Source organism: Haliaeetus leucocephalus, unplaced genomic scaffold (genome assembly GCF_000737465.1).
Source record: "Haliaeetus leucocephalus isolate CR32 unplaced genomic scaffold, Haliaeetus_leucocephalus-4.0 Scaffold830, whole genome shotgun sequence".
Classification (NCBI taxonomy): Eukaryota; Metazoa; Chordata; class Aves; order Accipitriformes; family Accipitridae; genus Haliaeetus; species Haliaeetus leucocephalus.
Window position 1 is genome coordinate 4735298 of NW_010973266.1, and position 144179 is coordinate 4879476.

Consider the following 144179-nt stretch of genomic DNA (forward strand, 5'->3'; position numbering starts at 1 on the left):
ATTTAGTAGAGATGTGTTTCCTAATAGTTTGTATTATTATCTTATCGTATATAGGGCATACAATATACATTACAATTACAAATCTACATATATATAAAATACAGCCACCATCATATAACTAAACATTGAAGAATGCTACACTTCAACAACTTTATCGCAACCTTATAAAGCCACCAAGTAATCCTATACCTTTCTATAAAAACGCATGCACATAATACACTTGCTATACGCAGAAAGTTATATTTTGAGTATAACTCAAAAATTTGCATGCCAAATTTCTCCATTAGGGAAATATCATCATTTCAGTGAAAAGTATAAACATTCAGGTTTGCCTCATTTGCTTTGGAAAGTACCTTTTATATGAATCAACTATTAATATAGCTGGCATTTTACCTGTTCTTTTTTTTCTTTTCTGGCAAAGGAAAAGCATGATTATGCTTTATCACCATTTTCGCCAGGAAATTTGCACTGAGATGAGACCTCAGGAGTCGTATTAACAGGAGGGAGACTCTTATAATCCCTTTTATAAAGAGGATGTCTGTAAAACTGGTTGGTAGTTTACAAGTTGTAGGTTCTTCAAGAAATAATTTGGAGAACAGACTGCAACCAGGTGACACTACTGGAACAGATGCCAAGATTTTTCCTGCCTTCTCCTTGTTAGGAAGGTGGCGCACCATTCGTAGTCAACTTATTAATTAAAGTTCCTAATATAAATTTCCAAAACCAGAATTATCTGGTGAAAGTACAAGGGAATAAGGCTAATAGCTTGTATCAGCTGCATAAAAATGCACTTTTTCCCAGGAGGATAAACAGAGGAAGTGAGTTACAGAAAGTTTAAGCAACATGGTCAGGTTCACACAGCAAGTCAGTGCCAGAGTTCAAAGCAACACTCAGTTCTGCTATTCCTCAGCTTTCTGTGCTCACGGCTGGACCACGTGTTGTTGCTAGTGCAAAGAACCTGGACAAAGGGAAAATATGCGAGGAGCGCTTCTGTGCCAGGGGGAAAGGGAGAAACTTAGAGAAAAAACAAGTTTTCCTCCCTCTTGAGTCCTAAACCTGATTTGGAAAGAGTGCAGTATTGCTGCTTATCTGTTTAAAGATGAACGAGCACTTCTGCTTCTCTGGAATTAATAGCTTTTGATATTTTATTTATAGAAGCACAATTACAGTCCACTCCAAAGAGACCAGAATCACAACTGTCCCATTTTAAACCTTTCTTTATAGCGCAGACATTTATTTTCTGACAAGGGAATGAAAGAGACCGACAGACCAAACAGAAATGTCTGTCTGTAAAGGCAGTGTTACCTCAATAGATTGCTGCTGGGCTGATAGTAAAACCTTCTGGCTTCATCCTATTTTCTTAACAAAACCAGCTATTGGAAAAACTCGAGGCGCCGAGAACACCGACGCTGTAATAAACGGAGTAAGGAGCCACACGAAACGGTGGCACAGGCATTAAGGACCAAGCTACAAAATAACTGGGTTGCCTGAAAGGGAATTGAGAGAGAAATTCACGGGATCGTTAATTGACGTGGCCTGAAGAAAGTTTTTTGGGGCCTGATGGGAGCCCGGAGCTGGCTGAACGCCTCGGCGCTGTGGGGCTGCCCGCCGGGCAGGGCTGCACCACCGGCCACCGGGCTCCCCGGCACCGCTGACGTGCACAACCAGGGCTCTGTAAACACCATCTCATTAGGGCTTTTTGAAAAGAAAATTGTTGTAAATTAGAGCCGGGAGTGATGTTTGCACAAGGTTTGCAGCCAGCGAACTTCAGATGCCCGGCAGGTCACAGGCGGGATGAGGTTGCGGTTTGCATCTGAACCCTCACGCCTGGTTCACCTCTCCTGCCATCCCTGCAGCAGACGAGCAATGGCAATGCTATTTATGCAGGAGTAAGTATTTAAATATTAGAAAGTTTAAACCAGCAGCAACCGACGCCCGCTTCCAACAATCTTAGAAATTGCAAGGATTTTTTTTCCAGATTAATGATTATCTGTGGAATTTGGCTGTCTGTCTGGAATTTACTGTGTCTTGCTTTGCCTTTCTCTACCCTACTGTTTCTTTTAAGCTTCTGGTGTTTTCCAGGTCATTTTCAACACTGCCTTTTAAGTATTTTTTTCTGTCGTGACAGTCTTAGACAAGTAGGCAGGAGGAATTTACACATGATTGGGCGAAATAACAAGAAACAAATATTTTCCAGTGCATTAACAAGGTTGGCCTCCTCATACAAATTATTTATGGAAAAATACACTTAATACCATTACCCAGATTTTCCAAGATAAAGGAATATGACAGTAAAGTTGCGGCAATGTAACCCATTAGTCTGGTATGTATGATGGATCACAGTTAGAAGCGAACCGTGTAAAAAGTAGCTGTAAGCGATCCTGCAGCTGACCCGAACTTTTGAAGCTAATATTCCACTACTGAGGGGAAGATACATCCGCTACAGCAGAAGAAAACTTTCTAGGCACATCGCATCCTTCTTCCCTGCTGTGCTGGCCCTCGGGTTGCTTAGACACAGTTCACCGGGCAGCCCTGGAGGTGGTGGATGTTTGTGGCTACGGGAAGGCTCATGACACGGAGCATTTCACACAGGAAAATACGACACTGGAAATCCCTTAGAGCAGGTTCTTGAGTGTCTTGAATGACTAATAATGCCCCTGAATTGCTGAGACAGGAGAGGAGGTGTAAGGGAGATGACTGCTGATAAGTCTTGTGTCTACCTGAGCGTTCTTCTCCTCGTGGCTCAGAGCCCTTCGCCTGTGTTCACGGACTGACAAGCCGCTCAGGACAGGGAAGGATTTTCCCACCCTGCTCAAATGGGACCCACCGAGGTCTCGAAGCAAAGCGCCTGCTGAATCAAGAACCAAAACAACAACTGTGGGATCAAAGAAAGAAGTGGCCGACAGCTCAGCTCATTGTAAAAATTCAGGGAAGATGATCTGCTGCCAAAGACTGTATTCATATTAGTTTACAAAACCAATCACGACATACTCACAGCTGTTAAAAAGCCCAGAAATTCTTAGCTGCAACCTGAATTCCACATATGGCAACTTCATTGGTAGGACAGGTATTGTGAGTGAAGTTTCCTTTTTCCTCTGCACTTAAGATGAATATATGTGATTGAAATCAAATGTGCCTATAAAACTCCCTTCCGTTTGGTGATGTGCTGCCTACATGTCTGGAAGCTCCCTCGGGAAGAGTTTTCAGCAGCCTGCCCTCCTCCCCTGCCTGTTAGCCTTGCGAGGGGTGTGGAAATCACCCACCAGAAATGTTGGTGTAGAAATAGCAGCTTTGGACCGTGGTTGTCTCTCACATGAAAAGAGCAGCAATACCTCCCCTCTACAGACAGCGCATGTTCCCCCAAGGGAGACCTAGGACACAACGTTTTGGCCAGGGGCAGAGGGACTGGAAGACCATTGAAGCCTGTGGGAAAAGGGAGGCTGATGTAGAAATAAGAAAAAAAAACCCTCTAAGTTTGCAGTGAGTGTCCTGGGGGGACCTGAGGCACAGGTTACATGTGAGGCAGAAAGGACGCTGAGCATAATTTCTTCTGGATCTCCATTCTATGTCCCCTATATGGCTCTTCTCTAATGACTTGATGCCTATGGCTGCTCATTACAGTGAGTTCAGTTTTTCTTCCTATCTCCTGCTCCCCTGTCCTCACTGAATACCTTTGGCTCTCTTCCACACCCCCAAATTGCCGTCTTGGCAAGAGGATTCATGTGCTTGGGTTGGTCTGAAGCTTTCTGTATGTTGAGAAATCAGCTAGCTAAACAGAACAGAAAATTGTTAAACTCAAAGTGCAGTTTTCCATCTCTGGGGTTACTAATTTGGCCGTGTTTTCACTATTCAGCCAATTTTTGTACTGTGTGAAGGGAATTTATTTGCCATCTTGATTTTTCCATTCAGTTCAAATGAAAGCCATCGGGGATTCCAGCATCACTAGCGATGAGGACACTGCAGATGGACAGACAGCTGGGAAGACGAGCAAACAGACAACTTGGTGATAGTGCAACACAATGGGACAGGCGTTTCCAAAGACCCTACTAAATAAATTATCTTCCACGGGGCTTGAGGGAGTAAGCATGGAAAAATGATGGTTCTGTAACACCCTTGGCAGTTTGAACTCGTTGGAAATAATCCAGGTGTATAGGAAGGGTGTGACATTTTTGATATAATGAGTTTTCAGATGAGTGTTTGCAAGTGACTTCTACAATTTATAAAACTTCATGACCTCATATGACTGTAATCTCATTTAAAATACATGTAAAGTATCCTTAAAACCTAAAGCTGTCACTCAGCATTAAATAATCAAAATACCCAAGTGCATGATGGAGTTCTCTGGAGAGAGGAGCTAACTTTTCATTTGTCGTCATTTGCTGGCAAAGGGGCCTTTGGTAATGTTCCCTGCAAATGATCTGGAGCCTCTTGTGAATTTCTGCTGGGATTTTGTCCGAAGTTAATAAAATACGGATGATGAATGCATTTGAAAATGCTTGTTTATATTCAGAAAAAGCATCATATTTAATATGGCTTGAAATCACCTGTGAAACTAGATGGGAAAGATAATTACGGGGCAGTGTTACGCCTACATAAATATCAGGCCAACCTCAAGGCTCAGGTCTGCAGACATCCCATTCCCCAGGTTGCCAGCCTCGCAGGAGGTCTGCTGATCTCATTCCAAAACCACTGCCAACGTTCTGAGATTTCCCATGAATTGGAGCCCTGAGACTGCGGCCACTGAGAAGCAGAAAGGAGCGGTGAAACAGAATCACGAGTGTGAAGGCAGGTCTCGGTAGCAATATTTGCATTAAAATCTGGGAGGGTGACACCGAAGAATTGGGGAGCCTGCTTGACTATGATGACTTCACCATCTGGAGAAGCAACACGGTCCTTGCTCTGCCAGCCCTCCGGACTCAGCCTCCCCCGCAATGCGCCGCGGTCAACGCCGTACAACATCATGGCCAAAGAAGAGGAGGTCCAGCCCAAGGCAAACATGGAGGGACTGTGGGCAGGAAGAGAAGGTCATAAGCAATAACAGCACATAACAGCATCCTTAAAAATGCCAGGAGAATTTTGAAATCGCTTTGTACCAGTTTTGTTATCAATCCAGTTACAGCAGTAAAAAAGAAATAAGAAACCCACTTGTCTGGATACTGTTGCAAAGGAGACGGCAGTTTTTCTTACTATTAGTCACGAGTGATTTCCTTTAAAAAATATTATTATTATTGTTATTATCATTATTTCTGAGATGAGCCGTTTAAGTCCTGATGGATGCTTCTGGAAATTACTTCCTACTCAGCTGACAAGCTTATCTGGCCTCAAGTGAAGCCGAGGTATTTTACGTGTTTGCCATAACCAGTATGAAGCAAGCAAAACCAATCTGAACTGAACTATGGGGTATATTTGGCTAAGTTTCAATACTTCCAAAACTCAAATTCAGTAACCCAAATGTTGATGGTAGTCTTTACGATCTAACTCTGTTGAAGTAAATAATATCTCTAACAGTGTTGATGCCATTAATGGGTGGGATATAAAACCACACTGTGAGAAATAAACTCTGTCTTAGAGATCTTCTAGTTTAAACATACAAAGGGGATTAAAAAGGGAGATGCTGCTCTCTCAAAGGTCCCTTTCAAGCTAAGCTATTCTATGATTTTTGGAAACTAAATACTTAAGATAGATTTTAAAATGCAAGGCTATTTTCACCATCCTGCTTCCTTGGCAGAATTAGTGCCAAGGACCTATGTGGAAAAATATATTAGTGCATTTCAAACAGTCGGACATTTGTGACATGAGACGGCAAAAATTTCTCTGGAACTTTATAATTTATGTTATGCCACATATTAGTAAACATCTGCATAGTCTTAAAGCTTCACTGCATCTTTAGAGCCTATCACTTCACCTTTCAAACAGCTTTATCCAACATGCTGGCACAAGCCCTTTTTTAATGGCTGTAAGTCAAGTTCAAACAAGTTTATTACACAGCTGTGAAATTATATTGGCATATCCGGTAATGTAAGTCTGACATGAATCTTTGATGCCTTCTGTATGACAAGTGAAAACTCATTTCAGAGCTTTTCTTTCCCATAAATTCTTGCATTTTCACTGTTTTCATAAATGAATGCATTATGGAAGGTACTTCCAGCATATTGTCAAAAATATGTGATTATGAAGATAAGCAAAATCAGCTCTTCCCACCTTCAGACAAATACATTAGCTATAATAATGAAACTTCACTAAATTATATTGAATCTATTTGGAATTGGACATAAGCTATGAAAAGATGTAGTTATCATATGGAAGTATCACATTATGTATTTATTCACCCAAATGAATCACAGCCACGAATACTACTTGTATCTGAAAAGAACAATTCCTCACTGTTCTGTCTTTAAAATGCAATCCTTAAATACAGAAATTTTAAGGACTACTCTCTGGTGACGTTGCATTTGCCAGCTCCACTGCATTTAGCATGACAAAGACTACTACATTTATGTATCATCTTTAGTTCCCACCGGTCTTTTGTCCATGACTTCTCAGGCTACACACAGGCTGTGGATATTGAAGAAATCCCAGGAAAAATGGCCTTTAAGTAGGTTTCAGACAAACCTCGCATTGCATTTCCCTGCTGCTGCCTGGGATGTGTTAAACATACTGCTCACACTCCGCATGGCACATGTACAGCAATTTTGGTCCAGGAAATACCAGACTGAAATGTGAGAGTCATTCCTTTTTGAAATTCAAATGTTGGCAGGTAGGTGATGTCCATGGGAATTTGCTGGAAGTGACTGTTTTTCTACAAGTAAACTGAAAAGGACGTTCCAGCCCCACATCACCCGCAGCCTGGCTGCGTGCACAGCGGGGGCATTTTGTCCCATTTTCTCCGACTGTTCCATAAAACTACTGTCATGCAGTCATCTCTGTTGTCTTAATGCTGGCTCAGTCTTACAGTTAAAACGCACATAAAATTTGCCCATTTTTGAACAATGCAAAAAACCATTGACTAATGCAGACCTACAGTCTTTCAAATGCTGATAGATCAACCAAAAATAAATAGTATTAGGAAAAAAAGTATTATTAGTTCTCCTTTTTGTACTGCTAGCATTACAGATTTTTTAATCACAAGGCAGCCTCTTCAGTCCCTTTCCTAGTGATAATCCTGCTGGCTTTGATCCAGCAGCGGCTGCCAAATGCCAGGGCAATGTGTCGTCAACATAAAATCTTAGAGGCATTCTGGGACATGAAGAAATGTAGTTCCCATCATAAAAAAAAAACCCCCGACCTATTGCATTCTTCGCAAAAATGCCAGAAATTCTTTTCGGCTTTGTTTATGTCACTGGTTAATGTTGTCTTTCTTAAAATGCTGTTTCTTCTCCTCTGTTCAGCACGGAAGAAAAAAAGAAAACTCTGGAAAAGAGTACGTGAGATTTCTCATTTCTCCAGCTGAAACGGACTGATGCAGATGTATCTGATCTAAATATCCCTAAAAGATAATGATGATGGGTGCAGTGTCTGCTCCACATTCCAAGCATTTCTGCCACAAACTGATCCATCACCTAAGAGGATGACTTTGGGATGCTCAAAGCGTCAAAATCCCACAATTCCATTTCTTGCTAAGAAAAGGGTTCCTACAGCGAAAAGGATTTCATAGCACAAGGAAGTATAAGAGAACAAGGAACTTTTGTTTCCATGGCAATCTGAGCTCCTTCTTCAGACACAAGCACAAGGGCAATATGCTGAATGATTATCTGAAGGTCATGTTGTTCTTACGAGAGAAGTTAGAGAGAATACACTGGGCTAATTTCCCCAGTCAGGATGCATGCTGCATTTCTAACCAGTTAAAATAAGCAATTGCTAAAGGAAATAATTGCTTTCATTACTGTCATCTGTTTATTTCAAAATCTGTTTTCCTAAAGGAAACAGCAGCCCGCTTGTGAGGGAGGGGAGCATTAACTGGCTATTCTTTAGACTCACTCCTATTTTGTATCATTATTTGATATGGTCAAGACAGATGTTAAGATCCCGCATATTTTTGGCATCCCTCACCTGGTAAAATAATGACATTCCCTTTAAAGTCCAATGCCTCTTAATGAGTAAAATGTCTCCATATGAGAGCTTGTTTTTGTTTCCAGTCATTTTTGCAGTAAGAGCCACTCTTTCAAGGATCTACCTTACCAAAAAGTGCAAATAGGCTTTTAAATGCCTGGATACCCCAGGGATGCATGCCGTGTACGCAGGTAAGCAGAAGGACAGCTAGCTAGTATCTGTCTCTGTTACATATGTAAGAAACGGGCATCTAAGAGATGCATAAATGTTAAATGCAGTTTACTTTGTATTTCCTCATGTCAGTTTTAGGTTTCCATTTCCTCTGAGATGGTTTGACCTTGTTGACAGCAGGGGTAAATGCTTTATGCGGGAAAGAAAATGACTGTTTAAAAAGTGTAATTCTATTTTCCTGCTCCATTCTGTGCTCCATGATTTACTACAGATCTGAAGTACAAAGGAACAGACACTTTACTGGTGTTCGGAAGGAAAGTTATTTTTAGTGTTGTTTTGTTGCCAAGGCATATAGAAACCTTATGTGCTACCTCAGAAAGTTACCGTGGAATGGCAATGAAAGAGGGATGCCCATTTCTTCATCTTTTCTTTCCAACCATAAAGCTTTTCTCCAATTAAAAAATGATGCACGTATTCCAAAATAGAAGTTGCAGGAGTCACCAAGCAGTTTGAAGGCGAATTAAGCATAAACGTGCAATCATTGGTTGTGTAGTATAAATACAAATGAAGACCTTGAACTGGGAACATACAACTCTACCTCTCTTCAGTAAAAATGCATTCCTGAGTCTGAACTTCATAAAGCTGTGGTTGTTGACAACCAGATAGGGAAAACAAGTCTGCAGAGGTGGGAGGGGAAGAGCGCGACACGTAGAGCCCAGTTCTCCCAAACACAAACCACTAGTTCCACTAAAGCCATATATTGTCAAAATGGTATATGTGAAATAGAGCTGGGAAACACCATCTCAAGGCATAAGAAGGGCAGGAAAGGGTGGCTGGTGCGTGCCCTCCCACTGCTGGCACCTGAGCATCTCCAGTGTTGAGAAGCGTTAACTCAGCTTAGAGGGTAAACCATCACCTTTCAAATAAATGCTTCTTGGGAAGAGAGGGGGAAAGCCCTGCTCGTCTGCAGATAACAGCATGTTGTGTTTCACTTCAGCAGGACAAAGATTTAAAGCAAAGTGTAGAATGACTGGCATTGGTCCAAGAGGGGAGGATAATGCTAGTTACAGTTGTTCTACAAAAATATTAGTTTGCTTTATCTCCTTCCACATCGACTGCAAGTTATTAAAAGCTATTGTGATGCTTCACAGGCAAAACCAAGGAACAGCCCTTAGGCCAAAACCATCTGAGCCTTCAGTGAACTTAATGCTCCCGTGCCACTCTAAGAAGAAAAAACTTCTCCCTTCCTGTAAGTTGTATGTTGCTAGGATGCTGACAGAGAGAAAAAAATGGTAAAACCATCTTGTGGTGAGGAAGACCAAAATTCTGCCTAGAGACAGACTTTTGTGTGGTTCCAGCTGGCTGGATGCATGCACACCCCAAGAACAGAGGCGGGTCTGGAAGGAGCAGCGGCGCATCCATACCCATACCCACAGAAAGTATTAAAATTCAAGACAAAGAAATATAGGGGAGCTGGTTAGTGACCCAGGTCGAGACCCAGGAATAGATATTGATAGGTATGTTTGGGTGAATAAATCTTCCTTAAGGCAAGTACACACGGACAAAAAGAGAGTTATCTGCAGGAGGTGAAGGAGTGGGTATGGCACTGATTGAAGTTCTGCAAAGTCCTTACCCGCAGAAGTGGAGGTACAAGCAAACCTGCCGCTCCTCGAGTCCCTCTCTGTGTCCTGCTGGGTATGTCCTCGTGGCTGAAGCTCACCAAGCTTCTCTTCTGGCTCGGGTGTCCCCGGAGGCACGCTCGGGCATGGCCCACACAGTTGTCTCCTATATAGAAAAGGAGAGAAAATACGTGATGTTTACATACATGCGTTATTGAAAGGTACACGTGTAAAGTTGCCAAAAGCAAATAATGTAAACTTCCCCCAAATCGCATTCCTCGAGTCTTTGATTAATGTACACTTGACTCTCCATTTTATGAAAATACTTCTTCTTATGCTTGGAAATGTAAATACTCTTCTGTTCCTATGTATACTTCTTTGACAACTGCAATGAGTTAAATAATAATTTGCAGCTAAAACTCCTTTAGTTACTGAAAAAAATAGGTCATTAATGATGTCATGGAAAAGTCTATTTTTCTATTACTTCTCTAGGTATGTGAATGTCCACAATATTTGCAAAAGAGTGACTGTGCTGCAAATGGTAACAAAATTATATGTATTTTCTGTAGCTTGTGCTCTGCCCTCAGAAGTTAGGACCAAGGGAGGAGAGGACTGGATGGATACTTTGGAAAGGGAAAATAAAGTAAGAACATCTGTGAAATAGCTAAGATGGGATATCCAGGATATCCAGCCTGCCACTGAATACAGGGAACAAGCAGTCTGTTTCACACACCATATCCAGTGGGTCTTAGCTCCCACACTGCGCCCAGTCACTGCACACTCTGTGCCAAAGGTGACAAACCCATCTATTCCAGATAAAACTATCTGAAAAGTTTGATGGGAAGCCCTTTTTCATCAAATGAAATTTTAAAAAATATATCATTCAGTAAAGCAGTGAAAAAGCAAAGAATATTTTATTCTAATTTTAGAAAAAGAAAATTCCTATATTTAGAATAGATATTGCCATAGTTTCCAGATTTTTAAAAATGTAAAACTGAAGAACGAAAATGGAATTGCTAGTGAAAACATATTTTCATTTGTCTAAAAGGAAGGACAATGGACACAATATAATCACTAAATTGTTTTTGGGATAGTGACTAAGAAAGCAAGGATGATCATTAAATATATGGAACTGGATCACCCACAGTCTGGAAACCAAATATACCAAAAGATATAGATACTGAGATACGAAATTATGCTTATTATGGTATTAAAGTTATGAGAAACACACATGAAACACGATTGCAAAGGCAGAATAAAGAGTGGGGTAACAGATGTGATACTTTCTCCTAGCTGACTGGACAATGGCAAGAAATACAATACACATGGTGAAAATATAAGCTGGTATTTTCAACACGGCAGTAAGGATTCATATCTCATGTGAGCCAACTGCTGCACATTTCCTTCAGCACTGATGGTTATTTTAGGGGTATGAAAAAGATGAAAGATAAGATTTTATTCTCAGACAAATTGATTCCATTAACGACACTGGGTTACATGTGTGCAGCTGCTAGCACAATATGTCCTAATCTGTTTTGAAGATGTTTCAGAGAGAACAAAAGTCAGGATCGTTCCAACAAAGAGTGAGAAAAAGGGCCACTGATGAAACATGTCCTTCCTGGTTTTCAGCTGGGCTGAATCCAGGGAGCTCCCATATACCCTAGGAGAAGCATCTTGTAAATTGGCACATGCAGTGCATTGAGTTATATTAGTTACATATAACATATATATAAAAAAATGATTAGCATAAGTTATACATAAACTATACTTAAGTTTTTTATATATATAAACTAATATTAACAAAGAGGGCTGACATCAGTGCTGGCGAGGGATCCTCCATTTGTAAAAGGTAAAAAAAAAAAAAAAAAGAAAAAGAAAAACATGAAAGGGAATATAGCACAACGTCTATGGAATGAGGATTATTTGCCACAGACCCACATCACAAGTATCTTCATGCATGCCCAGGGTCAAAGTACAGGCAGATCAACCCTGCCAGCCGCAGGCAGGGTTCATTCCCAGCTCCGTGTGCCCACCCCCATCTGCACAGCATCTCCTGGGGGAGGGAAACACTTTTGTACACAGGCTGGGAGGCAAAGGCTGGCTGCCAAGTTTACTTTTCTTTGAATAAATGCTCTCTTGGATCAGCTGCGTGCGGGAAGACTAAAGGAAGTGTTAGGGGATTTAGCTGAAACTGTCTCGTAACTCTGTTTTTGGGGGGAGAAAGCGGCAACGACAGCAACAAAAAAAAAAAAAAAAAAAAAAAGGCAGGAGAGGAAAAGCAGCAAGCTAACCGTGCTGGAGATCCCACCTGCCAAACGCCGGCGGAGCAGAGCGCTTGTCCGTCTGTCTGGCTGGTGAGCCCGACGATCACATGCATCCCCGTCCTGCCCCCTCCCTCCGCAGCCCTCCATCCCGCTGCGCTCCTCGCAACTTTTGCAAAACTAGCCCAAAGCGGAGGCATTTTTCGCAGGCAGGCTCCTTCAGCCCTCTGCGTCTTCTGGAGGGGGGGGGAATCGCCAGCTGCCAAGGCTCTCTGTTTTCCCTGTTTCCAAATAAAGTTCTGGGACTCGCGGAGGAGATTTCTGCAAAAGTGAACGATAATGATTGCCCTTAGCAAGAAAGGCTCATGTTCTCAACTCTGCCTCGCTCTCTGCGCCTTTGGGCTGGCATTGCTGGGAGATGTGTCCCGGGCTGTCCCCATGGACGATCAGGATTATTACCTGCAGGAGATTAGCAACAGGGATCATTATTATTCCTTTCCGTATCCCGGTGAAGAGTTTTTTCCTTTCACGGAGCAACCTGGAGAGGAAGGACCTATCCGTGCTGCAGCGACAGAGGAGCACCCAGGGTTCAAACCGAGCAGGAAAGAGTTAAAACCGAAGAAAAGCAACAAAAAAGGAAAAACCCTTCTTGAAACTCCACCAGGTAACTTTCCACCTCCTCCTCCAGAGCGTGGAGTCTGCTGAATCTCATGCTGACTGTGACTTTTAACATTAATGACTATCCAGTTAATGGCAGTCTTGGTAATAATAACAATAAATGTGCTCGTGGTGATGCTGATGACAACACATTTATTTTTAATATCCCACAGAACAGAGCTACAGAACTTTTGTGGGGTTTTTAACCCTTTCCTCATCAAGTAAAGAGGTTTCAGAGTGGTAATGGATTATTTATGCTGCACTCTAGCTAGTGTAGGGACTTTTCCTTCTTAATTGCACTTGACAACTGGCTTGCTGTTAAAGCTGCTGTTCTCTAAGGAAAAGAAGAGAGGCAGATTCTGTAGTAAAAGCTGATTGTATATGGTAACACCCTACTTTATCCCTTGTCATTTTAGTCTGAGAGGTTCCTGAATTAATTTTACTTATAAACCTGTGAATTTCTTTGAGATGTCACTTTAAAGCACCAGAGGAAGATACGTAAACAAAGATCTTCCTGTAAAAGACTAAGCCATAACAAGCTCAATTTGATTATTGACTTCTAAAATAAAGAAATTACACAGCAACAAAAATGCCTTATAATAAAAAAGGCCATCCTTTATTCCATTTTCTATTTTCTGCATTTGATTAGATGAAAATATGCAGCTATTAAAGTCTGCAGAATCTTGATCAGCTTTTCCCATTGCACCACCTTGAAAGAAGAGTATTTTCTTTCTGCGTTTTCTGAATGTACAGTAGGTACTTTGCTGGTTTGGGACACTTTGGAGTGAGTTTGGCCCACGTGATGAACTTCAGAGTTTTAAAATTTGGGGCCAAATCCCCCTCCCCTACAGGTGAACTCCCCTTTACTTCAGAAGGAAACTTGTAACATTAGCTGCTTGAGCATAGGGCACGAAGTTTGCAATTTAGAGCCATTAATACCTGCAGTACAGCAAAACAGAGGATCAAGGGTTGTAGAGTGACATTAACTTTTCCCTGTTACATCTAGCAGATAATAAAGAAAATATTTTCAATTTAATGTTAACACTAACAGAAATTAATTAGCCTTTGATTAGCAAAGATATGAGCGTTTATAATAATTAATAGTGATAAGAAAATACCATTTCTGAAATCTGGAAAACTGTTTGTGGGGCAGCCAGTTTGGATTGCCCGTGTAACTCAAGGCTGAAATCACGGATGACAGCAAATACACCTTGTCTGAGGGAGCAGAGACACGAGACTTCTGTGCCCGTGGCTCCCTCGGGGACCAGCAGCTTCCCAAGCACACGGCACTGCCTGGACTGTCTCAAGGACTGGCTTATTAGGTTTATTATCTAACCATGGGCAACGCAGGGGTTTTAAAGCTACCTAATTAAGTACCAGGCTTCTTCATTGTGATGGAGACAATAGTTTTCCAGGCTGTAGTGGGATGTTCTGCAGTTCAGCTCTGCTTTCACCTTCCCCGTTGACTTTTTCCCCAATTTCCCCAGCACCACCATTTCAGACATACTCTGCCAAACACGGAGCACCATGACAGCAGAGGATGGCATCCAATCTGTGAGGGCAATGTTCATTTCTCTTTATGGACAAGCGTATTCCTTGTTCCCCACCCGCTGCACCGAGCACCTTACAGGTGCAGAGAAGGCAGCAGCTGTACAAATAATTACCTCCATCATTATGGAACACTCATCCCTCCCAAACCTGGTTTGGTTCCTGCACCGTAGGGATAGCAGTACAAAATTCAGACTATATTACACTGCTGACCTACTAGGGGAGCATACTGAGGTTTTATGGGTAGTCTGAATTTGGTCATTTCCTAAGAATGTTTGATTTTACCAAGGGAATCACATTCATTTTTCTGTATAGGGAATGATGGAATTAGAAAAGGATAAAAAGACCTCCCCAAACCTTCCGCAGAAAACACTCCATTGTGCGCCAACCAGTTGACTTGTGCAAGTTTCATCTCCTGATTTACTGCATTTTACCTTCCACCCTACCTGACTTTCTGAGTCCAAGCAGTCATTTTATTTCTGCAGTCAGGTGAGATCCTTCCTCATCCTCCTCCTCTTCTTCCACATGGCCAAGCGCAAGATGAAGGGGAGCACGGGAGAGGCTCGTGATGTCCCACCAAAAGCAGCTGGAAATAACTCAGTCCTTGCTGCCACAGCAGGCACGTGTTCTTTTGGCACAGCTGAGCTACCAAGCTCAAAGCTTTCACCAGCCATGTGCAAGAAGAGGTTATAAAGCCTATGAGCTTTTAAAAAAAATAGCCAGAGGTACAACAAACAACCGATCCCCTCCACCAAGCTTTCGCTCCTTGCTCCAGCGCATGGAGGCTTGACACCAACTCGACAAACTGGCTGTTAGACTTACTTTAATATGGGAAAATGCGGTGTATTTCCTCAGGAGCAGCTGAACTATTTTAACTGAAATAGCCATAATAAGCCCTAACGCAAACGCCCAGCAAAGAGAATGGTTACCATTTGTTAAAGATCTAAGTGAAAACAGGAGGTTTTTAGCAGGAAGTGTCAGGCAATTTTAACTGCAGACAATGTTAAAAGTTCTGGCTATAATATTTGAAATTTCTCCTTTCTCCTCTCCCAAAGGCGGGCAAGGGCCGGGTCCTGCCGATGCAGTGACTCCAATGCTCAGTGCCATGTCACCGTGTCACCAGGGCTTGGTCTGAAATGAACATCTGACAAACTGGCCCCTCACAGTGGTGCCTAAATAATAATACCTACCTATAATTTCTCACAGTTGGCCTGTTAAGAGGATGACTAGAAATAATAATAGCAGTTCCCAAACAGATATCCATGAATAGTAACTATAAATCTGGCTGTGTAAATAAATGTGTTGTGTCTATATGTATACATTTATGTGTTTATACATATATCTGGAAGTGGAATTGATTTATTGGACATGCAGTAAATACAAAAATTTGCTTTTTGTGAGGCTCACTGGCAGCCGGGGCATGTGGGATTAATTAGTTGTAACAAACAATAGTCTGGCTGGGAGCTGGGATGAAGAGAGCGGAGGAACGGGAATGTGTGATCTGCCCTTTGGCTGAGCAGCTGGTACTGATCAGCCCTAGCTTTGAATCAAAGTTGCAATCAAATATAGCAGTCTGAAGGACACGGCACATAACAGATGACACAGGCTCAATTTATTTAAGCTAATTCCTGAAGGTGGTGAGAATATAGATATTTTCAATCTGTGAAATATTGATGTAGAGAGAAAGCCTATTGATGCCCGTCGGGTTGCAATGTGTTGGCATTTTTTTAAAGTATTATTAGAATCAATATTTGCAAATACTCGATTCAGATTACAGTTAAAAATATCAGCCTGCCTCCTTGCCCTTTAAATGACTCATAAATGAAGTGGTACTAGGTCATCCTTGGAAGGTAAACAGTTGGATTGACAGTTTCTGTATATACATGTTTCCATTTTCTAATTCCATCCTTGTTTGTTTAGGCCACTATCCAAAGCCCATTCAAATCAGTGGAAAGCGTCTTGTTAATGTCAATGTTTTTCTTTTATGAGGCCTTTAATAGAGTTTAATGTATGCCGTCTCAGCTACCATCTGTGGGGCAGATTCCTACAGATGGTTTGGGGGTCTGTCTGCATACAGGCAAAAATTCATCACGGCGAGGTTTATGGGGCTGAAGTCCCCACGAACACTGCTCAGTGTCGCACATCGCTCTGGGTCGTGACTCAATAGTTCCCATCGTCAATCCTATTGCACCCAAACCCGCCACAATTAAATCTGTAATTTTGATTTGATTTACAAAACTTGTACTTGTTATAGTAGTTCTTGTTCTGGCCATACCTCAGTTCTGACTGCCTCTAGAAAATAAAGGAGTAACGTTTATTTATATGGCAGGGCTCAGAATGGGATTCTAGTGCACATCTATTTTGTATTTCACAGGTCCTCCTGTGTTGGATATCTGCGCAATCCAACATGTGCGTGTGTGTAGTAATCATGATTTCTTTTGCCTTGTCTTATCTGTTGCTTTCCCCAGGCTTGATGAAACTCTTCAGCTGCATCACTGTTTACTTGCCCCATATTTGTTTATTTTTGTGTAATGTTGCCACCTGTTCAACAGTGTAATTCTTAAGGGTTTTGGCTTGTTAGGTTTTTTTAATTTATGTAGTGCATAGGAATCTCTCGGATGGGTCAAGATCTCAGTGGACCTCATGTCTGAGGAGGAATCAGCAAGGGAAGGCAAAAAGGAGGTAAAAGGCCAATGCAAGCAACCATGAAAATTATCTTGCAGAAAGAATTTGAATGTATAAAAATAGGCTGATAGTACATTAATTGAGGCATTTATCAAGATATGAGATAATGAAGGCTTGGAGACAGATCAGTGAGTGAATGACGAGGAAAAGCTGAATCAGAGAGATGTCATTCAGGAAAAACTGGAAAGTTTTTGGTGCAAAATGGCGATGAAGACCTGAAGCGGGTGTGAAGTTAAAAACATGACAAGTTTATGGTGTTACTGGCATTTGAATGGTGAATTTGTTCCTAGGAAGAAGATCTGACAGAGTAGTATGTAAGGCATTGAACTGATAGCTGAAAGCACTTAAGAAGGGGTCACCAAGATACACCAGGTTTCCAGCCAGAACAGAAGGAAAAAAAGAAGGAAAAGGTAGCCTGTGAATCAGCATTGCTTGCCAAAATTGTGGGTTTGGATGGGATTAGCTAGAGCAAAGATGGGAAAGTCTGAAAACAGGCAGGCTGAAGGCGTACCTAGAGTGAGGAGGAAGTCTAGGAGCAAAGAGAGTCACCAAAGTCAAAGTTTTCTAAAGACATTTGAAGTCCAGCGTATTGAACTTTGCTGGCACGTTGAAGACGGGGTAACGCTTCAGAGCTCTGGCTGGGAGAAAAAGTCATTAGAAACGTTGGCAAGGTGCCTTTGAGCGGAACGCAAGGGCCGAAAACCAGACGGGGCGGGCGACCGGCGTGGGTCTGGCAGGGAGCAGAGCCGGCGGTGGCTTTCGGCAGCGCGTCGGGGAGCTTAGAGGGAAAGGTGTGAAGGGAGGTGGGGTGGGAGCTGGAAATACAGAAGAGATTTGGGGGCGACGGGAAACAGGCTTTTGGCTTAGGGAACCGAATCGGAGGGTGAAGCGAAGGTTGGGGGATGACTGTGTACATAGGCTGGTATTTAAGCGGAGGCTGTTCAGTGATAAATGACTCTTGTAGGAACTGGGAAGAAATAAGCCCAGGATTATCCACGTGCTGGGTAATTACCAGTGCTGCTGTTTTCTAGCCCACTGGTATCCCCTCTCCTAAACCTTGTAGCTGGCTTCCATTCCTGAGAAGCCCAGAGAAAGTGGAGCACTCCTGTGACCTAGACTGTAGATTGTAATTTTAAAGCTTTTGCTTAAAACTTCTTATACTAGCAACTTTTAAGAATGAACTCATTGGCCCTAGGTGCATATCCCATGAATTTTAATATGACCTGTATCACATCCTAAATGCCAGATGTGACAAGCAAAGATGAAAACCTGTGGCTTTTAATGAGCTTTCTTTCATCTACCAGCTTCTATTTTCTCCTTAGCACTTCTACAAATATGTAGAATAATGAAATGTAACATAGCCATTCCATTTAAGAGCCCGTCCTTTAAAGAATGTCACAACAAAAGAGGACAAAGGATGACTAAGAATGAATAATGAGCAATGCCCTCAAAACTGGCCAAACCTTTTTGATTAGCATCTTTCCTTACCCATGGCTTCAATGAATAATGTAACATGAAGAAAAAGAAAAAAAAAACAGAATAAACACATTTGATTATGCTAGGGAAAACCGTTTTCTATGATAATTCTCCCAACAGCCTTCTCTGAATTCAAACTAATTTTTAAGGTGAGAAAAATACCTCTTTAAAAAGGGGATGGTTTCACTGAACAGATTTTAATAGTATGAATCTGAGTCTAGACTTGTTCCTGAAATGCCAGCATATCACGGGTCACTCATTATTTGAATTCATTCTTGGTTTTTAATGTTATTCTCTGTTCAGTGAGCTGGCTAGACAGGTCAATCCCATGGTTCACAATCAAATTTCATTTATTTCTTTTGGGTTTGGAATGAAGACTTCTGTCAGCTATGTGAACTTAGAATCTGTCGAAAAGATGAAGTAGTGGAAGTGGAAGGTATGGTGCAGAAGAAGTAATTTCTTGAATTTTCAATGTCTGAGCCTTTTTATTCCTGGGATTTTTGAATCTTGCCCAATTCACTGTCTATGTAAAAAGCAGAATACCAAAAGATTTGTTGTCTGTGTACAGAGCTGATTATCATATTCACACATAGTCGTTGCTTGTGCTTGTATTGTTATTATGCAAAGGATGCATTAGATCTCATCTTCTTGTCAGGCTTCTGGTGAGGTTATGTCTTGTGGTACTGCTTGTTTTATAAAAGCAAGACTTTTTGAAATGAACATATAAATATGTGCCTTTAACACTAGGTTTTGGGGTACTTGAGGAAAACAGGAACAAGCAAAGCTCTGATGTAGCCAAAATTATTTGCCTTTTAATATCCAGTGATTAGACATGCAAAACGCTCCATAAACTTTACTCACCTCAAACAAGCATTCACCAGTAGAAAACAGAGGTGATGGGAATGATCACTCATGTTAGAAACAGACAATCGCCTTTAATCTTTCTGTCCCTGGGAGCTACCTGAATGGACAGTTTAGCCCTATTTAATTCAATAGGCCATGAATCAAAGAGAGCATTTGAGTTTCCTTCATTTTCGCATGGGATTTCATTCAGGGGTGGTCGTGGCCATCGTATCTGTGCAGTTACATCTCCAGTGTACAAGTTACTTCTCAGTAACCTGCCTGAACACACTATCCATCCCCAGACAAGAATAAAGTGCATGGAAAATGGAAATAAGACTGTTTAGAGGGCACTGTGGCCAGCCCCAAGATGGGTCTCTAACACTGCTGCTGGCTGATTATTTTCCTGATGGGGACATCTTTTCCCGAGCCACAGGTGATGCTGGTCACTGAGCACATCTACCTCTTTCAGGGACCAGCCTTGCTTCTCTGGAAGCCTTTCTCTGGCTATTTCTGTTGACTTCAAAAGGTGTTTGGTGGGGTGTTTACATTTCTGATCAAGTAATGAAAAACACCTACATTAAATCGTTAGTAAAACACACGGCAATGTTAATTCACTACTTCTGATGCAAGCAGGTTTCTAATTTCCTTGTAGCACAGCCAAAGGAACACTTGTGATGCCATTCCCCTGTGGTTTTATCATCCCGGTGTGGGGAAGAACAGGGTCCTCGGGGTGTCTGCTGTGAGCTGGAAGGGATGGAGCACTATCAGAGAGGAGCAAGGCATTTTATTCTTCATGCAGTCACCAGGCAGTGCTAAATCAACTTGACAAGTGTAAAAGGAAAACTGTTTCTCTTTTCTACCCATAGCTAAAAATGGCAACAAAAAAAAGGTGAGAAAAACTAGAGGGGGAATGAAGAGATGCCAGATGGTGACTCAGAGAGTCAGAGTGCCTATGAAGACATCAGAGGAAGTATGTGGGGATCATTTAAAGCATCTTTAGAGTACTCGGGTTTAGCTGTTAATCTCTCTAGCCCTGTTTGAATTAAATTACAAAGGGTAGTCTGGTGAGTCTGCTGGTAGATATCTAAGTCCCCTTTTGGACATAAAATACTTCTCTTGTGGTGGGTAACATACTGGCATTGGCAAGCTGGTATGTTACTATAGGTTAAACGGAGATGAGAAAAGATAAAGGTTTTCATTCCTTATTTCCACAGCAATCTACATCATTTTTCTAAAGAAAAAGAGGCTTAAAAGTGACTTTCTGATTCTGGAGGGGTGTTTAAAGGAGCTATCTTATAAACGGGAATCAGGCCCAATACACTGTAGAGTGCATTTTACAAGAATGTCTGGTAAAAAATTATGAGCTACTACTACTATGTCAGAGCTGGAGAAACACATTTTACTCTTCGGTTAGGAAGAGTGAATGATTTCCTATTCCGACACATGAGTGAGCCCCAAACCTGCACTGCATGGTCTGTGTGGGGCTGTGTCACAGTGTGTCTGCTGGGATTTGATATTGTAGAAAATAGCAAAAAAGCTGGCGAGCTTTTGGACCATAGTGACTTCCAGTAATTATGGCTCATGGGTGAAGTTGAGTATCTGATTTAGTAGTGGAAGCACCCAGATATAGGATTAATATTCTGTTTACTTGTGGTTATTTACAGTATGGGAATCCTCTAAATGTACAGGTCTGTAAATAATAGTTAATGATATAGTTCTGCTCCTGCTTTAACACAAGAATTAACAGGATGTTGTATCTGCAAAAGCTCTGCTGCATGGAACAGTCCAAACAAGGAATGTAAGAAAAGCTGTTGTATACGTAAGTTAAACATAGTTCATGTACTGGCAGCTTAGATCTCTTTTTACTTCTTTCTGCTTCACAATGTACCTACTCTGTAGTTTCTAGCTGCCGACATAGAAAATATAACTTTCAAAATGAATAGTGAACCTGATTAATGGAGCTCTCTCTTTTTTTTTTGATTAATCACTTATAGATCTATTTTGTGTTTTATCTTTTTTTTTTTTTTTTTTAATGAATTGCCTGACAGAATTCTTACATGACTTGGGCTGCTTGTGAATTATGCGAGGTATGTACCTGGCAATAGCATTCTCTATAATCAACATGATTCCCAAGGACCAAGTTCAACTAACAATGCAATTTAGAACTTCATGAAGTCTATATTAAAGGATTACGTGCATTTTTATAGTTATAAATTTCTAAAAATATGGGAGTTTGGAAAGAGTGTTGTGCTTGACAACAGATCGCAATCTAAGAAAGCTCCTGTCCTTAGAAATATAGCCACAGGTAGTGATTGTTTTGGTGATAGTGATGGAAACTGTAGTCAATATTTCTCTATTTCATTCATTGAAAGCTAATACAAATGCCATAATAATCACCTCCATTCAGGAGACATGGACAGGCAAATGCTCAGTTTTGAATCCTAGTACATGGACAGGACTTCACTACCCAGAAAGAGACACTACTAGATACGATAGGTACAGCGCTCACCTGTGCTGTATTGAGACTCAATTGGCTTCAGCACCAGAGTCCTGTATTCAGGTGGTTCTTCTTTCTTTTGGACCTCAATGACTCATCCAGGCAATGGCCAACAGAGCTTCCTAAATCTGATTTGCTTGCTTAGATTACGGGGCTTAAGCGCTTCCTGTAGCTGATTTCTTCCTCACACTCCCACATTTCACAGATTTAGCAGTTTTCTTGTCATTTCCCTTCTTTTTTGCTCTACAGGATTGATCCTCCTGGCTGGGATCTAAAAGGGAACCTGAGGTGGAGCCCCAAATGTCCCTGCTCCCAGAGTTTTCTTTGGCCTGTGGAGGGGCTCAGGAGGTCTGCAGTCTCCGTTGCCCCCAGATTTGCCTTTTACCTGTTTCCTCCTATGAACTTCAGAAAGCAAAACAGTTTCCCGTATCAAGGGGAGTTATGTTTGACAAGAGAGCACAGAGTCAGGCCAAGTATCTCCTTCCTCTAACACATCTAAGATTTACTGTAAACTGCCCGAGCACATTAATCATTGGGGTGCGCTGGGAGATGGTGTTTGCAATAGGAGCAACTGAAAACCATCTTTCTCATTCTTTCCCAGAAATTAGAGTATTTTTATGTTCGCCTCTTCAGAGATACAGTGTTTTATGGTGACAGGTTTATGGCTCCTCTCTACTTTCAGGGTCCTCCTAAAACATCTGTCAAATGAAGAGAGAAGTTCAAAGTATCTTAGAAGAGCTGATCTCGAATCTGGATGTAAGCACTCCCTACCACCACCATTACAACCACCCGTTATGCCAGATTTGGCTTTAACACACTCTTTTTTTCCCCCCATACACATGAGAGAGGATGTCCGAACATAGGACCAGATTTCAACCCTCCCAAAGATTTTTTTACTGACTTAGAACACAAACTTCAGTTTCAGCCAAACAGCCTTTCATATGTGATTGCCTAAAAGTAGAACTTAAAACTTCAGCCTTTGACAACATGATTTTTCTCTTTTCCCCCTTAATTTCTTATGTACTGAGAAGTTACAGAAAACATTTCAGAACTAGAATTATATTTGCCATCATGAGCTGGATGGCAAGTGCCCTACCCCAAAGGCTAGACCCAGTTTTATCCCACAGAGTATTTAAACTGCACTTTCTTTACGCACTTTAAATTCCAAGGAACAATTCCATCGAGAACTTTGCCAGAAGTATCTCTGGGTTATATATGGCCTGTACACATGGCTGGAGGGAAGGCTGGAATTTCCCATAATAACTCTGGACTCGGATCTCTCCGGGATGCAGGTGGCCCAACAGCATGGGGACATGCCCCAGTCTTCAGTGCATGTCACCGGAGCAGGAGGCTTCCCCTAAGGTGAGGCAATAGCTCTTACACTGCTGGTGAATAGAGGGCTGAGGAGAGGAGAGGATGAGTAGCCAGGGCTGGTCATAGCCAAGGTCCAGCACACAACCCGGCTAAGACAAAGAGAAAAACGTCTTACAGCTCTTTTGGCAGATATTTTTTTCCTCAGGCTCCTCTGGATGGGTTTGGATCCCAGCAGAGGACAGTTATCCAAAATTTTGCAGGCTGCTCAGATGAGTGTCTCAAATCTGGTCCAGTTCCTTTGCATCAGGTATTTCATTAGATAAATACAAGTGACAAAAAGGACCCCCCAAAAATCTTGTTTCCATCTTGTAGTGCAACAGATGATTGGGGGATCATATATAGAGGCAGAAAGTTGAGTCTTCTTCCAAAGACCTTTGAAAATGCTGACAAGGTGAGCCCAGGTACTGCAGAGGCCCAGAGATGGGTGCGATGCATGAGGCTCAGAGAAAAAAATGGATAAATTCCTCAGTTGCCAAACTTGCAGCCCAGGAGGAATGAGCATTGAGGTATCTAGTCACTGAAATCACAACGTGCAGCATCTGCTCTCTGCCTGAATGACTGAATTCTTTATTTAAAAAGAGAAGAAAATATGAGGCGTAATACACTCTTGATCCAATTTTTCTGCAAAACTACTGCTTATTGCTTAGGATCTGAAAACCCTTCTACAAAAAAAAGAGTGATGTCTGTTCGCAAGCAATAGTTTAAGTCCACAATGAACAAAGAGCAAAGCTCTCAACAGCTTCTTAAAGCATTCAGTGTTATTTTAAACTACTAAATGAAAAGGGGGGGGGGAAGTCTTGCAGGTCTACTTTCTAAATAATCCAAATCATGATGAAGGCCAGTAGCATGTGGAATACAAAATATTGCAGACACATCTGAATTGTTTGATATTGCTAATATGCAAACAGCAAATATGTACTTGGTTTTTTTGATGCTTGAATGATAGTCAAATGGTGACCATACATGTAGAGTCCCTACACTCTTACAAGAGGAATAGAATGGGAAACTTTTCAAAGTTTGATAAAAAAATGCTAGTATGGAGTTATGGAGATATAATGCCACAGAGCTATTTGAAGAAGTGGAGAGAAGATAAGACAGAGCTATTACTCTGCAAAACCATTCCATATTTCTGTTCATTAATCCTGAATCAGATTTTTTTCCTCCCAATTAGCAAGTTGAAAAATGGGGGCGGGGGGGCGGGGGGCTATGCTCAGGGAAGCTTTCCTCAAAGCTTTCTCTATTCCACAGCTTTTCAAGTGCAGAATACCTATACTTAGTAAATACTTCCAGCTCCTGTGGGTGGGAAGGAGGATGGGCTCTCCAAGGCAGCAGCTGAGTTAATAAGTCCCAAATCACAGCCCGCACTTTTCACATTAGCACATTCATGTTTTGCAGAGGAGACGAGGATTCTCTTGGTGACAACATGGGCTGTTGCTAGCATGACACTTTTCTGCAGGGATAGGATGTCAAACTTCACTGGGGAAGTAGTATAAATTAGGGTTTTTCTGAATGCTTTCCTGAGCAGCCCTCACTGGGTCCACAAGCTGGTAAATGCATTGCCTTCAGTTTAGATCTTTGGGCTTTCAGCCTTGAGCAAGTAGACGTGCGTGCATGCCATTTTAAACTCACTAATAACTCACGTTTCATATCATTTGAAGCTTCTGACACACTTAGCTTTGAATCAGTGAAGCCTTCTATGGGCTAAATGTTTATCCTGTGATTATGAGCCTTTGCTGGACCAGGGCTAAATTGTTAAACAAAGCAGAAGGGATGTTTAGACAGAATGGATTTGGGGAATCTTTTGCGGGCGGCATAAAGCTGCAAGATCGTAGGAAGCTGGACTAGGGAAGAAGGACCTCTGAACACTCAGTCATTTGAGTTGGAGAGGTGCCTACCCTTTGGGATATTTGTCTGAACCTTGCGTGAACTGTTTCAGCTCCTCTGCTGAAGCATGGAGCTGGAGCTTCATTACAGCTTCCCTGCCAAACCTCCAGTTCTTCCCTCCGGTCAGCTCAGAAATATCGACAGCCATGTCTTTCTCATGGTATTTTTAGCATTTCTCTTTCTGCAGGCAGGAAGCTCAGAGGCTTGTGAAAATGCTGAGTGCTCAAAATTTAAAAGATATTAACCGAGCTTTTAAAACCACAGAATCCTGGTGCTAGCTTGGGCTTGAGGCATTTTTTTGGTGGTGGCGGTGGTGGTTTAGTTCCCTAAATTGGCTTTTCTGTGACAGCTTGAGGGCAGGCAGAGAGGGGGAAGTAAAATGGAGGGACTACAGTATGTGCGAAGTGCCATCTTCACAATGGACATGTGAAAGCTAAAAAGTCATCTGGAAGCTGCAATCCTTTAGGAAGATGAGCAAAAGCTCATGGGAAGCACAGCTGGTGAAATGTGGGAAAGGGAGAGTGCATGTGTGTATCCTGAGCTCCTTAAAAATCATGCCTTTTACAGAAATTACTTTAGGGAATAATTAATTGCCTTTGCAAGCTGGGTTCTGTCCTTAGATTTCTTCATCCATGATGCATTTTCCAGCGGGATTCCTGTGCTGCCCTGAGGTTTGTGTCCCCACAGTGAGCCCAAATGCCAGTCAGAGACCTGTTCCCAGGCGAAGCATCCCTCCTGCACCCCCCCTTGCACCCCAGCGATTCCACTCCTCTGCTCTTTACGTTTTCCCCCTTTTTTTTTTTTTTTAAATGAGGGTAGCCACATTTCAATCCATGCCTGGATTTGATTTTCTCATATCTTCGAGATTTAATTGTTTCTTGAAGTTTTACTTCCTGTTGCTTTGATCTCTTAAACACTCTGCTTTCAGGGTGCTTCTCAAGGGTGCAACAGCTTGGACGTAGGGTGCTTTAAAGGAAAGAAGAAAGCTCTGTTATAGGAATTCCTAAATCTTTTGCTTTTCAGAACTTCTGGGTATATCTGAAGAACCTCTGGTTATTTTCTGTGTGCACTTGGCCAATTTTTCATCCGTTCGCGGAAACAGTTTTCCACCATTTGGGACTTTAAATGTATTAGCCACTTCTGACTTTTTAGTACTGTTTTAGAGCTGTGCTTGAATCAACCATGCAATTAAAGAAACAAGTTCATCAAAAAGAATAACTGAGAAGCAAACAAACCAACTAAACTTTTTTTTTTTCTTCTACTGTGCTCTAGAAAATACAAACTGATTCCTTTTTCAGGGTTAGAAAGGAGCACAAAGTTTGAGTTCAGGTTAATTGTAACCACACAACTTTCTTCTGAAACCATTGAGCAATAGCTCCAGGCACTACGGTGACTTCTATGCTTTACGAGAAGTGTTTGTTCTTATTCATTCCTCTTATTATTTCATATGAAATAATAACAACAGATGTGATGTTAGGGGAAAAAAAAAAGTATAAATGTCTAAACTCACTGCTAGAGCAGACACACCAGGTCTCCATAAAACTGAGACTTACACTTTATAAAAGGTTTTAAAACCAAGTTGGATTGATTTTAGGTATTTCCTGTCACAGGCTCTCTATATAGGACGAGTATTTAGCCCAGATGTGCAACCTGGAGGAGGGCTGGGCAGCAAGTGAGACCAGGCTGTGCAGGGTAACGACTCAGAAATAAACTCTGAGGCTTAAACAGTCGCTCCCACCTCCTTAGTGATCCTTCCTCGTAGTGGGCAGCACATTTACTGCTGCTAGAGGAGCAGGGATATTAATTTCAAGGGTTTATAAGCAGAGCTGGGTGCTGGGGTATGACAGTTGGCTTGGCAATCTCTGCTGAAGTGGTCAGCCCGCCTTTGAGGGTCTTCTTGCTTGGGCATGGAGGTGTGTTTGCAACTGTGTGTTTGTCTACATGCAGAGGAGGCATATTTTAGTGTCACTTTTAATTAGTAGCATATTCTTTGGGAAGATTTAAAATTGACAAGGCTTGGTTTTTCACAAACCAGCAGGGGAGGAATGACTCTTGGAAAGATGATTCTGCACTATTCACCTAGGTCTCATTGCAGATACAGACTACTTCTATTCTGCATTCTGTTGGTAAATGAGTATTTTTAGTTTTAATCATGAAAAAATGAAGGATGACATTTCAACTCACAGCTAAGTTGATTAATGACTGCCTGCTGCCTAAAGGCATAGCTTATACTGCTTCATCATGCTGGCTCTGAAGTTCTCTGGCTCCCATCAAGAGCTAAGTCAGAAAGTTAAACTGGTAGGACACAGCCTACTATGAAACCCCAAACTAAATAGCAAAGTGATTGTATCTTCATCCCTGATTTACTTGTGTTAGGCTTTGGACTGCTTCATCAAAGGAAGATAACGCATGTTTCAGTATCATTTTCAGCACATTTTCCAGCCTACAGAAAAGTAAAAGAAATATAGTTTGGTCTATGCTAGAGCTTAACTTGCTTAAAAGTTGAATAATGTTAAGTAGTACTGACTGGGAAGTGGCTGATTTCAGTCTTTCTCAGGAGCGGAGGTAACTATAGTAGTGGCAATAAAATTTAATGGCTCGTCACTACTAATGAGACCTCCTTTACAATCTCTCAAGTTTTTCCTGCTCTATATGTGTGGGCTTCATGTGTATGCTAGGGAGAGTGAGAAGGTGAAAACTGGTTGATATCATATTAGTGCCACATATTTCAGTGAAATTAGGTGTTTTTAGAGAACTGCTGAAGGTGTTGACATGTATTTCACCGCTAGATCTACTATAGCCCCAGGTGTGCAATTCTGATCCTCATGATGGAGCATATACAGCACTTTCCTACGTCCTCCTGCTTGGATACTTCTCTTGTGCTGCCTCGGATCCCTGTTTTGCCCCAAAAGCGTGGCTCTGCTGCAAAATCCTTCAAGCTGGCAGAATTCTTGGTAGATGTGTATTTCCAGGGCCTGAAGTTAGGGACATTTTCCAGGTTATTTATGTTTAAGGAATTTCCTGACTATGCTGTCACTGTGTACAACTGATAGTGAACGTGCTATACCTGACTATGGTTATATTCTGTATAAAGTTGCTACTACAGCTTTCATAGAGGGGGAGGAAAAGAATTACAGCATAAGCCAATTTTATACTCGTACAACTGTTTTTATGCAGTTGTACTATTTTTGGTAAAATACACTCAAATGTAATTATTAAAGTGGTTAAAATTCAGCACTTTTAAGGTGTCTCATTTATTAAGCCAGGGTTGTATCTTAAGACAGTAGCTATCTTCTGTCTTGATTTTGTACTTGTTAATGGTATTCCAAATTTCAGTATGTATTTTTAATGACCACAATTAATGTTCTTATTGTAGAATCTTTGGCACTGCAGTATACCTCAGTGAGTTGATATTTTAAGCTACTTCTGGCGTGAAGACGTTGGACAAATATGCGTTTTTAATGGTAATTTTAGTCCTATACCCAGCTATTGTGCGAGTGGTCTGTCTCAGTTCTTTTCTCCATTGTTTGGCAAAGTCTATTTGTTTGGCTCTGGAAAAAAAAGATGGTTCTCATTTTTGATGGCTGTACTCAGTTTTGTGGCTTTAGCTGGAATTACAGAAAGTCTTCATTCTGTGCTTCAGGAAAATATCAGAGGAGACATTTTAAAATTAATAGCAAAGAATTCAGCCTTAGTCAAAGCTCATAATAAAAAGTTAAGAATTGATATGATTTTTTCAGGCTGTATTTTTTTTGGCCATTAAAGGTAATAACATGTCTCTTTCAGAGCGACTGAATACACATATTCTTTTGCAGAGAAAGTAGAGGACTTGTCAGGTTTAGATAAGAGGGTACCTAGTATCACGAGCATCTGGAAACCTTTCCTGGGGCTAGGCCTACAGTGATACTTAATGCCTCCATATTCTGATGGTCTGCACTGAACGCAGCTTGTCCTCACATCATTTCTTTTGTTAATGGCCATGAGCAGGTTTGCAATGATTCCCACCTTCGTCCTTTCCCATGTCAGGTCAGCAAATTGATATTCCCATGGGCAGCGAAGCAGAAACTCTGGGGTGCCTGCCCTCACCTCCCTTTCCTCTGCCTTTTTCTTCTCCTAAAGAGACGCGGGGAAAGAGAGATGAAACCAGTTTAAGACATGCTATGGACAGCGTTTCCATACTTACCCACCTCTCCACCTGGAGGAGGCTGCTGCCTGCAGGCATCTATGGCTATGGTTGCTTCTTCCCCCTGAGCAGAAGAACCACAGGCAGCAAGGAAAGGAGCCAGGAGAAAAAAATGGGAAATGCTTCTTGTGCCCAAGCGTGCCGACTTTGTGCATGTGGGATTGGGCTCCTGTGTTGTCCACGTCATAAATCACGTCATCTCCTAAGCAGGCGGTACGATGGCAGCAGTAGGCAGCTCGGGGAATGTGTATGGTATCTGGAGTTTAGTTTGGTCTCTTGAGTCTGAAAGCTTGGCCAGAAAACTCCCAGAGAACAGGCTTTCTGGAAATTCCTGCTTCCAACTATGCCAGGAATAACAGAAGCTCTTCCTGCGAAATGTGCTGGTTTGTTGCATCTAGAACCAGCCACAACCTGGGTTTGTGAGGGAGCAAAAATGTGAAAAGTAATGAAGGGGGGGGGGAAGTGTACTTTCTGAATCTCAGAAATGTTTTGTTTCATGTCAGACCTGACCTAGAGGATCAAGATAATTCTTAATTTATTCTTTATTTGCCTTTAAATGCTGAATCTTCCCTCAACCATGGAAGCAGGAGAAGAGACACTTTTACCCTTGCATAGACTCTGTACCCTGCAATTTTTCAAGTAACTGGTGGGTCCAATCCTGCCAGCTGGCGCAGAGCGTTTAGGTGGCACAAAGAAAGCGTGGAAGTGTTCGGTGTCTTTGCACCACGGGAGGGCTCTGTGTGTCACCAGTGTCAGATATGGTAAGGACACAGCTTTGGTGGCCTTGGGACTGTCTCAGGGCTTTCACTTTTGCCTCTGACTCCAGTGGACACCTTCCCTGTCCAGGACTGGCCTTGTGCCATCAAGCAGGAGCTATTTGCAACCTCTCTGGAACTACCTCCTTTCCTAAAGAGCTGGTTCAAGCATGGGCAGTGCGGGACACGTGAAGGACCATTGCAGCAAATCCTCTGCTGAGGCTCCTGGCAGGGAAAAGAGCGTGTTTACCTAGAAGACAAAGCGGTGCCTAGCGAGCAAGCTAGGATTAAAAAGCACCTTCTTCCCTGCCAGGCTAAGAGGTTGTCAAAACACAGAGGCAGAAGATGGTTGCGGAGAAGAGGCGTATCTGATCATCAGAAGCCGCCCTGAGATATCAGATGGGCAAGATTTGTGGGAGCCTCACTCAGGCTTCGCCTTTACCTAGAGCCCATGAAAATACTGCTGCTCATTGAAGGACGCTTTGGGTCAGAGCTCTGACAGACCTGGGCTCAAGTGTTTGTGCCTTTTTTTTGTTGTTTTTATCTTCAACAGCAACCATAAGGATAAGTGTATGTTGCAGTGCTGTGAGAAATATTGCCCTTTCCTTCCGAGAGAACTCCCCGATGTCCTAAACCCCCATGCAGTATTTGTTGCTTGTCCTAGAAAAATATACAGCTTTGATGCAACATTAGAGAACAATTAATGTTGTCTTAGGATAGAAAATTTTGGCATCTATTTAATCTTTTATTTGATCTGGGACTATAATTCAGTATTTTAACTTCTATATAGGGGATTTGTTGTAAGTGCACATTGATTGCTTTGTTCTTTTAGTGCCCTGGGAATGGGTTTATAAGAAAAAACAAATAAAAGCAGACTGTGTGTGCTTGAAGAACCTTCATCTGCCTGTACTGCTTCAATTAATCTGAGGTGCATGGGAGCTGGTGGCCTGAATTCAGGCCAGAAAAGAAACTAGTATTTTTATTGCTAGCAGCACTTTGGACTTGAACAAATTCAGAAAACTGCTCAGACTGCAAGGCACAGACGTGTTTCCAGGGATAAGCTGGGCCATACCAAGTATAGAGTGTGACTCATGAACATCTGCAGAAATTTCACACTTCCACGATCCTATCGTCAAAACAGCAAAATTTAGCTAGACCATGTTCCCCCCACAAATGTCCTAAGACTGTAAATATAACAAATCATTTAGAAAATGGAGAACCTTGTTCTGTTTAATTCAGCCCCTACAAAGGCTGTCCATCACAGAAAAGCAATCAAAACATATTTTCAGCAAGTAGCAGGTCAGCAGAAATGTGGGTTTACTGTTATTTCACCTTTCAGGTGCAGTGCAGTGTTAAAATACTTTGCATACCTGTGACCTCAGTATTACTTGAGACACAGGAATTAGACTGCCAGAGTTTCCATTGAAAGCTTCTGCTGTTGGAAGATGAATTATCAAGCACACTTTTCATAGGAAAAGCTCTAAAGTTAGCTCTTAGGGTAAAAATTATTATATTGACCTCATTAAGAATTTTTGTCCAAGACCATAAAGATCTAAGAATAGTATGATTAGTATAATAAGCGTTAAAGTCTTCATCCCCTAAAATATATGCTTAATTGTGTGTTTAACTTACCTATATCAATAGCTTCACAGATCTGCATCTTCTTTGTTAACTATATGTTTAAGTGTTTCGCTTAAATAAAGCCTAAATTCTGCATCTACCCTGGGACGGCCTGGAAAAAGAAACAGGGAATCAAAACCTAAAACTAAGTCTGTCTTATTACATGGGATTTTGCCATGAGATACGTGACCATACTGCATTGGCAAGGTATGTGTTGAGTCCCCAGAGAACAAAGTGTCCAGAGAAGGGACAAGTCTATAGCCAAGTCTGATAGGCAAATGGGGATACAGAAAGAAGAAACTGGTATTAATTACAGTGACAGGTTGTTACTAGAAATAGAAATAGCATCCTAGAGCACATTGTGCTGGCACCATATCTGCTTTCCTTCCAACAGTGACACATCATCTCTGTCGCTGCAGGTGCCTACCGGCCACTGTCATCCCCCAACTTGGCTAAACTGGCCACACTAAGGCCAAGATGTGCAACATGGTTTTGACCCTCTAAACCAACCAGCAGCATTTTTAAAGATACTTCAGCATCCGTTGCTGCTGCTGAATGCAGTGATAACTTGAGATGTGGTGCATTACTGAAAATCACACTGGCAGCGTATGTTTTGATGGAAAATGCATGACTCAGTTACAGTGGAAGCGTGATGAGGTCTTCCAATTTATCACAGTGATGTTCTTCTGTTGACTTTGGTGCTGCACGCTCAAGCCCCAAATACAAAGATACAGATACCAACAGCAACAAAAAATCCTGGCACTAAACCCATTCTTTGCATAAAGAAAATTCTGTGTTAACTCACCATCAGCACTGCCTTGACCTCACCCTTGTCTTCTCTGAACTTCTATATCTCTGTAGTGTAACATCCTTTCTCCCCAGACAAATGTTTGAAGTGCAAGGGGATTCTTAGATATTTAAAAATGACAAAGCTCCTGGAGCTAAAACACCTGTAGAATCACAAAAAATAAATAGTCAGAGTACATTCTGCCTCCAAATGTCAAGGAGACCGTCAGACTGCACAAGGCTGATATTTCTCCATTTCTAGATCTGAGTAGCCCTGTGCATAAGGAGTTAGACAAGCACAGACTTGCAGGAATTGAAGAGAATTATAGGTATGGCTCTTAAAAATATAAGTGAAGAGGAAACACGATGCTTCTTTTTTGCTTTCCATTTGAAAAACTGAACGTATTTCTAAATTGATGGAAAATATTCTTCAAATAAAACAATCATTTGTCTGCCGTGCCTCCGAAAGAACAGTACAGAATGATTTCCTAAATGCATCCTTATTAGATACAAGAGCTATAAAGACAAACTGTGCTTATCTGACAATCTTTATTTGGACAAGAAGAAAATAAATGAATAATTTAGACAATAAAGATGAACATAAGTGTTTTCCTTGCCCTGCTCGTAGATATATCTTCTCCTTATGGAATTAATATGTTTCTAAGAATGCCTGCTAATACAGTTTTATCATAAAGAATAGCTAATATTGCAGCAGAGCAGCTGTAATTATACTGCAGGTGTAAAGACAACCAAGCTGGCTCTGCAGAAGTTGGTTTTTTTGACCAGATTTTCAGCGGAAGATGCTGCATCAGTAAGGCACAGCCATCATGAGGCTGAAATCGCTTTCAAACTTGGTCTAATATCCTTGCACAGAGCCACGGTGAGATTGCAAGTTGAGTTGGTGGTGGCTTGAGAAGGGAGCTCTTTCAGGTTGTGCTCTCAGCATAGGCAAGCCCTGAATTATAACTGGTAAATTCAGATCTCAAGAGATGAGGTTGTGACTGAAGTAATTCTCAAGCGTTTCCCCCTCCTGACTTCAAGGGACAGGTGATTGCTAACGGTGTCGGAGTATCAGAAATCCCTTGCTGCCCTTAGCTGGGATGCAATCATCTGTCTGGCTAGTAGAAGCACAATTGAAACTAATGGACACTGAGATATAGCCATTTAACATAGCTAATAGGAAAGCTATTTCGAAATGGAAACCTCGCAAGAACACCGTTCAAGATACAAATGTTATTAAGTCCGAATCCGAGCCCCGTCTCTTTTTAGGTCTTGGAATTAATTAATTTGATCCAGACATCTTATTAATGGCTTGTTTCTAAAGTGAATACCTATTCAACATTGCAAATCGCACATGAAATCATGTCTGGATATGGGCCAGGAAGAGAGAAATGTCCGTAACTCAGCCTCTTCCCTGCACCTACAAGCTTAATGCTTGCTTTTTGGTTGTTCTAGAACATAAATACTCTAGCTGCATTTTGTTAGTAAGTTGTTATGTACATAGTAGGTGGGTTTAAATGTCTTTCGAAGCTATAGCTGAATTTCCTGTATTTTATAATGATTACTTTTTCAACCAGTTAAAGAAATGACCAGATAACTAGGTCATTTCCAGTTGAATCTATAAGGTATGAACTGCTCTGATTATTCATGCTACCCAATTTCTGTAGCTTCTGCAAATGTTTTTTCAAACCAGCATGGAAAATACAAAATCATTAAGACAGTCTTATTGATTGTGTAGCAATTTTCATTGTTATATGGAAGATTTCTTAAAGTTAAATAAAATATACTAAAGCAATACTTTCAAAGTACAGTCTTTATGAATGCCATAAATCAGTTTCTTTTCCTGTATGTTCTTCAAAAATAGGTTGTCCTGGTTATCTCTAGTAGCTTTAAGAAGCAGGGGGGACACACACCAACAAAATGATTTAGCTAAAATTAAATTCACTGATCTGACTCAGGATTTTTTTTTTTTCAGTAGTGAATTGGCAACTTTAGGTGGATTGTATTGCATTATGAGTAACTTGGAGTTAATCAGATGAAGCCATACTGAAAAATTTGCCCCGACCATCACTGTACACTACAGACTGATGTTTTGGTCTAAAATGCTCCTCTCTTCATCTCTTTATTCACACTGGAATTCATGTGCATGTGGAAAAAATTAATATTCCTAAAGTGTTAGTAGTCAAATATTATGGCTATAAATAGAAGACATAATTTCATTTAAAAGCAAAATCAATGGTCTTCTCTTGTGGAAAACAGCGCAAATTCCATACATCAAAGCTACTGCAAACAATAGGCTTGATGACTCCAAGAATATCACCACCGTGCAGAGCTGCACAGATGGAAACATCTAAAGGTCAGTGGTCTTTTATGGAGAATCCTGCTGCTCTGTTCCCGGTTTGGGATGGTCACTGGAGAAAGAGGGGCCAACTGTGAAAGGAACGCTTTTCACTAATTTTCAGTCAAGTATTGGAGCAAAAGACTTGATTTTTCTTACCAAGTTGAAAGAAAAATTCTATACGTGATTTGGTAAGTTAGTTAGTGAAGTCACAGCTTAAAGTCTAGTTCATGTCCAGAGAAAGCAAGTTAGCTGTTCTCCTACTAATTTATATAAATAACAGTAAAAAATAAATTCCTGCATACTATTGAATTGATGGTAAAGATCCTAATGATTTCACTTGAAATACCGTAAGGCTTGAGGACACTGAGAAAGGACAACATACTGTTAACAACGCATTGCCCAGTTTTCATCAAAGGTATCTGTACTGCATATCATAGAGAGCTTCTGCCTGCTCTTAGAGCCTAATCTTCCTTTCACTGAAAACTCCTGTTAAATTGAGCATTTCGTAATAATGGCCTGTTAATCTGATGAGTTCACAGACAATACAAATAATTCATCCTTGAAAAACAAAGAGCAGTTAGGCATGTTTGAGATCCGTATGAACATTTTTGAGTCTTATTAGGCTTCAGTTTCTCTAGAAACAGAGGAAATACACACAAATATATGCAGGGGATTTTTTCAGCCTGTAAATACCCATCTCGCAGTCTAAGAAACCCTCTCTGAAATCCACAGGCAACCCCAAAATATGGCAGTTTTATAGTAAATCAGTAACATTTCAGTCCGAATAAAACCAAACCTACTTCTCGTACATACACTGGCAGGTGTATGTCACTCCAGGTAACTTCAGCCAGGTCTACCAGGCAGCTGCCAGGCTCATCTGAGTATGTAAAAGCAGCTTGCTTTTATTTTCAGCTCAGGCCTGGCACGGGTACTTCTGGGAAGATTTGGAGTGCCTGGGAACGGCAAGACTGTTCACACAGCAAAATATACCGAAGTGCAAAAGAATTTGCAGGATTACACCGTGAGATTGATTTCCAAACCTGTCTTGAGGACTGAACTTGTTGAAGAAAGGCAGGCAGTTCCCAGCTATATAATTTACTCCCAGTAGAGATCTGTCAGAGCCTGAGACTTCTTCCATTCCGAGTATGATGAAAGATGAAACGGTCTATAAGGAAATGCAATTAAAACAATCAGCCAATGAAACAAAAATCCTCTGAGCTATTCCCTCCTCTGGCTTTCCATATACATCCTGACTCTTCTCTGTTTTGGATAATTAGATTGAAAGCTCTTCGAAATGAGGAACTGTCTATATTTTGTCTCTTGTGTAAGACTAAGATCACTGTTGGAGCTTTAGAAAATATTTTAATATTTAGTATTTGTCCTTACTGCCTCTGATGGAGACATTTGGCCCTGGATTTGGAGAGAACTTTCCTAAGGATGAACAAAGAAATATGAGTGTGAATTGACAGCACGTAACATTTTTCCTGAGGGATTTCAGGTTGTTATGAGCTAAGGAGAAGCATAGGAAATCTCAAACATTTTGCCATTTTGTGCATAGTAATGCAAAACTACACCTGAAAGTTAGAGATGGTCAGGATGAGATTCTCAGGTATGTCCCCTCATGACATTTTGGTGAGTAATTAAAAATATATTTGTAAGCGGGGGACAGGTATAGAGCATGAGAGTGAGCTCTTTCTTTGACGAATCCCCAGCAGCTGTGGCACAAGCGAGGTGGCGATCCCAGGTGTCGGGCAGGCGGGAGGAGGGATGCTCTGGGGACGGGATGGGTGGCCTGGGGGTTGGGAATGGGGTCTGGGCTCCATGACCGGTGCTCAGCTCCTGCCTCTGTCCCAGCCCCTTGTGCAAGTTACAGCAAACATCCCATGCTCCACTGCAGAAAATATCTGCCCTCTATCCAAACCCAGAAGTGATATGGCCACGGCAGTGCAAAACCGAGTCTAACCTTACAAGTACCTGATCGAAATAATAAGGATGACACTTCTTTCCACCTCTGCCCCACGCTGACTTTCCAATTCCAGCTGGCACTGACTTCAGGGTCCCTAAAGTGTGCTCTGTTGTACAATTTGGGTGCTCCCAAACTGTTCCCCTGTGCTTTTGTTCACCTCCTGTGAAACTGAGAGTGGGTCTTCCCGACCCCACCATGATATTTTGAGGACAAATACGCTAAGCATTGCGAGGCACTTAAATACTGTGGTGGCTGGGATCATTTTAGAGCAGAATATTTTTCTGATAATCATGAATTAGACTCTTTCCAACATCTTATCTTCCAAAGCCAGAGCTCCAGGCTGTAGTTTGCTGCATTGCTGGCTAGCTGCTAAAGTAATGGCATCTGCTTTTCTTTCTTCAAGGCACAATTTGGAGCTTAGAGACACAGCCCCTTGTTTCAAAATTGCCCTCTTTGTGTTTAGTCATTACCTCTGCAGAGCTCTGCCGTCCACCCTCCCAGCCCTCTGTAACAGATGCTATTGTGCAACGTGAGGGACTGTGATTGAAGTTTCCAGAACAGATTTTAATTAGAAACATAACTTCATACAGTAGCTTGGAATGAGCACAGGGCGGGGGAAATCAAAACAAGAAATGAAAAAGAAAATGCCAAAAAGAGAGAAAAATAAAAGGCCATTTTACTCACATTTTGTACTGAAAAGCACTTGAAAGGAAATACTGTGCATATCCATGAAAAACTGAAGCATATAGCAAGCAGTAATAACTAGCTGAGACCCTCAAAAAGCCAGATCCTCAGCTGGTGTAAATCAGCATTGCTTCATTGATTTTATGAGAGCTGCCATTTCTCATTGACTTCAGCGGTGTTGTGCTCATTTACACCAGCTGAGGACCCCAGCCAGTTTGGCACAACTGAAATCCAGAAACTTTGAATACTTGTTTGTTTTGTGTTGTTACTTTGGGTTTTTTAATTAAATTTTAATCAACCTTTTGTTTTGTAGATTGTCCTCCACTTGGTCTAGAGACATTAAAAATTACTGATTTCCAGCTCCATGCCTCTACAGCAAAGCGGTATGGCCTTGGGGCCCACAGAGGAAGGCTTAATATTCAGGTAACATCAATTTTTCTCCTAAGTGGGAGAATGGCTTAAGATTGTACTGTTGTATCAAGAGAACCAATGGATGGTTATCGGTTCTGACTACTTTGTCAGCTCATGTAATTCAAATGAAGGGGAAACACTGGAATTAGAGAAGTGACTAAGGTTGATGGATAACCTTTAGATTCATGGGGCGGAGTTAGAAAAAAACCTCCAAACTTAGCGTGCTGAGGGTGCAAATCCAACCAGACCTCTATGAGCAAGCAAAGGTGGAGACAGCCCAGAACTGCAGGAAATCGTCCCAGCTCCCTTAATCATCAGCCTGGAAGGAAGCTCACACAGCAAGTTGCTTTTTTTGTTGTTTGCCTGTAGTTAATGACAATGGTTAATTGGAAGTGTGGTTTCAAGTGAAGCTCTTGCCCTAAGGCAGTTTTTCAGAGGCAGTGATTAGACTACCAAAAAATGCTTCAATTCAGAAGTCACTAGCATACAATCTGGTTTAGCTTCTTTAATTAATATTAAAGGTATGCTTAGGTGCTTTGCAGGACCAAATTCTGTTTTCCCATTTCTGGTGTTTCTGTTTTCCCCTTAGTGCTGCTTTCTGAATTACAGTCTTTTCCAGTGTAAAAATGTTACTTTTGTATAATAAAGTGCAACACTTAAAACTAAAAGTCATAAACAGGATACTAGCACCAAGTCAACAGTGAAAAATCTCTACAGATTATTTAATTTATTAGTTACCTTTTATTATTAGACCCTCCATTAGATTATTTTTTTTCCTCCAGCTGAAGGGGTTTCCTAGTTAATGAACAGACTGGGACTAGGGAGGATGAGGTCTAATTAGCAGTGCAATTTCACATGGTGCCCACTGCAGTGTAATAGTGGGCAGCTGCTGGGAGGAGGGACCGCTCCTGGTTAAAATCCCACTGTGGAAACATTCCTCTTTGCTGCAGCTTCTTCTGGTGCCTCTCTACAAAAAGCTCTGTGGGTTTCTTGGGGGGGGCAGGCAGTTCCCCCCCAGTTTTTTTGTTTTTTTATTAATTTATTTTTTGTTTTAATGGATTAATGTTGGTCAGAAAGCTCAGTAAATGACTTTGCTATGCAGCCCCATGAACAACAGAGCTGGCTGGAGGTGAGTGGCTGGAGACCAGCACACAGGCACGAATGGGCTCGTCCTTTCCAAGCTAGCGTGCAGGTACAGCAGGTTGGGTACAATGCGAGGTCTCATCTGCAGTCTTCATAATTAATTTCTTTTGAGATTGGAGTGATTTTGCTTCTTTGTTTCTTATTCTTTGTCAGGAAAAAAAAAGCTCTCATGAGTACAAAATTGGTGTGCAGATGGTATTCAGATGGGTTCTATAGGAATGTTTAATTATTTTATTACAATTTTGTTTATATAGTGGCATAAGACCAAGGACTGTGAGGCAAACCTCTGAATTCTTTGTTGGTGGTGGATCCTCGTTTTTCAGGCTGGTGTTAAAGTCCAATTTATTTAAACACAAGAATGACCATACTGGTTTAGACCAGGAGTCCATCTGGTTCGGTGTCACGTCAGCACCAGTAACGCTGCATTAAAACAAACAGAGAAGTGCAAGAGTCTTACCTATGGATGACGTTTCCCCAAAATGTCATCCAGACCCTCCAGCAGAAGCCAAGGGAACAGGTTTTTTGCTGGGAAGCATGCAGAAGCGAGGTACCACTCAGCTCTTGCTTCCCAAAAGCTCCCGGGCTCGGATTAGACCAAGTGTGTTTCTTTTGGTGTCCCATCAACTAGGACCTTAGAGCTGGTGCTTCTCCCATCACCTTCCCCTGCTGGTTATAGCTGTACGGCTTCTTGCCCATTCTGTGGCAGTGGTTTCTTTTGCTTTTTTTGTGAGAATAAGCCCTCCCTGGAGTGCTGCACAGAACCTCGGGTGAAAGGACCTTCTGTCCAGGGCAAATGGGGTTTTTGCTCTTCTCCATTCAGAAGATGGGGCTTTTCTTCCTGTGAACAGAGGCTTCACAATGTCACGCTTCTGCTTGATTCAGATTTTCACCTTCTTGTTTTCCTGAGCTGTACGAATTCTGTATGGATTGATTCTCCTTATCACCCAAAAGCTGCTTTTGCTCTTTTCTCGTACAGGGACTTACCTGATCCCAGGACCATGGGAGGCTCCTACACAACCCAACAACACCTGGCTTTCTGCTACACCTTTATTTCTAATAAAGATTTCTAGTTATCCTCAAATCAAGAGCTTTTACGCTTACTGAAAGTTTATACTATAGATAGAGTAATACCCTAAACCCCTTGAATACCTGGAGTTACCACTGTGACTGGCAGTGTTAAATGTATGGGCTTGCTTTTATTTTTCTTTAGATACTGTTTCCTTTGGGATTAGCTTAAAATTAATAGTGCTTTACAATTTTTCAAAGCCACTTGGAATTTGTAGATGTCTTCCCTGACACTTGAGTTTCAACGCTTAATTTTACTTTGCATTAAGACTTCTGAATTTCGGTAGTATTTAGAAGATTTATGCTTATAACCAAGAATAGGTACTACAGGGGACTTATGTGTCAGATGGGTAATGAGGTCCCTGGTGATTTCTGTTTGCCGTTCAAAAGGGTGGGTTGCGGCATGCTGGGGAAAGGCAAAAGGCACTGGTATTTAAGTAGCTGTGTTTTCATGCTGACTGCACATGAAGAAAAACCCTCGGCCCAAGTCAGAGAGGCTCCGAGAGGCCTCTGTGCCACCGAAGTTTTACCAGAGCACTATGCTAAATGTACAGCGATGAGCAATTTTATGGGCTGCTGCCCTTGCGGCATGGTCCGCGTATCACCGCGGTGCTGTCTCACAATATTCATGTGACTGGTGCGTTCCTCCCTGAAATAAGACAAACCCCACTCTCTGCTCAACCTCATCATCTGATGCAAAGTCAGCTGAGAAGTGGAGGGTTCTCCCCAGGTAACTGGCACTACCTCAATTCACAGGGAATTTGCAGAATAATGAAGTTTTTCAAAGGCTTCTGAGGGTTATGGCTTTTTCTGTTTAGATTATTTGAAGTGTATTAAATTATCAGTCAGTGTATGCTTTATTCCAAAGACAGGCTTAGCAGGACTGGATAAGCCCTTCTAGGATTGTTTCTCTTGTGACCTTGCACTGTGGGACCTGATTTTGCTCCCAGTCCTGTCTGAACGTGGTGATTAAGCTGGGACCTCTTGAACGCAGGAGCGATGCCCCATATATTGGAGACCTAGCCTGCAACTGCAGTAGTGGCACAACCAGTAGTAATTTAACATCATCAGGAAAAATCATAGCCTAAAATAATATTCATTGAGGCGTTCTGCCTTCAGGGATGAAAGTCATTAGTATCTGTCACTTGTACAATAATTAGCAGTGGTTAAAACCTGAAATAATTAGTCAAATTATGTTTCTTCCCCTTCCTCATTTTCCTGGTTGGAGAAATCCAAACATGAAGATTAACCAAGTAATGCAAGCATGTTGTATGCAAACAAGCGGGTTGTATTGCTTTTGGTTTTTCAGTTCTTTGTTTCACTAGTTCCTTTTGAAAAGCTCCATTAAAACACAAGCAAAAGACAAAATTATTGGAAGTTCTACTTTCAGCCTGTGTGCTTTAATTCTTCTCTTCTAGCAGTGGTTGCTATAAATACCTGTGATGAGTAACGGGCTTTTTTTCCCTCCCAAAGTTTCTATGGTAAAATAATGTTTTGTGATCATCCTGCTGGGAACGGAAAAGAATTTAAGCAGAAATGGTTTGATATTAGGTATATTTTTACTGCTGCTCCAGCTGACTTGTGGCAGAAGACTAAAATTTCTTTCTTCATTTGAATACATTTAGGCAGTAATATCTTTCTCCTCATTATAGAATAAGGCTTTTGGAACAGCGGTAATGTGAGCAAGTGTTTATTCTGTCTTGCACATGTCTAACTCAGAAGAGAAACATGAATTAAAATTGGAAGTCATATTATTTGTAAAGGAATCATAACCTCTTGATTTCCCTTCTTAGCTTCTGGGTACATTATGAGCAGTTGACTTGTTTTATTTGAATTGCAATTTTCAACATTCACATTTATAGATAACTTAGGAGTGACAGGAAAAAAAGTCCCTTTTCCTAGATCAAAAAGGTATTTTTTCATAAGACACTGCATATTGAGAAATGTTTTTGCATTTGGCAACAAGTGAATATAAGCTGAGTTAGACTTTGAGTTATTCTTGGAAACTCAGTGAAGGAAAAAAGGGTTTGCTTAAGACCTAGTCCTTACTTCCAGTTTTCATTATCTCCTTCACTCTCCTAATTATGAAGATAATGCAGGTGTTTAAATTATATAGCTTAAAGTTATGCATGTCATAACTTAAATCCATTATCTCTGTTAATTCAATGTACAATCTTTAAATTCAAGTAAACATCTTGCTGAGAAAAGGTATCTTGAGCTATATTCTTTGACTGAATATTTAATATAATTGTTCTCATCTTTCAGGAATGAAAATTTTTCCAAAGAAATTTAATAGCAATTTTAACTACTAAGTATTTGATTGAGTTTATAAGGGTTTTTTTAATAAAAACAATATTTTGAAGTGCCCATAGGGCAAATTCAAAACTTCAAGCACCTTAAGAAAAAAATACAGACTTGAAGCTTGAAAAGAGAAGTTTTAACATAAATTTATTGGTTCTTTATTCTTTTCCTTCAGAAATATTTCCAATAAGAACTTCTCATTGATTAAACTCCTCTTTCTCAAGTAGTGCTCTGTGCTAGTTATACACAGACACCTGCTTCTTACCTAGTAAAAATATTTTAGCTTCAGAGAAGCTGATGTCAGGAAATAAGAGAGCAGGAAAAAGTAGCAGCACAGTTTCTTTTTTTTCTGCTCTCTTTGCCCCTATTTAAGGCCATAGTATTTTAAGCTGTGTGTAACTATAAGTGTGCCCTATAGACTCTCCATATTTGATATACGACTTAAACATATGCTTAGCTTTATTTAAGTCTGGTTGAAACCATGGAGACTTGAGTATGTAATTAGGGTTGGGGTTTTTTTTGCAAATAAGCTCTTCTTTCTCTTTTCTGCTTCCATCTCCTCACTGTAATGTGGAGGAGAGGTTTACACCCTGATGAGCATCACACTAATAGGAAATATCCTCAATCTGAATGAGGACCAAGGATCCCAGCTGAAGCACCGAGAGATAAGGCTACTTGATGTGCAGAAACTGGTGGAATTTCAGCAGTGTGAAAGGGATTAGCATGATGCTGGTTCAAGGTGCTCTGCAGATCTTAACGCTTCCTGGCAAGCATTGGTTTTAAACCCTAAGGCTACTTCAAATTCAGTCTTATTTTAAAATGCATGGAGACCTTTTCTTGAAAAAGGTTATGACTTATAACTCAGGTCAGTGATCATATTTATATTCTCATGTTTTCCTATTGTTCAGGTCTCCTTGAAGAATTTATCTTTCATTGTTAATAAGATTTTCTCTCTATCTTCTACATCAACTTTTATACAAACTTCACTTTACAATATCAGAGTTAATACATAGAAGTAGGTAGCTTAATGTAATTTTGGTAGGTGCAGGAAAACAAGTAATTTTTAAGCTACCCTATCTTAGATTTGAATACTTGAGAAAACGAGAAGTTTTAGGAAGTGAATGTATGTCTATGTATTGCAGCACTTCCCTCGGATGCCACCAGACTCACATTGGGAAAAGGGATTAACAACTGCATCCTCTCTTTGAGTTAGACCCACCCAATGCCCATTTTGGTAGAAATGGTCTGTAAACATGGAGGTAGACCGACCTGTCAGTCTCTGCCGTTGTAACCCAGCTATGACTGTAATATCTGCTAATACTGCTCAGTGGGAAGCTGAGGGATAATTCAGGAAACCTTCCTGACAGTTGTGTTCTTGGGTACTTCATATATGTTTTACATATACACACGCACCAACTGAAACTATACCACTGAACAGAGAGTAGCTGTATACCAGAGCTTTCAGATCTGCCTTACAAAGTTTTCCAGACTCTTCATTTATATTTGGGAAATATTTCAGGATATCCATTCTTGGAATTGCATGGATGGCAATGGTGAATCCACATTAAGTACTGATGGAGTATCATAAAAATATACGTAGCCTCAGAAGACCATATGGAAAAGCTTCTGTGCTCTCTATGGCAGTAGCCAGCTTGGTGCCAAATGTCTCCTGGGCTTCAGTAATGAGATAAATACCTGAAGACCTCAGATGCTATGTTTCTTTAAGTGCTATTTCGGATCTATTTGGAATACAGCTTACTCAAAATACCTTGCAGCTATTTCTTTGAAAACATTGAGAAGGCTGTTTGTGGTGGCTTTGCCAGCATAAATTGGGATATAGATTGGTACGCAACTTGCGTACTGCTGGGCATTCCTGAATTTTTAACCTTTGACACCCTAGTGATGAAAATAAATAATTCTGGGAGTAAAGATTGGTGGGAAATAGTATTACTGTTCCCATATGCCCTACACTCTCCTTTGCTGCTTCCAGGGGAAAGGAGATTGCTCCAGCACTAACCATTATTTATATGGGTTGGAGCTGGTTTTTAGGGCTTTCATAACTCTGAAGACCATGTGGATAATCTGTTCTGGATAAAGGCTCTATCAGGCCACAGGCACAGACAGGTGGACTGAACTGAAGCTCTGTTTATGCTTTCTAACTCTAACTTAAATTTATATGTAATGGTTCTTAGGTTTTAAAGGGACTCTGCAGAATTTCCCTCCCTGCTTTGAGTAAGAAAACATTTTGGTCACTCCATATAGCTGTTGAGAATGGCAGTCTCAGGGGTCTTAAACTGGTGCCAAAGGAGTAAGTGGAATGAATGGTGACTTCATGTGTTCTTTTCTTTTTCCCATGAAAGACCTTCAGTTTCTTGGTTCTGATTTATGAAGATGATTTTGCCTTCTTTTCAGGCAGGTGTTAACGAAAATGATTTCTATGATGGTGCTTGGTGTGCAGGAAGAAATGACCCCTATCAGTGGATTGAAGTAGATGCTCGAAGGCTAACAAAATTCACTGGAGTCATCACACAAGGAAGAAACTCTCTCTGGTCGTAAGTACATGCTTACTTTTCTCCATGAGATTCTGAGCTTTCAGACCAAGGAATTCATGTTGTAGTATGTTTAGTTTCTTCAAGGAAAAAAAAAAAAAATGGAAATGCTGTGTCACATCAGGTAATTGAACAGAGTAACAGTAAAAGGCAAAGTGATTATCTGTGGCATAAAATACAAGTTTAAGGGTAGCAAACTTCTACAGTCATTATCTACACCTGCAAAGGAATCAACATGACTCCCTTAGATTATATGCCTTTATACTCACCTTGTCAAATTTGTTTCTGTTAAACTTCCTCATTCTTTTCCAATATTTAACCTGATTAGTTTCGATACTAGGGGTTTTAGGTATTAATTTAGAATAACCACTCATCTTTGAGATTTCCTAATACATAGGCAATCACCAAATAATTAGTAAAATTCCAAAACAATGTGATTTTTAAATAAGCAGTTAAAACAAATTTTATAGCTATACTTTTTTAATGGGAAATTTATGATATAACCCAAAACTGCACAGTTTGTGTTGACCAGTACTGTAGTGTTTGGTAGCAGGCGTGTTGCGCTCAATTTATAGATGCTAGGAAGACTCCATGCAGTTTGATCCTGCTTGGGAGGCAGTTATTTCCCTATACTGGGAAATAACGGTTTTGCACAGATTTGTGTGCATTCACTTCTTTGACCTGCTTCTGAGTGTAGGTGCCCAGATTGCTCTATAATACAGCCAGTGTGAATGAGGTGAGAATTGTACGAGAGGACTACAGCAATCAGCTGACATAAACAGGAACTGGAGGTGATGTTTGGTTTTTTCCTGATCTTCACAGTGTTTGTTCAGTCTCTTAATTTCTTGTTGAGTCTCTGTTACATGAGCAAGTAATCCCACTTGTGCTGCTAGACCTTTTGACCAAGTATGCAGGAGATGCACAGCCTTAGATTCTGGTCCGATCTCTCACTTAAAATGAATGTGCCATATAATAAAAGGCAAACCAGAAAAATACCACTATATCTAAGAAAAAAAATATTTTCCTTCTATAACTTAATTTTCTGGGTTTTTTTCATTTCTCCTAACATTGATGTGGGAGTAGGAGCCTTTTTGGCAATAAGGTTTCTATATTTATTCCACATTGTTCTGTGTTAGGTAGATAATTACTGTAGCAAAGTCTTATTCTTTTCCATATTCATACTCTTGACATTGCTGTTCCTATCAACGCCAGTGCTGCACTGCTTCGTCTTGTATTGCTATTTTTAGTTCGGCTCTATTGCGAGTTTACAGCAGGACTTGATGCTCTATTTATAGTTGGTATTCACAGTTGTCTTTTTTTTTTTTTTTGGTTTGGTTTTTAAATTACTGAATCTTGCTTTTGCCCTCTTCCCTCCCACCAAAGAACTGGTGAGCAGAACCCTGAGGGTCTGCAGGAAGAGCAGGGTTGGTTCTGGGAAAGCGGGTCCAGGTTCCTCCTGGATTGTTACTCAGATTTGTGGAGAAACAGGTACGTTTCTGCCTCGTAGGAGCAAAGATGGTTTCAACTGGACCACCTGCACTGTGGGGCAGGTTAATGTCTCCTGGAAAACATGGCCTGTAAGATCAAGCTCTGCCCCATGGAGGGTCCAGGGGAGTAGGGAGAAATTGTCCCAGGAAAGAGTGACCTCCTTACCGACCTCCAGCTTGTGCACCAAGGAGTGCTGTGGCGGTGGCTGTTCTTGTAAGAGCGTGATGGTCTCCATCTCGCTTGGCGTCTCTTGATACAGCCTTGGCTGGGGGGCTGCCTTCCCTGGAGTCCACCTCATCTTCTCTCTCCCCTCATCAGGTTGAACAGATAAAATTAGTGTAGTTGATGTTTGCGTGCTCTGCTTCTACATGTGTAAGCCCTTCGGTTTTAAAAACAACTTGGTACTCCCTGAGGTACCAATGTAGATGTTCGTGTTTTCAAAAGAGTTTAGGCTGACGTGTGCAGCCCTCATCTGAGCCAAGAGTGGTGTCCTTGGGTTTCCAGAGTCTCAGCGCTTGGGAATGTCGTACCCAGGAAGGTGGCACATGCTGTTTTCTGAATTAATCATGTTGTTGCATCTGAAAGATGATCTTCTTGCTATGACTTTCTACCCCAATTCCTCCAGCATTCAAGAAAGCGAGAAGAAAAGCAAAATGAAATCCTGGTGTGGAGAAGAGCTATGCAAAGGGAAATTGAATCCAGACAACAGTAGAGACCCGGAGCTTGGAGCAGGAGTTGCCTTAGGGTAGGATTCAGAGGCACTGGTGGAAGCTTCGGTACGTGTGGCAGTCTCAGGAGATACTGACCCGACTGTAGCCATGTTGCTTGTGTGCAGTGAATTGCCTTTCGTAAGCCAGACCAGGAGAAACAGGCTAGTAGGACTTTTACTGGTGCGGGCAGGTTCTTTTGTGACTGTGTTCTCTAATGGGCACTAGAAGCAAAAGAGACTCGTTAGCTTTTTTCTCTTATACTTAGCTACTGACTGTGATGGTAACAAAAAAGACTATTTGTGATATGAAAGTTTGTACGAAAAGATGCCATTCTGTTACCTGAGGCACCTTCCCAACTTCATGAAGTTATGCTACAAAAATATAGTGCTTTCGTAACTAATAGAAACATATGTTGGAGAATAAGCTTATTTCAGGTAGGAGAGCCAAAAAAACACCCCTCTGATCTGTGTTGTATTAGAAGTAAAAGCCTGCCAAGCTTGACAGCCAAGGTAAGATTTTTATTTAAGCCTTGGAGATTTTCCCAGCATTATGTTAAAAGGAAAAAAAAAAAGTCAAGACACTAGGATATATGCTAAGTTCACCAATGCTATTATGTGATAGTGATAAAGAATCAGAAAAGCAGCCTTTTTTTTTTTCCTCTTTGTATTGAACAAGAAACTTTAACAAAGTGGAAAAATTTACTTAACTGAAAGTCCTCTCTGAGCTTCTGCCTAGATGAGACTTGTACCTGTCCTGGTCCCTTTAGCTTCCTGCTGCTGACTTAATGAGGACACGTAAAATGATGAGGGAGGGCAGGCAAGGACACCCTGCTGAATCCTGCATCAAATAGCTTTGCCCCTCGCTGCAGGGCTGCAACATTTGAGTTATTAGCAGTCTGGCATTTGATTCTGCTGGCATATCTGATGCCGTAGCCAGAGTTAGTATACTGGTGGTGGAAGCAACCCTTTACTCCTTCATAGCAGCACTGGCAACTGTAGTCTGGTATTGCTGATGGCCCACTCTGCCCAGAGACAGTCTATTCACATCAGCCTGGCTTACTGGGTTTTTTGGGAACTTTATAGGCAATGTATGAATTGAAGGTTACTCTTGACACAATGCAAAGACCACAAAAATGCATGGGGCTGTCACTTTCTGTATGCTGGCAGGAACTGCCTCACCTCAGTTATTTTTCTCCCAGTCTCACTTGGGAAGTTGCTGTTTCTTGTCTGTCTTCTCCTGTGGGCTGTGGCTCTGCTTGCCTTCCAGGGCTCTTGTTCTTGAGACAAGAGAGCCTTGAGGAAGAGGAGGGCAAGGTGCAGAAACATCATCTTGAAAGCACAGATGACCTGACTAGAGAAAGGAGGAAACCATGCTTGGTTAGTAATGAATACTTAAATTATTTAATCATTTCCTTTTTAAGGAAAAAACACTTCTGAGTCAAACTCTGCTCAAACCGCCTGGCTGTGAATTCCACAATAGTCAAATCTTTCAGCTTTTCCTTTTTTCTTCCTGTAAAAAGCAAAAAACAGGCTTTGAACAAGAACTCCTGAATTGAAGGAGTCCTTCCTTTTATCAGTCAAAGCAAGGATGTGGACTCGAGGGCTGTTGGTGTTCAGTCATTCTTGGGAAACCTCAAATCACGGCAAAGCGCTCTTTTACCATTGTAAATGGCAAACTCTGCTTAGCTTATCCAGAAGATCTGCAGATGTTGAATTTCATAGATAAAGTGGGGCCCAGCTGCAAGAACCAGGACTTTTTTTTGATTTTTTTTTTTTCACTGAAGTTATCCAAAACTCGGAAATGCCACAAGTGTTGGTTGATATGAATAAAAGCTAACACCTTGAGAGTGGGCAGAGTATCAGTTCCTTTGTAGGAACTGAGAACATATGGAGATCCGTGTCTCTGGGCAGTTACCACACTGTTTCATTATGAATATCCAGTAGTTGATAGACATCAGTGTTATATCTCTGCAGAGCTGTTTTGTTTGCCTTCTCGGGCTAGAGAAAGTGGTGCGAGTGATGTGACCTTTTAGAAAGGCATGTGATGTGCTCCTCAGAGATGGATGGTGCCATAGCTGGGCTACAAAAGGGTTCATGGCTGAATAGTTGGGGGAGAAATACAGTATGTAATTCGTCATGTTGCTGCCAATACATCTTTCAGTTTTATGAACCAAGTATCTTTAAACAACTATTCAAGACTGTTGAGTGGGACACTGGAAGCATCACTGTGGAATTGTGCCATATATTTAAAGCAGTGATGTGATAGTTTAAAATATGCACCCTCTTGACAGAGGGAAAGAAAATATTAATCACTCTTAGCAGTTTGGCAAGAATCTAAAAAACATGGGAAACATGTTTCCCACAACCTAAACTATCTTTTGATAATTCAGCATCATTTTTTGTATCAAGAGGAAACCCAGATGTCTAAATAGGCAGTGTGTCCTGACTAATACAAAGCTTCAGACTGTTTCAATGCAGAGGATGTTTTGATTTTTAGAAGAGGATGCAATGTTTCAGCAAGTAAGATATATTTGTGACTTGATGCGTTTTCTTAAAATTAACCTTTCAACCATGTTAAACTATGCACTATCGCTGCATGTCACGAAACAACAAAATTACAACAATAAGAGCATAGATGAAATAATCTGTGTAGAATGCTCAAATTCCAAAGCAAAAGTCTGATTTTTTTTAGAAAAAAAAAAAGACTTATTTCCAAGTATGTTGTTGTTGTTAAAACCTTTCAGCCTCATGAAAATATTGAAGATTTTTTAGTTTTATGCAACATATTTGTCTTTAAGAAAAACACAATGGGGGGATGGCAATTTTCAAGTCTGATTTGGGTAGATGTTAGTCCGCATGCCTTGCAAACCTGCAACAGCACTTGGAAGGTTAGTTGGTTGGAGGAGACAACAAATCAATGGCGTTGCTGGCTGGAAGGAATAATTACAATGACTTACGCGTATTGCTTGCTTCTAAACTGACACACTTTGAAACTGGTCACTTTTGTTCATCACTGTTGAAGCTACATTAAAACTAGAAGCTAGTGTAGATACCATTACATGCTCCCTACTGTGTCACTTGTTTGATTTCCTTCTGCTACTCTCCAGGGTTAGCAAATAATAAATATCCAGCAGATTTGATTTTGTGTCTGATCAAGCTTTTGCTAAAGACAAGATATTTAGAATTGAATAGGGCAATAATTCTGCAATTTTTTTATGGTACACCCTCGGCCTTTTCTGTGTGCAGTGTAGCCCTTCATGATCCCCCAGCATCCCTTTTGACAAACTGTCCTTAGGGAATTGTAGGTCTGTAGCAAGCTGGGTACCTTCCAGAGATATAGCTGAGGATAAATTTAGGTCAGTGCCATTTACTTGCTTCTAATTTTGGTGGTACAGCATTCTGCTCATTCTTTAGTGACAAAATGAATGTGTTGCCCCAAATTTTAATTTATTGCCATACTCAGTGGCAGCTCCTCAGGAGCTGAGATTTGCTTTTACGGACAATCTGTATGTGAGGATTGCAAGGTGGTAAACTTGCTTGCTTGCAGGAGGGTAAAAAAATCCTTGCTTCCTCCCCAGTTTATTGGTCATTCATGGTATTAAGACCATGGTCTCAGTAGTAAGACTGGTTTCATGAAGAGATAATCAAGATACAAACATAATCTTCAGTATTCCGATAATAAGAGTATAAAAAGCAGTGATAATCCTCTCAGTGTTAACTGCATTAGCATTCGGGACAGTGTAGTGGTTACTCATAGGTATTTGAGTTGTTTCTACAGCCACCTAATAAAACAGAATTTTGCACTGTACACCCTAAGAAGGGACAAAATACAACAACAGTGCAATGCTGCTTTTGAAAGCAGAGTAGAATAAACTCTAAATCTTGTCTAGCTCACCAGGACAATAGGCATACTTGGCATTGACTTTCAAAGTGCCTCCTATCCCCACAGAGAGGCTGTGAAAACACACCCTGATGAAACTTCAGCAAATTCAATGAAAACATCTCGCTGTTTTATCCAAATCATGTAATAAAATAAGCAGCTGTTGTGTACTGACTTGAATTGTTACGGTGCGTTAAATCAGTGCAAGCTGTTATTTGCCCTGACTGGGTGACAGGCCTGCAGAGATTATTACAGCTTCCCCAAAGTCAGACTCTCATAGAGTGAATTGTTCCAGATCCACTGAAATCATATCAAGTATATTGATGTGAGTTACAAAACAATCTGAATTCAATGTAGGAAAAGCTCCCTTGATATTAATGTCACTAGTTACGTATTATACTAGTGTTTACGATGGGGTTTTCTCAATAAGTTATATTTTTCTGCTAACTCTGGCTTGGTGGAGCCATCTCACGGGCTTTCAGTTCTTCAGCACTGAGAGTCCGCCTTTGGCAGCTTCAGCCTCGAGTGCTCTCCGTCTAGCTGCTTGACTTCCATCCCTGTGCCTTGTTAATCTTCCACCTCGATTCTCGTGCCCTACACAGAATTTTGGTCACCATCCGCTCCCGGCGCTGGGGAGCTGGGTTTGTGACCGGCTCAGATAATCCTGCATCGGTGGAGTTCTGACAGCACCCCCAGAAACATATTTATACTTTCACGAGTTTGACAAAATGTCAAAACCGATGATGTTCTGTCGTGGGTGTGATTGGTCACGGTGCTCTCGCTCCAGTTACGAGGCTTTTGCCAAAGACTCGCTGTGCAGTGGTGGGAGGGAGCAGGTCGCTGGGGATATTTAGAAGAGGCAGGAAAGCTTTTTAACCTCCGTGGAAGGGACTACGATGGGCAGTTTGAAACCAAATGTCCTGAAGCCTTTAGGAAAAGGCTCCATCAGATGAATACGGGCGTCTCCTCCGACAGATTACTGGCGCTTGATTAATCGCAGCCTTGATGTGTCTATTTTGCACGTGCGTTATGACTTGTTGCGAGGAGAATGGTCGCATGGGGAGTGACCTCAGGGATGTCAGGCTCCTGTCTCCTCCACCCGTGCCCTGCGCAACCTTCTCAAGTCAGCGTCCCTTCTGCGTGCACCAGCCAGCAGCGCTTGGCCGCATCTTTGGGTGCGCTTGGTAGATGTGAGCCCCTTCGGCGTTACTTTAAATATGCTCACAGCTGTGCACACAAATGGCAGTATTTGCTGCTTACTGTCAGAGATTTTCATTTTCCGTTACTTTAATATTCACGGGAAGGAGGGAAAAAGATGTATAGAGGCAGTGCTTATATGGTTGAGATTTTTCTCCTCAAACAGGTGACTGATCTACAAAGGTGTGATAGGAGCAAACAAGAATGGGAAATTAAAAATGTCACGAAAGGAGGTTTAGAAGATAAACGCAACCAAGCTGCGGTTCCTTAGCAGATATAGAAGATACGAAAAGGGAAAGTCTGGCATAGGAAGAATTTCAAACACGTGCAGATCTCTTTGCAAAGAGTAGCACGGCGTGACAGGTGTTAAGACCACAAAATCTTCAGGGCAGAGGGTGTCTTTGACCCCACGCAGGAGCCCTGGCACCTTCAGGTGTTACTATCTGAACCTATAACGGCAAAAGGAAACACCCAGAGCTGGCACCAGATTTTCTAGAAGGGTCAGGCAGTCACAGGTTAAAATCTTGTCAAAACCTGGCTGTAAGTGGCAGCCCTTGGGTGGGAAATGCATTTGCAACCCCACCTCCTCCTCGCTGAGAAGAGAGCTTTGAAAAAAAAATCTGTGCTTAATTCATTCTGAGCAAGTGAAATTCTGGCCCTGAGCTTTTCTTCGTAGGGCTTCTGAAGAGCTGGATTTCACAGCGGTATATTCATTTAAGTCAGCTAGAAGCAATTTTAAAAATTAAACATTCAAAGATTTCAATTATTAAAAAAAATATCCTTGCTTGCTAGTCAAGCTCCATCTCTTAAATCATATTTATTTTAATTAGTTTGTGAAACTTGCTGGGCTACCTGTGGTTAGTCTGAGCGGTTTTTGGCTTGGCTTGTTTTTGAAACTGTTTGGCAGTGGGTGATTTAATATTTTATCAGCATAAATATTATGCTAGAATATTAATATTAATGGGTTTACATTTAATTGCATGAGACTACAAATTACATTTTCAAGCAGAAAGCCATTTAATTGCCAGCATGCTGATTCTGTTGCATGAGTACCGTTTAATCTAAGGTTTGCCTAGCATATTTTTGGTATAGAGATTCTGCTGTTTCAAGTATTTTGGCTTGTCAATTTATATATTATTGGAGGATACACATCTGTGTGCCTGTCTGGTTCTATTTTCTATTAATTTTAGGGTTTTGTAATGCAGATAGATCCGATTATCATGATGGCAGAAGAATAATAGGGTTGGCTGGAGCCAGGTCCGTTGTAGATGATGCTGAAGTAAACTCTGCTAATGTTTGCTAGTCTCATCCCCAGCATCTCTGCCACCGTGGGCTTGAGCTTCTGCTGACCAACACCTGCCAACCTTCCTTGCTTATCTCAAGTCCTGTGGGGTTTTAGTGATGTGGAAAAGCATCTTTAGAGACTAGAATAAGAGTATCAGATTTATTTCACTTGTTGCTTATTCAGCTTTCCATAATTGAGAAGCTTGGCCTCAAAATATTACATGCGGCAGATGCTGTTCCAACAAAATAAAAGCCTATCCAAATAGTCAGAAGTCTCAGCTGATGTACTCGCCCGCCGGAGGCTGGGCAGCCAAAAGCCTGGCATCTCTCCACTGCTTTTCATTTACCACTCGCTGTGTGTTGTGCTGAGTTGGGTTTCATCTACGTGTCTAACACTCGTAAGGAAAAGTAAGCAAATTATATTGGGGAATGCAAGGCAGAAAGCTGTTTTGTTGTTCTGGTGCTGTCAGGATGTCTTTCCCTGTGCTCAGTAGCCTGATGATGTGGTTAGATAAAGGAAAGCTGATCGTTTGCACGGGAACCTGCCAAGGCTGTAGAAGATCTGCTTTTAATTCTCTGCTTTGATTCAGGTTTCCTCTCTGTCCCTGGGCAAGTCACTTAATCCCTCAGCTTTTCTTTTTTTGGATGGAAATGGACAAGCTGGACATTTTCATGCATCACAAGAAACTGAATTTAAAATCAAAGATCTTCAAATAAGCCTTGTCTAAACCTAATGCGTTACAGATAAAAACCAACTAATTAATAATAAAAAAATCCACCACATTAAGTGAATTGAATCGTATTTTTATTTTTGCATTTACTTTCTGTGAAATGAATTGATTAATGTTGGCAATACATACAGAGATTTTTTCAGATAGCTTTCTCCTGAAGAGATAAGGTTGGCATAAATTTTAAAAAGGATTATTAATGGGAAGGACTTGAATCCAAATGATTCCTGTCAAATCTGTATCTCGTGATCCTTTCCTAGCGTTGATGAAATTCATGAGGCAGTCGTGCAAGTAGCACTTTGTGCTAGAGCATGGTGAACTGGAGGTAACCTTGAATACTTTTGAAGATACTGTCACGCAATGGCTTCTTTATTGCCTAGCTTCCTGCCAAGAAAGAGCTTGACAATCAACGCACTCTTTTCTGAATTACGTCTCCTCAACTCTATAAAACCAACAAATATGTGAGGAATATAATGCTAGGTCCAGGGAGATTTTAGAGAGGGAATTCAGAAGAGCTTCTCTAAAACAACGATAGGGACATCCTAAGTACTGTAAAGTTTTATACCCTTCTTTTAGCTTTCCTTAGATAGTTTTATTGTTCAGTGCCGATGGGCCCCGAAAAGATTCGATGTGACGTGCTGCAGAAATGAACGTCTGCAAATCCCAAACCCAATGAGATGGATCTTCCTGTCATCAGGTAACAACACAAACGGATGACATTCCCCAATGCTTCTTCTAGCACAAGGCTTTGCTTTAGCTGCCATGTTTCTGTGATGGATTTCCCTAAAAGCTTTAGATTTCTGTGTCTACGTGAATAAACGGAGCACCACGTAAGTATTAAACTCTTCAGTTCTGGGAAGTGCTGTGCTTACTGTAAACAGCCGAGCGGTTGATTTGAGCATGTGCAACACATCCATCTGCTTCCTGGAAGCATCAGACCTCCTGTGCTGCACATGTGTAGAAAATCTGCAGCTTAGTACGGGAATGCTCTTCTGCTGGTCTGCATCTATAGAAATAGGTGGGATTTAAAGATACTCGGCTGCGGTCAGAAGCCCCGTGCATTAGCTTCTGCTAGTTTTCCAGAAATTCCAAACACAGGAGTGCATGCAGTGTTCCCTGTCCCCACCATGGGGAATGTGATTTCAAGGCAGAAAATGCCATTTCTGAGGGGAATCTGAATTTACAGCAGCCTTCTTAATATTGGCAGAAGTTGTTCTTTTTATGACCTTGGAAAAAAGGGGGAAGGATTTAAGGCTCTAGAGGCGGTTTTGCATTTCAGGCCAGTGGGAGAAGGTTCTGGTCAACTGTGATGGTTTTATTCTGCATCTCAACAAACGCAAAGCGGATGCTTATTCCATACAGGCAAGCACAGTTAATAGGATGTGGTATGTGACCAAATATATTACATTGATTTATCTCATCCCATGACCCTCTGGAGTCCTATACTGCAAATGTTACAAGACTGGATATAGTCCCATTTGTATTTTAATTGGCAGACTGCCTCTGAAAAGCATGTTACTTGTCACTCAAGATGGAATATGTGTATGACTGATTAGTATACATTTTCTTTTGGGAGAAGTTTGAACCTTTGTAACTGTAGGGAGTGAGAAAATTAAAATATGGTAAATAAAAGTCCTAGATTGGAAGTATTGGTGTAAGAGTAACATTTTCTTATGCCAATGAAGTGAGCTGATTCTTTTGAAAACTGTCTATATATGCCATGATTTTCTCACAAAATTCTCAATTATGCAGAATGTCCACTGTTATCTTGTTTTCATGTGGTTGTGATATTCTGTTTGAAAACCTTTTTTGTGTGTAGAGTAATGAATATGGATGTATTGTGTTTGTCCTCCTAATCTTAGTTGTGCAGTTGAAGTAAAAAAAAGTTCTGTAATGCTTCAGAAGCAACACTGTCGTCTTGGTTTCGTAACATTGCCTCTTTTGGTCATTTACCCTGATTTTGAGAAATGGCCAAGAATATTAAAAAAAAACCAAACCAAACCCAAAACCAAACCAAACCAAAAAAACCCCTAACCCCCCCCCGCCCCCCAAAAAACAACTCCAAACCCCCACACCACCTTTTTATGTGCACTGAATATGTACACCACCACCCCCATTCAAACCCATGAGTTTTGCTCTCAACCTCGGTTTCTTTTTCAATCAGAAAAAATTATTTTTCCTCTTCCTGGAGTTCTGATATTGGCCATTTCCAAAATTCCTAATTTCTATCTGTGCTAGGTGTAAATCTGCCTGCCTTCAATTTATAATGGCAGTGAGATCTGGTGCACCTGCCAGGTTATTGCAGAAGTTGAGGGAAGAAAGTAAAGTTCATTACAAGAGTTAGTAGAAACTTATATAGCATGCTGAAGTCAGTGTCTTTTTTGTTGTATATCATTTTATAGCCACGAAGACTTGAGATGCCAGCATGGCACTTCACAGATCTCTGGCAAATCCCCTACCCTGGGAGATCTTCCATTGACAGGCAAACAATTAGTGTTTTCAGAAGGCTGCTAACTTGTTAAAGTTGTTTAACAAATGTTGAAGTAGTGTGTGCGCGTTACAGGTGGCAGATGAATTCATCTTTTCAATACAATAATAAAAAGTTCAGTGTGCTTGGCAAATGTCAGGATTTTTCCATTTAAAACAACATGAATGGCAGAATCTATTCATTGAAGAAGGCTGGTGAAAGATTTGCAAAGGACTGGTTTAGTGTGTAAAAGAGCTGGGTTTGTTCAGTCATTTTTTTCAAAATCACATGATCTCCTCTTTGACTTTTGGGTATCTGTAAACTACATACAGAAGTGCTTTTCTAAATCCTACTAAGCACTTACCTAATCTTTGGGTTTAGGTGTCTTTGTAAGTCTGGACATCAGGTTGAGTCTTTTGTGTAAGTGGGACCACTGTTACCCAGAAAATGGGATAGCAGATGGAAATCAAGTTATAAATTTTCTGCTGCCACGTGTTGACTTAGGCATTATTTGAAGGTCACTATTTTGTACAAGACAAAGCTCGGTGAACTTGTACTGATCTTGTGGCAGATGAATTTGCTCTTGTTCCATCCCTGTCTCTTTTTTGGTCTTTACTAGAAAAGTGACTCTCTTTTAGTGAACATATAAAAGCTAGTTTGTCCCTTTAAACGTGAGCACAGTGAAGTCAATATGTGTGTTCATAGGTAGTTTGCTAATATTATTTGTTGATATTAAAAGAAAGAAAAGCAAACGAAGTTACATTTGTATGGGTGCTGTACAAGGGGAAGCTTTTCTTAGGTGCATGTGTCCTTCCAGGTACTCTGTAATTCCCCATCTATGTGCTCTGCTACTTTTTCCATAACTGCCCAGATTGCCCCTATTCTTTATAGTCCCATGAGCTTTCCTTACCCTGGTTTCACTCCCAGCAATCTGACTGTGTAGCTTAGCTAAGAACGAATGACTGCTCTAGAGGACTGCTGGTTACGTACTATCAGTTTATACACATGAATATAGAATTTAATCATCCTGGACTGACTGTACAGTACAGTACAAGCCACAACTCTCCTCTAAGTCACTGCCTGTTGAAACCAGGAAGGTGTTAGGGGAAAAAAATAAATTACTGCTGCCCTTTCAGACAGACAAATATGAGAGGAGAGTCAGGGCATTACCTTCTCCATAGCTGTATACCCATTACTATGGGGAATACCTAGACAGTTTAAAAGCTACATAGCTCTAACTGCTCTCAGAATATAGGAAGCAGCATTTTATTTCTCCTCATACTCTTCTTTAGCTGAATACAGACAAGGCACAATTTAAGTACGAATGAATATTTTGCTTTTTTAGATTAAAGGGGATTTTACAGTAAGTCAGACAACAGGCCACTAGAAAGATCAGCCTACTGAAGATTGATTTAGATATAGTAGCAGTGCACTAGTACTGTGATCAATTGGACTCTGCTGTGCAGAGACAGAATTGTCTCTTTGTTCCTATCTATTGCTAATAAATACAAGAATGACTGCAGGCTCCAGTCATTCTTGTATTGGAAGAAATGGAAATTTTACTGGTTGAAATTCATGGCTTTTCATCCTAGAGGATTTATAAGTTTTTTTCCATTCTCTCTGATAATAACAGCAGAAATAAGAAATGTTCTGTAGCTGAAAAGGTAAGATTTTGGAACACTGGATGCATCTGTTCTAGATAAGCTATTTTTCACAAAAACTGCATATAAAAGGAAAGGAGAGAAGTAATCCCTCCCCTCCTGGAATTCCAGATTATTATCTTTGTTTTTTTTGTTTCTACGTGCTAGGCTTTTGTAATTATCTGTTGGATCTAGATTTTCATGGCACTTTTTCAGCCAAGTGTTGACATGACTTTGCCAACGGGGATTTCCATTGCTAGCAGTCTTACAAGCTTTATTACATTAAACACAATTTGCAGTCGTTCTAAGTTATGAAAAAATAACTTAGATACTCTTTGTCTTTTTCAAGGAGTAACTGGGTGACCTCTTACAGAGTATTGGTGAGCAATGACAGTCATGCATGGACTGCTGTCAGAAATGAATCTGGAGATGTGGTGAGTATAACGAAACAGATGTTTTATGAAGAAAGCACAGGTGGGAAAGTGGGGACTGTCCCTGTGGAGTTTTGATTTGCCAGATTAGTCAGTGCAAGACTACAAGGCAACATCTCTCAGTGATCCCGCTACTTTTAAGAGCAAATCACATACTATAGAGAGGGACCCAGAATATCCTATATGACAAATCTGCACATGTCTGCCTATGGATGTGAATGCCACCCTGGCAGTGGCCTTGCCTGTGATGAGACATGTTTCTTGTTGCATGGCCCATGGAAGGGTTTGCGTCAGTCTGCTGGTCCCTGGGGACATCTTGTGCCCATGAGGTGCCTTTTGTTGGAGAGAGGGTGTGGAGCTCTCTGAGGGGCATGGGGGGATTGCGTTCTCTGAAGAGCAGTTTTGGCCTGAGCCACCATCACCCCGGGGCCGTACCAGGTGACTTTATTTGTTTCTGTTACCAAAAGTGCTAAAAGACTTTTGAAGAACTGATCTTGCTATTTCCGTATGTTTGGCCTGCATAGATTTTTGAAGGAAACAGTGAGAAAGAGATCCCAGTTCTCAATATGTTGCCGGTGCCACTGGTTGCACGCTATATCCGTATAAACCCCCGGTCCTGGTTCGAAGAAGGTAGCATCTGTATGAGACTGGAAATCTTAGGGTGTCCTTTGCCAGGTAAGAGTCTTTCTCAGTTGATGTTGACATGGCTGCCTGTGCCAAGACTCAGAAATTTTATTTCCTTTGGATATGTGAGCTTTGTTTGATGTAATGCTTGTCTTTAGTGAGTAGAGTTATGCAGAAAGAAACAAGAAGATCTGTCCGTCTAAACAGATGGTATCAGGATAACTCTTCAAATGCAACAGCATAGTATCTATAAGTGGCTTTATTAATAAAACAAATTGCATGGATGATCTAACAAGATTCCTCTGTTGTTTGGGCTGAAGTGCAATGCAATTAATCTTACTAAGTGCACATGTACTAGAGGCAATAGAATTACATTACAGTCACTTGCAGAAGTCTTAAGCTTCTAAGGCAAGAAAGAACCATCATAATTATGTAGTTTGATTTTTTTAAATTATTATTTCATTGTACAGGCCATAAAATTTCCCTGAATTAATTTGAAGGCAAATACTGTGACTGAACTAGTGCTTATCTTGTAGGGGGAGGGAAGGCAGTTGGGGATGTAAAGAATTTCTAGCAAATTTCAAGTGTTACTGAATCCGGCATGATCCCTGGTAAGTCTCTGGTGAAGGCAAATGGCTCTATCCTTGTTAAAGACTGGAAAAGACACAACCTGATGTTTAGCACAAGCTTCAGGTGTTAGCTGTTTCTCTTATATGAGTGCAAAATACAGTTAGGGTTTTGCTAAACAGTGTATACAAAGTGAAACCTTATACAAGGCCACTTAAAAAAACAAAAGGGCTTTTAATACTGCAAATTACGGCAAAGACATGTTTCTATTAAGCACATTGTAAGTAGCCTTATGGTGGATTTGTGTCTACATGTGTATGTACGTATATAAATATTTGAAAAACTGTTTGTTCAAACCTTTTCTAAGTTGCCCACTACTCGTTCCACATCTCTCATCTGCTTTTTTCCCTTTGATCCTAAATTCTGGCACCTTGGGGATAGCTCTCTCTTTTTTTTTGCAGGGGGCAATGAATAGTATTTTCAGAAATACTAGAGCCAGAAAGAGAACTGCCTTTCCAGAGCCTATCATTACTGCTTTAACTGTTCCTGCTGCTCAGAGACTTGCTGCCTCCAATTCCACTGTTGATATAGGGTCTTCACATGCCAAGCAGAGGTAGCCTGATTTTTGTCCTTTAGATATTTAAATACTCATGGAAAAAAAAAAACCAAACCCGACCACCAACAATCTGGGGCACGGAAGGGATAATTCTCTGTCAAAGAGAATATGGGGCAAGTATTGTCATAAAACTTAGTCTGTAGGTGTATTAACCATGAAGCAGTGAAGGTTAGCAACACTTAGACAACTGCTTTTCTGGGGCTAACAAACACATCCTGAACTTGAAAGGCAGTGACCAGGGGTGTCCTGTGTATGTGAATATTCATGTTTTCAGTAGGATTCTGATTTATTTCAACCGTGGGTTTAGAAAAATCCAGCTCTGGGGGTTGCTTGTTTCCCATTGTAACTTCTGTCCTGGAGGGGCAATTGCAGAGCCAGTATTTCCCCTCAGCTCTTGAAAGGACTGGTGGGCTGTTGGAGAGCTGTGGTCTATCCCAAATCCCTGTGCGAGTTTGCAGAGGATTTGTTCTCTATAACACAGGGTGTGAGGCTGAAGGAAAAGAGTAGCTTTCTTCAGCATGGTGACTTTCCTGGCATGCAGGACAGGCACAGATGTCTCCAGGGAATAAAAAAGACGACACTCAAACTGTTCTGAAGAGCAATTTGTAGGGAAATTCTCAAAATCCTTTTCTATTCCATAAAACTGTACTTAAAGAGGAAAGAGCAAAAATGTCTATATTTGGAAAGGTGATTTTTATTAAGCACAGCACTGATTTACACTAGTTTCTTATTGGGTATACAACTATATAAGGCCAAATTCTGCTTTGAAGTGTTAGTATTTGTCACCCTTCAGCTTCATGGGACTGGATCAGTGGATGAAGGTGCTATGAGGTGAGAACATATCTGCGCTTCCACCACTGGTGCAATGAGTGCTGTTACGGCTCGTTGCCGGTCTTGGGTTAGCATGGAAACAGCATCAGTGCTTCTTCTTGGTAGTCATTTATTGAGTTAATTGCCTGCAGTGGCTGATTCAGTTTATTCCTGAAAGAAAATACCAGAATCATTCATTGAGAAACACAATGAGAATGGGTGTGTTTATTCAAAATGTAATTGGACTGAAAGAACTAATAGGTTTTGATAGGCTGCTGACCCGTCTTTTTTGCCCAGAAAGAACTGACATTTCTTTCTTCTAGCTCGTTTTATTCATCGCACGCAAGGCTCTCAAAACAAAGCTGTTCCCCAGGTTGCAGAGGCCTTTGCATGCATGTTTTCCTCCTGTAGGACATGACTTGTTTTTGCAGTTCCCTGTAACTGGACTTCTTCACCCTTTATTGGTGTCATCTTACTCGTTTCAAGTTAAATAACCGACTGGTTTGGCCATGGGTCCAGCCTCTTTGATAGCACTGCCAAACACTGTATTGACTCCGCAACTAGAAATCAAGGGTTCTTTTCTGACAGAGGTTCCCTCCATAAAAATAAGTCTCCCAAATTCATCAAAATCAGGAGGTGGAGCTCCGTCAGTTCACACACTTCTATCCTTTCCAAAGCTCCAAAACCCTTGAAAAAAGTCACGGGATGCTCAGTTTCCTTGAATACCTGGTGTAGTTTTGATTATATTTACACCATGCGTGTGAACGTACAAGAAATCAAGTTGTCAGGAGGAGCAGTTTGGTCGTGTTTTAGAGCTCCCATGCGCCGTGTCCTCCTGAGGCAATGACCATGCATGGGCAGATGGGGCGTAGGGAAGTACCCCAAGGAAAAAAGTGGGGCTGAAGGAAAGTAAGTCACTCTGCATGACTGTGAATTTCTTTTCCTGTCTTTTAAACTTGTAATGTTAGGGTTTATGTCTTTATTAATCCCTGAATAAATTGAGCAATTTGCATTCAGTCTGTACTCTGTATCAACTCTTCATCATGCCGGCTCACAAGGGAGGGTAAGAAAGGAATACCAGATAAAGAAGAAACCTGAATAAGATATTAATATTCTAGGAAACAATTCTAGCTTGTTAGCACTGGTAGTATGTGATGGAAATGGTTAAAGACAGTTAGGACCCATTCCTGTGGGTAGGGCTCTGTTAATAAAACCTTCTGAATATGCTAGGTGCACTAAAAGATGGACAAATCATGAGAAAACACTATTTAGATAATTGGAAGAGAGAAATTACAGATTATCTAATCGGTATTACATAGGGTGATTGTAATTTTTATCAGTGAAATTCTTATATATTACTCATAACATACATTTTCGGTGTATTGTAGGCTAGTTTTGACAAACAACCTTTTCTAGACTATTACAGTAGCTCTACAAAGAAAACTGTGTTATCCAACTGTGTCAGAACTGTCTTTCAGGCAACAGAAGTGATTTGCTATTTCACCAAAGGAAAAACATTGAGCTGTGGAGGAAAGATGCCAGAAAATCCTACCTATAGGAGAGGATCAGTGCTGCCATTTCTTGCTGGGGAAAAAGAGGACAAAAGCACCAGTATTTAATTCCCTCTCCAGTTTCCAGAAATGCTGGTATTTACATAGATGTAGACTGACACTCACAATCTTTTGCAGTTGCCTCAGAGGGATGGATGTACTTTCCTTGCCTGTTCTTTCTCAAACCTAAGGAAAATCAAAAAGAAACTGTAGATGATCAAAAGTACCCAGAGACAGGAGAGAGAAAATTAGCTGAGCTCTTCATGCATTTATTTATACTGCAGAGTATTCAAGGCAATAGGCAATTATTTTAATGCAATAAATTTGTGATGAAATTTAATTTCTGATAATAGTTATATAGAAAACTATCATTGCTATCATGATTATGCCATCACTTTCAACCCAAGATAAAAAATGAACTTTAACAACTCTGTAATGGAGTACTGTGTTTTGCAGTGGATGCATCATTCCGTGCTATTTTCATTGCTTGTCTCTTATTTGCCAGGCTACCCGGTTAAGTCTAGAAGTGTGCTTATTTTGTATAAAACTGACTTTCTACAAGTATCTTTCATGATAAGTGATCATGTATACAGCAGTACTAAATTCAGCGAACTACTTGTGAGAGTAAATTTTTGCTTAGAGTGACAGTCTCTCCTTGTGTTCTGCTTTTATCATTGCAAAAACTAAAACTTAATCTTGGGCAATTTAAAGCTTTTTGGGGAGTTTGCCTGAGCAAAGACTGAATAAAAATGAGACCAAATTAAATAATTCTCCTGGGAAAGGCCAATGTATTATATTTCTCCATACTCATCAAGAGAGATGTGTAACATCCCCCAGCAATGCAGTGGGTGTCATTAAAAGGTTTTCTTTCGTATTTTATTTGTAAAGGTTTTCTTTCATATTGTATTTGTAAAATGAAGTGTATACTATTCTGAAGTATTACTAATCCTCAGAATTACCATTATTATCAGAATCAAACTGTAAGAATTCATTAGAAAGATCAAATGTTGGTAGAAAACCTTAAAGAAGCAACTATTGCAGGTTGAGAGTTTGGGTTTTCTTTTAGCCATTATTATCATTCATTATGCTTAACTGGAATTAGTTGTTTGGTATTGGACTATACATCAACATATATAGAAAAGAATCCATCCATAGTTGAAGAATATTATTTCATTGCTGATTTAATGTGAAATGTTCATGCTCGTGACTGACACGAAATAGATCATGTGGAAGAAAACTTACAATCACCTGATATGTCTGCCAGCGCATTTTTTCAAGATTACACGTGTGATGCCTGTGACATCTTCAATTTTGTGAAGACAAGTCAAATTCACTTATATTATATGGAAATGAAAAAATCAGTCATTTGCAAAATGGCACATTTTTAAGGCAGTCTAAAGGATTTAGACTAGAATATTATTTCTATTAAAAACTTGTCTAAATCACTTGGATTGACTTCATTATCTTGTCCATTTGGAGCACCATATGAGCACCACTTTTGAGCTTGCAAGCTCCATCAGTACAATACCATACGTCTCACGGCAGGACTTCTGTGAGAATGAAGCATATGAACAAATCGTGTTGGGAATGGATGCAAGTTTTACTTACTAAGGGAGAACATTTTGATGATAATATTGTTTTGTGAGTGTTGATTTCATCTTCAAGTTATTGCAAAGCTCACTTCAGACCTTTCCATTACAAAGAACAGAAGTATGAAGGTAACAAGCTACCTCTACCTGCAAACTTAATTAACTCTACTGGTAACGTAAAGATAGGTTAGTGGTAGAAAAACCTAATATATTCCTCTGTATAAATGGGAGTGCCACAGTTTGGCAGGATCTTTTCTCCTTGGAAGAAAGGCTGTCTGAGGTAGTGCCATGAATAAATGAGTGTATTTCAATTCTAATTCTTCTGTGGTTTGAGTTTCTTAGTCTCTTATTCTATGTTTTATAAAAGAAAATAATTTTTGCCAAAGTCTACCTAACTAGCTGTGTGCAAGACTGGTACGCCTTTCTACATTTTAGCTTTTAATTTTCTAATCTGTATTCCTGCTGCAGCAGAAATACAGTGATCGAAGCAGACTCGCAGTAGAGCCTGGCAAAATACGAGTGTTAATTCTCTAGGGAGCTGTCAAATTGTGCAGTTTTTGAGGAAGGACCAGAGATCCAATCATTCTCATTGTACAGCTTTTTTAAGTTTCCACCAACTCTACAGCATTCACAGTCATTCCCATGATATTAATGTTTGATGTATGGAAAAAGTGCCAGACTTTGAAAGGAATGGGATTAAAGTATTAGGAAAAAAGTATCAGTTGCTGTATGTTTTGGCTCGTGGTAATAGAGAAAGCCTTCAACATCTTGGCAGTTTTATGATGTTTATTTTTGTATTTTTACAACAGAGGGATATTTTTACAATGGTGAACATATTCTGTGTGGCATTAAACACATTGTCTCTTTCTAGAAGAAGTGGGTTTTTTATGATTTCCATTTCTCAGTCATCAATACATTAGAGAGTAATTTCCATGCATTAACATGGGTTGACCTTTAAGGGTTTGGCATTCCAGAGTCATCTGCAGGGTTAGTGCAGCATCGTTGCTGTCGGCGGACTTGCATCAATTTAGCCTGGAGTTAAGTTGGAAAGAAGACCTAAAAATGCAGGTGAATTTTATGTGAAACCTAACCCTCTTGATTCTTCAAAACTTTTTTTTTTTTAAATAAGCAAATCTTGTTTCCTCACCTGATTAGGCTCTAATTCAAATCCATTTCCAGGTGGTTTTGTGATAGAATAAGTTCTCACTGGAAAGGACAGACTGCATTGAATAACCAGATTTCGTTGAGCCAAGATGGTTTTTTGACATTTTTCAGTCATACTTATAGAGCAGCGTTCAGCTGAGCTTCCAGTATTTCTGCTGTAGATTAGGGAATGGAAGTGAAGACAAGCGTGTGAATGAAGAGTAAATAAGTGCTAAAGAACATGGGTAATGTTACAGCGAAGCTTAATGGAACTTCCATGTTTCATTTCATAAATAACTTAAATAGTTCAAATTTTGCTTTCCTTCCACATAAAAAACCCTAAATACTTTTAGAGTTTCATGGGAAGAATAAGTTAGAGAATTTAGAGGTTACAATGTCAGAAATATGAAGCTTAAAAATGTCGTTATAAGGTATTTTTAAGTGTTATGAGTTTTCCATATTTTCATTAAATGTTGTTGCAGAATAGTATCTATGTATTCCTACTAATAATTATGCTTGTTTTCCCCCCAAAAAATCACCTATCAGTTGTGATACTGTTTAAAAAAATCATTTTTCTTCTCTAGAGGCAGTGTCTTTTGGCTGTGTTGCAATGAGACAGGATAACATTTAGGCTTTCATATTTGGCTTTTTCCCAATAATTTTAAACCAAATGAAGATGATTTTGTGCAAAGGGAAACAATTTTTCATAACAGCCTGACAACCACTGGTTTGACAAACAATTACTCAAAATTCCAGACATCCCAGATATGCCAAATTGAAGAATGTGTCTGATGTTTTCCAAATAGACTTGTTTATCTCTAAAAATAGGTCATAATAGATTAGGCTAGGAGCACACATATCAGGAAATATAAAGCTGAGCCCTAACAATCTTGGCCTGTTTTTTTGCCCAGGTGAATGGCCTGGACAGTGAAGGACACAAAGGTTTTTGTTCTGTCCACATGTTCTCCTTTGTGTGTTTTGAAGTATCAAACTATAAATTATATCTGTATAGAAACGGATATGCTGATTTTAAAGTAACAAAGGCCTCTGACTTTCATAAACAGTGCTTAGGAAAATAATCAGGAATTTTTAATATGCACAGTAGATCCTTTCTGTATTTTGCAAGGAGTGCATAGACTCTGAAAATACTCATCAAGAAAACTAAAAGATAATTCCTTGTAATACTAAATTAATCAAGTAGACACAAAACATTTACTGGGGCTTTTTCCTCTGATGTGATTTTTTTCCCACTCTTTTATCTTGCATATGACTCATCATTTTCCAGAGTCTTTTGCCCTCCTCTGTAGCCTAAGGATGCCCTTCTGCTCTTCTGTTGAAGTTTAGTTGTTCGTGCAGAGTAGCTGTCTGGCAAGCTGATGCCTGCTGCCTCCTTGCTTTCGTTTGGATCTATATAAGCTGATTTGTGCAGTAATTAGAAATATTTCAAATTTGCTGTTTCTTTGAGCTTTTCTTTTGAAAACCTGTTTTAAATACATGTAGGACAGTGGAATTCAGATTTCCATGTTCCTTGCATGCGTTATGGCTACGCATCTTTATATCTGAAATTCATAAGCACATGAAAATTCTTTTATTTCTTTTCTCAGACCCGAATAATTATTACCACAGAAGAAATGAAATGACAACCACAGATAATCTGGACTTTAAGCATCACAACTACAAGGAAATGAGGCAGGTAGGCGAAGAGGCTGGTGTGTGACCTCCTGGATGGAGGGTGGATGGGTGCAGGCTTTTGAGCTTTTATGGAGTCTGAATTCTACCTGTTAAAAAGACTATTAAATGGTGCAGTTTATTTAAAAAAATCTTTTTTTTCTGTTTTAATCTATTAAAAGCAACAAACTATTAAAATCCCAAAGTCTTAATTTGTACATCATCTAACCTTAAACAGGTGATGCTACATGACAGAGGGAGGTTTTACACATAATGTGCCATCATTTTTCTTACACATATATTCGAGTGGTGAATGTTACAGTGGTTTCTCCTTTCAGATTTGACCCTGACTTAGCCACCAGGATTCTCCTATATTTCAGTGGGTTTGGATAGTTAGAATAAACTATAAAAAGTCCAATTCTCTATTCATAGTTATGAAAACCAGCAAAAACTCACCAAAAAAAAACCCACTAAGAAAAAAAAAAAATCCTCTTAGAATAATTTTAAATCTATTAGCCTTGTTAATCTTGTTCCTTTAACTTTAATTAGGCAACCTTGCTGTTCTTTTTGTTATTATTTTTTAATCTTGCTTCATATCACCACAGGCATAGGTGAGGGTTGTCCTAAAGTAATATTTCTGCCTGCTTTCTCTTCAACTATAAAGATAATATGTTTGGACTTGAAGTGTGTGAATCATTTGCTGTGTGCTGAATTTTCAATGTATTTATACTGCATGAATCACCATTCATTTTTATTGAGCAATTGTGTACTGAGTCACACATTTATTTCGGTAGAGATTTCGTGGCCTATATTTCTTAGCATAAAGATTAGACAAGTAGAAACTCAGTTGGCATAATTACTGTCAAGAGCAATAAAATAAAGTGTATTTTAGATTCTCATTGCAGAAAGACAGGTTGGTCAGGTTAGAAATATCTCTGCTTTAAACCACAGCTTTAAACCAGAATATTTTTCCACTTTTCATACAAGTAGAAAAATTGCAACTGTGGCTAAGAGCTGGTCAGTTGTGAGCTGCCTTTGGCTGTGCTTTCCCAATTTCTGGTTTTCTCTGTGTCAAAGCAGTTAATTTGTTTAGAGATCATTGGATTCTAATTGGGTTCTGCTGCTAGTAAGCAGAAGATTGTGGGTTGGGTTCCAATAAGTCTTATATTCCCAAAACTATACTCAGAACTTCATAATATCTTTCCTGAGTGTAAAATGGAACAATAACTGTCAATTTCCAGAGTCAACTTAAACTTAAAAAAAAAAAAATAAAATACCACGCATTATTGTCAGTTTTGTTAGCTGCTTCACTGCCAACCATCTTAGAAAAACGCTGTTCTTTGACGTTATTTATTATAAACACTGAAGAAGGAGGAGGAGAGGGTGTTCCCTGGGCCATGTTTTCGAAGCATTACATTACATTGCAATATGTCAAGTATTTGTGAGAGGGGGATTTTCTCAGTGTCAGATTATTTTAATAGAACTCTCTTTTTAGGAAGATAAATTTTATAGTACCAATTTTTTCTCTTAAAAGAGCACTCAAGAGTCTTCTTTCAGTTGATCGCAACGCTTGCTGTACCTTGTATGCAGAAGTCAGGATTGTCTTACAGTCCAAAATATTTACATGATGTATTCATGCTGTATAGGAAGCTGTTAAAATGGTAGGACAGATATCCCCAGAAATAGTTTGAGATGGACATTTGAGTACAACCTTGTCTTTGAAACAACAAACCCAGGTCATATCTTTCTTAGGAAATAGGATTGTTAATCTTGAAATCCATTTAACTGGATGTGACTCATACCTTTGGACAGGCCAGACTCCAAGTACCCCTGAAATCTTGTGTGGCTCTTCACGGTCAGCTGTGTTTATGGACTTGATGTAACAATAATGCAGAACATTGAAGAGCACAGTATACATTACCAATTGAACAGGTTTATTTGAGGGTTAAACAACCACATGTAGAAGACTGGAGCGATACCCAGCAAACATCCAAGGTTGCATGCAATGCCAGGTTGACAGCCTCTATCTGATAGTCTCCGCGCTCAAGGAGGAGGTTGTTTCTGTTTTGGCTCACAGCAGAACAAGAAATACAGAGGTCTTGGTAGAGTTAGCTTAACAGTTGGATGCCATGATCCTAAGGGTCTTTTCCAACCTAAAGGATCCTATAATTCTATGATCTCCACAGAGGATAAAGAATAGCCCTAACCTGAAAGGCATTGGCTGACAATCCTTTTGCCTCCTCTAAGCGTAGATGGCACCAAGACCTACATTTAACCCACCTTTCCTGCAAAATGGAGGAATTGGACCTTCAGAGGCCAGTTTTGCAGGGCTTCTTCAAAGACTGCACGCAGTCTTTTTCCAGGGCGCTAATAGGGTAAATAATTGGTAGTGACAAACAAATAGGAACTGTCAAATACGAACTGTTAGTGAATGTAATTGTGGAAGTGTTTTACAGTCCTGCTGGTTGTTAATAAAGCCCTGACTGACTGTTATCATCAATTGTCTTTGACAGTTTGTACAAAGCCCAAAGAAAACACTGTGACATTTCAGGTGACCTATTGTGCTGTTTGTACGAAATGAGTATGAGAAAAGCAAATATGAAATATGTTCATTTTCAGTATTGTATTTACATATAAACATTTAACTACATTACTATATCCATACTGTTATCAAAAGAGCCACAGTGAAGTCTACTCCAGAGGCCCTAATTCAGGAAAGGTTCTTTGTTTGATTCGGAAAGTAATCACATGCTTGCAATTAAAGAGATGATGGAGAGTTTACTGAGGCCAATACAAATATTTCCACTGATTGTAATATACTTTGAACTTGGTTCTAGGCATTTTTCTCACTAGTAATGAACATTTAACATCCTTTTAACTGCTTTCCTAAATTGATGTTCTTGGTACCCTGCGCACACTGAAGTGCCAGGCACATTCGGAAAGCTTCTGCTCTGCAGCTTCATTTTGGAGACAGCTCTGAGAGGACAGGCTCATCTCCCCTATTCCACATTTTGGGAAGCTGCCTGGATGCAGCGATACATCAGGCAGGAGGGATTTTCCTGCAGTTTGAAGAGAGTGTAAGGAGAGGAATTAATAAACACAGGACCGAGACAATAACATTCTTGATACATTGCAGAAAGCTGGGTTTAACCTGCTAAAATAGACCTTTTAATGCGGTATCTGTACTCGTTGGCAGAGTGAAAAAACTAATATTTATCTCTATTGGAGAAAAATGTGGTATCTGATCCAATAAAAATCCGTTTCATCCTCTTGTCAGGAGGACATAAACTAATAATCCTCCCGCAGTAGACCATGGATAAGTTTTGGTCTGTGAGGCTCTAGCTCCATATCCACTGAAAGTATTTTTGGTTCATTATGAGCAGGTTGACCATGATGATTTAAGGCAGTCTGTCTCAAAAAGTTAGTAATTGACTTGTTTTACATTTTATAGTGTTTGATTTAAACAGCGTTTTCTGGCTTCACCTATGTGTTTCAGCTGGAACAACAAATGATGACATCCCCACTTACGTATGCCCAGAATGTTAAAGAGTTCCATGGAAATAGCTGGGTACCTGTAATACCAGCACACTGATGATGATGACTGTGGTGAAAAAAAGTAGATATGAAACTAGACAATACACTGAAAAAGCATAACTGACTATTTTTCAGACAAGTGCTGAGTTTAGATTTGCAAAAGCAATAGTTTCTCAGATCTATATAAAACCAACATGCGAGATGAACAAACGTACAAAAATAACATCTTTTTGGTCTCTTTGCAACATGATTATAAATAGAAGTGATGCCTTTTATGAGAGGAATTTTAATGATGTTCTTCCCAAAGTGAATTGTGTTTCCACTTAGATTTGCTAAATGGTGGCATGGGAATCAGACACATCTAATTATTGCATTTTTTAAATCATCAGCCTTATGATCATCCAATATTGTTTCTAAATTAACACTATGCGAGTAAAGAGTTTTGTTATGCTACAATATTTCTTCAGTAATGTATGCACCCTTGTTTATGAAAAGATTGTCTAATTAATAGTCCCTAGGGTTCCAATTTACTGTAAAGTCCTTATTTCTTTCTTTAATGCTTTCCAATGGAAAAAAAAAAAATTGAGACAGATAAATTCTTGTCATTTAGAGCTATTTGCAATAACATCTTATTATTAACACAAAAATTTTCAGTCTTGTTTGTAAATTTTAACATTCACCTGAAATGCCACAGTAAAGTGTGTGTTTGTGGGACAATTTAGAGTCCAGATATACTTACCTGGATCACATCTGTGTATCTTCATCGGTTTAAAACAGACCTACACCCTTAACCATGATCTTCCCTCTGCACTTTAGTAAGCACTCAGGCTATTTGATTATATTTTGACTATGTCATGCAGTATCTGCAGAAACAATGAGTAGCATAGATTTTGATGGTAGGAATCTCTTCAGACCATCTGTTTGCATTTCCATTATTAATTCTATTTTTTGCTGAAACTTGGTAAGCAAAGTCTGAGGAATCTGTTATTTACTAAAGGAGGTATATCCTGTTGAGTTTATGGAGTAATTCAGATTTATATCTATCTCACTATTTTGGCCACATCAACACTGCCTTAACTAACTATTTTGCCATGTGAGATTTCACTTTGTAATACAAGAAGGGTGGGCTTGGTTTCTACCTCAGCAGAGGCAGGTGTAATCAGAATTCACTGGGAAAAATCATTTTTAAGTGGGTGATATCATTCTCTCTTAGTTTGTTTTGAATTAAGTTGCTGCCACATAGGGCAAAGGAGAGAGAAATCTCCCTTACTGGGCAGAATGTGTCTGTGGCAACCTGTAAGGTACGTGCATTGCCATGCTAACACCCTGGGGCATCTCAACTCACTCTGCTATAGTAAATGACAGAGTATGTAGAAGGAAGTGTTAAGGTGGCTAATTATCCTCTATCACATAGAGTTTTCAAAATGTGTTTGGTTGTATAGTAGCAGTGGTTCTGTTGGTTTTATTCCTATTGGACTTCCCCCGCAAGTCCTTAATTGTTTGATAATATTACAAATGCATCTCATGTAAAAAAGATCTTGAACCTCACCTATGCTGTAGTGTTTCAGCAGACTATTCAGCTTGTTCTAGCAGAATAAACATTATTTATGTGAATTACCACACAACATAAATTCATGAACTAAACATAAAGCTTTTACAACTAAGAAATAATCAGAAAAGAAAACAAAGAGGTTTTGTCACAACCAATTTGGAATGAAGTAATTAATCGTAGATCTATTTTGATGCTGCATTGTCTAACTATATGGTTTGTTTTTTTTGTTGGCAGTTGATGAAAACTGTGAACAAAATGTGCCCGAATATCACAAGAATTTACAATATTGGAAAAAGTAACCAAGGACTAAAGCTGTATGCTGTCGAGATTTCTGACAACCCAGGAGAACACGAAGTTGGTTAGGATTTAGTCTAACTAAATCTATTGACGGGTGTTGGGCTGTGGCTTTTTTTTATCCTCATTCTCTGTATCTGCAGTAATTATCACTGATGGAATTATATTCATGGCAGCAAAGATTTCAAATGTATGTGGGAGGAACTTCAGCACTGTATTTCTAAATTGGGAAGAGGAGGGTGAGCACAAATAGAAGGCATTTTGAATGTGGGATCAAATTCTTTAATGATAATGAGTTTTATTCTTTACAATAACTAAAAGTGATTTTTAGTACTGGGGAATGGATTTTAGTTTTGGGGATTTATGTAGCTTTGGATAGAAATTTACCTTTTTTTTTTATATGGGTGAATGCATTGCAAGCAAGGACAGGTCAAACCTCACAAATCATCTTTCACTGCTGAGTATTGGGGTACAACTTCCTACGGTGATATAGTTCTTCAGAATAGAAACTCATTCAGTCTTTGGCCCTTCTGTGGAGAAAAATGAACGGTGATAGTGTCTGAGGCAGCTGTGAGAATAAAGGTCTCTTGTGCTTTGCCGTGTCCATAAATACCCTGATACGTGTTCATCCCATGCAAGGAAGAGTGCTGCAACATGCTCCTAAGACATCTCTCCTTTGCCATAAGGGTTGGAGCACAGTAGATGTAATCTCTCCATAGACTTGGTGTTGACCTGACTACAGTCTCTGAACGTCAGATGTTAACACCAGAATAATTCATCTGATCTGCTCTGTCCGCTTACCTATTTTTGAGAGTCCTGCAGAAAATGCAAGGAGTGTGTCATGGGCCAGACAAATTGGGAGGGTGGATCCAGCCACAAGCCGTAGCTTGGCCAGTTCAGGTCTGTCCTGTTAATGTTTGCAAGTGTTTAATTCATACAAAGGACAATGAAATTACAGGGATTTTTTTTAATAGCTGGCACTATTCCTAATAATCTCTGAAGTATTTCGTAATTGAGTCCAAGTATTGTGCCATTCACTATAACCTTGAAAAATATATGTGAACCTGTTTTTTGATAAATGAAGGAAAAGGAGCGTGTGAAGTCAGAGATCAATTATGTACAGTTACTGGCTGTTACCTTTTAAGAGCCTTAACATCTGTCACAAAGAACTACTAGCGATGTATTTTTCATGTTATTTTTAGACTATCAGAACTTTTAAAATCTGCCTGTAACATGCTGAAATTGTGAGTATAATTAAAAATGCGTTTCATGCAAAATGGGTTTTGGGGGTTTTATACGGTAGCTTGAGATATCACTTACACATAAGCCCATTCTTCTAAAATAGCAACAGAAAGTAGTTATTTGTTTCTGTACAGTTACATTTTCATCTATCATTTGTTCAGTTAAAACATTTTTCCAACTCTCCTTAAGCGAAATGTTGCTGATTGACATCAATGAAATTTGGTTAGATATTTGATTTGCTGCTCTGACACCACTTCTGCTCCATATGCTTTCAACAGGTGAACCAGAATTTCGGTACATTGCAGGAGCTCATGGGAATGAAGTGCTTGGACGCGAGCTAATCCTTTTGCTAATGCAGTTTATGTGCCAGGAATACCTGGCTGGGAACCCACGCATTGTACATCTCATTGAGGGTACCAGAATCCACCTCCTGCCCTCAGTCAACCCAGATGGATATGACAAGGCATATAAAGCGGTAATATGATTGTGGATATATCAAGGAGTTATTTTACGTCTATTAGATGAATGAAACATGCTCCTGTTGTCATATTTTTTTTTCAAAGATCATATTTTACAAGCAATCAAAATAAAAAAAAAACCCAAACACATCAAAGCAAACACAAACCACTGAAACATCTTTCTTGGGGAAAAAAAAGCTGAAAGAAACAGTATTTATGTGACATTGGCTAACAGGAAGATGTGTATAGAAAGGAGGGTCACAAAGACTGCCAGAACAAACCATACCGAGGTGTATAGATCAATGGGAACACCATTATGGAAAATGGAAAATTCATGCAGTCTGTTTCTCATGAGAAACCAAACGAAGCACATGAAAATTTGCATTCCTCCGCAGCTGAAATTTAATAGCGCATCTTTAGGGAGAGCACAATGTGTTGGGCATTGTAAGAATTCAGTCTGGAAGAAGACAGACACCAGGAGGAAAAATTGCAGGGGCTGGTCAAATATACTGGAAAGTCTTCCAGGGCAGTCCGTACAAGACTGGAATACAAAATTTGCACTCACAGCCGTGGAAGGGAATATATGCTATCTCCATTGCAACCCACAGGAAAACCAGTCTTACATAGAAACCTTGAAAACAAACCAGAATATTTTGGCTAACCCCAAGTAATTTTTCATGGGCTTTGCTTCACCTCATTCAAGGTTTCGTACAAAATGAAAAAAAAGCCAATTATTCACTTCAGTTAATTAAATAATTCATCCTTTCATTTTTCTGTATAGAATTCTCTCTGACACATCCCCAAATACTTTGCTGAGGGCTCACAGGTTGTTGTATTCTGAATGATATTTTTTCTGAATGATATTTTTTCTCCCTTTTTCTTTAAACCTAAGGGTTCAGAATTAGGGGGCTGGTCTTTAGGACGATGGACTCAGGACGGCATTGACATCAACAATAATTTCCCTGATTTAAACTCTTTGCTCTGGGAGTCGGAAGATCAGAAGAAGAGTAAAAGAAAAGTTCCAAACCATCACATCCCGATCCCTGACTGGTACCTGTCTGAAAATGCCACCGTGAGTAAGACCAGAGAGCAGGGAACACAAAGGCTGGGGCATGCTGGAAGAGTGAGCTTTGCACTTCTCAAGAAATTAGTAACTTGTGGGTGAAGTTACATACCTGACCTAAGCTACTTGTCTAGGCTTCCTTGTCAGGAAATAAAAACGTGCCACAAAAGTACCATTCACCCCCATATTTTAGAGGCAGCCCTTGGGAAGGGAAATGCTGCCTGGAGGATTCTCTTTTCCCTTGGCAATTCCGAGAACCTGGAGGACTCGATACCCAACTTCTAGGCAGCAGCAGGTAGACAAAGAGAATCCCACCGCAGGGCTCAGTCCTGTGAATTGGGCTTCTCCCTAGTTTTGCGACGTAGATGAGCTCTTTGCAAACTCAGTCACCATACAGATTTCTCCTGGGGTTTTCTTATTTATTCTTACTTGCAATATATTCTTATCTGAAATAACACTCCAAATGCTGTGAGGCATATGCAAAACCAATGCAGTGGCTTATGCTAAAGTCATTTATTGGATCGTAGTGCCAGAAATTTAATTATTTTTTTTTACGTGGCCTTTTAAATATAATGCAACTATTGCTAGTGGCTGAGATTCCCCCAGTTTGAGGGGAAGGCACTTAACTGTGGCAGTTCTGTGGGCTTTAGAAATAGTTCTGTGTTTAAAAACCCTTATTTCAAAAACTCATTTCAGCCGATGGCAGAGGGAGCAATGTCATGGTCTGACATCTCTGTCGGTTGCTGCTCTTGGCCTCACTCTACATAGATGTTCCTGCTGCATAAATTACTAACATTAAGGTTTTGTTAGGGTTTTTTATGCACAGCTGGCAGGCACTGTAATGTAAAGAAGCCCTGCGCCTTGGCCACATCTCTTGTGCTGGCTACTCACGCCACGCTAAGAAACTCACAGCGGGACTCCTGCATCTGGTCTACCTTTGAAACAAGATTATCAGATTTCACAGGTTGAGTCAAAGCTGCTGTTTCTTTTTTTTCCTCCCAGGTGGCAGTTGAGACACGGGCAATAATAGCGTGGATGGAAAAAATTCCTTTTGTGCTGGGCGGCAATTTGCAGGGAGGAGAGCTGGTGGTGGCGTACCCCTACGATATGGTGCGATCGATGTGGAAAACCCAGGATTACACCCCTACCCCAGACGACCACGTCTTTCGCTGGCTCGCGTATTCCTATGCCTCCACGCACCGGCTGATGACAGATGCGAGAAGGAGAGCGTGTCACACAGAGGATTTCCAAAAGGAGGATGGCACTGTTAATGGAGCCTCCTGGCATACTGTGGCGGGAAGTAAGTGTCTGTAGAAACTGTAATTAGCATTACCTTGCTAAATATAATAATGCCATCGCTGCCTGGTGTACCTTGCAGAGGCGGTGGTGGTAAAACATGTGCCCTAGGAGGAATATTTCCCCAGGTGAAAGTCTGTTTGCTGCACTTCATCAAGTATCAGAGGACTGAAAGAAATTGTGTCACTAAGACCTGGTGACCATTTCATTTACTATGGAGGTTTCCAAAAGTGCATCTGCAATACATTAGTTTTATGGATTCTGTACCTTCAAGATGATTTGCTAGGAGAAAAGCAACCCAGTCCAAACCCGCTAGCAAGGGGGAACCTGTCAGCCTTTGCCATCTCACAGGGTGCCAACAGAAAACTGCTGCTGAATATCAAAGGTAACCAGTGTCAGAGCTGAAGCAGCAACTCCAAGGCGAGATTCCAGTGGCCCTTAGATAGGAAAATCACAATTTCAGCCTCATTCTCATTGAACTTGGTCACAGATCAGCCCCCGCTTGCATTCACTTTGAGTTGTAAAAACATGCCATAAAAAGCTGCTGCTTGCCTGCTACCATCCTGTTTTTAAAAGACCTGGACATCCTTATAATGAAATTTTTCATGGGCTCCATAGGCATTTCTGCTGCCAGAATAAATTGCAGACTGCACCATTCACCTTATGCCCAAGCCTGTCACCCCGCTAAGGAGCATGAAGGGGAAGCCGTGTCCTGTAGTGCAGACAAAGCATCAATTTCCAGGAAAGCCCCATTAGAAGCACATTTTTAACAGCAATAGGCACGGTTATCTCTATGGGTGTACACTTTGAGCAGGCTCAGAATCAGGGACTCTGCTGATCCATCAGAATTCTGCTCAAAATTTTTGGTTTTTGTAAGTACATCAGTTAGACAACATATTCTATGAAATTAAGAAATGAGCTGTGCATCTGCCATCACTTGAATAATAATAGGAACAACTGCAGCAGTAATGGCAAACAGATGCAAGCGAGTGTCTGTGCAGACCACTTTTTACTGGCGCTGGCTTGTGTTTGTAACTTGCAGGTAGTTTCACTGCATAAACATTTCTAAATGTTGGACATGGCTTTTATGGCTTTTACGTTGGCCCGTGTAAAGTTAATGCTGGCCAGCCTTTAAAGGCTAGAGCCAAGAATTAAATTTTCAAATATTTTTTCAGGAGGTTAAAAAGTGCTGGCTGAATTCGGGGGGAAGATTGAACTCAGATCACAAGGCCAATGCCTGACAATACACTTCTATGCATTTCTGCAAATTCTAAAATAAAATCTGAATGCTAACTTGACTGCTTAATTACCTAATTTATGAGTTTAATTTTCCTAAGTGCTATAAGAAACATGATTATAAATCGATCCAGAAAAGATGACATTGGCCATGTCACTAACAGCTGTCACATTAAGTTACATTAAGTAATGATGTACAATATAGATGCTGAATTGTATCTTGATTTCTTAGTAACAATTGCATATTGGATTTGGTTCATCTGATTTGTTTTATTGCTTTATAATGTTACTCATTATGCTTTACATCCTGCTCTCTTACATTATAGTAAGACTTCCAAGATTGTCTTTGAGAAAAATGCTCGGATACTGCTTTTGCTTTCAATTCTTTACACCTTGGACTCCAGACTAAACCTCAAAAGATGTGGTTTGCATTTGAGCTCAGCCTCCAACCTGCAGGATGGTTTTAGGCTTCTTCTCTACTTAGACAAATGGGAGAGAGCGATTTGTATTGCAGATATATATACATGCGTACATATATATGTATTGCAGCTGGTAGTTAACCAATGGCACCTTGTAAAGGGTTGTCCAAATACAGTTCCAGATTTGAAGACAAATTTCTCCTATATTTTTTCACTCTGTAATTCCATGACTGTACAGATGTAGCTGTATAGCTCACTCCACTTTTTCTATTTCTTTACCTTTTAGATCAACGTGTAACACTTTTTCTTCTCCTAAACTAAACCCCTGCTTACTGAACGACTGACCTGAAGGTGACCCACCACTAGATCCCTTGCAGAAAGCTCCCCGCCTGTCCTTTGGTGTGGGTGCCATCTCCTTGCTGTACCACAACTTGAAGCTGCCCGTCCTCTCTCCCCTCATCCACCTGCTGCCTGGCCTTGCAGTGATCATACATATAAACTTTTCACTGCTCATGCCATGGGAAAATTTATAAGGGATTTTTCTAATTCTTTTTCAGCACCAGAGAGTCCCTAGAGAATTATGTGCACCACAGATATCTTGCACAGATATCGAACATCTCCATGTGCCTTTGAAACCCAGCCATACTATTTCCTGCACGTATTTTGGACTGCAATGAGTGCAAGTTCTTCAGCAATTTTATATATAACACTTCTGCACTGGTTGAACTGCTCAAAGGCAAAGAACAGATGAATTTAATTTCATTTCCAGTGTTTTCAAGGCTGGATTTGCATGTTCAGGCGCTACGCGAAGAGTTGCTCTTGGCAACGTTAAGCCATTTTCTTAAATACATGTATTAAAACGGAGCAATTACTGTGTATTGCAAAACATTTCACAACAGATTAATCAGGATGCGATAGAGTATGTGAGGGGAAAATAATTGTGGCTGTTTCTCAAATGGAGGGGAAGCAAGTTTATGCAGAGTAGCATATGCCACTGTCTGATATTTAGGCTTTCCTCATCAACAAAAGTGTAAAGCTTAACATCTGTATTATATAATCCTCCTGCTCTGCATCCAGAAGGCACTGAGGGCTCGTTAAATACTTGACTACCGCTCTATGGTAATTGGACAGGACTTGGGTTTTTTTTTAACTCTTTTCAATCACAAGCACTCAGTGAAGGCAATTCTTGCTAATCTTTAAAATATAACAATTTTAATTTATAACAATTTTAAAATATAACAAATATAACAATTACTGATCGCTTATTAATGGGTTTTAAAATATTTTTTATTAGAACTGCAGGTGGAATGAGAAATGAAGTTCACATCATTTCCTTCTGTAATGTTCGTGTACTGTATCATGTTATCGGTGTGATTGAGGAGAACTAACAAATGGAATTTCCCAAAGGAAAAATAATTGTGAGAAACGGGAGAGAAACCTGTAAAATGGCAATGTTTGAGATCTGTATCTAAATACAGTCTTCCTTAGTGCTCAGGACCTTTGCAAAGGTCACAGCGCTCTCTGTAACATGGACTTAAACCACCGCTCCTCAGAGGTCAGAGGCCCTGAGGTTCCTGGGTTTTGATTAGGACATATTTCTGATGGAAATTGCTATTGCAGAGCCACGGTGCAGATTCCAGTCCTCTGCAAAGCCGTAATAGGGAGAAAACAGAATAGATCCTTTCATTCCTTACAAGCTAACAGATGCCATATATAACTTAAAAGAATTATTACTACCTTGATTTTTCTGGCTTTCCTATCATTTAGAATACTGATGTGGGAAAACATTTACACTGAGAAACTATCTCATCAACTGCTCTGATAAATCACTTTTACATAACAATGACTGTGTGCACATTGCTCTGTGTCCTGGCATTTAGGGTTGTATAAATTCAGTTAATGGCTGTGCATCCACGCAAGCTAACGTAGACTCATCCCATTTTTGCCCAGAACAATCGTAAGTGAGAGCTGCTCCACGGGAAAGTGTCCAGCATTAGTGAAGTTTCGTGCTTTCTTAAAAGCAAAGCACAAGTTTTTTGCTGTAAAGAGAGACCTTTCCTAACATCTTGTGGTTGTGTCCCCTTCTTCTCCACCAATATAATAGAAACATTACCTGGAATGACTTTTTGTGTGTTTTCTGCTAAATCTGTATTTCCTTTAAGTTTTGTGATGGCGGAAGGATGCTGCTCTTTGCAGCAAAGGGATTGGGGATGCGGTGCTGGGCTGACACAGTGGCCCGTGCTGTCACGGTGCAATCTTGTGTCCTCGGTTTTGAACATATTGATGGGACGCTGTCTTTAGAAAGTCTTGTTTTGTTAAATGTATAGCTCTGGTGTTACTCTGGTGCTTTGCTATGGGAGATGTGGCATTTCTAAAAATCTTTTGTCCTGCCAGGTCTGCTGACTAAGCCAGCTAAATAAATACCCAGTTAGTGTTTAAATAAGTTCTGTATTACTTTGCATAAAATAATCAGATCTGATCAATAGATTAAAAGAGGATATAAAATTGTTTCTTTTTTACCCCCTATTGACAGGCATAAATGACTTCAGTTATCTGCACACTAACTGCTTTGAGCTATCCATCTACGTTGGCTGTGACAAGTATCCCCACGAGAGCGAGTTGCCTGAAGAATGGGAAAACAACCGCGAGTCCCTGATTGTTTTTATGGAACAGGTATTCAACAGAAGAGTAACTTCTGAATAACTTGATGACTCCTTTTGGATTGGAAGGGAGTTTAAGGTTTCTGATATTTTTCTTGCATGGCTAATTACATGACTGTTGGTATTTGTGATAGAAACCTTACCTACGAGCAATACTGGCATATCACTTCAGCCAGGCTGTTTTGACTTAGGAGAATAAAATAATGAAGCTTGTCAAAATTTGGCATGAGTGCAGAGCTTGCTAGAAAGGACTGCCAGAAAAAGACCTTACGTCTGCTGTGTTATCTGCTCGTTTTATCTATCTTTTGAATTTGATGCCTCAGGAATCCTAACAGAATTTGTAAAGCTGATTCACAAGGAGCTAATGCCTGGGAGGCTGATACTGGGTTAATAATGATATTTCAAAACTGTGTGAACCATAAAGTAGGAATATAATACCTGTAATTCACATATGGAATTAATGATTTATGATATCTTGCTAATGATGGTACTGTTCATTGCTGTGCAATATTTGTTTGTTTATTCTCTCAATAGGTCCATCGGGGCATCAAAGGCATAGTAAAAGATGTGCACGGAAAGGGAATCCCAAATGCTGTTATTTCAGTAGAAGGTGTTAACCATGACATTCGCACAGGTAAAAAAAACAATACCAAACCCCTAAACATCAGTGCAAATGAACAGATTTAATTTTTGTTTAAAAACAAAATACAGAACCTCGTTGCATCTTTGAACTCTTTTCTGCGAAAAGCCAGCAGATAGTAGACAGTCTAAGGAGAGTGTTGCAGAAGGAGCGGCACATGAAGAGGGAGTCACCTCTTTCCATGGTGCAGCTGGGTGGACAAGAACAGGATTCTGCCTTTCCTCTCTACCCCTCTTCCTCTTTCCACCTCTTTTAAAGTATTGAGCAAATAGCCTTTTATCAGCCCCAAATCAATAGCCTACATAAGGCTGTGTCTAAAGAACTCTTATTGCTCATTTTCTAATGTAAAGGTAGTGCAAATCTAACCCAGAATAATTATAGCACTGAAAAACAAGGGTGTAGGTAATGCCTTGTTGGGTGAAGAATGTTCCTCTGGCTGTTAGCAGTTACAGGACTGTGAATGTGTTGGAGATGTGATTTAGAGCTGTGTCCAGAGGAGAAACAGCTGTTGCAGGGAAAGAGGATTTTCACAACCTGAAGATTCTCCTGCAAAACATTAAAGCTTTGTAAAAGATCGTTTAATGGGGCTCAGCAGAAACATTGCTTTGCACAGGTGAATTGCAGCCCAGAGAATTACTTTTCAATATGTATAGTTTAAAAAAAAAAAAGCACAAATGGCTATTTGCCTTGTTAGCACACTCTTGATCTATACCCAGACACAGGTATGTATACTCAGAGTAAATTCTAAGCCTATTCAATGGCCTGGAAAGTAGTTACGGTACTAAATAAAGAACTGCTTTAAATAGACACTAGCTAATTACAAGATTAATAGTAATACCTGAAAATTGCTTTGACAGGCAGCAGGTGGGATAGTGTCCAATGGCCATTGTGTTTGTGTAGGTACTGTACCGTGATTTAAGACACACAGTAATCTTAAACGGAGAAACAACAGAGGGGATATAGCAAGGAGACAAGCACGCAGAAAGAAATAGCAAGGCAAGATGTCGTCAGGAGTCTTTAGTGATTGCACTTAAAGTGCTGGTTGTAAGCGGTTAACAAGGTTTCTGTTGGACTTTTATGGAAAAGTAGCATCGTGGTGAATAATCGGACAAACCATATTGTTGTATAGTCTAGTTGTGGTTCAATATTAGAAAGAGGAACACAAATTTTACGTAGTTTTCATGTCCTGACTGGCATCCTGGGTTTTTCATTTGCTGCCACTTTCACGTGCTTTGCCACTGAGGTGCAGTGTGGCATGCTTTGACATGTAAACTGATTTCAGACTATGGAGTATCTTAGAGCTCTAGGTAAGAGACTTCCAAATCTCTAATGTTTGCTACAGTAGATTATCTGAGCCAATAATAAATCTCGGACTATCTAACTTAGTTTTTGATTAAGTTTATTTCAGTGCTACTGTGTCCCTGTTGTAAAAGAAAACATTGAATGACAGATATTTAATTAGGCAATAATGATTCTGCCTTAAATATTTCAAAATAGGACTACTGGGAAATGATAGTGGGAATTAAAGTAATCAGTTGTTTTTCCTTGTCTTGGAAGTCTTGGCAGTCTGGAAAGACTGCCATAAACTGTAGTCTGTATTACTCTGTTAACAGAATTAATATATTGCTCTGGTTGAGGCTGAGTAAATGCAATGGGTGATTAATCTCCAGCTCTCCGTACACTGGATTGCCACATGAAAGAAAAAACAAAAGTTTAAAGACAGCAGACATGCATATGGAAGAGAGTCCCAGTGGCATGTGTAATAAATCTGCAAGATCCCAGAATCCACCTTGTAACGCTCGGGGAATCTTGCAGATATTAACATCTAGACTTAGAGCTGAGCTTCTATGGCTTTAAGGACATCTACACTTGTTAGTACAAATAAAAGTACTTATTTTATTCTTTTTAATTCTTCTTTTTAATGAGACATTTAAGCTGACACTCTTTGGGATTCACTTTGTAGATGGGAACATAAAAGTTCTATCTTGTTTTATATTATACAGATAACAATGTATGTCTCGTTAGTCTTTGAGAATTTATGTTGGAGCCAAAGAGCTAAAATGACATGTAAAACTCCAGAGAAAGAAAGCAAATTGTGAACAGTCTTCTTTCTTTTATACCTTTTAAAATGAAATATGTATCCATTTAAACCTGTGAGTTGCCTTGATATAAAAATAGGTCAAGCAGGAGAAGAATTATGGCCGCTATCTCTATTTATATAAGTTTTGTTTGAAGTGAGCTAAGCTGTAAGGTATCTAGTGTTTCTTTGATACATAAATGTGGTCACCTACCCTGTAGAGCCAGACAAAAGTTGTAAAGGCCCTCTGATAACATTTACTTGTTTGAGAAAATTTCTGTGCTTCTTCCTATGGACAAAAAAAAGTGCATAGAAAGCTTTTTTTTTTTACTTGGATGTACAATATATCTTATGGGAAGAGAGGGTTGCTGACACTAGGCTAACAATATTAATAGGCTAATTGAAGTCATTGATTCTGAGAGTAAGAGCTTTGTGGAAAATTATTCCATTTTCTCTTGATGCAGATGTAACTATTGATTAAGTCTGAGTGATTGCATGCTGTTACGGCTAGATGTGGACTGTGCTCTATGAGGTAACCTTTGGAAAAGAGTTCATCAACTGGATGACCAAATGCACCTGGACACCTTTTTTCCCCACGGTGCAAAGGCAGTTTTGTGGGTTGCTTCCTGTAATTGCGCACTTTGGAAATCTCAAAGCAAATCTCGATGAAGAAATGTACAGTTTCTTACAGCCAGAGTTCAAAGACAGATACGTGTTTCTGTGTAATTTTTGCAATAAACCATAATTAATTTAATTTCACACAATGTTCAGAGAAATTTTTCTGAATATTTTCATAAGTTTCATATGATTTCAGAATACATTGTGTAACCAAACCCAAAGATTTTGAAGTGGCATTTAGTAACATTTAATAACATTAGTTTAAGCTAAGCATAATTCTGGTATTCTAACTCTCCAGTCTCATTCCTGGCTGTCTGCTCAGTAGAGAAAAGTTAAGCTTTAGTTGTTACATGCATTGGGTGTGCAGCGCTATGGCTAGCTTTCCTGGAGAGTCTTTTGTAGGTAACAAAGCATTAGGATAGATTTTTATAATGTATTTAAATTACTAAAATTTGGTATATTTAAGTGTAAATATGACAATTGTAACAAAGGTCTGTCCTCTCAGGCTCAAAGAGTGTTGCTCTTAATTGAAGTGTTTATGGAGTCATCTGAGACATTTAATTGATAATAACACTATCTTTGTATTTTTACGCATTGTTATTTTATCTAAGCAGACCCGATAGATGGAGATAGATGTAGTCTGCCTCTAGCCTGCTCCCTCTGGAGCCTATTCTTTTAGCAATCCTATTATTTACTAAATTTATCTGTATTTTTAATTGTGTTTCTCTTGCCATCTGCTCTGCTGCATTTTTTACCTACTGCATTTAATCTGATTTTCAAAAAAACCCCTTTTAGTCTGGTATTAGATTCTGGGCAATGACAGCTGACAGAAATACTAATGTCTACTTGTAAATGGAAAGGAGGTAAAGTGCATCCTGCTAACAGCTTAATATCCAGCTTTGTAATAATTTCCCAGTGGTGTGTGAATGTGTAGATTTTTTTTCTGGCCTTGTGCGGGGTTGTGATGAACTGCCTGTTAAATGTGTCAGAAAAATGTGGGTCAGTTTTGAACTCGAGGGGCTAAAGCCAGCCTCGGAGCGGGGATGCATTCACAGCCACGCACAGGGTGATCCATAGCCTTTTGTCAGCCCTGTAGTATCACCAGAGAATTTACAGCCAAAAATGAGCCTTTAGGGATAAATTCAAGAAACTTGGACAGCTTTATGTTTTGCTTTTTGGTTAAGGTGCCAACGGACCCGATAGTAGGGGAGAACTGAATAAATTGCTTCTCAGAGAGCTCTTCCAAAAAAATGCCTGAGTCCTGAGAAATAGAAAATCTGGACCTTGATCATCACCCTAAGCGGGGTCAAACTGGCTGAAAGAAAAACCTGATCAAGCTGGTATGCAAGAACTAACCTGGTCAGATGTGCTTCTTGCACCCAACTTCACACCTGTATTCAGAGACTGCAATATCAGGGTGCAGTTGATATTGCTGGTTTGCTAACACTTGCTGTTTGCAAACGTTTTGTATCTTACCAACCTCTGAATTAAAATCCTATTTCTTTAAACAGAAGCTAGCTAGTCTGATCTTTTCCCAAATATAATATTTTTATGCAAACCATCTTTAGTTTTTGCGACATGCTGCATTGCCAGTGACCTAAGGCTAGTGATAGTAAGGCTGTCAGTTCTCATCAGTGCTAAAAAAACCCAACCCCTCTTCATACAAGAGATGTTGCATTTTATTTCTATATGGAATTGCATATCTGAATATGCACTTTCATTCCACAGTGGGTTTTCCTAGGAGAGAGTGCAAAACTAATTTTAGATATTAGCGTTTCACCTTTTTCAGTTCACAGCTAGGCGTACTTGCTAGTTAAAATAATATTTAAAAAGAAGTCCTTATGTATGTATGGGTAATCTGAGATCATTTACAGGGAAAAAAGAAGAAAACAGAAAGTGCTGATTCAACGAGGTGTTAAAGTACATTTTGCTTTGTGCATGAGTAGTTTAGTTGATTACAAGAGCTCTGCTCATGCATTTCCAGGTAGGCAAGTGGTGAAGTACCCTGATGAATTATACTTTGTGGGAAAATTAGCGTAATAAAACTCAATGTAAGATTTTATGGAAGGGGATATTTACTTAGAGCTCTAAGTGAGTTGACAGTATGCATTCACACGCTTTGCATACTAAATAGCACCAAAACACACGTGTCCGGGTGGTCTGGCCAGGGTCATGAGTGTTATGTGGGTACCCCACTGGGGGTCCTCATGGTTCATTAGTTAGAATTAGTTTGGGGAAGGTCTTTTATACCCCCAAGGAATCACCAACCGTTACAAGGTGACCCTTTGCCTCAGGATCCTTCTGACTTCAGCTGACAAAAATCTTAAGCCAGAGTGAAGCCTGTTGTCATTTTTTCATCATTTGGAAAATACATTTGAGGCGTGTTTTCCCGTAGGGTTGGCAGGATGAGGAGGGGTGGGACCACCTTGTTGACACCTTCCTGGTGTGAGGATGCTGGGATGCTGCTGGTGGTATCGTCTTACCCCTGTGCAGGCATTTCTGTATTCTCATAAACAACATCTTCCTCAAGGAGAAAGGGCCCTTATCCTGAAAACCATCTCTTTTCCTCCCAGGAGCCGATGGGGATTACTGGCGTCTCCTCAACCCCGGGGAATACGTGGTGGGCGTCAAGGCGGAGGGCTATACGACCGCCACCAAGACCTGTGAAGTCGGCTACGACATGGGAGCTACCCAGTGCGACTTCACCATCTCCAAAACCAACCTGGCGAGAATCAAGGAGATCATGAAGAAGTTTGGGAAGCAGCCGATCAGCCTGTCCCTCCGGCGGCTCAGGCAGAGAGCTCGGCAGTGGCAGCAGCAGCGATAAATCTCAGCCCGGCAGTCCGCGGCGTCCCCGAGCTCTGCTTCTATCAGCCCGGCTGTAGTCGTAGTGAGAGTTACATAGCCCGTCTCTTCGTATGTATTTCTCTGCACGAGGCCTTTCTGTTAGTGGAGCTGGATCAATAGTGGGGGTTTTTTCAGTTTGGCGAAATATCGGAAAGAAAATTCGAGCCGAACCAGAAGAAGCCCCAGGTTGGGGGGGAGATGCAGGAAGAATGTAGAAAGTTGTTTTTGAGTTAACCTGGAATGAAATTGTTTGCTTGTTGGGTTATTTAATCCTTTGTAAATCTGTTTTCTTTAAAAATAGAAAAAAAGGAAAAAAAAAAAGAGATACTTGTAAAGGAGAAGTGTTGTTTTGAATGAAAAGCTGAAACATGTTGTTTCTAAAGTATAAAATTGGTATATTTTTGCAATTCAAAAAAGTTTTGACACTCTTTACATTTTATTCTCATATGGGAGGAGAGCTGAGAGGGGACAACTTCTGTTGAATATCATAAAAATTTGTGTCAAAATGTCAGTCCCCCTTTCCCTGAAAGTCTACCTTTTGACAAGCACCGTAATATTTGGGGAAAAAACCTGAAGCGAATAACCCACCTTAGCTTTCCTGCTTGGGTTGTTTATATTTAAGGATATATTGTGATTCTTGAGTTTAATGCCAGGTTTTCTCCTCTGGCTTTTTAAGGCTGGTTTTTTTACTCCGTGAACTAAACCTAGTGAAAAGGGTAAGGGATAAGGACCACTTCGGCATGTGGCATGACTCCCCTTCTCTAACCTGGGAGAAAGACTTGAAACAAAGCTTTTCTTGTGGACACAGCCAGTCGTATCATGTGTATGAGAGGAGAGGCTTGGTCACTGACATGTGCATGGTTCACAAATCCACTGATACCACCTTTTTTCTTGATTTTTGGCCTGTCTATAAGTGCCTTTTGTGCTCATGCACACCTTGTCCCACTGTCTTCTGTGACATGCAAGGGATTTGGTATTCCTCTGCATGGTCTGCTCATCTTGCCACTGCAGCTGCTGCTTTTCTGGCCTTACGACTCTATGGGAGCAGGATTTGTGCTTTATTATTGGCTTTTAAGTAACAAAATTGTATGGCGGGACAGGATTGAGGTTCAGGAAAGATGCAGATCAGATCTAGGAAAGAATGAACTAAATAAACACTGGACAGTATCAGCTGGTGAAAATCAGCTTTGCTCCATTAGCTTCAATGTTATGACCTTAATTATACCAAATGAAGGGCCAGCTGTATGACTTTAGCCAGTCAAAAGTCTGTGGCTAAATAAACATCTCTTAATATGCTTGGTAGAAAGATTGCAGCATACACTTCCAAATACAATTCTGTTTAAAACATTTTAATTGCTATTACAGTTTTTGCCTATTTGATATGATTCTTGGAAAAGACATTCACCAAAGTATCGTTCAAAACTGAGGAAAAATAAAGGCAAGTAGAAAACTTACTGTAAAAATACCATGTGCCATCTGTATTAAATCCTTTTTCTTGTTAATGAATCTTGCAAACACATAAAAGGCAAAAGATTGCAGAATGAATAATCATGAAACCTTGCATAATAAATAGGCATATTCTTAAATTTCTTAGACAATTCCAGTCCATGCTTGTTCTGCAGATTCCATTAAATAACAGCAATGTATCTGGCAGCAAGGGCTGAAAGAAAATAGAAGAGTGCATATGTTATTTCCTATAACTTGATTTATGGAACTCCAGCTCCCAGTCAGCATCATTTAAATTAAGTAAACCTACTTCAGAGGTAAACAAATAATCCAATCATTACATTAGCATTTGGAATTATATTTTACTTATTTCACTCTATCTACCACCCTTACAACATTCTATATGCCATATATTTTTGTATAGCAAATTTAACAGCAAATTGTCAAGAAGGGGTTTTTTTGGCAGCTGAGAAGGGATTAATGATGTCTTTGTGCAGGTAGCAATGTGAAATAAGTTTGGAATGTGGAGTAATGACAACAGACTTTTGCTAGCAGTTTAATTTGGCTTGTTCATTGGCATGTGTAGATTTTGTTACCACCACAATAGATCAGGGCCATACATGATTTTTTATGGGGTTTTTTTGTTGTTGTTATGAACTGATGGAGTTTCTTAGGTAGCTTCTCTCTGGAGTCCCACGGAGGCTACCCAGTCATCTTGCTGGGGGTGGTTGGCATGCACAGGCAAATGAGGAACTAACCAGCCAGATTTAAATCACTGATAATCAGATTGAAGGTGGAAACCACTGTCTTAGTCCTGGCAGGTCAGTTCTTTCTACCGTGAAATTATGTTTCAGGCTGGTCTGAGATTTACTTTACAAACCTAGAGGTCCCAATGCTTTGTTCTCAGGTATGAGGTTATCTCAATGAGAAGGGGGTTTTTTATTTAATAACAAGAAGTGGGTTTGATGGGAAATTCTTCAATGTCTATTAGCTAAAAATTAGATGGACTCTGATTGCTGAAGACCTCAGTAACATCAGATGCTGAAGACGGTGGCCTTGGTGCTCTTTACTGGCCGTGACTAGTGCTTACGCATACTTGGGCACAGCAGAACTATGACTAATGCAGGTGACCTTACTCCATTTTAGTCCAGGCATTACTAAATAAATGGCCTAATAGCTGTCAAGTGTACTTGTCTGTGCAATTATTTTTGGATTGTCCAGCACCTTTACACTGGAAAACACTCAAGTTCAAAGGGATTTTACTAGCAACTTCAGATGCATGAATATCTCGTGCTGAGATAAGATGCTTATGCCTGCCCTGAATATAATAATACTGAACTGATGTGTGCCCTATTTACTGCTATAGTTATGCACTTGGGAGTTAAAATGTTTATTTTCTTTGAAATACATAGCACCGCTATGTAACCTTTGGATAGACCCAAACCACAAACCAATAAATCTGGATACCAGTGTTTTCTATTTATCTATCTTTTCCACATCTTTAGAACAGATTTTTTTTTTCTAAATTCTGTGCTTTTAATCTCTTTTCCTTTCAGTGTTTTAGGAAAATAGGCAACCCTACAGAAATGACAGGAAATAAAACTTGAGGATGGATATGATCCTTTTATAATTACAGATCCATTTTAACAGCTACTTATACGAGGACTTTGCTAAACTTTGAACATCCCTGATATAAAAGAAAAAAATACAATCCCTTCCAAGTAATAAGAAATTCAGCTGCACAATCTCATCCACACAGTAAAGGTTAAACAAATAAAAGGTTAAACCAGGACATATTCTACTCTCCTTGGTAACACCAGCCATCAGTCATCTGCTCCCCTGCAGAGCCCTGACAATCATAAAACACAGTGGGAGCTGGCTGGCTTCTCCTTGACTATCCACATCATTCTATCCAGCTATTCATTTTTTATCTAATTCTCATAATTTTTATCACCCCATATCTCAGTTTTTCTCCTCCATCATAGTAACTACAAGAATGCTAACCTCTCAAAGGCAGATCTCGGTATCTGCTAATCAGCTTGTGAATGCTGAAGCCAGTAAAGCTGTATCTACTAAAACTATATCTGCTTGCACACGTTGCTATAAATGTAGTGGATCTTGGTAATCTCTAACCCAAATTTAATCTGTTGGCACCAGAAGGCTGTTAGGAGTATCTGAGTATCTCTTTTATGAGGAGGCTGAGCTCTGTGTGGGTAAAACACACTGATAAAAATGAATGTAAATAAACTTACTGACACTGCTGGTGAAGAAATGCATTTTTTCATTGGATATTTTAAGCCCATCACATATTTTCAGCTTCTGTCACAAGCTACTTTCCCTTCTTTTATCCATGTATAGTTGTGGTTTTTTTCCTCTAACTTCAGTTCATTATTTTCAGTGGATTTGGGACATCCTCCCAAAGCATGGATTTCAGCAGTCAGTGACGGACTTATGCAGCCAGATTTCATTGCCTCTTTTATCATGCAGTGGCAGGTGGTTGACCTTTTTGAGAAACACTGGAACAGAGAGGAGTTAACTTGAAATAGAGTACAAGTGGTTTCACACCAACAACTTTCACTCCTTTAAAAATTGGTATATAATTGCCATGGGTCTGAAAATGCCCGAGTTTGGAGGCAAAAGTGCTTCTTTACCATTTATCTTCGTAAGCAGTCTCTGTGTGTATTTAGTCAGGTTGCAGCCATAAGCCTGAGGGGGGGAAATGTAAAAGCACATATGGGTCGTATAAATTGTGGTAGCATCACCTCCTGCTGCAGTACGCTGCAATGCCGGCATGGAAACACCGCGGGACAAACAGTTCTGTGGACACTTACCAACTACCCAGCAGGAGCCCAAAGAAGCTCTCTTTCATACTCACGAAGAGAATAAAACTTTCTAAAAGTCTTTTTCCTTTCTTACTGGAGCAGGTGCATACATGGAGAGAGGGTCTGTGATTTTTACAGTTGATTTCATGCATAATTTTAGTACCACTTTTGCCTGTGTTTTTTTGTGCTATCATAGTGGCAAGCAGTTTTCTCAGTCCTTTCCAGTCCTTAATAAATGGCTATGAATGCTTTTTTGGCTTCAGGTGATTAACTTTTAGAAGTTTTAGGTCTTTATTCTGGTATTTCCTTAATTTTCCAAGTTTAAATCACATTTATACACTTAGTCTAATGTGCTTACTAGTCTTTAATTTCTTTTTGAAGGTCATTTACCTTGAGACGACATTTCTTTATTTCACTGTAACACTATAATATAATTTTTGAGCCGCAAAAGTTATGTTCAATGGAGCCATCAGGGTGAATACAATCTTGTGCCTGGAACAGTAAGTCACTAAATAACCATTCTCTGCCATCTTCCACTGATATAATCACCATTTTACAGCATGTATAGCCAGTTTTAGTCTAGGTGAGACTTACAAACCCACCAAGTCCACATTCAGATCTGCAGGACAATTTGTTCCATTTTGGTAGCTTCTCTGTCCTCTTAACCTGACAAGTTACCCAATTTTATTTTGATGGAGATTTAGATTACTGCTTCACATGAAAATTTTAAACAGTGCTCTCATGCTCATTATCTGTTCCTTGCTCATTAGGCAGAAAAAGGACATTTTTATGCCTTTCATAAATTTCAGAGGGGCTGTATTGACTGGACAATTTTTGGTATAACATTTCAACTCATAACTACCTGAAATGAATACATTTATCAGTAAAAAATGCCAGGAATGGCATTTTGGAAAGCCTGGGGAAAAAGTTTAGGCAGTGAACATAAAGGTACTTTATAGCTGCATGTTTACATACTTAATCTGCTTTTTCAGTTATACGAGTGACATTAATCATCTGCTATAGTGCCAGGATCAGAGAGGTTAAATCCATCTTCCCCTCCCCTGTGTCTGGTGGTTTGTACAGGCTGGATTAAACAATATCGCACACAGTTTTCTGCTCAAGCTACTTTGCTTGACTGTATTAAACTGATTTTCAGGGACCTTTCCAGCATTTACCTCTTCCTATTAGCCAGGCTCCCAGATGAAGGTCCAGCCTTCATCTGTGAAGATCATCAGAGCATGGCTGGAAGTGCCAGTATCGCATCTGGAGATAACACTTGGGTTCTCGAGGTACACCAGAACTTTTGAAAGTCGGGTTTTTTCAGCAAAATACTACAAAGAGCATTGCACTACTCTGCAAATGTCTACTCCTTTAGATTAATACTACTCTAAGAGAAGGCATGGGTAATTTAGAAAGCTCCATTTTCCTGATCAGAACGTAGATAAAGAAAAAGCTGAAGGACTGATGAAGAGCAAATATTGAAAAAAAATAAGATGAAATAATAGCTCCATAAGGAATCCTTTGCAATCAGATCTTAGAATTTCTGCAAGACTTCATGAAGAAGTTATAGGTGTATTTAAAGTTGTCTTGCAACACCTATGAATTCCATACAAAAAGGAACACTTTTAGCCAGTAGCTTAAATAATAAATCATCCTGGCTTTCACTCCATACTGAGGAATTGCAATGTCCAGTGTAGACTGGGGCTGAAAGATGCTGTCTCAGAGGGTAAAGAAACAATGTGCACAGTGGCTTTCAAGGCCAGAAAAAGATAAATGGAATACAGATCTAGAGAAATAGAGAAATATAGAAACCCAGAATGTAGCTTCAAGCATGGCAGCTTGGTAAGTGCCCATATGGAGGGAGCCCTACCAGGCTTGTGATAAAAAGTATGTATACAGAATGGGCTGTTCTATGAGAATGAGATGAAAAAAAACCACAACCAAAAAAAACCAAAACAAACAACCGACAACAACAAAAAAAATGCAAAACAACACTTTGATTTTTGCAAGCAAAATAAGCAAGCAAAAAACCCTCCTCTGCATGTTTGAAATAATATTTACGAAAGTACTACCAAATCACAATTATGACAGAAAGCTCTTTTCTGTTGAAGTCTTTTCCATTCCAACTCTTTATTGTGTACTCTGAAATACTGATGTGGTTTAGAGAAAGCAGTTAGTAACACTTCCCACCTACTATTATATGAAGTAATATCAACCACCTGATATTTTAATTATTCTGGTCATTAACTCTCACTTAATTTGCAGCAGCTGCTTTATAGAATTCAATACACCACTTCTGTCAACAACACAATCATTCTTATTAACTCTGTACTATCCCAGGAGCAACAAAAAAGAGCATTCAGGGTAAATCATCATTTAAAGATCTAACAAATTTCAGCCAGCCTTATTGTCAGCAAGTAAAAATATGAAAAATGGAATTACTTTTTGAAGTTTAGATGTGACAGAAATTCAATACCTGGGTTAATAAGGATCAATGGCAGCATAATCTCACTTGAATAGACATGGGGGATTTAAATTTGAGATGTATTTCTTACCACATGGCTTCAGGATTTTTTTTAATGTAAAAGGCATTAAAATCGCATTCCTATTTATTATAGTTTTGTGAGCCCTCTAACTCTCAGGTGAATGGAATCATTAATTTGCTTGGCTCCTACTGGCATGCCAGAGCTCTAACCCAGCTCACTAATCAGCTGCCAGTGGTTCCAAGGTTGGATCAGGCTTTCACAAGCAGAACTGGTAGATTTACAGTATAATCTGGGAAGGAGTGGAAAGCAAATGGAAAAACAGACTCTGCTTCTACGATCTCCCCTGTATCTGCCTAAATGCAAAAGTTTATTTTTCTATATTTAGCTAATGAATGGCATCTAGAGCCACTGTAATTAATGAACATAATGGTTTCTGGTTATGTTTCAACCCCCTCTGGTTGCACTGAAGGACCAAGACCATCAAGTCAACAGCTCCACCCGAAGCAAAGCGTAAGCTGTTAAATCTAGCTATTCAGTTTAATTCTAAATGGTTTTTGTATTGTTTATGCTATATTGTAATTCTAAAACTCTAAAATATGTTGCTTGAGTGTTAGAACTTTGAGACTTATTCTCCAGAGACAGAAGGTATCTGGTTTTACTGAAATTTCACAGCACTGTTTCATTGCAGACTTTATACTGCTTTTGCCCTAAGAAGGTCATCAAGGATCAGTTTAATGCCTTTGAGTCACTCTGAATTTGAGTATGGATGGTACTAGATTGTCAATAACCATGCCACCTTCAGCATTAAGTGATGTGCAGAACATATGTGGTTTGGAGAAAATCCGGAATTATAAAACCAGTTTCTTGCTAATGAAAGTGTTCATACAAATTAATTGATGAATTTCCATCTTGGCTTCGGAAGCAATCTATCATTCCTAAAGCAGTGTGAGTCTCCAGAGAGTACTTTTCAGATTATCACTTTTTTTAGATGTATTATTAATTCCTTGACTGCTGGATGATTTGCTGTTAGCAGACTGAAAATCAAATCTAGTAAGTGCTTGAAAATGATGGGGTTTCACCTGGTCACTTGCTTGGTCCTTGCTGGTACTAACTCTGGGGGCAATAACAAAGAGCAAAACTTCCCCACTCTTGAAAATGCACCATTAATGCTGGTTGAGAAGAAATATTATGGACCAGATCTGCACAAAATATAAACCAATAGAGCTTCCCTGGAACTCATCCTTGTAATCTGCTGGAAACTTCTTAGATTCTTAGGTCTAGTGTTTGGGAAATGAGAACAGAAAAAGCATGAATTGGGGGTGGGAGAAAGATAACACTTTTTCAGAGGAAAAAGTGAAGCATGGAAAAGAGGATTCAAGTTGAAATCTTCTACTCCCCTATTTTCCTGAAAAATCTTCCCTGAACTTGCCTTTTCCTGAATTTTCAAATAGTTCTTGTTTTTGAAGCAGTCAGTGAGATGGCCAACAAAGAACAGCCTAAGTGGTGGCATTTGAAGATTTCCAGTCCAAGCCAGGAAGTTCGGAAGCAGATGCTGGCATATTATTTTCCCCCAAATGTTGATAACTGTAGTTTTTCGAATAACAGAACATTACTGTGAATTTGGGGAACTGGCAGGAAGGAGAAGACTGGGTATTTTTCACACCAGGGGAACTGGAAGAGAGCTGGAGAAAACTCAGGGTAGGAAATGCTATGGTCAAAGAAACATTCCCTCAACAAGTTTATGTTTTGACGTGATTTTCATGTTTGGTGTGAAGGAGGAAACGGTGTGATATCCTTTTCGTGGCAGGAAGATGGATGGTCAGTGGAGCACATGTGAAAGAAGCCAAGCCAGGGCTCTGTTTGCCTCCTGTTTTCCAGAGTATTTGGCTCACACCAGGCACAGGCACGGCTCTGAATCATCACTGTCCCATAACAGAGAGTCTGGAGAGAGGTGTTGAGTTTCTACAAAGATAATATAGAAGTATCATGAACTGCTCAGGATGTTGAAATGATCCATTCCCAATTTAAAATAAAATAAATGTCTGTTATTAGAGTTAAAAAATAAACTTTGGAGGGCGAGGAAAGAACAAATAAGGATGCTAAAAATAATAGAGTAGGAATGAGTCTCTGTGACCCGCAACAATACCGGGGTGTGTGTTTATGTGCCTTGTGTGGGCATGTTGTATACACTTCATATGTTTACTGTCAGTAGACAGAAGAAATTATGAGGACAGGCAGCCCTCAGGGGGCATCAACACTGCAGAGCTGCCAATTGTTTGACATTAGAAAAACCAAACTGTACGAATGTAGCCTTATTATAGTAACAATCAGAGCAGAGTGTAGGAGTCTGTAGTATTTATCAGCTTTCCTGATTATATCTCATTGAATTTCAGTGATGAAGCTGCAGCCTAAGAACTCAAGATGTAAAACAATGTTTTTAACATCCCTCCTACCCTCCAAAAAAAGAAAAAAAGAGGGGGAAAAGAAAAAAAAAAACCACACGCTTGTTGTGGTTTAACCTCAACCAGCAACTAAGCACCATGCAGCTGCTCACTCACTCCCCCCTCACTTGGGATGGGGGAGAGAATTGGGAAAAAAAAAAAAAAACTCGTGGGTTGAGATAAGAACGGTCTAATAGGACAGAAAGTAAAAAAATGATGATAATAAAATGACAATAATAAAAAAAATTGGAATATATGAAACAAGTGATGCACAATGCAATTGCTCACCGCTCGCTGACCAATGCCTGGTTAGTTCCCAAGCAGTGATCCCCCCAGGCCAGCTCCCCCCAGTTTATATACTGGTCATGACGTCACATGGTATAGAATACCCCTTTGGCCAGTTGGGGCCAGCTGTCCTGGCTGTGTCCCCTCCCAACTTCTTGTGCCCCTCCAGCCTTCTTGCTGGCTGGGCATCAGAAGCTGAAAATCCTTGACTTGGTATAAACACTACTTGGCAACAACTGAAAACATCAGTCTGTTATCAACATTATTCTCATACTGAACCCAAAACATAACACTGTACAACCTACTAGAAAGAAAATTAACTCTATCCCAGCCAAACCCAGGGCAACCCTGAAGGACACCCCAAAGTTTCCCGTGACTTCCCTATCTGAAAATGCTACCTTGAAATATTTAGGAACCTGGCTGTGGTTTTATATGAGTCAGGTTATAATGAGGCTTTAGAGAGGAAACAAGAACAAATGCTCATTTGTTGAAGCTATACCAAACCTACTGACACCAAGATAAAGTTGCCTAACCACTTTGTCTCTGCATTTGATAGACTTCCTTATCAGTAATTCAAAGACAGCTGTCACTACTTGCCAAGAGTTAATTTTTATTGGATTCCTACTGTGAAAGTATGATGATTTTCTACATCAAAATTTGTGACCCATCCCCACTTGAATGTTTGTAAAACACCCAGCACATTGTGGGTGCTGCTGTAAACAAAATACTGATAAAAATATGTCATTTGAGCTCTGATAAAATGCTGCCAACACTTGTATTTATACTACAGATCTCGCTGGAAGAATCTCAGCTTTTGTTTTTTTTAAAAGCCTTCAGAGTTGTAGAAGAAAGCCAAAGATCAGAAGTTTGCAAGCATCTGGAGAAACCATGGCCAAATGCCAATGCCCTCAATTATATTTTTCTGTTAATTTCATTATTTTTAAGCTGCATTCATGACTTTGCATGAGCCAGACTAGAAATTTTTAAGACATTGAACTGGTACTATGATGAGGATATTTTGGTTTTCACTTGTTTCCTAAGACAGCTTTTCTTATAGGAATTTTGTGTTTAACATTGAACTTAGAAGAAGGTTTTCTGTACTTAGGAGATCACTTTAATCATGGTGGGCACGGTACCCTATTGCCTTTGCCCCTTCTTCCCTCTCTAAGTTGAATGCACAATATCTTAATAAGCATTAGCCTCCCAGAGACAGACCCATAGTCCAAGTCAGTGCTGAAAGTCACCCTGTTTTGGTGAAAAAAATGTTTTGTGATGTTGTTCTGCTGGCAAAAGGGAGAAATGGAGAACAGCAAAGGTCCCAAGAGAGTTGGGTGTCACAGTAAGGAGACGTGGGGACCAATGTGGATAACTGGTACATCCAGCATTGTCCATTTATTACGGATGGTACAGAAAACTCCCTGAAATTCAGCTGTAACTGCCTCCCTTCATCAGCTAGCTGTGTCTCAGAAGCTGATCAGTTGTTTGTGATGGTGTAGATGACTGTGAGAGAAACTGTGTAAAGGGCAAGAAAATAACAAGAGAACGCCTGAAAGAAACTCACTGGCAGTGTGTTCATGCAAAACATCCCAGAGGGAGAGGAAGAAAGAGAGAAGAGACTTGGGAGCAAGGAAAACTGTTCCTTGTTTTTCATTCCTCCTGTGTTCAGGCAAACAGTACTTCATGTACAAATAAACTGAGTAGCATCACCAGTGCTTGTCTCTAATCTTTTTTTTTCTTGTGAATGCAAAGTGAGAGGGGAGGGGATGGTGGAAGCTGTAGTCACAGCAGTGTTTGGTAGTTTTCAGTTCACTGATATGTTGTTTCAAAAGCAAAGGCACAATTTCTGCAAGCTAAATTAGCTTTAACAATGGACATATCTGCATGTTATAAGCAAATGCATGTTGGAAAAGCTGAGACTAATTCTAGAACTGTACTGTATTTCTTGAGTTCATGGGAAACATTCTTAAATAGGAGACGTCTTCTTAAATTTATAGAGCCTTTCAAATAATAGAATCACAGAATCGTTTAAGTTGGAAAAGACCTTTAAGATCATTGAGGCCAGCTGTTAATGTAACACTGCCAAGTCCACCACTAAACCATGTCCCTAAGCACCACATCTACACATCTTTTAAATACCTCCAGGGATGGTGACTCTATTACTTCTGCCGGAAGCCTGTTCCAATGCCTGACAGCCCTTTCGGTGAAGACATTTTCCCCAATATCCAATCTAAACCTCCCCTGGCACAACTTGAGGCCATTTCCTCTCGTCCTGTCGCTTGTTACTTGGAAGAAGAGACCGACCCCCACCTCACCACGACCTCCTTTCAGGCAGTTGTAGAGAGCGATCAGGTCTCCCCTCAGCCTCCTCTTCTCCAGACTAAATAACCCCAGTTCCCTCAGCTGCTCCTCACCAGACTTGTTCTCCAGACCCCTCAGCACCTTCGTTGCCCTCCTCTGGACACGCTCCAGCACCTCCATGCCTTTCCTGCAGTGAGGGGCCCAACACTGAACACAGGACTCGAGGTGCAGCCTCCCCAGTGCCCAGTACAGGGGGACGGTCACCTCCCTGCTCCTGCTGGCCACACTATTTCTGATACAGGCCAGGATGCCGTTGGCCTTCTGGGCCACCTGGGCACACGGCCGGCTCAGCACATTTCTTTCTGCAAGGCAAACCCCCCAGATTTTGAAACCCTGATATAAAAACCTGTTAAACAATTTTAAAAACAAAGAACAGAGCAGGATAGGTCTTCATGGTCAGCGTGGTAGCTAATACCTTTTTCTTATTACTGTTTCTTAAGAAATACCAGAAGATATCTGAGGTCATCATCTTCATCCCTTTGCTCCAAGGCAGGAGCGATGCACTCGTATACCCATCCTGTCCAGGCAAGCAAGATATTTAAAGCAAGCAGTTACACTGCATCAAGTGACACTAAATGCCTGCCTGGAAGCTCCCTTGTTTTATGCACATCAGCCAGTTGGACCAGAAGACTGAAAAACGTAGTATGGAAAGACAAAAATATACAGGCTCTACATAAACAGAAGTCTGGATGTATATCTATTTGGATGGCTTAAGGCTTCAGTGCTCTATCCATAGAGGCTGCTGCTGCCAAGTTAACACTGAGGCTATTTCTGGTACACTGCTGCTGTAGGAAGGCCCTATGCAGACATGCATTAATGATGAGAAAAACTCCGATAGCCTTACTGAAGACCAGGAATGCCACCAGGTTAGGTGCTTATCTGCAAGGTGCCCGATGGCATTTCAGAAACTGTATGCTTAGATCAGCTCACTGTAAGCTATAGTGCTCATGCCTCCCCAGCCCAAAATAGCTGAAACAATATCTTAAACAACCTCAGTGACTCAGCAGCTCCCTAAAACCGTGAACAGGCAGGGGACAATTTATAAACAACAGAGCTAAATTCAATCAGCTGTTCACAACAAGTAATTCGAACAGCTCTCTGTGTGCAGTTAAAGCAGATAATTTTAATGTGAAAATTATGGCAAATAGACAGTCACTTTAATAGGATGATTAAGAACTGCAGGCTCCTGGGGAAAACACTTCAGCAGCGTGTGCACCTGCATCTATTAAAAGAAGCAAAATATACAGAATAACAAGCAGTAACTCGTCAGCCTATCTGCGGGTCATGGTGCGGGCTGGTAGGAACTGAGATGGAAAGGGGAAGGCGAAAATACATTGTCAGGCAGCCTGGGACGATGTAATGAAGGTCCTGAGCATAATGTAAAACATAAAAGGATGTGGCTGGTTCGGGCCATGGTGTGGAAGCTCGTGGGTGGTGTGGATGAGCCGAGCAAGCAGCACGAGACTGGAAATCCACGTGGGCCACAACGGATGCTTACTTCCCTCAGGAAACTCTTTAAATTCAATGAAGAGTTTGGAACGTACATAGAATTTGGGTTACAGAGGAAGAAAAAGTAAAATTAGAAAGGCACAGGTTGTATCTTCACCACCTAATCAACTCAATCTAATCTACTTATTTTTACCATAGACAAGAATATGCCTCGGTTCCTGGAAGAAGACTGTGCAAGTTGGCCAAAAAATAGAGGAGAAAACAATCTAAAGTAATCAGTTCTTCTGAGATGATCTCACTGCTTATGTATATTGATTGTTTGCTGCTAGGCAGCAATATTCTTTGGGTCCTCTTGACATAGGAGAAGTGAAAATAATTATAACTTCAAAATACTAACATTTTTTACAGAAATAATTGACTAATTTTTAGCAGATAATAGATTTTATTGCCTTCATAGTATTCCTTTGGAAGAATATGTTTGTAGAACACATACATATTTATACGCGATATAAATATATACGTATGTAAATATGAAAAATGCATAGATATATATTCCCTTCCTCTTCTTTCTTTTGCATTGCAAAGGACAAACAAAGTATGAGTAAAAATATCTTTAGACAAATACTTCCTGGCTCTACAGAGTGGTGGTACATTGCTGGTTCCAGAATTATAACAACGTGAGCAAAACAAAGCCCAAGAAACTTATTAACTGTGTTTATACATACCCAATAATTCATAGCTGGAAAGAGGCTTTTAGGCAGCTGGCTGGTTTTATCAGACCTGACACACAAGTTTTTGCTGATGAAACATTTGGACTGCACACATGCCCTGCTTTTGCCCTTCTTTAAAAAACCTCTTTTGTAAGTCAGCGCTTTGCTGGCTAGACCTCCTGCCCGGCTTCTCTTGGCCTTTCATGTTCTCTTGCAGGCACAGACATGGGAAATTGGGAAGCCCTGATTTTTCCATTACACTTATTCACACGACACCTTTATTAGAATGTTGACCAGCCTTCCTGGAAGCATGTGCTAAAATGCTGATGGTAATTTTTGTTGTCTTTTAGTGTCATGTTTGTTTTCCCCACTGAACTAGAGGCCAGCTACTACTGACTCAGGCTGTGTTGAAATTGATAAAGCGATTTCTCGTCCAAATAAAGAAGGCTCCTATGTCCCTCCTACATCGGATGTATGTCCTTGAATTATCAGGCAGCACTTCTTTAGGTGAAACGTCTACCTGCTGCTAAATACACCATTATTTAGAGAACTGTCTGAGTTCAGCATCACTTACATTTTCCTTTAGATTTGGATACCATCTGCTGCTCTGTTTTCTTTTGCCTGCTGTCACAGTCATAAGCATGTAATTACCATACTCCTACTCATTTTTTTCTTGTTCTTTTTCATTACAAGCTTAATTTCAGTCAGTTTTTGTCTTTAGCTTTCTTAAAACCTGCAATTATTAGAAGACACTTAATGAGATCAAGGGCAATGTTTCGTGCTGCACAGATATTTTTGAAATGGATTAAACGAGGACAGACGACAAAGCACTGAAAGCAATCTCTATACCAGAAAACATGGAAGGAAAAAGCAGCCTTGTAAAAACTATCGTATCATGACTTTGTATGTATTAAAAACTTTAAATGAACTATTTTTTTTCTCACAGTGGTAAAACAAGAATCTGCAGTCCTGAGAAAGTGTAGACCTTTGTAAATAATCAGTGAAGCAAAGTGCCACCCTGGCTCTTGCTTTTCTGCCCAATTTCAGAAAAGACTCAACTCAGATCAAGCCTGAGCCGCAGAGTTCTGCCAGGTTTGCTCGCTGCTGAAAACCAGCCTGCGACACAGACTCTTCCAAATAGTGGTGAAGGGTCTCGTGCAAGCGCATGCTTAGTAGACCAGATTACCTTAATTTATTGAGAAGTATTAAATTTCCTAAAGTTAGAAGGAAAATCGACTTCTTAAATTATCAAGGCACTGGACATCCTAAAGGTATCTGATATGTTTATGGTTATTGGCAACTCTTACACTGAATGAGAAGATGAAAATGCATTTAATGTACTTTGTCCTTTCTCACGTCCGTCTTAACGATGATGACTTCAGAGTGGTGACTCAAGGACTTGGTGACGTAGATGAGAAGGTGGAGAAACTTTTCCTGCGAAACAGAGGAGCCAAGGGAAGCCTGACCTGGCACCCAGGGGTGCGTGGGCATCCCGAATGTCGGGTCCTCGCATAGGTGCTGTGCCCTGTGCAGACCCTGGGACACAACATGAGTGGTCCTGGGGCAAACGCGGGAGCAGAGAGGATGACTGACAGCCCTTCAGGGAGAAAATGCAAGACTTAAGTATAGTTTGTCTAAAAGGTGATAACTAATCAGACTAGAGTGAGTTCGGATGCTATCGCTTTGCTGGGCTGGCTGTTCATATCACATTTATTTTTACGAGCACTATGAAGTTGTATGGGTTCCAGAGCAACCTGCTTTTAAAAGAAACAATTTGATTTTGACAGTTTGCCTGTGAGGAGCGGAGGGTTTACAACAGAAAGAAGTAGGAGCGATAAGATAATAATACAAACATTTTTGGCTGGATCCTGCCCCAGTGGGTCTTCTCCTCAAACACTAACAGAATGAGAGGTTTACCCCAAGATGTTAGTGAAATCTTGTGATGGTAGATTTAAGATTTTGGCAGTATTAGGTTCAAGCACACAACTTCAGAAACAGTTAGAACAGAATAAATCAAGCCAACATTATTTCTTCCCATATGTCATGAAAAGTCAGGATATTTAATACATAGCAACAGGAATTACTGCTCTGTTGAAAAAGTATATAATCGTTATTTTGCTGTTTAAGAAGCTTACAGAACTAATGAAAGCAAAAGTGACATCACATATAGGCAGATGTAGGAAAATGCTATGTAGCTGCAGTTAGTAAAAATGGGAATTAAATGTGATACCTGGACAGCAAAGGTGCAGTATTAATTTTTAAATTACTAAGTCAGATGTAATGATGAAACCATTAGGAAAGATGTCAGAACATCACTTGTCATCTTGGAAATAGGTTCTCTAAAGCACTTTCAGGAAGTGCGGAAAAGAAAAAGAAATCAGAAAAGAAATATTGGCAATTTAAAGTGATAAAACTCCTTACCAAAACCCAAAGGCAAATGGCATTAGCTATGTCCAACCTCAACTGGAAAGCTGAATCATTTAGACTGTTTAAATTTAGAATGATATGCAGTGTTTCCTCCTAGTGTTTCCTTCAGCTGAAACCTCTGCATGTTCAAAATTACCATCAAAGTTAATTGATCTTAATTATTAAATAGAATGGTTTGATACATGCATATTCAAATATGGGGCTTAAAGAGTAATAAAGAAATTACCTGGAAAATGCTGTGCTGCAATGATCTGAATTTATAGAGTTTAATTAAACAAAGAAAAACCCAAACAAACAAAAAAAACCCAAACAAAAAACCTCAAGTGCTTCCCTATTTCGGTGTCAAGGAGAGCTCACAGTGAGGGGCTCCAGGGCTGCACTTTTGCTGGCCAGAGTACGTGCAGGGCAGGAATGGCTGGAGCTGCTGCTTTCTCTTTTCTCTTCCTTAACTGGAAAAGCTTCTCCTGAGCTGTATCTCCCTCCAAAAGCACTTTTCTTATGTTGAAGAGTGGTTGTTTAATCTTCTCTTCCTCTGGAACGCTTTTTCTTTCTGTTGACACAACGCTAAACGTGAACAGCTGCTTATTTACTGCCAGAGAACTGTGTTTGGTTTGCTGTCTTTAATTTTATCTTTTATTAGAGTCTTTCTGTCCAATACATTGGGAATGCTCTGGGAGGGATGCTAACACAAATAATTGGAGTAAATGGCACTGATAGGGGTATTCCTGCATCATTTACATGGCTTATCTGCACACACCCATTGGAAAATGGTCCTTACAGTCACACACAGGGATATCGTATCAGTTTAGGTCAGCTTGTTGTTATCTAATGGACCATAAATCACCAAGTAGCTCACTGCCTTTCCCCTTCAGAGACCTCTTGGCCACCTGATGATGTGCTGAGATTTACCTTCTCATGTACTGCTCCAGCGTGCGAGGACCAAACTGACTCAAGCGATGGACTACACCTCTAAGAGCCAACATACATCTCTTTATTTTGTGTTAGGACTCCTACAGCTCCGGCTGGGCCCCTTTTCTACATTGTACGTGCCACTAAATACAAAAGAATAAGTAAGTAGTTTTATTGTTTGAGGTGTCTTGCCACGCTGGATGCGCGTCCACTGTGTTGCTGGCATTACAGCTTGTTTCCTTCAAAAGTCTGGGTAGCAGAATTTGGCATGAAGCTTTTAACTGGGTCCTAGCATCAGGCTGGCAAAAGAAATATGTTTTATAACCGTGTGGATGGCAAGTCCTTTGAAATGAGATGCATTTTCCAGGATAATTATTCTGTCTCTGCTAAATCTCCACGCAAAACTTTCCAGGAATTAATATTCCTTTGCATCAGCCTTTGTAATGTGAAAGGCAATATTTAGGTCCTTCCTAAGGGATGAAAAGAAGCAGTTGTAATGGAGACCAGAGCAAAATAAAACCTCCCACAGATTCAGAGGGAACAGCCTCCCAGAATCTCTTACATTGTGCTAGCAGGTTTCCTTTGAGCGTTTGTTTGAGCCTGGAGCCCAGGACGGACCCGTGATGCTGGGAAATGTCTTCCCCCTGTGAGAGGACATTATTGTGGCTTTCAGGTTTGCAGAGCCAGCACGTCTCCAGCTTCTCCTTCCAAAGACAACAGCGAAAGCTTTGCGTTTGGAGCATGATTTGTGCATTGCCCTCGGTGCAAATTGAAAGTGGCTGTGAGCTGAACATGAATAAATTATTTCCCTCGTCCAGCCCTGCCAGCCTTTCTGAGACCGTCTCCATGTGTGAGAAGAAGGGAGGGCGTGCACAGGGAAAGATGGAAAAGAGAAACTTATTTGCTGAGCTGTTTAAAATAAAGGGGGGGGAATGGGAACCAAAGGCATAGCACAAAGTAATCATGTTGGTTGAATCAGAAATTATTCGATGTCTGAGAATTTTGAGCTCTTCTGGGGTCTCTTCTGCTTTTCTACGGAGGAGATTTAACACCTGTAAGGGAAGCAAAAGAGCCCTTAAGAGGCCTAATCTGTGCACTGGAGTGGAATTTAAGCTTCAGCTCAAATCTCTGTCTAGAGATCACAGGGAGAAGACTGGAGATACTGTTGTTGATTTCAATGAGAGCTTACCTATGTCTAAGTATTGAAGTTACGATGTTGTTATTAAAGCACAGTTAATGATTAAACCCTGTGAGTCAGCAGAAGAACACATCTGGGGACAAAGATTTTGGACTTTACGTAGACCATAAAAGACTTCTGCTCTGTGAGGACTACCAGCTACTCCCTCTGCAGGGTATGCCGCCTGGGTTGGTGTCCAGGATGAGTTGGAAACCTCCGGAGACCTTTCTGTGGGAGTTCCAGGTGGGCAAGGATGCTCCAGGAGCTGGAATAGGGAACCCCACATTACCAGCTCCTCCCCCCCCCCGGTTTCACAGCAACCGTGAAACCTCCTCAAGATGTCAAGGAACAGCTAAATTTAAGTAGGACCATGTGTCTTAAGACTAGATATATGCATTATGTATTAAGGTTCTCCAATTATTTCACTTGTGTTGCTCATAGTGCAGTGAAGTAATATTCTGTTGCAATTGACTTTGTGGTTGTTTTCCAAAAATGAGCGGGACTGATCAGGTGATAGCATTGTGATGACATTACAGGCTCAACTTTTGCAACAAAGAGGTGAAACAGACTTTTTAAAATGTTAACTTTTATATGAAAAAATAGCTCACACCAAGTCATTTATCATAATCACATTTCATTAACAGTAAATTTAACAAAATCACAATATACATATATAGTGTGTATTTATTTATATATGTCACTTTGTATTAACCATTAACTCTATGTAATAAAAATATATTACAACATCTGATATGTATTCACAAAGCACAAGCCATTGTAAACAGAATAGACAGCACAGGCCCCATTATTCAAGAATTTAAAGTCAGGACTGAAATTTATTTTATCGTATTCCTTTAAACTGTAGGTACTAATATAGCAGAATTTTATGCATCTGCCTTTACACGAATGAATTTGTAGCTCTGAAATATCTATTGGGAGACTATTGCAATTTAGCTTACCTGGGACCCTAAAGTCCATGTTAACCCATGGCACTCTTGAGCATGTTGTCATTACAAATTGGTCTGTGCATCTCTCTATCCATGCAATTTAGAAAGGTTTTATTTATATTGCCATTTTTTCCTAAATAAATAGCCCCTGCAATTACATCCCATTGTAATACAAAAAAGTAAAATGCAATAAATTATAATGGTATATTTATAATAATATAAGCAAAACATGCCCTATCTACAGCAGCTATTATTAATGTTATTTCAGACCTACCTTTCTTCAGACTGGCTAGGTGCTTTTAGAAATAGGAAACCATCTATTTCCATTATTTGCAAAACAAAACTTAAAAGTTTAAATACACAGGCCGGATCTTTTATACCTGTCATTATATGAATGGTTCTTACTCATCCAAGGAACCCCACTGTCCTTACAGCAAGGATTTGTAAAACCAGGGCCTAACATATTTTTTTTTTAAAGCAAATAATCATCTAATAATCTAATCTAGGGGAAAATGTTTATATCTAACTATATCTGGAAAGACTGGTGATATGTTACATTCCTGCAAGAATTCAGAAGGGAATGATTAGTGGTTGCCAAATATATGGGATTTTTTTATCCTAAAATGATCTTAAGAAAATAAAAACACCATGAAAAAAATCCAAGGTTTAGAAAAATGCCCTGTGTATAAATAAAGGTAAATCAAGGCACCTTGTAGTTATCTATTTCTATTTTCCAAGGCAATATGTGATAATGATTTTTCAAACATCTTATCTGGGAAGCCCTATGGTTTCTGTTATAAAAAGACCCATTCTTTACTCTGGTTGATGCAGGTAGCTTTATTTTACTTAAATGAGGCTGGGCTGTATGGCAGAGCATGGAGAACTTGTCCCCAGCTTTGTCACATGTTTGCTGTGTGACCCTAAGGACACCGAGTACTTTACTGACATTTTTTTCCTAACAAAAGTCATTCAATTAATAGATTTTTTTTTTTCCTCTATAGCTCTTTGATCACATGAGCAAAGCAGGAGGAGTAGAAATTACCTGTCTTTGCATGAAGATTTCATGGTCAGAAGTTAATGTAAAACGCTTTGATCTCCAGAAGGGCTTTTTAAAATTTTTGTTCAAGAACTCAAGGCAGCGTTCAGTGCAATATGACTAAACAGGACTACCTGTGATGGTCAGCAAGAGGAAGGCTACAGCCAACTTTGCACCCTGGGCCATGTTTCATTCCCACTAATACCGCACTAGGATGCACTGGCATTTCTTTCAAAAGCGCTGCTTTCCTTCTTCCTCAGGAACTCTTGCTGGACCCAAATCCAAGGAGAATGGAGGCTTTCAATTTTTTGCTATTTGTATGATTTTTAAAAAGGGTTTGCGTTAAAGGTCTAATTGTGTAACTACAGTGACTACAAAACAGTTTCCTAGTATTCAGTAATAACTCCAAATGGAGATCCTTTTCCGTATATATCTTTGTAGATTATTAATCAACCGTGTGGACTCGTGCCTTTGGGTACATTGAAACGGTGTGCAATAGGATTTCTTCAACAAAAAAATCATATTTTCCTACACAATTACCACACATGCATGCTGTCATACACCTGATGCATTTGCTTCTCAATACACACATTTCTGAAGTGCACTTACAGTCTATAGGGCTAATCATCTTTTTTATAAATATAGACATATATGTTAAACTATAGCAACCTCTCTAGTTCATTAGATCAGCATTATTTGCTTAAAAACGAACAAACCTACATACATATTTACATGGTACACACCAGACTACAGGTAAGAAGTAGACACTTTACAAACACTGCAGCAGCTCTTTTCTCCATGTAAACTTTTATACCCCCCAATAGGGACAGCTGCCTTTTTGAGCAGGATGGTTTTCATGAAGAAACTTTACCCATCAAAGATTTTTGATATACTAAATGAGCGCTGAAAGCATAAAAAGCAAATTAAAAAAAAAATTAGATTTAAGGCTAAAATGTTATTGTTCTCACTTATTCAGGCTCGGGTGGGTTACAAAGACATAAACCCTGATTCTGCAAACACATAAGCTTATGCTAAGCCCTAACTATCACGGGCTACCCACTGAAGCAAACACATAGTGACCACAGGATCAGGATCTAACTGAGCTTTCTGTGCTGAATGTGATGTGCTGAATTATTTAGTGATTTTTAGGGTCAAGTAACAATGAGCTGACATAGGTGTGAAGCCTCTGGCTTTGCTTTAAGGCTTCGTTTAATCACAACAACATTTAATGAAGACAGCTCTAATACTATTGAAAAGCAAGCAGTTTCCAAAGGGTTGTTTCAGAAGTATTCACTGCATATGTAAAAACGTATAGGACAAAATATTCAGAGCTTTCTTCATTTAGGATTAAGAGGGGTAAGGGAACTATGAAACCTTAGGTATGTAGGTCCAGAAAAAAAAACCAAACACTTTCTGCAAGCTACCTAAACCTCCTGGGCTTTAAGAATTAGCCTGTCTCCAAAGGTAAGGCTCATCCAGGTGTAGGTGGTTTCTGGTCATTCAAACAATGTGAGTAGTTTCCCTATAGCCCATCTGAAAACCGTTAGAGTCTTCCCAACCCAACAAGGATCCTCCTATGGAGCCTGTACTGCTCTTGCAGCCTCGGCCTGACTCTATGGCAGCTCCTGGTCTTTGATGGGAATTTTACATTTCTCTTTGGGGTAAGTGGACAGCTGAGAGTCCTAGAAAGCTCTCAGTGTGAAAATAGGTCACTAGGAAAAGCCTGCTGCAGCCAGGACAACACAAATCATTGCAACGGCAGCAAAACCGTTCCCAACCTTCCTGGCCCTCGGCTTCCCATTCACAGCTATTTCTGCCCCAGTTTTGTAACCTCTAAAGCTGTTCTGATGCAGCTGGTTTTGAAGTTAAGTCTAAGATGTCTTCCCACAATTATTTAAAAAAAAAAATTCTTTCCAGGAAGATTTTATTGTTGACCTGAAGTAGACTAAGATCATTTCTCAGCACTATTGCAAAGCAAACAGATGCATTGGCAAAATTGAGACGGTAAACTACAGCAAAAGGCAGTGATGTGCCTCTTGGGGCTTGGACAAGACGACCTCCAGAGGTCCCTTCCAACCTCAGCTGGTCTGTGATGCCATGATACGCGTGGCTACTGCTGCAACGGTCGTCAGGCTTTGTAAGGATTTGTTTGGAACATTTTTAATGTCTAGAATTTATTTTTTTCAGAAGTAAGGGAGGTTATAAAAAGTCTGAGGGCTGCTGAAAAGACGTTATTGGGGTCTTTTACTCAAAGGGTAAAACCAGGGATAGAGCCTATTTAGAGAAGAGTCATGCAGTTGCCTGACATTGCAAGTGGGCACGTACGCACATGAGGAACTCACTAAATCCTGTTTATATCTTTCCATTTGTAAATACCATGAAAACTGGGCCCTGCATATTTAGAAGACATATCTATAAAACCTGGATATAGTTATCTAATGGGACCCTATTCTCAGGTGAAGCAACCAACTGTTATGTAGATTTATGTCAGGAGAGGACCTGGTACTTATTCTTTATTCAATAAACTCTTATCAGTCTCTCATAGTTTTTGCCAAATGTAATTACTCAGATCTTCACATTCAAACTGGCTCAAAACCATAACATAAAACAGGATCCTAGTTCACAGTTAGGGCTCTGAGATTATATAAATAACTGTAAAATTAATGGAGGAAAAAGCTCAGAATCCACAAAATGACATAGTGCGCTAAATTCCCTTAATCGTTTGCCAATGTTCTGCCTGCCAAATTTACAAGATACGAAGACAATGTTAATTGAACATGCGTGTGAGAAATAGATATTGCATATGGATCGCAGATACCAACAAACTGCAGAAAACTGCATATTGCCTAAGCAGCTGCACAATTTTTGCACATGCAGTTCCATATTTTGGGCACACATTGTAACCATACTTTACAAACTTTTTCAAAAATATTTAAATAAATACATGGAAAATCCCCCACAACGCACACACGCGCATTTGTGTTTGACAAGAGAACAGTTCCGCTTCATGATCAGAGATAATAAAGTATTGTGCATTACATTTACCATCATTATTCTAACTCGCTCAAGTCAAAGTGTTGTATAGTACATATAATACTCAGCAGACAGATAGTTACTCATATCTACATTCATCACTTAGACATACATTTTAGAAAATTTTGCCAGTTGCCTATAAGAATTCAGCTGAATATCTAGCACTTAATGAGCCACAGTATCATATTTCTAGTATCTTATAAAATGTCATCAGGAAATGTTAGGGTATTACTTTTATTTTGTATACTGAGTTTGTCAAGCACCGGCATTTACAACTCTCGCTTGCTTCAGATGGTAGAAATATGACAATGTGTCAGAGAGCTGATGTAAGTAAGGGGAAATTATATTTATTCTCTGTTTTAAGATTAATTCTAGAAGAAAGGCACCATGAAAGAAAGACAAATTTTTTAAACACATACAAGGGGAGAGATTTATTGCTCATGGTGACACATAAATCAACCGGTGACTGACTGTGATACACAATAATAATGAGACAAGTCCAATGCTGTATTCTTCTCCATCTTTTACTAGCCATCCTAAATGTACAATGTTTTTTTTCTGGAAAATTTTCTCACTCTATTTGAATAATTGATTTAAAATTTGAAATCCTTCTGGGGCTAGGTTTTTCGACATACAAACCTCCCATTGACTTTGGCAGCAGCCCCACGTATAAGTTGACAACAGCTGTGGACTTTAGCAACCATCCTGTTGCAATTTATTTAAGTAAAAGTGATCTTAGTAAAACATATAACAATCTGATATAGAGCTTTTTATCTTTTCAAACTCACTAATAATCAACTTTCTAATATCCTGTATTCTGATACAATCAAGTCATCAAAATGACTTGAATTTCTTAAGAAACAGGTATTGAACTGGGTGGTTTTATCTATTGCACCTGAGAAAATTATGTTAAGCTCAAGAAGTAAAATGATTAAGATGAGGTAGACTATTTAATCTGGCTAAGGGCTAATTTTGAACGCAGTGTTGTAAAAACTTACTTAAACTCTGTGACTATCTTTGTGTGTATGTTTTATAGGAATTATGTTATTTTTTTGTAACTAAGATTAATAGTTAAGCTGAAAATTTTTATTTATGTGGCAGTTGACGATCTTCATTATATTAATGCTTGCATTTATAAAGCAGGTGACAATATAAATTTATAGATTAACATGGTTCCTTGCAGCTGTAGTACCGTGCCACAGCGAGGGCTAAGGCAAGGCTCTCCAGACCGACAACTGAGGTATTACCCCACGTTCACTGACTTTGGGGTGAAGCCCCCCCACTGATTTACCTGTTTGGGCTTTGAATCACTGGCCAAAAACTTCAGTGGTGGACACCTTTTGGAAGGTATGTAGTTGCCATAATGTCTGTTCTATCAATGACTTATGTTCATGGTAGAGCTTGCAAAATGGAGCATGCTAATATTTGCAAAATGACTGACATTGATCGTTTAGCAAAAGGGGTAGGGAATATACTAATTTAGCTCATTAACCTTTGCTGTCGGGGATTCTGCAGAGCTATAGGCACCAAACAGTGGCCTTTGCTTGGGGGGAGACACAGGAGGTGGTAACTAAAAAATAATCCCACATTTTTAGTACTCGGGGCCTTATTTTCTCAATATGGTATTGGCAGTCAGAATATGAGCAAGGATAGGTGGTAACGTAGCCAGCTGTGTCAGCTGTTATTTAAGCTGCTATCACATGCATGAAGCCTAATTAATCAAGACTGTTCAAAATCTGGGCACATATTTGCTATTTACCCTCACAAAGGAAACTGCGTACATTATGGCCACTGGACAGAAGCTTTCTTGACCTACCCAGCAAAAATTAATTTAATTTCTGAAGTTAACTTGCTGTTGTCTTATGGACTTTAAGTCATTTTCTGGAGAAAAATGTGTGCAGAATTAAGGTCAGAATTGGTAGTAAGTCTTTTGCCAATCAAAGTATAAATGTGAAGCTTTTGAAGCCAATTGTTCTTTAACTGAAATTAATTTTAAAGAGATTATGAGGACAACACACTTTGTTCATGCAAGTTGTTTTAGAAATTGATTATTCCTAAAAATTTTAACAGCAGAAATGACAACTGATTAATTATTGCTCTTGATATTCTACAGCTTAATTAATAAGAAAACACTTGAAAAACTGTCTCATTTCATAGTGTTTTCACTGAATTGAGAGAGAATTCACTGAAAATTACTCAGAAAAGTAATTCTTCATGAGTCACTGGAGGGTGGTTTCAGCATCATGTGTCTATGTGACAGTTGTGAAGCCATCTACCAGCTGTAGTTGTACTTACAATGTACTTACAAATAACGTTTACAAAAATTAAGATACTGTGGTGGTGTCTGAGGAAGTGTGACATGTAGGATTGTTCTGGTTTTGAAAATGTTACTGGTATTTAGACCTATGTTAGCTGCAGGCTGAACTGAACGCATGGTAAATGTTAATAACATTACTATGCATAGGTGCAATCTAGAGCTATAAAGATCTATAATGAAACCTCCTGAGATTTGCACATTCGGATGTGGATTCAGATTATTGGCTGCACTTTCATGGTGGGGAAGGGGTCTATTATTTTTGGTCCACTTGCTTTGGAAATTATATTTTTAAACTCAGCTTTAGGCTCGTATTTCCTTTAAGTAACATATCTGTAGGGAAAAAAAACCCATGATTAATAACACCTCAGGAAAAGATTTTTATTTTTTTTCCCCTGGGCACAGGGCCCAGTTCTGCAGCTTTGGGCAAAATCCGTCTCTTTACAGCTCAGATATACTGGAAGGTAGGCATCCTGACCTTTCCATCCTGTCTACCATTTTTATTTTTCTGAAATTTAATGGGAAGAAAACTAATGAGATTCTGTGGAAGTTACTTACAAAACTTAGAGAAGACATGGCTGAATCCAGCCTGTAGCATGCTCCAAAACTGATTTTTCTCTTCCTTCAATTCTACAGGATTGTTCAAAAAATATGTATCAGAAGAGGTTGAAAGCTATGTTGGGCACTGTATGAGTATCTAGGTAAAGATTTTTCTATTACGTTTTTCCTATTAAGAGTTTTTGTAAAGCCAGGTTGGCAGCTCCATCAGCAGGAGCGTTACCTGCAGCCAGTGAAAAAATACAGCACAAATAACCCTGTGCAGCTTTTTAGAATAATCTTACGATGGCACCAGTTTGCTCCCATTACTTTCATGAGTCCTTCTGCTGAGGACTAGCTTTTTACCGTATATGTGTGTGTCACTGCTGATGGAAATCAATGGGAGATTTGTATTTGCGAAGCCTGCAGGACCGCGATCAATAGCACTTTTTTAGTCGGAGGCAGGAGATGCAAAGTAGCCTGCTTCCCTTAGGTGTTACGTGGGCTACCGGAGGGACACGGGCTGGGCTTCAACTTCTCCATGACTGCCTCCCGAAACTTTGACAGCTGAGGAGAGCTACTAGGGATAGGCCAGTTACTTTTGTTTCCCATCTATCTTTCTATGTGTCTTGTAGGTCCCATACCAGGCTCCTCATTCGTTCAGCTGCAATATATTCTGATTGTGCGATTCGCTCGTGAGGGCTGAGGAATTGATGGAGCTTCGTTTGAGGATCTTGTTTATGATGTCTTTCCATGTCTTCTTGTACTGATGCCGTAGCAGAGAGTACACAAAAGGGTCTGAAACAACTTTGCTGTAAGCTAAGCACTTGGAAATGATTCCCCAGTGGGAATTGATGTGGACCACAGAGGATAATTCAACAAGTCTGTGGAAAGAGGAAGGTTGAAAAAGTGAATATTCGGATTAAAAACATGGAGAAACAGCACAACTATAAGGCAATGACCCGCCCCCCAAACCGCAATTTATTCCTGGGCAATTGCAAGAAAACAAAGTAAGAAAGCCATACTCATGAAAATGTGAATGCAGTCTTCCCCTTATACATTTCTAAGACTGCAAATGTAAACTCGAGGTCCGTTTCCCAAGGATGGGACGACACAGCTCCTACCAGAGCATCTTGACCTCCAAACTTCAAGGCATCTTTGTAGATTTAGCTGTCCATTCACTGAGGCTGGAAGTGGACCTTGGATGTATTGCCTCCTAAAAGGCTCTTTTGATCATTTGCCTCAACAAATGTTGAAGAGTTTAGTGCACAATGGAAAAGCTCCATGAGGATATGAGGCAGTCTTCAAAAGAGCCTATTTATTTGTTATCAGAATACACCTTTTGGAGACTAAAAACTGAGTCCAAATCTTTGATGTAGAGCTGGGTTTTCAACTCATCTGGCTCACTCAGGCCATCAAGATACTTTATAAAGGGGTACCCCTTTCTCTAAAGTACTGTAACCTAGCCCTAATTTTACTGTCTAGTGAACACCATGTTTGGGATCATAAATACTCTGTGGTAAGCAGGTAAACACTTCACGGAAAGTCTACTGTTGATGAAAAATATCATGCAGCATCTACTCAAAATCATTTCCTGCATAACATATCCTCAACCACTACACTTTTAGTCTCTGTACCTAAACTTATCCATACGGACAATGTGTGTTACTTTCTCTGATGGCTCTAGGGTTCTCAGTCCTAATAAGATCTGTTGTTAGATAGTAACATTTCACTTTCTTTTTTTTTTCATTTAGTGCTTTTGCATTTTTCTAGTCCTGTGTGTCATAAGATCATGTTTCCAGCAGCTGAAGTTCATCACAGACTTAATATAGCTCTAAAGGGAATGAAAGGAGTATGATCTCCCCAGGTATGTTTCCTCATGACTTTCACACTCATTATCACTATTGAATCCATCCTGCACAGCAAATTTAACCACAAGTATTGTAAAAAATAATTTCTGCATAGCCTAACATAATTTTCTAATTATTGATGCAAAACTATACTTTGAGCACTAAAGTTAGAGATTGGGACAAAAACTGCCATTGCTTGGTCTCATAGGAGTCATATTGCCTTAATATTAGCTATCTAAAAATCCAACATCTAGTCTGAACTCGTGGTTCTAGGTCCCCTCTAGAGTATCTGAGAAACCACGTCGCCAGTGCCAGCTAGCTTTCTTAGCCAGTCCAGCTCCTAGAGAGAGTCTGATGCTTTCGAACAGTTTGTCTGGGTCACAGGAGAAGCGCACAAGGAAGGAAAATTCATCATTGAGAGGTGGCATAATATATCTTGAATTTAAAAACCAGTCAGTTAAAGGCTAAACTTATACATTTGCAAAAAATGTAGCAAGGCAAACCTTTTAACTCATTAGGGGAGGGAGGCAAGAGCTTTATATACTCCTTATGCCTACATTAGCACAGACAGTTCACTTTATACTGAGACAGGACATTTTTGACAGTGAACTATTGATAACTCCCCAAGGTTTTCTTTCCCTGTGTCTTTGAGCAACACTGAAGGGAAGTTCTGTTCAATATGTCTCTACAGCTGTTGAGAAACTATTGATTTTTCTAGAGGACAAACAGCCGCATGTCCTACTAGAGCACCCCTATGCAAAGGCAAATAAGTTCTTTGCTGAAACTGTCTTCAGCTGCAGGTGCTCTTACACCTGCCCGGAAAATACTTCAGTTTTCTTCAGAAAAAGCACCATTTCCAAGGAGCATTCTGAAGTGCGGGCTCTGCAGCAGCAATGACAATAGTGGTGGCACTTCAAGCAGTTTAGACGTGATTTTTTTCCTCAGTCATTTTATTCTCATTCCATAAACTTTCACTACATCATACTGTTTAAAATAGCGCTGGCAGATGGCACGGTCCAGTCATTTGAGCACAAAAGTGGGACTAAGGAGACTTAATTTCTTACACCACTGACTACCAGCTTCTGTCTCCTCTCTCTGTTCTGGTTTGCCCAGACAGCAAACTCCATGGCAAAGGACTGTTTCTCCCTGGATATGTGTGCTGGGCTTCGCACCCACGGCTCTGCTGCCAGTGCTGGGGCTTTAGCCACTGTCACGGAATTGGTAATTCTAATACCGAGAATAGTTTTGTGTGCTTTGTGCTAGTAATTTTATCATTTTGTGTATCACTTCCATCAGGAGTGAGGCACACCTGTAAGATGATGTTTTTAGGGGTGGTGACATTAGCCAAAATACTCTTTGGGCTCACAGCTGCGTGAGACGTTTGAGGTGACCAGGTTAGGTTACAGGAAAATACTTGGGAATGGCTCTTGCCTCTTGGCCCACTGGTGCCTCTTGGCTCAGCTGATCGCTGTTGAGTAACTTCAAGATACCAAAGAACCGCCGTCTGTCCCATTTCTCTCTCCTTTCATCTCAACTAAACACATGCTGTTCTTTCAACCTCTCCTTGTAACTCATGGTTGATATCTTTCTTACAAGGTAGAATCCAAACTCAGACATAATTATGTACTCAAGCTGTCGAGGGGTCACATCTGGTGTATTCTCTCTTGTTTAGTAAAATGTAGCTTATGACACCCACAAAATGAGAATTGACTATTTGGAAATTAATAAACTACTGAGTCATATTTACTTTGTAATCTACCATGAGCCATCCTTCTTCTTGTCTTTCTCCACTTCATATATTTGATGCCTTCTTTGCATTTTGAATTTCATCATGTTGAATTTAATCTGGTTGATATACTTTTACCGAATGCTTTATGGATGTGCATATGATTAAGTTTAATTAAATTCAGTGGATGCCTTGAATGACCAAAATATGACAAATTTGCGTCTGAGTCTCTGTCAATTAGTTCTACGAGATGTTAACAATCTCCATGTAAAGCATATCAAATAGATACTTCAGGGTTGCAAGCCTAGACTTGCTAATTATACCTTCATTGACTGATCAACTGAAAAGCCTACACTTTTATTGACAGAGTTTTAAATATTTTCTTTGATTATGTTCCCTAACTGTCCTTGATATTTACACATTTTGCAATTCTTGTGTATTATTTTTTATAGGAAATTACATTTGCAGATATCAAGCATCAAACACAGAAATGCAGATAAATCCTAAGCTATGCTATTCCATTTCGTCTACAAACAACAATTAAATGTCAGTCTTTCAAGGCATACCACATACATACTTTATTGCCTTTGAAAGAGGGTTTTGTTTCTCATTTATGAGGGAAATTATATGCAGAGTTTCAATTTTCATGAAAAGTTTCAGCCAAAAAGATGACACTTTCAGTGAAGGAGCATTAATATTTCAGTGCTACCTCTAAATTAAATTCTACAATATCAGCTACATAATTCCCTATCTTGCTTTCATAACCCACTCTTCTACTGTCTGGCCTTCAATACCTCTTTATTTCAAAGCTATAAGCTGTTTTGCTGTGATACTTTGTTAATATTTTAGAAACTTATAATTCTAGAGCATGTATCATGTCAAATGGCTAGCCAATTATTTTATTTCACTTTCAGTAAACAAATGAGAATGTTACGTTGAGGATTAAGACCTTGATCTTTTATGCAGATAATTAATACACACTGAAAACCCTTTACGTACATGTGTAGTTTATCACTTTAATAAAATATATTACTGAACATGTATATGACCAGCTGGAGGCTACTACGATGGCAACATATCTGTTGTGCATTGCTTAAACTTGAGAACTTAACTGAGTTATGGGGAAAATTCTGTATAGATCAGAGTCTCAAACAAGCTAAAATACCTTGTCGTTCAGGAGTGAAACAAAGCTGGCACCACATTGTGGAGCTGGTAGATGATGAAGTTCTCACAAGAAGAAATTCAGTCCTTTCCCCAGGAATTTGGATCAGCTCTTTAAGCTTGCATTCCTAACATTTCTGTTTGTGTCTAATTCTGATTTTTCTTTTTCCCACACAAGTCCCATAGTATCAGAATTAGACCTTAGTTGTTTCTTTTGTACTAATGATATGAATAGGCTGACCATGAGTTTTATCTTGATGATGATTTTACTTTATTTTCACTTTATTGCTTGGTACACTGAATCTTTTGTATGCTGTCTTGCTAGTAAAAAAAAGCCCTATTTTAATGATTGCTTCTTGATACAAAAATGACATCGCAGTGGTTGTTAGCTGATTTACCCTTAGCCAGTTTTGCCTCTTAAGTGGTGCATATATTACAACTGGCCAGTTTCTGTGCAGAAGCAGACCTCTGGACTCTTATAGCTAATCTTGCAAATCTCTTATAGCAAATCTTGCAAACCATTGCTTTTAGCCCTTGCTGTTCCCCAGAGCTGCAGGAACCACCTGTCAGTCCAGAGATAAGAAGACAGCAAGGCATCATGGAGATATGATGATAGAAAGCAGCACTGTCCAGCTTGTACCAAAAGGTTTTTCTGTCCAGGAGGAAAATATCTCTACCTCGCATCAGCTGAGAGATTTGACGAAGACTAGAAGGCCACTTTCTTCGAGTATGTCAGCCTAAGATTGCATAGGAAAAAATCATGCATTTATATGCACAGACGGGCAAGAACATACCTTGCAGAGGAATTCTGAACTTGCTTGTCTACCTGAGCAGGATTTGCATGCAGAGGGCAGGCAACCACTTTAAAAACAGCGGTTGTTTACCCCTTGTCCCCCAGAGATGCTACAAGGGAATTTTAGTATTCTTCTGCCTGTTCCACCATCCTCCTCTGCAACCTGAGGGCTTAGGGCTATGAACTTCTTTCTGATATTACTCCAGGATTTTTAATTTAAAGACAATTTCCTCACACATTGACAGCACTTATTAAGTTACACGAGCGAAGTTCTGTATTTCAGTATGAAATGCCTGGAGTTGGAAATTAATATTAGAAATTGGTATGACTTATTTTAATTTTTCTAATGAAAAAGCTCCTTGGAGAAAATAGGTTTTGAACAATGTTATTTAATCAAGTAATGATAAATATAGCAAAAGAAGAGATGTGTACTAATAGAATTTTTACAAACCAAGAAACAAGTTATGCCTAGAAATAAATAATACAGGTAATACATCTGTCATACTGGTACAGTGGAAATGAAAAAAGAAGAATCAGATTCTATTGATATACTACTTAAGGTCAGCCACTGAACTAATTAGAAGGATGTTTTCTTGATAAAAGAGGTGCCTAATCTGTTTTTCTACTTCAATGTAATCTGAAAAACTCTGGTTTACCCAGAGAAGAATTTATCTGGCAGGGGTTATAAGCACAACTCCTTCACTGGTTCGTGGCATTGCTAGAAACAACTATTTGGTTTTAGTGTGGAAGCAGACAGATGATATAGTAAAGCCTCGTGATTTGCTGCTTTCAGGCCTCAATTCATGAAATACTTAAAAGCATGTTTAATTTAAGCATGTTGCTGATTAGAGCTGGCTGTCCAAATGAGAGGCTGAGCAATACACTTCATCGGCTATCTTCTGTTCGCTGCCTTGAACTGTGATTGATTGCCTCTATCTTGTGAATGCAAAGCTCTGAACATAGTCCAGAAAATAATACTTGCTCAAAAGCCTCCTAATCCCCTTGACTTCAACACCCTCAGACGTATGCGTGAGGCATCGGGAAGCTCAGCAACGCACGTCCTGGAACACCCATCCACGCGCTGTAGGGTCAGTAAGGTCTCGAGGGGGATCCGAGGAGCTGAAGAGGGAATTCCCCGTAGCCTGATGTGCAGTGATGCCCCTAGACGTATCAGAACCAAAAAGGCCGGCGAAGTGATAGCGTCTACCCTGCCTGGCATGCCTCGTCAGTGCCCAACCCTTCAAGAATTCTTCATGCATTCTTCATGCATTCAAGACCCCATGTCTTGAGTCTTCTCGGAATTGCTCTCTGCTGCAAAGCTATTAGTCCTCAACAGACCAAAAACTCAGGGGAACATTTAAGTGATCCTTGTATGGACTAAAAGGAGGAGGATCGGGATTTTTCTAACCCTCTTCTGTATCTTAGGGCTACTGGGACACCAATTAGGATGCCACAGAGTTGAGAGGAGGTGGGGAGGTGGTGCCTGAATCCTGGGCTGAGATGCCTATGGAGAAGCACAAAAATACTTCTGACAAGCACAAAAATACTTCTGACAGTCCTGGTTAGAGCACTCGGTGTCACTCAGGACGGAGCCGCGAGCTATTCTGTGGCTGCAATGATTTTCATTAAGTTCCAAGACCCAACATAAAATGAAATTTAACCATTTGTAATGAGACAAATACTCTAATATCTTATAGCCTGAGAACTAAGACTGAAAGCCTGTAACTATAAATCCTTTCATACCCTTTTAGAGTGTGTGGCATGGAGAGTCTTCTCGTGACTACTAAGTGAAAGTAAATCTAGTAGGTAAATCTAGAAGGTAAATCTAGTAACACTGATACAAATGTATTTGCAACATTGTTACAAATAAACAGCATGAATCAATTAGCTGTTAGTCATGAACAAAAAATCGATGTGACATGCAGGTTTCCATTTTTACCAAGAGACTACAAGACCTTCCTGAGAATTGTTTTGTTAGAATTAGAAATTCAGGATATTATACTGAATTGGAAAAAGTTGGGGTTGGCTACGTGCCCACTTATATTGAGTCTTATTTCAGCTTTCTCAATGATTTTTTTTATAATAGAGCTGAGTTTGACTGAAGTCAGCCCCAATAATTTCTATTTGATACTATTGGAATAGGAGATACTTCAAAAATATTTTTCTTCTTTCTCTGTTCTGCATAGCAGCAGTTCAGTTTTTCCAGGTCTTTTAATAAGGAATGCAAGTTGTAAATTTCCTTCAACAACTAGATAACACTTTGCTGGATATACTCACTTTTAAATACTTTTTGTTTCATAGGAATAATTTTGTGTTTCCCAAAGGACCCATTTCCAAAGATAAGCTAGTAGATAGATAGACATCTGACCATAAATCACAAGAATTTTTTTTTAGCTATGAGCCAGAACAGCTTTGATATTTGATGTTTATGACTAATAAACTCTATTCAGTCAGACAAAACTATCGTTTAAGTCTGTGGACATGTTCTCACCTCAGCTGGATCTTGTTGACCAGATTTTATTACAGTCTGACCTATTCAGACAAGTGTCTTCCCCTCCAGATCAGCCCCTGAACTGGGGAGGCAATCTGAGGAGTAGGTGACTGCTTGACCTGAAAAAAGTCTGCAAAATCTTGTGTACTGACTTCCTAAATCATTCCCATGTGGCCAGCATCTTGACTGGGCTGACTGAACAGAGTTTGGCTCACAGACTGCATCAGGATTGTATCAGATAAGTGCTATGACATTTTACATAGTTCTGTTAGCTCAGTAAATGCAACCTCTATATAGGAGTGGAAACATTGCACAAAATTTTCACAGGAGACTTGAATCATTTTCTGGTTAAGAGTCCCCTACTTCTCTGAGTTAAGAGTGCATCTCAGTAGTCTTTTCCAGTACATAGGTTCACACTTACCTTGTAATTACATAAGGTGCAAAACAAAGTACAAAAGTACCAATAAAGGTACTTATTTTCTTTGTTGCTCGCTGCCTCCGTCTCTTTTGTTCTTCTAGACAACGCTCTCTTACGCTGTGTGACATTCAACACAAACAAGAACATGAATCATAATATCAGGTAGCAGATTTTAATGGCTTTACATATGGAATGATGGAAATCAATCTTTCCAGTAACTGTTGTATTCGCATAAGCCAATACCAGGTTCACTGCATTTATATGGGACAATACCCAAGTATTAGTGCATTGCATGATTGTCTTAACCTCCAAAAACAATTACTGAGAAATACGTGATTATATATTTATATACACACACACCCCCATTATATTGATTTATATATAGTCAAATTGGTGGAATCCAGCCTTGAATTCAGTTGCAGCTGCTTTTTGAATTACTGTAAGCTGTATTTGCAGGCCAGAGTTTGCCTCATGATATTCAGAGCTTTGTAAAATATCCAGAGTGGGGTAGGCAGCATGCTACTTCCCTCAAAACAGCAATTCCAACACCACTACCTTAGATAGGAGAAACTTCCCAGCAAGATAAGCAAGAAAGCACAATATAATCATAACGGGAAAAAACATGCCCTGAACATTCAGCCCAATGTTGGAGCAATCACTATATCCCATAGCTTTGAACCGTGTGGCCATAAATCTTTCAGCAGCCTGTGCAGCTCTGCACGGCTGCCGTGCTGAACGCTCTGCAAAGCCCAGAATTGTACAATAAATCCACAGCACTGTGATACCCTGACCCCTCGCCTCAAACCAGCCTTGTTCCCAACTAAACAGATACAAATTAGTCACACCCTGGGTTTTATCCTACCTGTGGCATTTTAGGACAAGAGTTTCTCCTTTGAGTTTCTCACTGGTGGTCTCGCCAGGCCACCACAGAGCTGCTAAGACCCTCGGTGTGCCAGCAAGGTCATGGGAGCACGGAGCTGAGACCACGCTTCCACTGCAGGAAATCTTTGAAATCAGCACATCTCCTTGCCAAAAGAGTGAGAACATGAAAGCCCATCTCCTCCTCTACCTGCTTGCGTGACTCCTGTGCTGGCTGTGCATTTAGAGGGAAATGGATGAGTTACTGTCTTCTCCAGGTGGGTAGGCTGGATGGGCAGCACTGGTTGTATCTCCCAGAGCTCCAGGACCATCTGAACCTGAATCAATCCCTTTGGGAAAGGGCAAAACCAAAGGCAGACTACAGTCCTGAAACCCCTGTCTACGCACGTGTTGACTCATTGCACAGGTCTGGTGGTAACGCAATCACGTCTCGGGCAAACTGAATGGTCTGGCCCGTGCACTGTATTTTGTGACTGCTTGGCATTGGTCTCGCCGTTTTTATTGTAAATTCGTAATTGATGACTCACTGTCAGCTTCCACGCTCACATATGTTAATAGCTGTGAGGTTTATGGCCATATCCTTAGGTTATTTGCTGTACCTGCAAATGTTTGATCATCATCTAAATGCATGTTATATCCTGAGGATCTCAGTGCGCTTCAGTGATCTCTGTGGCAGTGAGTTCTTATGCTACCTTTTGGTTTTGTTAAAGAAAGTGTGTTTCCTTTGATCCATTTTATATGTGGTCTTACATTGCCAGTCCCCAGAGCAGCTATCATGATGTGCAAAATGAAATAAATACCGGAGGAAAAGTTTGTTGTCCCTGCAATAACAAATCAACTTGCTCTTAAAGAATATGCCTAAGTAGAATGAAAACACATCTAAAAGTGTTACATGTTCTGTGTCTGAGTTATTTGCAGCTAGAAATGACAGCTGAGAAGGAAAAAAAAAAAATCCACCTTTTCAAGGGAACCTATGTGTTTTCAATTCTGTAAGAGCTGGAAAACTTGGATTATTTTAGGTGCAGACAGATGATCTTAGAGGTTTGAGAGCTTCGCTTAAGATCTGTGTTATTAAATTCATAGTATCCCAGGCACACTGCAATATAGGAAACGAAATCTCCAAAGTAGGTTCAGTTAGGATGTTATTAGGGTGTAGAGGGCGGTATTTTTTTTTTGTCTCTAACAGTGTCCCCAGTTACATCTTTTCCTTACTGGCATATACAAAGCTGTCTTTGACTCTGGGAGCTCACACATGACTTGGGAAGTCCTGATAGACTTCAACCAATTTCTTTTGTTCAGCCTTTCCAGATGCAGCTAATAAATACCACACCACAGAGGAAGGTATTTTATCTCACTGCTTTATATAGACAATGTACACAGATGTATTTTGCTTTTGCACACACTTTCATGCACTAAGATAAGAACACATATGCAAGTTCTTGTAGTGACACTAGTAATAGAACTGGATTATTGACTAAGCTTTCATTTAAATATTCTAATATCCTGGAAAATCTTGGATATATCCCTTTGAAGGTCTGATATTTAAAACAAAGTTTATGAGATACTGGACCTTAAGATGTGTAGAGCTGGATACACCAAAAAGATAGTATAGATAATTTGAGTGAAGAAAATACATGGCTTAAGCACTTAAGTGAAGTCTTGCTCAAACCTCTCACAATACCTAAGATATCTTGGTTTTAAGAACAAAGTCAAGAAAGAATGCCTAAGATAACTTGAAAGGACATGTGCCCTAAACGTTCACACAAATTTGTGTGGTATTTAGAGGTTTCCTTTGTACTCGTCTTGAATGATCTTCAGAAGATCACTCGTGTCTTCCCAAGTCACAGGTAATAAAGCCATCTGTCATAATGCCTGTCGCTAGACCCCCTTGCGGGTGGATTCTGAGTCATAGGAAACAGAAAATTGTCTGTACACATTTCTCAGCATTGAAACTAGACCGTGCAAAGAGCCAGAGAAGTCAAGGTAGTCTAAGGTGGGATCACAAACTTCGTTCTCTCATGTGCATTCTCCCAGCATCCATGTCTATGCTGCTAGGTACTATAGTAAACACTGAAATTGCCTGTATATATACCACTTATATAATTCAAATAATGCCTTTGATATGTCAGAGCTTTAGGAATGTCGCTGACTGCTCCAGGAGACCTGCAGCCTTTGTGTAGCTCTCACAGCAGGGAAGGCAATCCGAGGTCTGACCCTTTCAGCGGCGGTAGCTGTCACCAGTTAAGGCAGCACCACCGTAGGTCAAACCAGCCACTGTTTCTGTAGTCTAGAAAAGAAGCTAAAACTCTCCTTTCTTAGAGAAAGGCATTAGAATAACCTAATGCGAGAGATAAATAACAGTGAGTAATACACTCGCAGCAAAGTGCCTGTACAACTCTGTCTCCTCTGAAGAGAGGAGGTATCATTCCCACAGCCCCACTGAATCCACCCTTCAGTGAGATGATTGCAAAATGCACGAGCACCCTCAAATTAACCTAGACCAGAAAAAATGCAGAGGAGGAGAAATACCATCGAGATTTTTGCCCTTTTCCTAAACTTTGCTGTGCAGTCCAGGCATACTTTAAGCATTAGGCATAACGATTGCTATTTCAAATAGTCCCAGTGGGTTTATGACACTGTCCTGGGAGTAACCACCACATCTCGTAGTGCATGCAGGAACTAAGACCAGTAGAGGTACGGTTTAGCAATCAGACAGCACGTAGGGCAGAAGGGTGTTTTTTCCTCTATGTGACTTGGTGAATAAGGGAAGATTTATGCATGTGTTTCTCAAGAACAGTAACAGGACTTGCCCGAAGTTCTGCTCTGCATTCTTGGTCAAGAGGCAGATCAAACAGCTTAACTGGAGAATTTTGAGCAAATGTTTCTGTTCCTTTAACAGTCTGCTGTCCTGCCCTGATCCTTTCAGCCTTGTTTGCCTTAGGCTTAGGAATCCCCAAAATATGACCTTTTTTTGAGGACAGCCACATGTGCTTTCAGTCCTGCAGCTCTGCTCCTGGCTGGCTGCAAAAGGAGAGAGCTGGTGTTTGCCTCCAGCTTGCAGAGCAAATGACAGCAAGGGGGTCAGGTGGGATGTCTGGCGTGGGGCTGCCCTCTTCCACTGCTCTCCGCTTTTCTCCCTTCCAGGCAGACTTCTTCCCCCATATCAGACAGCTCCCTGCGCTGCCAGCTGCCAGCATTTTTCTGAAAGACGTTTCCCTTCCCTTCAGTCTCTGACAGACAGTCTAAACCTGAAGATCCCGTCTCTGACCGTCTCCCAAGCATGCCTCCCAGCTGCTCTGCCACCCTACCTAGCCAAACCATTTTCTCCCTTTTTTCCAGGCAAAGACATCAGACCCTTCCCTTTCCAGTCACCTGCTCCAGCCACGCTAAGCCCTATGACAAACTAGCTCCTCTGAGCAAACAAGGCTGATTTCTTTCCACGGTGTGACCGGTGCCCCCGGTTCCCCTTTGCAGAGCTCACCCGTTGACTTTGCCACCCCCTCCCAGTCATAGCTGGGTCTTAGCCCCATCCACCCCAGCTCATCAGAGCCTCTCAGCCAGGACATGCTTGATCCATCAGCCACCCCGTCCCACTCCGTCCTGCCTCAGCTGTGCAGGTTCATTTCCCAAATCCCCATTTGCCGAGCAGATCGCTCTGGCTCGTCCCGCTGCTCCCTTCTCACCAGCCTGGTCCCGTGTCCTTCCAGCCATGCCTGGTTTGGTCCTCAACCATTCCTCCTCTCTCCGCTTCTCGTGGGCAGAGCCATCCCGTACTCGCAGCACACGCTGCCTTCCTCGTCCCCTGTACACTGGGCACCTTCCCCAGCTCCTCGCCAGGATCGCTGCCTGCTCAGCACCACCCTTGGGCTTCATCCAGCAAGGCTTCCCCTCCTTCAGCTTTACCACTGACCCAGGGAAAGCTGTCTCTCCCACTCTCCCTCCTCCAGCCAAATCTGCATCCCTTCCAGATCCAGACATACCCTATTCACGCAAGATTTATAGTTTGTGCATAATCCCTGACGTGACTCTTTTGCACAGCATCCCAGCACCGATTTAAACCAGTCTGGTGCTTGCCTTGAAGCCCTTTACCCTCCCAGCCCCTGGAGACTTTTCTCCTCCTGTGTCTAGGCACAAGGGGCTTGCTTAAAGACTGTAATTCGAAATGAACTTTCTACATCTTGTCATTTTAACATTGCTGCTGAAGCCTCTCTCACTTAGATTTAAGTACAGGCACTCAAGCATATGTGTTTTGCAATGTTATTCCCTTAGAATTCTGCCTTCAGGAGAGATAAAGTTACAGAGAGCAAAGCAACAGGGAAACCGGGGGGCGAAGGAGCAGCACGCAGCGCCCAGCTTCCCTTCTAACTCCGACTGAAGGGACATGTGCAGCCTCAGCCTGCTCCCGCTCAGGGATCCAGCAACGTTTTGGGCTGACAGTGCCAAAAAAAATGCAAATCTATCGACCACTAAAGCCACCTTCGAAGACAAAGAGCAGTGATCTGATCACTGTCTCAAAGGGAAGTGCATGCTCAGCCAAAACTGCCTGTTTCTTTGCTCAGCCTGCCAAAACAAGCCCTTAAGCATAATAAAAAAAAGAGTTGCTTCTGCAAGCAGAGAAATAAACACGAGTAAAAAGAAACATGCAGAATAGAGACTGGCAAGAAGGATGCTCGTTTTCTCGCCCTCCCCATCCCCTGCTGTGATACAGCTCAGACTGTATTTAACATAACACCGAACCCCATCCTCGCTTCCTCTGCGCTTGCTGAGCACACAGGCACCTTACCTGGGATGGATGTCCACAAGCAGCACCAGGGTCTGCATAGTGATCACGTCAATCCGCTTACAGTGAAACCGTGCCACCTTCAGCACTTTTAGATATGTGAAACACAGGACTATAAGGGAGAGGAGGAAGCTGAGGGTGTGAAAGACCCCTGTGAAAATCACAAACTGTGTCCTATCCTCTGGTCTCTTGTTGTACAGGGTGCAGGAGGCATAGAGGTGATGGAAACCCACCCAGGAGAGAGAAGCTGCCACTATCGGGAACGACACCGAGTGTAACCACGTGTAGCTCAGTATGAGAGCAGCATCTCTGTACCTCATTTTGGAGTGATAACTTAGAGGGAAGACCACAGCAATCCACCTGTCAATGCTCAAAGCTGCCATGCTCAACATGGAGTTCGTGGTGAGAAAAGTCTCCAGGAAGCCCACAACGTGGCAGATCTGATCTCCTCCTGGTTGACTCTTGTAAATGATCCCAGCCAAGGTCAGGGGCATGTTCGAAACAGTCATCAACAGGTTGCAGAAGGTGAGGTTGAGGATGAACAATCCCGGGACCTGCTTGCGGATGTCGGCGCTGTACAAGAAGCACATCAGCACCAGCACGTTGGCCAGCAGGGCCACGAGCATCAGCACCACCACCACGAAAGCCAGGATCACCTCCCAGATGCTCATGGTGCGTCCAGTCACAGGAGGGACATCTCCGAAACTGCGCCACGCCGGCACCCGGGCAACATGGTGCGAGGCGCGCTCACCTCGCCCTCCTCCCCAGCCTGCTCGCACTCTTGCATGCCCTCCGTGTTTTTAGAGGAGCTGCGGGGTTTTTTTTCTCCAACCTCCCCCTCCTCGCTGCTCCTTTCCACGTCAACGCTTTCCGAGACGTGCACAAAAGCACTGGGAATGCCCATCAAACTGCGAGGAGGGCTTAAAAAATATCAGCAGGACTGAACCACCGTCTTCATTCGGTCCATTTGGAGGAGAGCAGGTGATTCTGAGAAACTGCTCTCCCGAGGTCCCTAATTATCAGCCCAAAGCTTGCAAGCGATTCACCGAGTGAATTGTGCTCTCTTTCTCTCTTGCTTTCTGTCTCTCTCTCTCTCTCTTGCTCTTTCTCTCCCCTCCCCTCTCCTCCAACCCTCACTCCCTTCCAGGCTGAATGTAACCTGCTTTTTATGATCACAGATAAAAACCCCATTAATGGATTAAAGCATGCACACTGCTGGTGATTCGCAAACGTGATTATGTCATCCCCACTCCACAACCCCTCCCCTTCTCCTTGCGATTGTGACTAGACTTTCCTCAAGAGAAATCCCATGCTTTCATTTAATTGATTTAGCCATTAATTTGCAAACAGCCATGTAACCAAATTCCTGCGCTCCACTGTGTTTCCTACAGTTTGGTGCATCACTTCCACAGTTCCTGCCTGCTCTCAGCCAGGGCAGGGGTTTGCTTTTCTCTTCATTAGCTGCGCTCAGAAAGATGGGGGAAAATGGATGTATTCTGCCACTTCTCTGGAGCTGTCATTAGGCTACCGGCATGGTTTTACTGCTCTCGTTTAGCACTTTGCAGTCCTGTGTCTCCAAGCACGACGCGTAGGAGGAAAATGATTGCCTCCCCTCCTCCTTTAAAAGCAGGGAAACCAAAGCCCCAAATGCCACCGTCACATGCCCAAGGTCATCGGGCAGGTGAGCGGCAGTGACAGCAACGTGCTGCCGATCTCGCTGTTCGGTCAGGCTTTGTCCCCTTCAACAGCCTTTGCTTCTTCCTAATCAAAGCCTCCCTCCTTGTGAGGGTGAGCACCCTGTGAGATCAAAACCGAGAAGCGGCTTAGAAAGGAAATAGGAGTGAGTCTGTATTGCAAATAATTAGGTGTTAAAATTAAGTTTGTTTTAAAAGGCGGAGCGGGAACTGTTTTCTGATTACCTTCCCTGTCTCTTTAAAACAGTTTTAACTGGGAATGCTGAGAGTTTGCGAGCAAGCCCAACAGCTTTCTCATCAAGGCAGCCAAGCCTTAATCCCTGCACAATGAGAAGGCGAAGGATACCCTGCAGCACAGTTATTGTGGCTTAGTAAGTGCCTCTGCACGTGTGCGAGAGCTAGATGCTCAGGCGGATTTTTTCCTCCGCTCGCAGCCCTGCCGGAGCCGTGCATGCTGGGTTGACAGCAGCGATTCGTCGCAGACACTCGGGCTCATCCGCTCCGTAGCGGAGCTGTCACGCTGCATGGTGTCAGAGCTTTACATGCTGTAGGAAGGCCCTTTCTCTTCCAATTTTGTTTTGCTTTGTTTCCTTAAACCAGCCTTTCAAGGGCTAATAGAGACAGAAGGCGGTCATCAAAGACAGCTGGGATTCTCCGGGATAGTTTAGCCGGGTGCGCAGCAGCGGAGGAGCAGCTCAGGGTGCAGAGCTCAGGTCTGTCCGTGATTCCTGGGAGCTCCCTGGCTCCAGATCAGAGGTACTTGTCCTCCTTCTGGGTGGATGAGGAGCAGGACTTCAGTGTCTGGTCTTTTCCTGAGGCAGGGATCCAAAGCTACATGAGAAAAGCCTAAAGGTGACTCCTTCTTTAAATAAGAGGGGTCTTTACCCTCTGAGAAGTAGGCTGAGGAGATGAGAGAGAAGATACAGATCTTGCTGCTGCTGTGTGGCACCAGAACCTCAGCAAGTTTCCTTCTGGGGTAGGAAGCAACAGCCCTAGCTGAGAAAGGTGTCCGAGCATCAACAGCCTGAGCAGGGAGTCCACGATACGGTACCCAGCATGACACCAGCTTAAAGCTCAACAAGCAAAGACAGCCGGAGGGCCCTAAGGAAGAAGCCCCGTGAGTTGGGAGGCACTGAGAAGAAAACCATGGCAAGACTTGCTATGAGACTGGGAAGGACAGGGAAAAAGGAAGGGAAAAGCTGGTGACATAAGGGAAGCAGGTACTCTGTGATGGTGGCAGAGGGGAATCTCATACTCACTTGGTGTCGCAGTGATACCTGACGACTCCTTCCCATGCTCAGCCTCCTCCCTGGCTCAAAGAAATGCTGGAAGGCCCCCAGCTGCACAAATCATTCAAGGGCAAGCAGCACAGGTGCTTCAATTTAGTCATTTATCTTGCTTTGCAACCTATAAGGCTATGGGTTTCTCAGGATGGTTTCCTGAAGCAGTGTGCTGTTTTCCCTCTAGGGAGCTGTGGTGCCTCCTGGATTCAAAAGTTCTGCTTGTGAGTAAGTCCCTGGTGTGATGGGGGGGTCTGGCATCACTGTCGAGCCTGGGTGGACTGGGCAGGAGGGAATTTGCATCTGGAGATAAAGGATTTGGGATTACAGTCAGGAAAGGAAGATTCTCCCAAAGCGATGGATTGATGTGAGATAATGGGAAGTAGAAGGAGATTGTTCAGTGATGGGATACAAAAGGTCAGATTTGGGGATGGCATGGGATAGACACTGCGGTGGACCTGTGGGGAGGGGGCCAACATGGAGCTGATGTTGTGGAGGAAACAGTGGACAAAGGGTAATGGTGGAAATGCCTTGAAGGGCAGGAGAGTCCAGCAGGACTGTGGACTGGCTCTACTGGATTTCTTTACTGGGGAGTGGAGAAGCAGACAGGAGTGGATAGCTGCAGGATGGTCAAAAGGAGACCTGCTGTCTCCTCTGTGTGGTGTCTGAGCTCCTTCCTCCAAGACCTGCAATCTCCCCTCCCTCCACCCAGCCCTTTTTCCCCAGAGTTTGGTAGGGTGCTATGACCATCCATATCCGTGTGGGAAAGCTAAATTAAAGCACCAAGTTTGGCATGTATTTCAGTAATTGTTGGCCTAAATGTATGAAGCATTCCCAGTCCTATGCTTCACAGCTTACTGATTGCTTTGCCTTTTTCTTTTCTGTTCTGTTCTCCTATCAAGCTATTCTGTGTTGTGCAAGTTTCTCGGGTAAAGAAAACATTGTTATCTGTAAGACTAAACTCCCAATGTTCACGGGAAAATTGTAGCAGCTAAAAAGGGCTTAAATCTACAATCAAGTGAAAAGCTTTCTAGATTTCAGGAGAGAGCTGAAGTTTTCTCTTGATGACTGATTTGAGTCTCAGTATGAAAGTCTAACTCTAAAGGCCCAAGTAATTTACATAATTGATTCCCCCGTTGGTAATGCCTGCAGCTGAGGATATTTACTGAATGCTTCTGGATTTATTTATTATGCATACCTAAAAGAGCATGATGGACCCATCAAATAGCTTCATTTTGTACAAATCAGGAGGAAAGAATATGCTGTGCATATTTTATCGCTGTAGAGGAAACGACTGTGTTGCCTGCGAGTCCCTAATGGCAGGGACTGCAAGTTTGGTTTATAATATTTCAGTGACAGACTACATTATGAATTAGCAATAAGCACTACTAATAAATATCAATTCTCACCAATGAACTCTGACAGTAGTAGGTCTGCGTTTAGAAGATCAGCAGTGCTTTGGCATTTGCTCCATTATCAAGCACACAAAACCACAGAACATCTATTGTACTTTCTATATGTTAACTGCGGAGGTGACTCTGTGAAGCAGCAGATAGAGCAGCGGGCTGGTAACCAAGAGACCTGAGTCCTATGTGACCACGGGGACATCGGTTCACCAAAAATCTCCCATCTTTGCTTTATCTCATAAACTCATGGGGACAAGGGCAAGGTGTTTGTACACAGTGAGGCCCTGATCCTGAGTTTAAAGGCCTTATCTTAATCAAACGGTGAATTTTATCCACAAATGACCAGGTTTAGAAGGATCGCACAAATATCTTGCCATTCTTTTACAACAACAGCCTATAGCTAATGGATTTGTGGCCTACATACTGCATATATACCAGTTTACCCTTATGGAGATATGATTTGTACTAATATTGTACCAAACTGGAGGGATATTGCAACAATATGATACTCCTCTAGATAAAAGATTAATTTATTACTCTCCACGCAGTAATGCTTATTACATTTTTGTCTATATTTGGCAATGGACAAATGCATGAAGCTGATTAAACTTTCAATATTTCAGGTTGACCTCTCAGTTTCAAAAATTCTATGACACATGGATGGAAGATTTGTGTTTGTTGGGGTGTTCATGAAGGGAAAAGCATGTTGTCCCACTGAGACAATGAAATAGCTACTTTGGATAAATGAAATCTTCAAAGTTATGTCCTAAATATCATAGATAGGAGGCTATTCTGATGACCTAAATAAAACATCTAAGACACTCATTTCACAGGAAACTAATGTTTAAGACTTTACACCACTGAGAAAACTACTTGAAAATCTAACCTGAAAATGCATTTGAGATCTGATACATTTCCTTTGTACTGAAGTTTGCCCCTTTCCAATTTTCCTCTGTAAAAACTGGGGAATCTCAGTTTCATGCTTTCACTGAACTTTCCTTCTCCTGTTGTCTCACCTTCCTCCTTTGATCAGCAGTGTACAAACTTTACAGGACTTTAATAACAGCAGTATTGACACATGGAAGAGATTGTTTCTCCTTATCTGTGTCTTAACCAGTTCAAAGACAACCAATTTTCCCCAGAAAGCCAGTGTGCCTGCAGACAGCCCATGGGTATTTCTTCTTGTCTCCGTCAGCCTTTACTTTTTGCTTCACGGCTGTTTGGAGAGTTTGTAATACATTCATAAACTGTAGAACTGGGTTATTTCACTTTATTGTCAATTAAACTAGATTTCAGTAACAACGGCATCTTTAGTCTGATTATTTAAAGGTCAAGTGTCACATTGGAAAAAAACAAAGTGTTATCCTCTTCTACATGAGTAAGATAATGGCTCATGAAATCATCATTCTGCTGGATTGGTGGTAAAGTCTCACTGACTCCAACTGTCGGAATTTCACCATGTATGTGTAGCACAGATAACGTGAGTAATGACTTGCGTAATGTCTACATGCTGTGTCAGGACGGTAGACAGACTTAACGGGGCAGCTGGCCCTGGTAGTTCATTGCTCCATTAACAATGTGAGAGCAGCAGAGAACACTTTCTTCTCTGCAGCTGCAAAATCATAACTTTTGATTCACTGCATGGCAAGTGATCCAAGCCTTTGGTCGCCGTGCCAAGACAGAAGCTCGAGAAGAAAAGGCACAAGGAAGCTCTTTAAGCACCCGTGAGAGTTGACTTCGGTCTGTCGTCAGCCCAGTACCATGCAAAACCTTGGCAAGGTCGCTCAGTGGAGAGAGAAGCCGTGGCTCTGTCCCTCTCGGGCCCTGGCTGGTAGGGTGTCATGGTGCAGAGGTAGCTGCTACACCTTCTCTGTCACCTTCACTGACCAAAATTTATTTTACTTCAGCCCCCTCTCTTCCTAGCCCCAAATAACTAGCATCACACCATGGTTTCTTGCTTGGTTCCTTGCTCTCCAGCAGCTGCCCTGTGTTGCACACAGAGAATGCTGCATGGTACACTGGGACTAACTGGGGGTTACTGGCCAGCCAGATGGTTTCTCATGGGCCGCTGCTTTGGGGAACTGGGGAGAGAACCCCTCCGCTGCCTCTCCCTGCAACCCATGCAAGTGCCACCACAGCTACAGCAACGCTGCTTGCCAGAGCCCTCCTGGAGAATTATTCATGCTCAGGTTGTCGCTGTTAGTTTGCTTCATGCAATTAAAGAAACATCAGGTCCTGAGGCACATGGCTGATGCTCCTGGCACTTCTGCCTGCTGGATGGATTTTTAAGGGCTTTTAGGGCAGCTAAGGAAATGAAATCAAGCCGGCAGCAGCAAGCCATGTGAACCTTCGGGTCGGGGACTTTTGTGGGTGGACGTGTGTGTAGGTGGAAGGCACAGCTCTCCCGTTCCCTGGGCTGTTTCCAAACCAGGTGAGAGCTCTTTTCCTGGGGACCAATTAGTGGATAAGCAAGCTCAGTCACTTGGTGTGAGTAGGAGAGTAACTTGGTCAGTCTGTGTTATTCCTGCAAATGCAGGATGTTAAATGACATATTCCAGCATGGGATTTGGGTCACAATTTATATTTTGGAATCACTCCATATCAGTGTCATCAGTGATGCAGATATTGAGTCACGCTTCATGTTGAGCTATATTAGAATGGTATTCATTTAAAGGAGAGAGCGTGTGGATGTACCTGCTTTATTTGGTTTACCTGTAAAGACAACAAGGAGGGCTCAAATGAAAGCTGGGTAGATAGATTTTTAAGTGCACTACTATTTCTCACAAAAAAAAATATTTATTAGCAAAGAATAATTAGTTACATTTTAATTTTTTAAAAGATGTAAGAGACTTTTCATTGTTTTCCGATTTTTTTCGTTCTCAACCTGTCCTTACCTCTTTCTTACATGCAAATGAATAAAAGAATAACTAATCTGAAAATTAACATAATTTTTGAGAGGTGTTGAAAAACTCAAACAAGCAAAAAAAACCCTATTTAAATTAGAATTAAATTATTAATTTAATTAATTTCCATAATATTGCAGCCTTTAGAATAATATCACTACTTTCAGAGAGGGGAATTTTTCCATCAGCTCTTTCACCATTCAACTTCTTGCATACACATCTGCAGGGTTAGAATTATTCAGCACGCCCCAACACACTTTCTAACCCCAAACCTGGAAGGTATTTCTAGAAAGGCTGATTTCCAGCCTCCAGGAACTGTTGAAACATTATCTAGTAAGCTACTTGCACCAGCTCAATGAGAATTGCCTTTGGAAAATTGGGAAAAAGGAATTCATGCATTTGAAGTCTGCTTAGATGATGCCATCATTATTTGCAAGCTGCATAGCTATTCTGGTGTTATTCAGCTGAAAACATGTCAATCAACTATCACCTGAATTTAAAAGACTGTTATTATTGCTCTGAGTTACTCTTATGTTTTCCTATCAATGTTGTCATGAGAGCAAACCGATGTGCGCGTTAAAGGGACTCCGTGAGTACCCACGAGTGTTTCTCCCACAAGGAGACACAAGGAGGACTTTATCAAACCTTGAGACTGTCTCGACAAGAGCTCAGCTGTCCCAGCTGATGGCAATGACCTTTTCTTTTTCAGGTTTGCTCTAAGGATGTGGCAGGGTCCCTCAGAAAATCAGAGCTGCCTTGTGAGTTGATGGTAGCAACGTGAGCTCAGGTAGGGCTGCATTTCAGACTCATCGCTGACGGAGGTCCAGCATGGGTTTACGGCTAACAGGGATGGTTTTCTCATCAGGACAGTTTAAGGCACAAGCCATGCCTTTCTCTGTCTTTGTTCATTAACTTTAGAGACTCGTGCTCATCTTGCTGTGTGGTTAATTTGCAGTAGGAATGCTAGAGGTCTCCGACAAATCCAAAGGCGCTTTATTTTAGCTATGTCTACATATACGTGGGAGGAAAGCTTTGCCCTGGGAAGTCTGCGCTTGTGCAGGTGATTTCAAAAGTGCCTGAAAAGATTTAGAGACCCATGGCCAAATGAGAAGGCAATGAAACTGGAAAGGCACTCATTCAGGGAAAGTAATTAAACTCAGGAGTGACCTCTGGTACACTGCTCATAAAGCCACCTAAGATGTGAAAGTCACTCTGGGGTTTAAACTGTCATGGGAAAAGCATTGGATATTTGAAATGCAGAGGAAGAAGACAGACAGTCACTAATTAAAAGACCCAAAATATTCTTGGGTGTCTGAAGACAGGCAAAACAAATTCATTCCCAATTTTTGTGGAGGAAAGGCAGGACTGAATTTGCTAGATACTACATTTTATATTGGTCCCGTGTTCTGATAACCAAGTGATATCCATCACATCCACACTCTTCTAGGCAGAATTTGTTCTCTTTACCCTGTAGTTCTTCAAAATGTCAGAGCAGAAGTCACTTTTGTCACACTTGCTCTTTTTAGATGTGCAGTATTTCAATTTCCTCTTGCCTTAAACTGGGCTGGCTCCTTCTCACTCAGCAAAGACGAAAATAGAGGCTTGCAACAGAAGGCTTTTGAAACGATACGTAGATTTTGGTGCCTATTTCTATATAAAAAGTCATGCACAAGCACACACTCTCATAAGCTTCCATTTAGCAATTAGTTAGGTATTTTATTTTTTAAAATTGCTTCTAGTATAGCAATTTTACTTGGATATTCTTACCTATTCACTTCTTTGGGTGACATGTCCATTATTAAAAGTGTTATCTGTTGATTGAAATAAATGATTTTTGCATCTTGTTTTTCTATTGAGCAGAGTACCATTTCTGCCCTTTCTAATAAGGTCTGCAGGGGAGGAGGTTATTATACATATGGGGATGATCTGACCAAATACCTCTGCTTTACTAACGAAGGATATTTGGATCTTTGCCTCAGGCTGGGCAGAAGAGTTTGGGTTCCAAAAAATTTTTAATTTACATGATCATATGTATTTTTTACACAGCTTGCGTTTGCTTTGCCCCCCTTACTGTGCTGGATTTGTGGACTTCAGAGCTCAACTAATTGTGTATCACCTGCAAATTCTCCACCTGATTGCTTAACTATTTTAAATATACTGGAAAGCTTATTAATGCCATTCCAGCTCAGGGAAGGTAACATTCAATTCGTAGGTCTTTAAGAGACTAAAAGACTCATTGCGAAGCAGTCTATTAAAGGCTTAAGTTATTTCCCTGTAACAGCTCTTCTGGGTTTGTGATTCCTTTGGATTTGTGATATATTGATAAGGTTTTATAAGGCTTCTTTTCACTGGAAGCTTTTCTACAGGTCCACTAACTTCAAGGACTTTGAAAGTCTAATTTTAATTATTGCTTTAACTGTCTTACCATGGTAATGAAGGAATTATGCAATCCCTTCGATAAGCCCAGGCAGCCTTTTTAAATAGATATGTTATTTCCAGGCCCGTAGTTTGGGAAGCACTGTTAATGAGGTATGGCATGCCCTTGCTATCAGTTCAGCCTTTTTGTTTTAAAATGTTATTAATGTAAAGGTTTTTAGTTAGAACCTGTAAATCTTAGTCAACATTTTACAAGCAAAATGGAGGGCAAAAAGGAAGTGAATACTAAGCATACTTGGTTTCTGTGTTAATTCAAAACAATCATTTGACCATCGACTACAAGCAGCAGGTTCTTAGGCAGATTGTCATGTGAAATTACCACAAATGCAGCTGTAGTGGCACTTTCTTTGTAATCAAGAAAGATGGATCACCGGCCTCTGTTTGAAAAAATCCTTGCCTCCTTTTATCAAATTTTTAAGATCACGATAAACTGGAAGAGCTGATTCTGCATTCCTCTATTGATACCAAATAGGACTTTATCTCTGAGATACCCCGTTCGTAGTTCCACCAGTTGCTTTCTACAGCTGGGAGCAAACACGACATTCGTTTTCTTGCAAATCATGTGCAATGGCTCTCCTTGGGCCTAGAGCAGAGCATGTTCCAGAAAAATACAGATGCAAAATGAGTTGGTGGGTAAGTGAGTTGCTGTAGCTGATATATGCAGGTGCTGCAGCCTGCCTGGAGCAGCAGGAGGTGTCTCTGACCTACGAGAGCTCACAGAGACACCGGAGCCAAGAAGTCAGAATGCTCTGCAGGACTGTAAATGATTTTAAGCAAAATGAAAATGCAAGGCAATAAGCGTGCTGATAGCATATCAACTTGGACAGGAATATCGCTGAAGAATGGAGTAAAACCCTTTTGCATTTCTCTTTGGCGAACGCTGCAATGTGTGTGGATGCATGAATCGGAAAGCCATGGATCGAGCATTAGTTTAAATTGCCTGGAGATTAGTGTCTACTAAGAAACAGGGTAACTGTATCAGACTGATTTCTTTAATTTCATCTCTCTTAATTTCATTTACCTTAGATATCATTTATGTGCATAGTCAATAAAAGATACTGTTATTGATTGATTAATATCTTAGACTTTAAAAGACCTCTTCAGAATTGCCTAATGATGAAGGAAGCCTTTAATGTATTAGCATTTTTTGGAAGGGGTACTCTGTTCCTCAGGAAAAAATTAATTGCTTGATGAAGAGATTTAAACCCTTTTTTCTTTTGATCCAGTTCTCATCATGAACCAAAGCCAGAGGACTCAGCCATCCACAGTGCCTTTATAGGTTAGGTCTCAGCCACGAAAACGAAAAATGTTCTGAATCCTCTGTTGGCAGCATCAGTGGCAAAGCGTTCATATATTTAATAAGATCTTGTTTTCCTGCTAGTCTTGAAGTGAAGTAGGCTTACAGAAAGGAGGAATGGGAGCAAAGCAACAAGACAAATACAAAAACTAGTTAACTTTTCTTTGGATTAGCATTACCAGACAAGATGAAACAGGAGTTAAATTTCCAAAAGAGAGCACAGTAAGTGACTGATTTCAAAACAACAACAATTTTGAAAGCTCCCACCAAAACACAGGGCGTTCTACCCACCTACCTGGACCTTTTACTAGTGCAAGTCTCACCTTAAAAAAGAATCAGTTCTGCAACAGAGCATGCACAGCCAAAACACCATATTACCACTCTTCTCCTATGAACACGGGAAAAATCCACCAGGATTAGTCTTCCATTCATTAAGTAGCTCAACCAAAAGAGTACTGAGGTCTGTTTTTGATGCAGAGTCTCGTATTTTTCGAAGATACTTAGCTGCCACCGCAGCCTGTGTTCAATATGTTAACAATAACCCTTATCTATCCACTACCATAGAGCATGTGGATAAAACTCCTCTAAAAAAGTCATAGCCTTCCAGTGAACTATAACTCTGCCTTGTCATCTCCTTCAATTTTTTTATCAATGCAGTAAATGTTTAAAATAAACCCAAACAATGAAATAGTAAGTATTGTCTGCTTTCTCCTGTGTTTTTATCAGTCAGCATACTCCATGTGCATTACTGATAATGAAAGAAATCTTAAGTAAAACTCATACAGAGAGACAGAGCCAAACTGGTGTCCAAGGTCAGCAATCTCCTGATGGAACAATTTGGAAAACTACCCAGTTCACAGTAGTACTGTGTAATTACTAGCTGTAAACAAATGGGGACAGCTTCAGTTTATTTTTACCAAGGACTTCTTATGACTGGTCTCAAGTAAGTTCATTCTTACAGTGGAAAAGGTGAATTTAATCCACATTCAAATAGATCATTTCCATGTCTACTAGCTAATCCATTTTTCTTTTTAAAACACTCTTCTGGTAAAGGTTCAGAGCAACCATGAGAAAAGAAAATAGCAACCACACAAGAAGATTTAAGATTTGTGGAAGGAGCAAGTGAGGACAGAGACCCTGAAGTCATCTATTGTGTCCTTTATATCATAATATTCTAGAACATCTTTGACTTTTCTCATATTAAATTTCACCTGGTAGTTGAGAGTCTAGCTACAAAATCTAATTATAAGGCAGAAAAGAAGAAAGTGATGAAGTTTTGTCTATGTCCTTAATCACTATTTGATTTTTATCAACCCTAGGCATAATAAACATCGCCTGCAATTATCTCCCACGCAGAAAGATTACTTCCTTTTGTCATAAATACCTGTCATCCAGACCCAGGAGCCCTGGGTTGTTATTACTTGGGGCTCGAGGAACACCTGCGTTTTCTTGGCAAGCTCTGGAAATGATAATGCTTTAGCAGTATTCATGTAAGTATTTCCCCTGCATTCATGAGTATCTCATTGATCTGGTAGCTATAAAGGAAGAAAAATTAAAGGAGTTGCTGACTGATTTCTTTTCACAGTGTTGAAGATCTTCCACTCTTCATCACAAGTTTTAGGCGGATTACATTATCACAGAAAGTCCCCACTTTCGTTATTAGCGGGAAAGCTGAGCCCCCTAAAGATTTGGACAGAAAGGTCCAAATGTGTATTTACTTTCCTGTAAAAATGCTGATGTTTCCTCTTATATAAAAGAATTTAAAAAGATAATTATTGCTAAGAAAAGGTTTATTCTCTTTTCATTTTAAATCAGTATAATTCAATTAGCTCCGAGGAGTTGTTCATCCTCTACCTCGGGACCCCGGGATGTGAGGAAGCTCTGCAGCCAGAAGGAGCATCTCCACGCCTGGAGACACAGGCAGTGTCCCTGCAGCCTTACAGATAGACGATGCTGAAACTTCTTTTCTCTTCTAGGTATATTTTCTTTAAACTGAAATAATGTCTTCAAAAATGACTTTAAATGCAGAGAAATTGAGGTTGTCTTAATACATATCCTCTGCAATATTTCCTCGTTTGCAAGCAGTGTTGCCATTTTGGATTTCCAGCTATCATGTCTGCCCTCTCTATGCAGGTTTCTCCCCCTTTTTGCTACCAGCTATGTAAGGTCACAGTGGATTTTGAATTTATTTTCTTCTAAACTGTCTTGCAAGTTAGTGGAGGGAAGCAACCAAATCTTGAAACTCTGTTACTTTCCTTATTTTTTTCTCAGTAGACCTTTTTAATATCTGACAGTCTGTCTTTTCTTCAGTGTTATCTTAAGGGAAGGAAAGAGCCCAACAATGAGTTATATCAGAGAGCACACACAGAGAATAAAAAATTCAATCCAATTAGTATAAACTGCATGTCTGCTCCTCAGGAAAACCTCTAACATACATTGGCAGGGCAGAGATTCAAGGGTCAGTGACCTCCTTCAGATAAAAGACCTTTCAAAACACCATTCCAGATCTAGCTACCAAACTGCATGCTAAGCCTCTTAGACAAGAGGACTTCTGCACGGAGTCTTGCCGGCACTTTCTCGGCAAGGTGTTTTGTCGGAAAGGCCTGGAGGAAGAGCCACCTTGCTGGCCATTCTCATGCTCTGGAGGAACTCGGCAGCGGTGATCACCGCACGGTGATGTTTGGAAACACCTTGGAAGGAGTCAGTCAAGAGAGCTCCGGAGCATCCACACACTGGCTGGATTTTGAGGCAGCTTTGGCCAGAAGTGGAACTGATGTGGAACGAGGTGAAAGAGAAACAAGTGCTTTAGGACGTATGAGTAAGCCTGTCCTCTGGCTCCCGGCGCTGAAGGACCTACTATCAAACCAGCTAAAGACCTCATTTATGGTTTCAAGGAGACCATCATAACACTCCAAAATCCCTGAAATATTATTGTTCCAGCCATGCCCTTTTCTTCTGTTCATGACCCTAACATGTCCTCTTAGCTCAGTGGAGGTCAACAGCTGCCTGCCAAAGCAGACTTTTGGGCTGCCAAAAGAGAAGAGGACCCATCCCAGGAGCAGGATACAGCATGAGCTGCGGGAAGGCCTGTTTTTTATATACAACATGCATTTTAGTTCTCTTAATCCCCCTGTCAGACCAGAAGATCACGTTTAGTAACACCTGTCTACTTAGCAGATAGGGGATTAAGCTACTGGTTTAAATTCTGTTTAATAATTTAAGAATTATGAGATGAAAAATGAGTGTGTTTGTGTGTGTGTCATGTATGCAAACCTCTGTATTGGAATCCGTACAATGAAAGCTATTATTTCTCTTTGCCTACAGATACTTAAAGAAAAAGCTGCAGGGTAGCCTTCTCACGCATGTCTTTCTTGCAAGGGTGATATTTCAGATCATTTTTCTCCATCCCCGGGTCGTTTATAACTGCTGAACAGTTGCCTTTGGCCTGGGAGGTCTTGCCATGGCTAAAGGCACCTCATCACTGCTCTGGGTGGAACTGGTGGGGCAGTCCGAGAGCAACGAACGTGCCTGAAGCCATCCTAGATGTCACCGTTTGCAGTCTGCTGCCACGTTCCAGGCACTCAGCCTGCCTCCTTGGTTGCATCTAAGATAAATCAGTTGGAGAGCATGGTACCAACCTCTGTTCACAGCTGCGTGATTTCCCTATACGTTACTCGGAGATGGCAAGGTGATTGAAAGGGCAGAAAATCTGAATCTTTGATTCCAAAAGGCTGGAAAACTGCCAGTCATGAATTGCAAGTGGTCCCTGGCATGATTTCCAGAAGGAAATCTCAGAATTTGCCTGTCTTAGGGACAAGTAAAAACTGCCTTAAAAAGACTTGATGGGCTATTGCAACTGGAGGAGATGATAAAGCAATGTTGAAGCAAACTCGGGGGCATTACCAGCAGCTTGCTTGGTCTAATAAACTGAAAGTGTAATTCTAGAGGCAGCCCATCTCTCTTAGCAGCAGGGACATCCAAGCCGTGTATTCCCAGGGTTCCCAAAGCAGGATAAAAGCTCATATTTATCCACTGAGTCACGAATCAGCTAAAATCAATATTTTTATTTTAAAGCATGGTTTGGGAATTTTTTTCTTTATAAGGCTCACAGGATAAGGGCTGCACTGCTAAATTGCAGCTTTAAAATAATTTTTTCTGACAAGACATGCATCACTGAAAATACGGGTCTGCAATGAAAGTGATGGCACAAGTTTATAGCGCTGCAAACACAAACACGCAATGACAGTATCTCAGAGTAGTGCTCTGATTTTTACGTGTATGTTCTTCAAAAGTCGTTTTGCCTTAGTAAGATCCCATAAGGGTTTAACCCACAACAAATTTGAGCAAAGGGTTTGTGTGGTTTTCCAGCATTAAATAAAATGGTCTAATCTGTGGTGGCAAAGGGGATGCCGCAGGGTGTAAACCATCCCCCTGAAGATACTCTGGTGTGGATGGTGTCCCTGGCTGGAGCAGTTCAGCATTTACTACCCCTTCCTCGGTCAGCTCATATAGGTGTAGGGGCTGCGGTCAGTGCAGCCCTGTCCTGCTACCGTCCCAGAAAGGACTGGAGGCTCATTACAGCCTCAGCTTGCTCTCAAGTTATCTACAGAGAGCCCACAATGAGGAAGGCTGAAAAACAGCCTCTCTCCTCCGTTCCTGAGCCGATAACAGGAAAACTGGATTTTTAATCTTGTTCATTCTTCTTATACTTCTCTCTTTCCTAATAGAAATATAGCTATTTCTTCCCTGAGCATGATAATAACCCTTGCTTCTCTAATCTTTCTTAGTAAAATAGTGTAGATAGATAAATAGACAGAGTTACAGACAGAGATACAGATAATATCCACAAATATTCCAGGATATTACCTTTATCCACCAAAGGATAGGATTACTTGCTGTGCAACTTTATTAAGCACTATGTTAGATGACTTTCACCATAGAAAGCTGTATCATAACGTGGGTGAAAAAAGTGCAGGACCTGCAATAAAAATTCTAAGAGGCAATACATTATCCAAACTGAACTTTAAATCTTCTAAGAGATTCTGGTAACAAAGTGCCACGTCTCATCTCCTCAGTTTTTTTTATTGCCCCATTGCAAGATGCTATACTTTGCATATAGAAAGCCAAGGAGGCATTTTCTGATAATCTGATTTTCAGAATAACATACAATATATCATTTCAGTAACTCCTGGATCAGATATATCATATTAGCTCCAAGACAAATTAAGAGAAGGATTTTGTCTATATGTGTATTAAAGGAGCACGAATTCTAAGAAGGATTGGGTTTATGCGAGCACTTGTAGATATAGGTGGGTATGGGCTTTGAAAAGAGGAAGCTGGGAATTGTGACATACCTTACAAAAACAATGATCTGCTCAGACTTCCAGCCATGCTAGCAAAATATTTTCTAGCTACATACTTGGATCACTTGGGATCTCTCCTGACTGCAACCAGGCTCTGCAGCTGCAGAAATTACCCTATTTATCTGCTGCT

At 40.5% G+C, this 144179-nt stretch overlaps 2 protein-coding genes across 2 annotated transcripts; one reads left to right on the forward strand and one right to left on the reverse strand.

Annotated features, from left to right (window-relative positions):
* Positions 1-12439: 12439 nt before the first annotated feature.
* CPXM2 (carboxypeptidase X (M14 family), member 2) lies at positions 12440-87175 on the forward strand. Its single transcript, XM_010581992.1, has 13 exons — positions 12440-12764; positions 37713-37822; positions 44732-44871; positions 58611-58695; positions 59217-59367; positions 67196-67284; positions 72580-72703; positions 74160-74356; positions 75232-75411; positions 76405-76702; positions 80887-81026; positions 81548-81647; positions 86922-87175. Exons 1-13 carry the CDS (start codon positions 12440-12442, stop codon positions 87173-87175), a joined length of 2193 nt encoding a protein of 730 aa, XP_010580294.1.
* Positions 87176-114224: 27049 nt separating this feature from the next.
* GPR26 (G protein-coupled receptor 26) lies at positions 114225-128341 on the reverse strand. The gene is made up of 3 exons (XM_010581993.1): positions 127674-128341; positions 122015-122128; positions 114225-114456 (listed from the first exon to the last, which is right to left on the reverse strand). The coding sequence occupies exons 1-3, from the start codon at positions 128339-128341 to the stop codon at positions 114225-114227; spliced, it is 1014 nt and encodes a 337-aa protein (XP_010580295.1).
* Between the last annotated feature and the right edge of the window lie 15838 nt (positions 128342-144179).

What these genes read in the sequence shown, in the direction of transcription:
- GPR26 (XM_010581993.1), bottom strand. Translation starts at nt 128,341, where the DNA reads ATGAGCATCTGGGAGGTGATCCTGGCTTTCGTGGTGGTGGTGCTGATG. An exon ending in CTTGTGGACATCCATCCCAG is followed by an intron (nt 122,129 to 127,673) that starts GTAAGGTGCCTG and finishes AATGTCACACAG; the next exon opens with CGTAAGAGAGCGTTGTCTAG. An exon ending in GCACCTTATGTAATTACAAG is followed by an intron (nt 114,457 to 122,014) that starts GTAAGTGTGAAC and finishes CTCTTTCCACAG; the next exon opens with ACTTGTTGAATTATCCTCTG.
- CPXM2 (XM_010581992.1), top strand. Translation starts at nt 12,440, where the DNA reads ATGATTGCCCTTAGCAAGAAAGGCTCATGTTCTCAACTCTGCCTCGCT. An exon ending in ACTACAAGGAAATGAGGCAG is followed by an intron (nt 67,285 to 72,579) that starts GTAGGCGAAGAG and finishes TTTTGTTGGCAG; the next exon opens with TTGATGAAAACTGTGAACAA. An exon ending in CTGGCATACTGTGGCGGGAA is followed by an intron (nt 76,703 to 80,886) that starts GTAAGTGTCTGT and finishes CCCTATTGACAG; the next exon opens with GCATAAATGACTTCAGTTAT.